Source organism: Peromyscus leucopus, chromosome 17 (assembly GCF_004664715.2).
Source record: "Peromyscus leucopus breed LL Stock chromosome 17, UCI_PerLeu_2.1, whole genome shotgun sequence".
Classification (NCBI taxonomy): domain Eukaryota; kingdom Metazoa; phylum Chordata; class Mammalia; order Rodentia; family Cricetidae; genus Peromyscus; species Peromyscus leucopus.
This window is the reverse complement of record NC_051077.1, coordinates 1,519,489-1,641,384: the sequence shown is the minus strand read 5'-3', so window position 1 is coordinate 1,641,384 and position 121,896 is coordinate 1,519,489. Positions and strand designations below refer to the sequence as shown.

Here is a 121,896-nt window from a genome sequence, read left to right as displayed (position 1 = left end):
TGTTTGTCTTTATATAGTCTTTCTGTTCTGCCTTCTCATTGGTTGTAAACCCAACCACATGACTGCCTCATCACTGCCTGTTTGTACAGCCCTCCAGGTCTTCTATGGTATTGAGATTTAAAGGCATGTGTCTCCATGCTGGCTGTATCCTTGACCACACAGAGATCTACCTAGCTCTTCTACCAAGTGCTGGGATTAAAGGCATACACCACCACCGCCCAGCTTCTGCGATGGCTTGCTATTAGCTCTGACCCCCAAGCAACTTTATTTATTAACATACAAATAAAATCACATTTCAGTACAAATAAAATCATGTGTGTACATGGGGAGAAAGCGGGGAGCAGGACTCTGTGGCAAGGAGCAAAATCTACCCAACATCTGCAGAAGCCACGTCAAGGATGCTTTAGAACTCTTCAGAGGCTGGGGTTAAGATCTAATGAGTCCCATCGGGGGTTGAATCGGCTCGCTTTTCCTGTGGCAAAGACGAAGGAGAAGTGGTTAAAACCTCTTTGATAACTATCCAGAAACATCGATCCCAACACCCCAGGCTCAGCTGAGGACCCCACCAAATACTGTCAGCACAAGACTGTCTCTCAGCCACGAGAGGTGGAAACGGGGGCTGTTCAGTGCAGGCAGGTGAGGTCTAAAGCCCAAGCTCAGACGACAAGGACATGACTCAGGAGGAGTGTGAAGGAGAAGACCTAGGAGCCCAGGGGACTGCTCATGGGCTTTCCTACACACAAGTATTTTCAAGGTTTATTTATTGAATTTTTTTTTAAATTTTGTGTGTATGTGTGCACACATGCATGCACCAGGACAGGGCGTCAGATCCCCTGGAGCTGGAGTTATAGGCCTAGAGCTAGGTGTCAAGGAAAATTACCATGTCTTAGCCACAGAAGTTTTCAAAGAACAGTTTATGAGGAGAATGCCTTTAATCCCAGCTTTAGGGAGGCAGAGGCAGACAGGTATCTGTGGATTCAAGGCCAGCCTGGTCTACAGAGTGAGTTCTACAACAGCCAGGGCGGTTGCACAGAGAAACTCTGTCTGGGGGGTCGAGGAGTGATGAGAAAAAAAATGCTTTCCCAATTCTGTGACTGTGAATATAAAAATGGACAGTGAGCAACGAGTTCCCGGAGTGCTAATCCTGGCCAGCCTTCCCTCCCCCACCTGCTCAGGGCCACCAGTCGGGTGGGGACAGCAGCACTGTGCGGCCAGCCCCGCCTCCCACCTTCCGGGCAGCTGCCTGAGGGGAAATCTCTAAATGGGGACAGCTGCTGCTTTCTCAAGGCCATTTCTGGGCATGTCTGCTTAGATCAGGTAAAACACTGTGAAATATCAAACAGCTTAGCCACATGGACGTGAGCCTAAAATCACATGGAGAAACCACATACAGGCAACAACGGCCAGACCATACATTCAAACGAACTTTTACATAAATCTGTGGCCATGTGTGTAGGTGACCAGTGTCCTGGCCACAGCAACCCACCCGGAAGCCATGCTCTCAAGGACAACTTCTACAACAATGCACCCGGAGCTGCCCGGACGTCACAGCCCACAGCTCCCATCCCCAGGCCAGCCAGGGCCAACGGGCTCCCTGCCAACTGCATGAGAGCCGCATTGGCACTGACCCACCCCCAACACCCCTCGCCAACAGCTCTACCCCGACTTCCCCCACTCCTCTGCCTGCCTTGAGTCTCTGCCAGTCTCAAGCCATGATATCTGACACTCCAGTCATGGCAAGCTCTAAAGAAACCTCTTGTTTTCATTTGGATGGACATCTTTACTTCTGCAATACTGCTAGCAGATCCTCACACAACCCTGGGTCAAGGCAGGAAGCCATCTACGTTCCCAAAGGCCCAGACCTCCAACAGCTTGCCTGAGGCTGCTGTTGGGACAGTAAGTTGTTCAGGGATTCTAGTTCAATACGGTGAGCCAGGGAGGGGACTTTCAACCCAGGTCACCACCATCACAGGGTCCTTAGGAGAGAGAAACTGAACTCAACTGTGAACACAGACGGGCAAGTGGGCATTCCGAACCTAAAAGAAGGTGGGGTTCAGAGGGCAGGAAGAGGAGGCCTCAGGGGGAAAGAGGACTGCAGTAAAATGAAGGAGGCAGAGATCTTGTCGAAGGCAGGGCGGAGCAGACACCACCTGGGAGAGGAAGCTAGGACTGAGGTAAGATTGTGAAGCTCAGCAAGCTTCTTGAGGGATGAACACAGGGCCGACAAGCACTGAAGTCCAACCTTGTGTCTTCTCTGGACCACTATTAAGTCTAGGTGTCCAATAATCTAGAGATTATTTTTGGGTTTGGGGATTTGGCTCAGTGGTAGAGTGCCTGCCTAACAAGCACAAGGCCCTGGGTTCGGTCCTCGGCTGGGGGTGGGGGGAGAAGAGAAAAAGAGATTATTTTTGTGACATTGTGATCTACAGACTTCATGTTTGAGAACACTGAAATTACAAAAATAGTCATAAAGAAACTTCCTAATGCTTTAAGCACGTACATGCCTTTGCGATGGACTGTATTCATACCTGTCCTGGTCCCACTGGACTCACAGGCTGGGACTGGACCCTCCGGGTTCCATCCTGGGTTACAGATTCCTGTGCTCTTGTCCCTGGAGTGACTGTGAAAACTAAGATCCTAAACACAATGGTGGTGAAACCATTCTCAGAGGAGACAGCACTTCAAAGTGTGTAGAGAGTCAAGCCGAGATCCTCACACAGTTCCTAGCACACCCCATGATTCAGATACTATAAAACCAGACAAGTAAAAGTCACTCTACAGAAGTGGTCCTTCATCGTCCTTAATACTCAAGCCTCAGAAGATCATGAGGTCAAAATGAATTTCATAATAACCCAAGGTCTGCTAATGGGCGATGCTTGTCATTGCTATCTTCCATGAAATAGAGGTCCATTCTCAAGATGTTTCAATTTCAGTCTCAATATAAAAAACATGAATATTTATAATCCAAAGTTTATGCATTTAACAAAGGTTTAAATTTTAACAAAGTAGTAAGAATTGTGGGTTTTAGCCAGGCACATCTTCAATCCCAGCACTTGGGAGGCAGAGGCAGGCAGATCTCTGTGAGTTCAAGGCCAGCCTGGTCTACAGAGTGAGTTTCAGGACAGCCAGGACTACACAGAAAAACCTGTCTCAAAAAAACAAAACAAACAAACAAAAAAACCAGGGCCTGCCACTGAGCTAAATCCCCAACCCTTTTTTTTTTTTTTTTTGGTTTTTAAAGACAGAGTTTCTCTGTGGTGTTTTGGTGCCTGTCCTGGAACTCTCTCTGTAGACCAGGCTGGCCTTGAACTCACAGAGATCGGCCTGCCTCTGCCTCCCGGTGAAAATAACTTTATGGTTGGGGGGTCATAACAACATGAGGAACGATATTAAAGGGTCACAGCATTGGGAAGGTTGAGAACCAGCTCTTTTTTTTTTCCCCCGAGACAGGGTTTCTCTTGTGTAGCTTTGCGCCTTTCCTGGAACTCACTTGGTAGCCCAGGCTGGCCTCGAACTCACAGAGATCCGCATGCCTCTGCCTCCCGAGTGCTGGGATTAAAGGCGTGCGCCACCACCGCCCGGCCAAGAACCAGCTCTTAAGAGTCTAAAACTCCATTGCTGTGGATTAGGGCCCCCTCAGCCTTAACTGCCTCCTGAAAGTCCTATTTCCCAAGAACTGCTGCCTGGGAGTGTTTGGGGGATGAGGACACAACGCACAAGTCTGATGACTGGACACACGACCCACAGAAGCAGGAATGCCCACCATTTTACAGGCAGGAACCTGAAGGCTGGTCACACAGCTAAGCTACAGATCTCAGAGAAGAGCCACATCCAGCTGGCTAAGCTGCAGGGCTGCCTTCCCTCTCCAGCCCTGACCACCTTTCTCGTGTTGGCCTCTGAATCCCTGCTAGGTCTCTCTCCAGAAATGACAAACACATCAGGAGCAGGACCCGGTGACGCACAAACAGTACACCGGACAGCAGCTCCTCTGTGAGCTCAGCATCCGTCTCAGTTAGGGTTACCATTGCTATGACCAAAGCACTCGGGGCGGAAAGAGTTCATTTCAGCTTATAATTCCAGGTAACAGTTCATCACTGAGGGAAGTCAGGGCGGGATCCTGGAGGCAGGAGCTGAGGCAGGAATGCTGCTTACTGGCTTGCTCCCCATGGCTTGTTCAGTCTGCTTTCTTATGGAACCCAGGACCACCAGCCCAGGGATGGCTCCACCCACCATGGGCTGGGCCCTCCCCCATCAATCACTAATTAAGAAAATGCCTTACAGCCGGATCTTATGGTGGCTTTTCTCAACTGAGGTTCCTTATGCTCAAATGACTCCAGCGTATGTCAGGTGGACATAAAACTAGACAGGACGACCAGCCCCTTGTCAGCTCGACACACAAGCACTGTGAAGCCCCAATCTTCTCCTTCTCCCTTTCTCATTCATCCCCAAGATGAGCCGCTAACATCAACATCCCAACATAAAACATTTTTACAAACTTAAAAAAAATCCCAGTCTTTACAAATTGAAACATGTTAAAAAAAATTCAGTCATTTTTAAAATCCATCATCTCTTTTAAAAGCTAAAAAAATCTCTTTAAAAATTCAACCTCCCAATTGTGGGCTCCTGTAAAATAAAAAATAAATTACGTTCTCGTTTCAAGAAGGAAGAACCAGGGCACAGTCACAATCTGAACAAAGAAAAACCCAACTCCAAAAGCGTAAAAAACTCAATGTTCAATGTCAGGGATTCATTCAAGATCTTCTGGGCTCCTCCTATGGGCCTGGGTCACTTCTCCAGCTCCGCCCTCTGCAGCACACACAGCTTGTCTCATAGGCTCCAGCTGACTCCACCAATGCTGTTCTCGGTGGTCACCCCATGGTCCTGGCATCTCCAAAATGCTGGTGTCCTCTGCTGCAACTGGGCTGCACTTTCACCAATAGCCTCTCCTGGGCTCTCTTCCGGGACACCAACCCTGCCACACAGTGCCAAGCCTCAGCTGCTCTCCATGACCCCGTCACACCTTCAAAACCAGCACCACCTGGGTGACTCTTACACTACCAAGTTCAGCTGCCAGCGCAAGGTACAACCTTGGCCAACACAGTCAAGCTATAGATCTCAGAGAAGAGCCACATCCAGCTGGCTAAGCTGTAGAGAACGCAGCTTCTGTGTGTGGACTCTCAGGAAACATTCCAGAAGATTTCACCTCAGTGATTGCTGACCTCTTCTTAGTCACAGCTGATTCTTCAGCCCCAGCTGACCAAACACTATAGATTATTCACACAAATGGTCTGGTAGTCTTTGCTTCCCTCGGAAACTTCACGAGCCAGGTCTCCATAGTCTGCACCGTTCTCAACCTTCTTATTTTTCCAAGCTCCTACAAATCAGCCCATTGAAGTCTCAACAGTCAATGCCTTTCTTGCCCCAAGTCCTTCCACAGTCCTCCCCAAAACAACATGGTCAGGTCTGTCACAGCAACACCCCACTGGCCTGGTACAAACCTGTCATAGCTAGGGTTCCCTCTTTGCCAATGACTCCAGCTTGTGTCAAGTGGACATAAGACCAGGCAGGACCAAGGAGGGTCAAGATCATGATGGGGAAATCTACAGAGACAACTGAACCAAGCTCATAGGAACTCACGAACTTTAGACTGACAGCTGTGGAACCTGCATGGGACCACACTAGGCCCTCTGCATGCGGGAGACAGTTGTGTGGCTGGGTCTGTTTGAAGAGCCCCAGGCAGTGGGATCAGGATCTATCCCTGGTGCATGAGCTGGCTTTTTGGAACCCATTACCTATGGTGGGACACCTTGAGGAGCCTTGATGCAGTGGGGAGGGGCTTGGATCTGCCTCAGCTGAATGCACCAGGCTTTGCTGACTCCCCATGGGAAGAAAGGATAGGGGGTGAGTGGGGGGGGGATGGGAGGAACGGGGAGAGGAATGAGAGAGGAATCTGTGGTTGGTATGTAAAATGAATAAAAAAATTTCTTAAGAAAAAAAGACAGGCAGGACAGCACCCACGGTTGAGAGGGCAGAGGGCAGCAGAAGCAGACATGTGGAACGGGAGTTCTCGGGGGCTGAGACACTTGCTGACTAGTTACTGACAACGTCACCAGAGCATTCCCTTCCCTAGGGTTTGAAGTCAGGTGGAGGGCAGACAGTTCATGACAAACAGATTTCGTTGTTGACTGACGCCAGAGCAGCAACATCTTGTGGAGAACCAAGTGGAACCAGGTGGAACTGAAGCCTGAGCGGGGGAGGATCCAGCAATAAAATCCGAACGGCAGAGAAGGCCTGCAGTCACTTCAGTAGTTCGTCATCCTCAGTGGACTGTGGGTACTCTGACCCGAGTGGCAAGACGAGAAATCGAGAAACACACACACACACACACACACACACACACACACACACACACACACACACTCTCGAGTGGATGATTTCAAAACGGAAAAGAAAAAAGTTTTTTATTAAATTTTACTGAATTTCTTCTTCAACAACAAAAAGATGAATTAAAAACCAGAACCTGCAGCCAGGTGGTGGTGCACACCTTTAGTCCCAGCACTTGGGAGGTAGAGGCAGGCAGATCTCTGTGAGTTTAAGGCCAGCCTGGTCTACAGAACTAGAAAAACAAAAACAAACACCCCCCCCCCAAAAAAAACCCCAAAGGTGGCAAAGTCAAACTGAATTCCTAAAATACCAGCATATTTTGGTCTGGGTAAGCCTGCACTGTCTTAAGAAGTTGCACTCACGTAGTCAAGTTCCTAACTGAGCTGGCACACTTACTCGCTGTTAAGGGAGATGTCGGTGCCTTGGACTTCATTACGTGGACATTTACAGCCAACGGGGAGCTCCGAGCCTCTCAGGAAACGCCATCTAAAGGAAGCGAAGACCCATGAATGAGCGCACGTCCGCATGCAGAAAGGTGTCAGGGGATGTCCTTCCACAGCTGACAGACCTTCTGCTGTCCCTTCCCCTGAAACGTGAGCACCGTTGATATTCCTGTCGCCGACCCTTGGCCCCTCCCACTGGCTCAAACATCCCATTTTTCCTTTGCAGGCTTTCTGAGCGCCAAGATCTGAGCACCTTGGGATTGAGAGGCCTAGGAAGTGTGAGCCCGCTGTGGCTCCCCCGTTTTACTTTCTTTCTCAATTCCATCTTCTTACAGGAAAAGATGGGGGTTCCACAAGCTAGTCTTTGGGTACTGCTCCAAACTGCATGGGACATGGAGAGGAATCAGGTAAAATTTAAAGGACACCAGAGGTGCACTGTGTGGTCGCTTATGCTCTGGGAAGTCTTCCAAAGAGCGAAGGAGATGGAATGGAACACATCGCAGAAACATCCTGACATGGTGTGCTGGTTGGCTTTACTTGTTTCGGTGAGGAGCTGTCTGCACTGGGTTGGCCTGTGGACATGCCTGCGCAGTTGTCTAAAGTTAAGTGATGTGGGAAGACTCTGCCCACTGTGGGCAGCACCGTCCCCTAGGCTATATCAGAGTGGGGAACCTGAGCAGCACAAAGCAAACAGACGAACACATTCATTTCTCTCTGCTTCAGACCGTGTATGTCTGTTTTTAGGTCCTGCTGCCTTGACTTCCCCATGTGAGAACCTGGAAATATGAGCCGAAATTAACCCCTTCCTCCCCCATGTAGCTTTTGGCATGATGTTTTACCACATCAACAGAAATCAAACTAGGAAACACGATGACAGAGAAAAAGAGTATTAGGAAAAGGCAAATGCCAGGCAAAGAAAAAGAATGCCAGACAACCTACATGGAGTTCATAGGCCAGTCAGGGCCACCCAGGGAGACCCTGTGGCCATACATGCATACATACATAAATACATACATACATACATACATACATACATACAGTATAGAATTGTACACAGGGTAACTGCTAGTGGCTGTGCTTGAAGCTGGTTTGCATGATGGTGTGCTGATACACTGGGAAACCTTCAGAGGAGGGACCTGGGGGTACCCCTTGGATCATGGGGCAGGTGTTTCCTGGGAAACTCTGGCTCGCCATCCTCCGAGGATGGTTAGAAAAACCTGTGCCACCTTTACTTCCTGTTCTGAGGTATGGCCTTGCACTCCTGCATCTGCCATGGGTCCCCCACCCAAGCCTGCACATTGCTTATTGGGCTTACAGCCTCTAAAACTCTTTGTAAAGGTGTCCTGCCTCAAGTATTTCATTACAGTAACGAAAAGTGGACTAACACAATGATTAAGACAAAACAAGGGCCTTATGATATTATTACAAAGCGAGAGAAAACAATAGACCAACTAGCTATTCCTGGAAACTGAGTGGCTTTGCCGCAATGATTATTCATCAGAGAAAGGTTGGTAAACAATGAAGACCAAGACCCTCCAGCCCAAGGAGCACCAGTGTCCCTGGGTCAAGAACCAAGCAGACATCACTGACAGTCCCTACGAGGACACGGGTAAGAATAGCTTCTGGAGCTACAGTGTGCTCTGACTTCTTGGGTCATACACATGCCATTCATAGGAAAACTTATTAGGAAAAATGCCAAGTTAAAACCCAATGAAACCACTGAACTTCAAGATAAAGAACACTTCAGGTGGAGAGCAATCTCACCACACAGCATCGGCCTTCTTCAGCAACATTCCAGTTTTCCTAAAGATCATGAAGAGGTAACAGAAGTTGCCAATTTAAGTAACCTAAAGCTCCTCTACAAACAAAACATTTTTAATTTAAAGGAAAGCCTGGTCCAAGGGTATCATTTCCAAACAACTGTCTGTTAGATTATGGAGCAACCAACCTACACACTCACATGTGAAGAATTCCTGAATGACAACATCCATGAGGCCAAACTACAGCAAACTGACACCAAATTAAAAGACATTTGGGAGAGGAAGAATATTAAAACAGGAAAGTGCTCTCAGGTCCCCATATAAGCAATAAAGAGCAAAGTGCCAAGAACCTTGGGGGCACACCACAATGGGTCCTCTGGGTCACGGAGGTATGGTTGGCCCTGCATCCAGGATTACTTCACGTCTCACTAGGTCTGAAGCTATCATTAAGGTCCATCAACTGATGCCGGGGACCTGATGCATTCTGTATGCCCTTGCCGGGTGCTGGATTTGTCTAGGGAAAGAATGGAGCACAGATGAGCCAAACAGAAGGACCACTTGGGGATTTTGCACAGTCCTGATGGACAAGAGGAAGAACTGGAGGAACATGACAGAGAATGTGGCCAGACGCTCTGTCTTGTGACGACCTTTCAGGGAGTGAGACAGGAGCTGAAGCAAAGAAATATGAGAGAGGGGGAGGGGCCCGAGCTCCTGGAACCTTTAGTCCCTGAGCTCCAAGCTTCAGGACCCGGGAACTGCAGAGCCATAGGCCATGCTCTTCAAGGACCATCTGGATCTGCTTGTCCTGGCATACACCCTGTAATTCACCCAGTCCTCCAGCATCCTTCCAGCCCATCCCTTCATGGAAGAAGATATGCTGGGATTTGAGGCTTCACACTAAGAGTCTTGATGGATGCCTTGCCTCTCTGGTCCTCGAAGGTCTTGGGACTGAGGTAGACACAATACAGACAGTGGAAAGAAGGAGAGAAGCTCAGTTGCATGCAGTTGACTCCCATCAGCCTCTTCTCCTGAAGAGCAGCCAACAAGCACACAGTTCACGAGGAAAAGGAACCCAGAGACTTCCTGGTGGTGATGTCACAGGTCCCAGACATTCCAGGTATCCAGGAGACCGAGGCTGGGGAAGCTGAAGACCTTCCAGGGACGGGCCTCCTCCTTCTGCTGGAGGGACCATGGCAACGAACGGAGGAGCAGGGACCTTCTTATCTGTCTTCCTGCTGTGCTGCTGGCCAGATGTGCAGCCCTGGCCGATTAGAGAGTTTTCAGGTAGAGTCCCCAGGAGACTGGCAGATAGAAAACCATAGGCATGAACCAGGCAGGTAATGTGTTTCTCTGCTATTGTTTGATGGGGTCCCCTTCTAAATTCCAGGTGTTGAAATGATGACAGTAGGTGCTAGCTGGGATCTTCATGGTAACTGGGCCATGAGGGCCCTCCCTAGGGGCCTCATTAAGGCCTCTGTCAAAAAGGTCTTTGTAGCACTTTACTGGTTTGCCTGGCCACTTCCTGCCAGGATCATGCAGCAGTGAGCATTGTTCTGGAGCCAGGAGCAACCCTCCATAGACATCACACCTGCCTGAGTGTGGGGAATACATCTATGTTCTTTGTAACGACAGGGCCTCCGGTCTTTTGTTATACCAGCAGGAATGGACTAAAGTGTTCTCCTTCCTGCCTATGCAAATTTACCATTGAACCAATTCCAGTTTCTGTCTTGAAGTCCTTTGGAGTCCTGCAAGTCTATGGAAGAGTTGTTCTATCCCATGTTTTAATTTTAATTAACCTGCAGAAATATTCTAACTTACCTAAAAGGAAAGGGAGGATGACAGGAACCTCAGGATGGGTTGATGTTCTTGAATTTAAATGACTGTGAACATTTGGCTAGTTTATTCTAGCTTGTTCTTTGATACTTTAAAAAAAAAATGGCACACACATCCATGCATCCATGTGTGCACACATGTGCACAGGAGACTGGAGGGTGACATTGAGTGTCTTCTATTGATCTCCACTATATTTTCAAGACAGGGTGTCTCACTGAACTCAGAGCTCAATGATTGGTTAAACTATCTGGGCAGCTACCTCTGGGCATCCACCTGTCGCTGTCTTCCCCGGCCATCCCCGGTTAGCTCTGTGTGCCTCCTACTTGAGTGTAAGGATATTTACTCTCAGCTACTACTCCAGCACCATGACTGCTGCTGTGCCCCCCAACATAATGATCACGGACTCTTAACCATTTGGAACTGTGAGCCCCAAATTAAACGCTTCCTTTTATAAGTTGCCTTGGTCATGGTGTTTTGTCACGGCTTTAGAAAGGTAACTAAGACAGCAGGGTAGAAAGATACAGGAAGGGACGTGCTTGTCACATAGTACATACTTCTATGAAAATGTGGATACATGGCCTGGGCTTTTTAAACCAGAGCCCACCCCCCAGTGACACACCTCCAACAAGGCCACACCTCCCAATCCTTCCCAAACAGTTCCACCCACTGGGGACCAAGTATTCAAACACATGAGCCTGTGGGGCCATTCTTGTTCAAACCACACCTGCCTTCCCATCAGCCCCCTTCATTCCTCCAGAGAGTTTTGCCTTACCTTCATATTCTATACACATACAGGACATTCACCTATCAGAAGCTGGATTAATTTTCTTAACGTGGCCATCTCCACTTGCATCTCTCTCCTGCAAATGGCATAACTTCGTTGTTCACTGTGGCTGAAGAAGATTCAATCACGTTCAGACAGCACATTTTTATTATCCATCCCTCTGTTGTTAGGAACCTGACTTGGTTCCATAACTTGGCTACCGTAAACTGGGTTGCAATAAACGTCAGTGTTGAAACAGCTCCATGATGTGTTGAAGTCCTCTGCATAAATATCCAGGAGCTGGCTCATGGTGCCACTTCCTTTAGTTTTTCTGAGGAACCTCCTTACTGAATTCCATAGTAGGTAGACTAGTTTCCACTCCCCCCAGCAGTGAGCACGTTCCCTGGTGTCCCACTAGACTTCCTGTTTTCTTAACGGATGCCATTCTGACTGGAATCTCAGTGCAGTTTTAATTTGCATCAGTCTCTGTAGTAGAATATTATTTTATTTGCTTATGTTGCATTTGTTTAACTCTGTGAAGTTGGGTTACTGTGCCTGTCTAAAACACCTGATGGTCTAATCAAGATCTGAATGGCCAATAGCAAGGCAGGAGAGAGGATAGGCAGGGCTGGCGGGCAGAGAGAATAAATAGAAGGGGAAACTTGAGAGGAGAGATCCAGGAGCCAGAGAAGGAGGAGGACAACAGGGGCCAGCCACCCAGCTACACAGCCAGCCATTGAGTAAGAGTAAGAGAACGGGAAAAGCCCAGAGGGAAAAGGTAGATGGGGTAATGTAAGTTAAGAAAAGCTGGCAAGCAAGCTGAGGCCAGGTATTCATAACTAAGAAAAAACCTCCTGTGTGATTTATTTGGGAGCTGGTGGTGGGCCCCCCAAAGGACCAAAAACAAACACCAGGCTGACTGTGGAGAGAGACATCCCCAAGTGTTATTTTCCAGTAATAAAACCCTCCACTGTATCCTCAGTTAAGGCTGTCTCCTCTCAAATGAATTAGCACTTCACAATCTGGAGCCTTTGATCGGCAGGTCTTGCCTTTGGGGCATCATTTCTAGTGTCCCAGTGCGGAGCTGGAATTTTCTTTTTAAGACTCAGAGCTTCTGGGGTTGGGGATTTTGTAGCTAGAGTTTTCCTGCTTTGCCCACAGTCAGGAAAAATCTTTGTCACCCGCCAGTCCCACAGCCGCTCAGACCCAACCAAGTAAACATAGAGACTTATATTGCATACAAACTGTATGGCCGTGGCAGGCTTCTTGCTAACTGTTCTTATAGCTTAAATTAATCCATTTCCATGAATCTATACCTTGCCATGTGGCTCATGGCTTACCGGCATCTTCACATGCTGCTTGTCATGGCAGCGGCTGGCAGTGTCTCTTTGCCTCAGCCTTCCGATTCCCAGAATTCTCCTCTCTCCTTATCCCACCTACTTCCTGCCTGGCCACTGGCCAATCGGTGTTTTATTTATGACCAATCAGAGCAATTTGACATACAGACCATCCCACAGCAGGATTTAGCTCAGTGGTAGAGCTCTGTGCAAGGCCCTGGGTTCAGTCCTCAGCTCAAAAAAAAAAAAAAAAAAAATCAGAGCTTCTAGCTGGTTGGCAGTGGTGAACACCTTTAATCCCAGCATGCGGGAGGCAGAGGCAGGCAGATCTCTGTGAGTTCGAGGCCAGCCTGGTCTACAGAGTGAGCTCCAGGACAGGCACCAAAACTACACAGAGAAACCCTGTCTGGGAGGGGGGGGCGGCTGGGGGGGAGAAAGAAAGAAAAGAAAAAAGAATCAGAGCTTCTTTTTAACACCCACTTCGGTCACAATTTTGAGCTTGCTACCCTCCTTTTCTTGCCAAATTCCACAGTTTTTTATCTTTTAAAAGACTATTTTTTATTTTTATTCCATGTGCACTGGTGTTTTGCCTGCATGTATGTCTGTGAAAGTGTTGGATCCCCTAGAACAGGAGTCACAGACAGTTGTGAGCTGCCATGTGGGTGCTGGGAACAGAACCTGGGTCCTCTGGAAGAACAGTCAGTGCTCTTAACTGCTGAACCATCTCTCCAGCCTCCCCCCACCCTTTTTTTTTTTAATCTTTCTGCTCAGCTTTTTTAATACTTTCACAGGACAAACATACATACATACACACCTATAAATATATGTGTGTGTGTATGTATGCATACTCTATATATCTATATCTATATATAGATATAGATACACACACACACACACACACACACACACACACACACACACACTAAATAAATATATTTAAGGCTTGGTAGAATTCAGCTGCAAATCAACCCTGGCTGGGGGTTTTCCTAATTGCGAATTTTTACTGTTATTATCACTTCTTTGATCTCATTGCTTTTTTCCACTCTTTCTCTGACTTTCTGAATTTCATTGTTATCTGTTACAATGCCTGCTTTTTAATCCCTACTTTTATGTACTTTAGTAAATTTGGCTAAGAGTTTGCTAATCTTACTTTTCAAAGAGCTAACTCTTTGGTTTATATTGTTTCTTCATTTCTATTTCTTTAATTTCTTCTACCTTGATCTTGATTTTTTTTTTTTTTTTGCCTGCTGATTTTGGATCTGGCTTGTTCCTGTTTTTTACAATGCCTGCAGCTAATCACTGAATTATTTATTTGAGCTCTAATTTTTTTTAACGTAGGCAAATACATAAAGTCCCTTCTTTTTAAAATAAAATAACATGCGTTATTATTAGTGTGTATGTGCATGCACACGCCACAGTGTGTATACAGAGGTCAGAGGACAGCTTGCCAGGACCCAGTTCTCCTCTCATCCTATGAATCCCAGGGGTCAAACTCAGGTCATCAGGTTTAGCAGCAAGTGTCTTTACCTACACAGCCATCTAACTGGCCGCAATGTTTCCTCTTGGAACTGCTTCTGTTATAGCCCACAGGTTCTGTAGATTCTTACTCACACTTGACTCTAGGGTTTATTATTCCTTCTGGATTTTGATGATGATCCAGTCATCATCCAGTTGGGTGCTGCTCACTCTTTAAGGATGTATACATGACCTGTAATTTCTCTTACTGTTGTTGGTTTCTAGATTTATTCCATTGTCAGAGAGAATACAATGAATTTGACTTCCTTTGTAGTCTACTGTATGATCTATTTTAGAGAAAGATCCATGAGCTGCTGAGAAGTATGTGTACTCTGCTGTGTTTGGGTGGAATGTTTTGAAGAGATCAGCTAAACCCATTCGATCTGTTTACTTCAGCTACTTATTTTTATTACCAAATGACCTAAGTAGCATCCAGTGAAAGCAGGGCACTGATGTCACTCACCCGTGAATGACATCACTGTATGGTGCTGGGGTTAATCTGTGTGTGTCTTTACATCTACCAGCACTGTTCTATGAAACTGGATGGCCCTGTGGTCAGTGTTCATGTGTTTAAATTGTAATGTTCTCTTGATACACTGATTCCTTTATCAGCATGAGGTAACAGATGACTCTTCTAATATTGAACTCTTCTATTATTTTTTGTCAGATATTAGATTCTAATGTTAATAATTAGATCTTCTAATAATTGTATCTTCTAATAATTAAATATTCTAATAATTAGGAGGCACAAACCTGCTTGTTTCCTAGCTCCAGTTGCTTGGAATACCTTTTTCTATCCTTTCATACTAAGGTTGTTTCTGTCTTTGAAAGACGTGCCTCTTGGAGGCAATACCTAGGATGAATCCTGCTTTTAATCCAAACTGCTAGTCTTTGTCTTTCAGTTGGAGAATGGAGACCATTCCTATCCAGTCATTACTGGAGGTGTTGTGATGGTTACTGCCATTGATGGTCAAACTGATAGGCTCTGGAGTCACCTAGGAGACAAGGGCCTGGGCTGTTACTGAGAGCACAGCGCTGATTTCTGAGACTCTGTCTTACACCGTGGCTCAGGTCACTTGCACTGGGAAGGGAGAGATCCCAGAGTTCATCAGTCCCTCCGGCCAACAAACTTTGCTCCCCATATTATTTTCTTTGCTCTTTACTTATGGCGGTCTACCTGTGATGGGCGGTAGACAGTTCTATTTTGATCAAATTATTTAGGGTTCTAAATGCCTGGATGTCCATATTTTCCCCAGGACTTTGTGTGGAGGGGAGAGTATCTGTTATGTTATTACTGAATAAGTTTTCAGTCAGTCACTTTGTAGCTCTTTCTGCCATCATTTCATTTTTTAATAGTTGATTTTGCTTTGGGGTTTGTTTTTTGTTTTTGTGGTTTGAATAAGAATGGCCCCCATAGGGCTGGAGAGATGGCTCAGAGGTTAAGAGCACCGACTGCTCTTCCAGAGGTCCTGAGTTCAATTCCCAGCACCCACATGGTGGCTCACAATCATCTGTGATGAGATCTGGTGCCCTCTTCTGTATACATAATAAATAAATAAATAAATCTTAAAAAAAAAAAAAGAATGGCCCCCGTAGGCTCATATATTTGAGTGCTTAGTCATCGGGGAGTGGCACTACTTGAGAAGGATTACTGTGGCCCTGGAGTAGGCGTGGCCTCGTTAGAGGAAGTGTGTCACAAGGAGTGGTGTTTGAGGTTTCGAAAGCCCACGCCAGGCCCAGCGCTGTCCTTTCTCTCTGCCTGCAGACCAGGATGTAGCTCTCAACTCCTTCTCCGGCACCGTGCCTGCCTGCAATGCCTCCGTGTTCCCTGCCATGACGATAATGGACTAAGCCTCTGGAGCTGGAAACAAGCACCCAATTCAACGCTCTCTTTCGTAAGGGTCCTCTTAGTCATGGGGTCTCTTCAAGACAACACAACAGTGACTAAGACATTTTTGTTTGTTTGTTTTGTTGAGTGAGACAAGGTCTTACCATGTAGCCCTGGCTGGCCTGAAGCTTGCTATGTAAACCAGGCAGGCCACTAACATACAGATATCAGCCTACCTCTGCCTCCCAAATGCTGGGAATAACGGCAAATGCCACTGTGCCTGGCTTAATTGTTGATTTTGTATGTTGTTTATTCTGCCTTCTTTCCAGTTACTACTTTCCGAGCGTGGTTACACACCAGCCTTGGCTTCCAGCCCTGACAGCCTCTCTTCCACTTGACCTGGCACATCTGTGAGGTTTTCTACCGTGTTCTTGTGTGATTTACTGGGTACTTCTTTTCCAGGCATCCAGGTGTGTTTTTCAGAATCTCCATCTCCTTACTGAAAATTCTTTTTTTTTTTTTTAGATTTATTTATTATGTATACAGCATGTATGGCTGCAGGCCAGAAGAGGGCACGAGATCTCATTACAGATGGTTGTGAGCCACCATGTGGTTGCTGGGAATTGAACTCAGGACCTCTGGAAGAGCAGTCAGTGCTCTTAACCTCTGAGCCATCTCTCCAGCCCCTAAAAATTCTTTTATGTCCAATGTTAACTTCTGTAATGTGTTCAGCCATTTATTTTGGCCTCTTTGAATTTACAGCTAACTTTAGAAATCCCTCCTTGTTGTTTCATCACTTAGATGTCTTTAGAGTTGGTCACTGGAGACTCACAGACTTTGGAAGAGTCACGTTATCCTGTGTTCTCGAGTGACTGCTTCTGTGTTGACATTTGTATAGCTGTTGGCATGGATATTTGTTCCACTGTTACGCACAGGCCTGCTTAGTGAGCAGCCTGGCTTGTTTGTTTGTTTGTTTAAATCTTTGAAAGTTCCATACATACTTTCCAGTGTAAACTTCCCATATACACCGACCACTGCTTCCTTCCAGAGCCTCCATGCGGAGCCCCAAGTCCAGCTGCTGCAGCTTACACACACGTGATGTGTCCTTGTCCACTGGCCTGAGTAACCTACTCGTGGCCACGTCCTCAGGAGTGGCTCTCCCTTCTCAGCAGCCCGCTCCTCTGGGACTCAGGACTCCTATCCGCGCTGGAATTTTGACTAGCTTACTCTTGTGCAGGTCACCTCGGTGAGCCTGCTTGATGTATGTGGAATCTTGGTTTGTTGTGCGCCTTTCACTTGAACCCCGAATGAACTTCCCAGTCTCGTTTCCACGTGGCTGGTCTGGCTACGCTGAGTGGGTTCTGACACAGTGCGTCCTTCCCTCTTGGTTAGTCTCCCAGGAGCACTGTCCCTCGAGTAGTTCAGGAAGGTGCAATGCCAGCCGCTGGGAATATGGTATGGACCGCCTGTGGTGGTTACTCCTCTGGACTTGCCTACAGTATATGAGCTAACAGGATCTGAGATCTAACTACAGTGAGCTATTTCAGAGGTTCAGGTTCAAAGTCTTTGTGCTGTTAATCCCTGCTACTGCTATGATGTGAGTGTACGGGAGTGGACTTTCAACCCTCCTATAGTTACACACACACGGGTTATGTTTAGTGGGGATTTTATCTCCCCTATTCTTTTTTAAATAATAATTTATTTTTATTTCATGTACTTTGGATTTTGCCTACATGTCTGTATGAGAGTGTCAGGTCCCCTGGAACTGGAATTACAGACAGTTGTGAGCTGTCATGTAGGTGCTGGGAATCGAACCCAGGTCCCCTGGAAAAGCAATCAGTGCTCTTAACTGCTGAGCCATCTCTCCAGCCCCTTATCTCCTCTATTCTTTAAGTTAAAGAATCCACCAACGTATTAGTATGGCTGGCCTCCCTTTTTCTTAGAGAAACATAGTCTGGGTCATTTACATAGCAAATTGTATATGGCAGTGGGTGTCGGGAGGATCCAGAATAGGTACAGGGTGCTGGTCCTCACGAGTCTCTGCCGGCCTCACTTGTCTACTGCCCTGCACGACCCTTGCCTGTGCATGAGAATTCCTCAACTGGTGTTTGTTAAGGGATTTGATCTCAACGCTATCCAGTCATTTTCTCCTAAATCTGGTCAAAACTGGGATAGCATTCACGGTCTTCTCCAGCTTGAAACTGCACTGAACTCCTGGGTGACCCTCACGATCTCCATCAGTTTCAGAATGGTAGAATGGTTACCACAAGGTCTGGGCTGAGCATGGTGACACACACCTTTAATTCCAACACTCCAGAGACCAAGGCAGGCAGAGCTCTGAATTTAAGACCAACCTGGTTTACAAAGCAAGTTCCAGGGCAGCCAGAGTTTTGTAGAGAGACCCTGTATAAAAAGGAATAAATAAGCTGGGCGGTGGTGGCGCACGCCTTTAATACCAGCACTCGGGAGGCAGAGGCAGGTGGTTTTTTATGAGTTCGAGGCCAGCCTGGGCTACCAAGTGAGTTCCAGGAAAGGCGCAAAGCTACACAGAGAAACCCTGTCTCGAAAAACCAAAAAAAAAAAAAAAAAAGGAATAAACAAACAAACAAACAGCTAAATAAATAAACAAATGAAAAACAAACCTCATAAAAGATCTAGCCATAACCATGTATCACCCCCAAGGACTCCCTAGCCTGAGACCTAGACATAGTTCTATGTGATCCCCAAGATCTTTCTTGGCTTGAGATCTGACCATAGCCCTGTGTGAGACACACACACACACACACACACACACACACACACACACACACACACACACACCGGGTCTTCCTCAGCTTGAGGGGCCAGTGAAAGGAAAATTTCTCCAATGCCCTGAGGGTAACACAAGTTTCCTCACCCCATCCTGGGTGCTCCCACTGCTTGCCAGGAGACGAGTTGTGACTGCAAGTGTGTGTGGTATCCTCACTGGAAGGTGCTATCCACTTAGAAGAAGGAGCACAGTGAGTGTGAGCCTTATGATGCAGAAGGGCTCGGACTTGCGTTCACTAAACTAACTGGAGTGAACTCAGAACTCAACCGTGAACTTCATGAAGCCAGAATGGTGCTGACGTGGGCAGTGAGAAGACATCAGTGTCCTGACCTTGTGGGGGTGTGCTGTCTGGAAGCTGTGACTCTCTGGAGGAGGGGACAACAGGAAGACCACGGCAGAGCAGCTACATCTGACAATGCACGCTAACAGGCACGGACACCGGGAGCGCACACACCACGCATGTGCACACGGCTGACTTGCACAATGCTTCCATTGTGATTACGGGACAGACACGAGATGAAAAGAATATTTTTAACAAAGTGCTGGCGCTGCGCAGCTGTACCCATTCGTAACGACCCATTAATGTCTCCTGCAAAGAGAACTGTACTGTTTGTTTGGTTTACCGAGGTCAGCACACTGGGAAGCAATTGTCATCACCGTCACAGACCTCCTTCCATACTTCCCTTTGTTCCGAGCCGTGCAGATGAGCACATTGGGATGCAGATTGCCCATCATTAAAGCCGTGGAGAACAGCTTTGTCATTGGTTTAGCGGCAACTTTACTTCTCCCAGACAGAGCTCTGTGTCTCAGAAAGCGGAGACAAGGTGGCCCTGCTTGCCATCTTCCAGGGTCCCAGGACCCGAGAGCTGGAGGAAGAGGCCAACCCTGAGCTCAAGCTAGGGGGTGCACCAGATCAAGAGACACCACAGCCCCGAGATAAACAAAGGTCATGTCAGAAGGAGGACGTGTGTGCTGGATGCTGCAGAGGAGAAACTGGTCCTCAGAACTGCCGTAGTGTCTAGAGACAGCTAGACCCTATCTGCCCAGCACAGCTCCTCCTGTCCACCAGGAAGCAGACATCACAGATGAGACAGCCCTGGACTCTGGGGACAACTGCCATCCAGAACTCCACAGCTCACTAACCAGAGACTCCCCTTCTTAACAGCAGACAGACCACCCTGGGGGGCTCTGCTCCCGTGGGAAGAATGAGGTGACCAGCCTCTGGCCTCCCCGTCCCCCTGAGAACCTCAGGTGGCATAAGTGAGTGTGTAGGGTCACCCGGGGCTCAGAGAAGCACACTTAGGAGGTGTTTTCTCATCACAGGACAAAGTGAGTATTTGGCCGGCGACATGGAAAGCCTCAGTCAGAGGCTGGGCAAATGCTTCTTCCCTGTGCGCCAAGCTGGGCTCTGGGCTGCTCAGATGGGATCCCAGGCCGGAGTTTCCCAGTCTGGTGGCCACCCAGACGGCATCACCAGCCATGCAGGAGGCAAAGCACGGCTTCCTACAAAACAGCGCATGTGACCCTCCTCCTTCTTTGCCCCTGTGATAGAGCAGAGTTGTCCCTGAGTGTGGACGCTGTCTTACCATCCACGCAGGTGACTCCAGTGACCAGGAGGGCAGGCTCTACTCAGGGCACCTGGGGAGATCATGGGTTCTACCCACACAGCCGTCCCATGGGCCAATGTCTTTCCCATCCTCCATATGAGAAACTCAAGTCCCAGAGGGCTTCCCTCAGACCCATGGGAAAGAGCAGCACCCCACACAGGATCCTTCCTCTAGACCAGGCTGGGGCCATCCATGCCTCACAACTATCTGTTCAGAGAGAGGTGCGTGAAAAAATCAACAAATGCTGTAAAACTACTGTGTTGGGGGATGTTATTTTAAAGTGTATTACTTTTGTTGCATTTGATTAACTCTGTGTGTTACTGTGCCTGTCTAAAACACTTATGGTCTAATAAAGAACTGAACGGCCAATAGCTAGGCAGGAGAGAGGATAGGCGGGGCTGGCAGGCAGAGAGAAGATATAGAAGGAGAAATCTGGAAGAAGGAAGAAGTAGCCTGAAGGAGGAGGACATCAGAGGCCAGCTACCCAGGTACACAGCAAGCCACAGAGTAAGAGTAAAATACGGATGTAAGGAAAAGCCTAGAGGCAAAAGGCAGACGGGTTAAGTTAAGGAAAGCTGGCAAGAAATAAGCCAAGCTAAGGCCAGGTGTTGATAATTAAGACTAAGCCTCTGTGTGTGATTTATTTGGGAGCTGGGTGGAGGGTCCCCAAAAGAGCCAAAACAACAACATTTTAGTGTCCAATGTGGGGCGTCTGTACCACAAGCGCCGCCACTTAACCAACAGCATCAAAATGTTTTTTCACTCTTTTATATCTTCTCTCTACCCACCAGCCCCACCTATCCTTTCTCCTGCCTTGCTATTGGCCATTCAGTTCTTTATTAGACCATCAGGTGTTTTAGACAGGCACAGTCACACAGCTTCACAGAGTTTAACAACTGCAACATAAACAAAAGTAACACACCTTAAAATAATAGTCTACAACTACTACAGGGTTGTTTTTGTTGTTGTTGTTGTTTTGAATTTCCCTATCAGGTTCACGTTCTAAACAACTGCCAAGATTTAACACTCTGGATGAAGACATAGCCACAGTGTTTGGTAAGGACTCCCCGTGTGGGACATCTGGTCCGTGGTGAGGGAGGGGGTGGCACTCAGCAAGGCCTTTCCCAGACAACCTGGTGTCAGTCCCAGGCACTGTGGGAACTGATCTGGTTTGAGGTCAGAACCACATTCTTCTGGCCCAGAGCGCTAGTGACTAAATTACTGAAGTCAGGACTGACTGGCAGAACAAAAACCCGTGTGGAGCTGTCCAGAGAGTAGTAGTCTGTCACCGCGGACTTTTCAAACACCCTGCACCACGCCCTACTCAAGCCTTCCGCATAAGAATCCATATTTAGCTGGACACACTGATGCAATGTGTGTGAAACTGTTGAGATCTGAGGCCAAGGAACAGTTCCTCGGCCTCCTCCATCCAGAGCAGGCAGGGCAGTCCCTAGGGAGATAGTGAGGACCTGCCCTCTACCCAGGGTTTTACCCTCGGTGGCTTTGACTGAACCTCAGGGTTTCCTATAACTCTCCAGTAAGGGTTCAGAGCAAGCAGAGTGAGGACCATTGGTCTGACCCACACTGTCCCTCAGAGGCAGAGTACAAACTGCAGGTGTGGCATGATCCATCTGGTGTAGCCTGTCAGCATGCAAACAACGCCAAGTGACTGATGTGGTAGTCAGTCTTCAGTACTGTCTACAAAGTCCAGCATGTACGTCACACCCAGAGGCCGATTCTGTCTGGGCCAGCTACATTCCCTTCTGTGCCCACAGGCCCGGGTCTATCCTGTGCTCATCACCCAGCACCACCTCTCATTTTACATTTGGTAAAGTGAGGAGGCCTCGAGAAGCCATCTGAGCAGACTTGTGACTTGCAGCTTAACACCCTGGGGCGCTGTGGGAAAGGGGTCACCTCCTGGGCATCTGTCTGCCCATGATCACCTGTCAGATGGGGTCAGGAGTAGACCACAGGAGCACAGGATGTGGCTATGAAGCTGCTCTCAGCTGAGCCGCATCAGGAAGGTTCAGATGTAGATGCCACCAGGTGATAGGGGCCCTTCCCAGGAGGGACCTCTTCCAGGAAGGTCGGCTCTGAGTCTGGGCTGGGGAACCATCGTGGACTCCCCGACTCATGGATTTGATCATATGAACGACTGAATGCATGTTCACAGCTCACTCATGCTACCCTGTCTACCCTCCTGAGCTACTACTGGTTCCCACCCAGCAGGAGGCCTCATCTTCTGACTCCAAGGTCAGGAGACAGAGGCAGGCAGATCTCTGAGATCAAGGCCAGACTGGTGTACAGAGTGAGCTCCAGGTCATCCAGAGTTACACACACACACAAAATGGCTGGACATGTGCAGAAACACAGCTGTCCCGTCAGCACTTGAGAGCAGAGTCAGGACAAAATGATCACGGGACAGAAAGTAAGCCATGAGCAGGGCCGGGGCTGGGTTTTGGTATTGTGTCTTTGAAGAGTGTATTAGATTTCTCTCACTATGACAAAATGTCAGGAAAAAAACACTTATAAATATAAAATATTTATTTGGAGTCAGTTTGGAGTTTCTAGTCCTTGTTTGGTTGGCTCTGTTGCTTTGAGCAACCGGTCACACATCATGGTACAAGTGAGTGGTGGTAAAAACATTTACTTCATGGCCAAGGAGCAAAAGAGAGAAAGGGGACCAGGGCCCCCCCACCTCCCCTGTAGATACCCCCAGTGACCTAAAGACCTCCCTCTAGGCTCCACCTATACAGAGATTCCATCACCCCCAGCAGTGCCTCTGAGGAATCAAGTCTTTGAAACCACGGGCATTGAGAAACCTTCAACATCTGGATTATAGGGGTGCTCAGGAGATACTCGGAGAATCTAGATCTTTCTGAATTTAGGGAGGTGGCAGTATGGATAGCCTCCCTAGATGAATTCTGCACAGTAAAGGCCACTGTCCAAAAGTTCCTTGGGTTTTCTATTCACAGTGTTGACAGGCTGCCTGGAGTTCAATTCTTCACAGAACATCTGCCCTGAATCATTGCCTCTATAACACATTCTTGTGTGCTTTTCCCAAGATGAAATTCTAGTCCGGGAGATTTTGGAGCCAAAGAAACTATCATATTTGGAAAATCCAAGCCCATCAACAATCTCACGATCAAAAACAACGAAGGATAAAAGCAAGTATATCCTTTTTACCCCACAACTGCAAGTGTTTTTAGATATGTGGTGTTGAACATAGAACCCTATTTCATGAACACCCTATAGATTCAGCCACATCTGGGCAAGAGCAAGTGGACACGTGAAAGAAGCCCTGGTCCAAGGCCACTGTTAAGGTGCTTGTGAGATGGAGGGAGTCACCACCAAGGCAGAGGCAGCTTGCTTCACTCTGGGGTGATCTCTGGGTCACATTCACGCATGTTCTAAGATCCTGGATGTGAACAGGGTTCAGACACTGCAGGAACACAGGCTTACAGATGAGCCAGATCAGTAGTTTAACACACACCGTCTCCTTGTGTTCACCTATGGCTTCTAAAGGAAGCCCTTCTGTTACACCATATGACCAAAGTAAAACCAAGGTCCAGCCGGTGACAAGCCCAAGGCCACTGTGAGACTGAGAGCAGATGGGGCATTCCAGGGCATGAAGGAAGAAGCGACCAGGCAGTGGCAAGGACAGGCTTTGGGGAAACGCACTCAGAGGCGGGAGCACTCAACACTTCCTGGGAGGTTTTAGTTCAGAGGTAACTAGATTCTAAGGGTTTGTTCACCCTAGTCCCAAACCACCAGGCTCGAGGTGGTTGGATGACTCCTGACTATTTGAAGACTAACTTTCCAACACACAATTTAACTAGAACTTGGACCCTGTGCCGTCCTTCCGCTCAGTGTTGTAGAATAGGGCTCTGGCCAACAATGTTCACAAGCATGTAACAGAAAAACACTTCCTGTTTGTTTTTTTTTCCTATGTTCTTCATCAAAGTCCACAAGAAAGAATCCAGCACTCCTAAGAAACATCAAGAGAAGCAATTATCTTCTGGGATCATAGATACCCTTTCCTTTGATGGTAAATATAAACCCACAACTCTTTACTGGGCTCAGAACCTAACTGGGGAGCCCCAGCCAGGTACAGATGGATGCTTCTGCTTGGGTGAGAGCAGAGAGTCTTCTGTTGGGGTTGGTGGTTGCTGCACCTGGTTAGGTGGGATTCCTACTGTGTCCCAAGCCTTAGGATGCCCCAGGTGTCTAGTCCTGCACTGGGACTCAGGATCCCACAACTCCCTAGCCCTGCCCTAGGCTTGCCTGTCCAGAACCCAGACCAGGCTAGCCCAGAGGAAACATCATCTTGTGAGTGGGCAGTTACCAGGAAGGAACACAAGCTGAGTCCTCTCGCAGGCTTCCCACTTAAGTCACTTCTCCCTGATTAGAAAGGATAGAAGAGCAGAGAGAGTGCCCCCATGCCAGGGCAGGAATTGTGGGTGGGGAGGGAGCCTCCCTCTCTCCATCAGATGAGTCTGCCACCACTGACACCCACAGGAGACACAGCTCTTTGATGTAAAGAATAGACACAATGAAGGATATGTGTAGCATGGGATGTACATGTACATTGCTTGCAGAGTAACCCCATGTGGCTTCAGGTATAGAAGAGGAAACATACTAATACATTAATAATGGTGATGCAATATGGGTATGGGAACCTGCATTTCAATCCTTCTCCAGCAGCTGAAGCTTGGGGTGTATCAGAACGATGTCTCCATGGCATTAGGAAGAACACAGATCTATTTAAAGGGATGATTCTAATACCCTTGAGTTTGTCCCACTCATGAGTCTGGTGACATTAGCTGATGGTTCTAGATCAATAGGTAAGGATTCTTCTGGTAGCTGCCTACAGTCAGAGAGGGTACAGGTGAATCCATAGTACACAGGACTGCCCTATGCATAGTGGCAGGCAAAAGTAGACTGAGAGACAGAGAACAGCCTTGGGGGTAAGGAGATCTGAGGCTCTAACAAAGGAGGGAGAGGGGACCCTGAGGTACCGCCAGGGCCCTGGAGCTGGCCACACTGTTGGGAACAGTGCGCTTGCTCACTGGAGGTCAGCAAACATCCCGAACCAGTCCAGTCCAGTCCGAGGCTTGCACTGCTGACTCGGCCTGAGGACTGGCCTACGGCCGCCATATGGAGTCCCTCCCTCCCCACGTAGTCCCTGAGCTGCTGGGTCCTGCAGGAGAATCATTCTGGACCCTGGGCACACATCAGCCATTAGTACAAATGAATCCCTCACTGCAATGGTTTGATTCCCGGCAACCAAGCCAAGCCAAGCCTCTTCGGGAACTGAGTGAAAATGCACATGAGTTATGCCTTCGTGATGGAGAGGGTGAGGATGGGGTTGGAGGGGACTTAGAGATCCCCAGAGGCTGGAGTGAGACCTGGGTAATATGAAGAGCATCCAGGAAGAGAAGGTGGCAAGTGTAGAAAGGAGGGCCCTTGGGCTGCCTGGGATTCCCCATGCAGAACTGAGCTAACTAGCCAGCATTCAAGAAGGAAGTCCTGGGTCTCAGCAGCAGCACCGTGGACAGAGCCCTCCATTCCCTGGACACCCCTGCCAGACTCCCTGCCAGGTATCTGTTGCCGAATGACATGGCCAGTGAAGGTTAAACAGGTCTTGGAGTCAGAAAGCAGGCAGAGATCCCCAGTCATTGTTTCCACGTTCTTGACTCAGACAGAGGAAGAATTCAAATAGACAAAACATGAACTGGAAGGAGATTTTATTAGCAAACATATCACCCATGGGGCTGGAGAAATGGCTCAGCCATTGAGAGTATTTGCTGCTCTTGCAGAGGCCCCAAGTTCGGTTCCCAATGCCCATGTCAAGCGACTCACAACTGGAGATCTAATGACTTCTCTAGGACCTCACAGACACCTGTATGATTCATATATTCATACATACATTCACACACAAACACATAATTTTTTTTAAAGATTTATTTATTATGTGTACAGTATTCTGCCTGCATGTGTCCCTGCAGGCCAGAAGAGGGCACCAGATCTCATTACAAGTGGTTGTGAGCCACCATGTGGCTGCTGGGAATTGAACTCAGGACTTGTGGAAGAGCAGTCAGTGCTCTTAACCTCTGAGGCATCTCTCCAGCCTTCCCACACATAAATAATTTTTAAACAGATCTTCAAAACAAAAGCACACATTCAGGAGTGATGGCTGGCTACATAAGAGTTGTACTTCCCAGGCTTTGTAGTAAATCTGGGGCATGAGACACAGGGTGGCACAGATCGTTCTGACTGGAGATTGACAAGAACTGCTTGGGGGCTGTATCTTGTCAGGGTGCAGGTCTTTCAGCACAAGGCTCATTCTGACGGTTGGGAATCCCACATCCTGATTTTTGCTCCTCTTCCTGCTCTCTGGTCAGCCCCTACTTCAGGTCTCTAGGGCACAGAGGGATGGGCTGTAGCCAGGCAACTTCCTTCCATGGTCACACCATGGACTGCCCACCAAGCCCAAGTCTAGGCCCCAGTGAACAGGAGCAGAAGTGGGAGTCAGTGTGCCAAGGCAAAGTGTAGCGGGCCATCTTCATCCTCGGCACACAGGTCCTCTGCTGGAGCCCCTCCTGGGGAAAGGAGAGTTCCAGGAAAAGACATTCGACCAGGTGAGTGAGCAAGGCTGTGAGCACTGCTGGATCTGGAGGCTGCCCTGAGCTCTCAGTCTCTGGAACAGACAGTAAGCCAGGCCCACCTGCCGTCTGGGTACCTTTGCTTGGATGGAGAGCTCATGGCCTCTTTATGTCTGGGAGATACCAAAGCTGCAGCCCCTGCCCAGAGCTGCCTTGGGCACGGCAGGTGTGCAGTGCTGAGTGAAAGCCTCCACCCCCTTTCCGCGTACGGTCACGCGGGTCAGAAAACGACTGTACTTGTAGGTCTCTGGCACACGGCAGAGTGCCCCTCCTCCAGTGTGTCCTCATCTTTGCAGTGATGCCCAAGTTGAGGACATGGAGAACAGAGGACAGGAGGTGGGACGCATGCCCGGGGACCCTGATGTCAAACTGAGCTCTAGCATACCCTTCTGTGCCACCTTCACATTCACATGGACCTTTCTGCGCGTGCATCATCCGCCAAGGGCATTGGGTGGCCACAACACCGGTGCTGAGTGTGGGGGCCAGCCCGCTAGAGAATGCATGTTTCCTAGCCTAACTCTAGCACTGTCCAGTGGAAATGCTGACTGCGGCATGCAGCTGCATGCTTGGGGCTCCGGGGAGAGCAGGCAGCGGGAGGTGGGGAACCAGCCCCGGGTCTGGCTGCTGCAGGGGGACATGGGTGGCAGAGGGCGAGAGAGGAAGCACATCTGGAGCATTTCAACTTTGTAACCGAGGGCCCAAAGGAAAAGTGGAGGCATGTGGCCTGTGGACTAACCTGCCCCTCAGTGACTCCCAGGTCCAGGACAAGGCAGTGTGCCTCTGTCCAGGAAGGGGCTAAGAAGCTCCTGGAACTCTTAGAGCTGAGGCCTTGCAGCCGTGGAGACAGCAGGAAGGAAGCTGGAGAAAGCACACTGTGGCCTCCACTACAAACTACAGTGGTCAATGTAAACAAAGATGCTTGTTTGCCAAGTGCTGTGGAGGGAGTCTAGAGTCTGCGTCTGCCTGCCTGCAAGCAGAAATGGGCTAGTGTATGGTCATGTGCAAGCGGGTGTCGCCTAGGGAACAAGGATCAGGAAAATACCCAGGACAGGTTAAAAAAGGAGAGCAAGGCACTTAAAATAGCCTCCATTGTGACAGTATTTTAAGCTTACAAAAAAAACCTTCAGAAGTGTCACAAAGAGCGTGTAAACTCGATCCCCAGCACTTCAAGGTCAATGGCTGGTAATCAGGGTGGGGGCACTCACCCCTGCAAAGCTCTTAAATAACCCACCAACACCAGCTACAACAGAAACAAGGGAACAGTGGCAGACTCCCAGGTCTCGCTCACTTCAGAGGGCATAGGAGAGTTTATTCTGGAACCAAATATGACTGCAGCCCAGGAACATAGATCCTGTGTTCAGACAAGGTCACAGTTTCACTAAGTTTCCATAGTAATAGAACAAAGGAAGTTATACATCAAGACACTGTTAAAATACATCAATGGAAACCAGGTAGGCAGTTACAGACAAGCAAGAAATCTCTGTTACAGGCTCACTATCTGAGGACATTCTTAGCTTTTGGGTCGGTGGAAGCTAAGGGTCTGTTTGTACACTCCAGAAGGTTTTCCCTAGTAGTCTCAGAGTTATTAGTCAGACACAGTGGTGGGCAAGAAATGGCTAGTAAGGGGCAAAAGACTTTCCATATAGACTATAATCACAGACTTGCAACATTCCAACCTCTCCACACTCACTGTAGTTCTATCAGTCTGCAACCTAGCAGAGGGTTCACACAAGGCACAGCTTCTTCCTGGGAACATGCACACAGCATATGCAAACATCAGCACCCCTCTACTGTGTTTCTGGGTCCAGAGCCTGTAAAGATGCCACCTGTCCACTGTCTCAGTGTCCCCAACACGGCTGCTTCCTCTTCCACTGTGTCTTTGATGACCTCGAAGAACACAGGCCACTCCCTCTGTGGAATGGCTTTCAGTTTGGGTTTCTGAGAATTTTCCTGCCTCCAGGAATTTAAAACATTTCATCTGGCCTCCAGCTTCATTTGTTTTATGGCGAATGACTATGACTATTTGAAGTTTTTTTGTTTCTTCGTGAATTTGGACTGAACAGGCTCTCCTGGTGGCCACAGGGCAGCAGGCTACAAATATGTACACATGGCATAGCTCACTCTGTATTTTGAGATCCCAGTGGCCTGGTTTCAAAAAGTTTGTGGTTAAACAATAATTGTGGAGTCCAGTCATTGTCCTTACCTGTTCCCACAGATGGAGAGAAAGAAACACTTTTTCAGATGAAAAGCCTTGAAGCTCTGGAGAATATCATTGACACTATTCGAAGAGCTATTGGTAAGCAAAAGCTATGGCGTCATCTTATGGGCGGGGCCTGGACTAGGCAAGGAGGAGAGGCCAATGAGACAGCTCAGCAGGTCTCTGAGTGCTGCTGCCCGGCCTGCAGCCTGACTTCCATCCCTGGGACCCACATGCTGAAAGGGAATAACGGATGCTCAAGTTGTATACCCTCTCCTTCTCTCTCTCAAGCACGCACGCACACACACACACACACACACACACTCACACACACTTTTTTAAAAAGGAGAAAGTGGACTGAATACCAGCATGCATGTCTCTCTGCTTCCCAGCTGTGAATGCAGTCTGACCAATGCCCCATGCTCCTGCCGCCATGATTTCCAGCCATGACTGTCCACCTGTTTGTACCTGAAGGGTACCTGATGTCACAGATGCCTCCTGAATGCCATCCAGGAAAGAGAGGAGTCAGTGCCACTGACATGAGACACTACAAGGGTCTGACACAGGTTTGGTGACAATCAGCGGGACAGTCATAATTACTCAAGAAAATCTCTTCCCTAACAGGAACTCATCTCAAGAATAACCGGAAGTTTCGGAAAAGCAGGAGAACCAGACAACTCCTGGGGAAACTGATCTAGCCCTAAGTACCAAGACTGGCAGAGGGGCAAGCCACTGCCCGACCCAGGGACAGAATAGAGTGGAGGCAGCCACCACCCTGTGTGAAGAACTGCACTCAAGGAGCACCAAATGCAATTCGCATATTTAAATATTAAGATATCAAAAGTGGCTTTTTAATTTTTTATTGTATTTTTTAATTATTCAAAACGGGAGAGATGACAGAAGTCGGAGGGCATGGAGTGGGGGTGGAAACCTAGTGTGGTGGACACTGTGACCCTGTCTGAACACGGGATTTGGGGTGACCGGGATCTATGTTCCTGGGCTGCAGTCATATATGGTTCCAGAATAAACTCTCCTGTGCCCTCTGAAGTGAGCGAGACCTGGGAGTTTGCCACTGTTCCCTTGTTTCTGTTGTAGTTGGTGTTGGTGGGTTATTTAAGAGCTTTGCAGGGGTGAGTGCCCCCACCCTGATTACCAGCCATTGACCTTCAAGTGCTGGGAAATGAGTTTACAAGCTCTTTGTGACACTTCTGCAGGTTTTTGTGTAAGTCCCTGGAATCTATAAGGGTGACCCTGGTGAGGAGTCCTAGTCATGGAGGATATATGGAGCCGGAACTGTCCATCTTCTGTGACCAGCTGTGCTGGTTAGTCTTATGTCAATTTGACACACAAACGAGTGTTATCTGAAGGAGGGAACCTCAACTGAAAATGCCTCCATAAGGTCCAGCTGTAGGGCCTTTTCTTTATTAATGACAACGAGGAGGACCCAGTTCACTGTGGGTGGGGCCACCTCTGGGCCGGTGGTCCTGGTTTCTCTAAGAAAGCAGGCTGCTGCTCTTTTCTGAATGGAAATGGAAGAGCAGTGGATGGGGGGGGGGGAGTGGAGGGAGAGGAGGCTGCAGTTAGGATGTATTGTATGAGAGAAGAATAAAAAGAAAGGGGGAGGGAGGGAGGGAGGCTGAGCAAGCATCAGCTCCTGTCTCCAGGATCCTGCCCTACTTGAGTTCCTGTCCTGACTTCCTTCCACGACGAACAGTGATATCAAAGTGTGAGCTGAATAAACCCTTTCCTTCCCAACTTGCTTTTTAGTCATGGTGTTTCATCCCAGCAATAGAGACCCCACCTAAACACCAGGCGAGGTTTTTAGTGGAGGGACTAGGACCCCAAACCAGCCTCAAAACCTTTGACCTACAATCTGTCCTGCCTGCAAGACACGCTGGGGCAATGGTGGCACAGGACTGTGGGAGCGGATAATCAGTGGGTAGTCTGATTTTAGGCCCACACCACAGAGAGGGACCCCATGACCCACACTGCCTGGATGACCAGGAACAAGAGGCTGCATAGCCCAGAGACCTAGGGTAGAACCAAACAAGAGTGGCCAAAACAAAAGAAAGCATCAATGAAGTGATTCCTAATGATGTTCTGCTACACTCACGGATCCCTGCCTAGTCCAGTCATTATCAGAGGGGCTGCATCTGGCAGCTGATGGGAGCAGATGCAGACCCACAGCCAAACATTAGCTGGAGGGAGGGCCCAGGTTGGGGGTCTCCAGTGGCTCCCTCTCCTCAGAGCTCAGAGGGAAGAGGAATTGTGGGAGCCAGAGGAGTTGAGGACACCGGGTGAGCACAGTGTGGAATCAACTCAACAGGGCTCAGAGGGGCTCACAGAGACTGAAGCGGCAATCATGGAGCCCGGGCCGCTCTACGCTAGGTCCTCTGCATATGTTATATTGTTGGCCTGGTGTTTTGGGGGGACCCCTGACACTGGGAGTATCTCTGACTCTTTTGCCTGCTCTTAGGAACCCTTTTCCTCCTACTGGGTTGCCTCACCCAACCTTGATATGAGGCTTTGCGCCTGATCGTACTGTATCTTGTTGTGCAGTGTTCGGTAGATGTCACTGGGAGGCCTGTTCTTTTCTTGGGGAGATGGGGGAGGGGAGGTATGGGGGGAGGGGAGGGAAGCTGGGAGGAGTGGAGGGAAGGGAAGCATCAGTCTGAAGAATAAATCTAAATATAATGGCTAGGCGATAGTGGCCCACGCCTTTAATCCCAGCACTTGGGTGGCAGAAGCAGGCAGATCTCTTGAGTTTAAGGCCAGCCTGGTCTACAGAGCGAGATCCAGGACAGCCAGGGCTGTTACACAAAGAAACCCTGCTTCAAAAAAACAAAAAATAGGAGGGGGGGGGGGCTGGAGAGATGGCTCAGCGGTTAAAAGCACTGGCTGTTCTTCCAAAGGTCCTGAGTTCAATTCCCAGCAACCACATGGAGGTTCATAACCATCCGTAATAAGATCTGGTGCCCTCTTCTGGCCTGCAAGCATGCATGTATGCAGAACATTATATACCTAATAAATAAATAAATCTTTTAAAAAATAAATAAAAAATAAAACCAAAAACAAACAAACAAACAAACAAACAAACAAACTTAAATATATTTTGGTCATATTTTCCTTACCACCTCATCCTTCCATATTCTCCACCCTACCCCTCAACTTTAAGTTCTCAAAAAAAGAAAAAAAAAAAAAAAACCCCAGAAACCAAATACAACAAAACCTGGAAAACAAAATACAACACCCAAAAATGTCTGCCCGTGGGTCTCCTTATTTGTTCCCATCTGCTGCAGGAGGAGGCTTCTCTGATGAGGGCTGCATAAGGCACGGATCTGCGAGTGTAGCAGAATGTCATTAGGAGTCATTTATCACTACATTTTTTCCTCTTAGGCCGGTATTATTTGGTTTGTCCTAGAATGCTGAGTAATCTAGTCTCAGGTTCTTGGTCACCCAAGCAGTGTTGGGCATCGATTCCGTCTCACGGAGGGAGTGGGCCCCGAGTCAGGTCAGGTATTGGTTAGTTACTGCCACAGGCTTTGTGCCATATCTACCCTAGCATGTCTTGCAGGTAGTAGACCACTGTAGACAGTGTTTGTGGCCGGCTTGGTGTTTACATTTCCTTTTTGATAGTGTGCAGAGTATCTTCCTGTAGCAAAGATGCTGGGACGTAGGGGTGAAGACTCTATGCGGGCAGCAGCATCTGGACTTCTCCATCTTCAATGAGTCGTGTGTGTTGTCTTCAGCAATGGGGCTTTGCCGTCAGACCTTGGAGAGCAACCTATTGTTTTGCCAACAGCCTGGGTTGTGTGGGCATGATTGACACCAACTCAATTAGATGTAACCCAATACAGTACTGGAAGCTTCATTTGGTGATGAGAGATGACCAATCAGGACTCTGTCTCCCCCACTGTTTAGAGATCTCATTTAGATCACCTTCATATATGTATGTATTTTTAGAGGTTTCTAAGTATTGGCTTCCCATACTACCCCACTAACACCCCTTAATTTTAGCTCTATTTCCCTTTATTCTCTCCCACTACCCCTCTCCCCTCCCCACTTGACCCTCCCATGCCACAACCCCCTATATATATGTATGTATATGAATTACATGATATGGATTTTAGCCTGGTTATCAATGACTTAGCAGCTAATATCTATGTATAAGCAAATACATATCATACTTGCCTTTCAGGGTCTAGGATACCTCACTCAGGGTGCTATTTCCTAGTTCCACCCATTTGTCTGCAATTTCATGGTGTCATTTTTTTTTAACAGCTAATACTCCATTATGTGAATGTTCAACATTTTCTTTATCCATTCTTCTGTTGAAGAACATCTAGGTTGTTTCCAGTTTCTGGCTATTACGAATACAGTAGAAATGAACATGGTTGAGCAAGTGGGTTTGTGGTATGATGAAGCGTCCTTTGAATGTATGCCCAAGAGTGGTATAACTGGCTGGACATTGAGATAGGTAATTCCCACCTTCCTGAGGAACCACCACACTGATTTCCATAGTGGCTGTACAAGTTTAAATTCCCATCAGCAATGTATGAGTGTTCTCCTTACTCCACATCTTCACCAGTATGAGCTGTCACTTGGACATTTTGACAGGTATAAGATGAAATCTCAAAGTAGTTTTGATTTGGATTTTTGTGGTGGATGAGGATGTTGAACATTTTCTTTTCTTTTTTTTTTTTTTTTTTTTTGGTTTTTTTTCGAGACAGGGTTTCTCTGTGTAGCTTTGCGCCTTTCCTGGAACTCACTTGGTAGCCCAGGCTGGCCTCGAACTCACAGAGATCCGCCTGGCTCTGCCTCCCGAGTGCTGGGATTAAAGGCTTGCGCCACCACCGCCCGGCTGAACATTTTCAAGTGTCTCTTAGCAATTTGGATTTCCTCTTGAGAATTCTGTTTAGCTCTGTACCCCATTTTTTTCAATGGGGCTATTGGTTTCTTGATATCAAATTTTCAGTTCTTTATATATTTTAGATATTATCCCTCTATCAGATGTGTAGTTGGTAAAAATCTTTTCCCATTCTGTGCACTGTCAATTTGCCTGAATGATGGCATCCTTTGCTGTGCAGAAGATTTTCGGTTTCATGAGGTCCCACTTATTAATTGTTGATCTTAGTGCCTGTGCTAACAGTGTTCTGTTCAGAAAGTCTTTTCCCATGCCAATGAGTCCAAGGCTATGCTCCACTTTCTCATCTATCAGAATCAGTGTATCTGGATTTATGTTGAGGTCTTTGATCCATTTGCAGTTGAGTTTTGTGTAGGGTAATAAGTACAGATCTATTTGGACTCTTCATGCAGACATCAAGTTGTCCAGCACCATTTGTTGAGATACTGGGCTTTTTTCCAGTATGAATTTCTGGCCTCTTTATCAAAACACAGGTATCCATAGGTATGTGGATTTCAATCTGGGTCTTCAACTCAATTCCATGGATGAACACGTCTGGTTTTGTGCCTATACCATGCTGTTTTTGCTGAAAGTCTGGTAGAATTCTGCACTAAACCATCTGGCCCTCGGCTTGCTTTGGTTGAGAATCTTTTAATGACTGCTTCTATTTCACTAGCAGCTACAGGTCTATTTAAATTGCTTGTCTGATCTTGGTTTAACTTTAGTAAGTGGTATGTATCAAGGAAATTATCCATTGCTTTTAGATTTTCCATTTTGGTGGAGTACAGGTTTTAAAATTTGTCCTTATGATTCTCTGGATTTCCTCTGGTATCTGTTCTTATGTTCCCCCTTTCCTTTCTAAATTTGTTAATTTGGATAGTCTCTATCTGTCTTTTAGGGTTTGTCAATCTTATTAATTTTAAAAAAGAATACACTTTTGTTTCACTGATTCTTTTATTGTTTTGTTGTTGTTGTTTCTATTTTGATTTCAGCCTGAGTTGGATTATTTCTTGTTGTCTACTCCTTTTGGTTGTTATTTATTTTGTTGTAGATAATTCAGGTATGCTGTTAAATTGCTAGTATAAGATCTCTCCATTTTTTTTTATGTAGGCACTTAATACTATGAGTTTGCCTCTTAGACTCGCCTTCATTGTGTCCCATAAGTTTGAGTATGCTGTGTATTCATTTTCACTCAATTTTAGAAAGTCTGATTTCTTTCTTAATTTCTGTCGGCCTATTTTTCATTAAGTAGAGAGTTGCTCAGTTTCCACAAGTTTTACACTTTCTATTGTTTCTGTTGTTGTTGATATGAAGCTTTAATCCATAGTGGTCAGATAGGATGTTATTTCAGTTTTCTTGTATCCATTGAGATTTGCTTGTGTATAAGTATATGATCAATTTTGGAGAAAATTTCATGAGGAGCTGAGAAGGTATATTCTTCTGTGTTTGGCTGAAATGTTCTGTAGATATCTGTTGGGTGCATTTGGTTTACAACTTCAGTTAGTTCCCACATTTCTGTTTCATTGTTGCCAGGATGACCTATCTATTGGCAGGAGTGAGGTAGTGAAGACTCCCACTATCAGTGAATGAGGGTCAATATGTGATTTAAGCTGTAGTGGTGTTTCCTAGGTTTGGGGCATAGATGTTAAGAATTAAAACAGAATTAAAAAAGAATTAAAAGAGTCTTGGTGGATTTTTTCTTTGAGTATGTAGTGTCCTTCCCTATCTCTTCTGATGAGTTTTGTTTTGAAGTCTATTTTGTCAAGTATTAAAATGGCAACATCAGCTTGTTTCTTAGGTCCATTTGCTTGGAGCATCTTTTTCCACCCTTTACTTTGAGGTGATGCCTATCCTTGATGTTAAGGTGTTTCTTGGATTTAGCAGAAGGATGGATGCTATTGTTGCCTCCATTCTGTTAGACTTCTGTCTTTATTGGAGAAATGAGACCACTGATGTTGAGAGGTATCAGTGACTAACGATTTGATTCCTGTTATTATGTGGTTGCTATCGGTGGTGATGGTTTGAATACGAATGGCCCCATAGACTCATGGGTTTGCGTGCTTGGCCCATCGGGAGTGGCACTATCAGGAGTGTGGCCTTGTTGGAGTAGGAGTGGGTGTCGGAGGAAGTGTGTCACTGTGGGGGTGGGCTTCGAGGTCTCACATGCTAAAGCCAGGCCTAGTGTGTCACAGATTCTCCTTCTGCTGCCGGTGGTTCAAGATGTAGAACTCTCAGCTTCTTCTCCAGCACCATATCTGCCTGCATGTCACCATGCTTCTTTCCATGACGATAATGGACTAAACCTTTGAAACTGTAAGCCAGCCCCAATTATGTTTTCCTTTATAGGCGTTGCAGTGGTTATGGCAATAGAAATCCTAAGACGTGGTGGTGGTGGTGGTGGTGGTGGTGGTGGTGGTGGTGGTGGTGGTATCTTTCCCTTTTGGTTTTGCTTATCTGGTATGATTTGTTCCCTGTGTTTTCTAAGATGTAGTTAACCTCTTTAGGTTGGAGTTCACCTTCTAGCACCTTCAGTAGAGCCAGAGTAGTAGATAGATGTTCTTAAATTTAGTTTTATTGTGGAATGTCTTATTTTTCCCATGTATGGTGATTGAAAGTTTTGCTGGATATAGTAGTCTCAGCTGGCATCTCTGGTCTATTAGTAGTCTGCAGACATCTGGTCCAGGCCCTTCTGGCTTTTAGGCTCTCTTTCAAGAAGTCAGATGTAATTTCAACAGGCTGGCCTTTATATATTACTTGTTTCCCCCTCCCCTGCAGCTTTTAATATTCTTTAATCCTCCTTCTTTAGGTTATAAGGAAATTTTCTTCTATAATTTTGTTGACTATATTTTCTGTGCCTTTGAGCTGGTATTCTCCTTCTTCTATTTCTATTATTCTTAGATGTGGTCTTTTCATGCTGTCTCAGATTTCCTGGATAGTTTGTGCCACAAGCTTTTGAGATTCAACATTTTCTTTGACCTAGGTATCCATTTCTTCTATCATGTCTTCACTGTCTGAGATGCTCTCTTCCATCCCTTGTATTCTGTTGGTGAAGCTTGCCTCTGTGGTACCTGTTTGAGTTCCTAAATTTTTCATTTCCAGATTTCCCTCAGTTTGAATTTCTTTATTGATTCTATTTCCACTTTCAGGTCTTAAATGATGTTATTCATTTCTTTCCACCATTCACTTGTGTTTTCAGACTTCTTATGAAACAAGAATTTCTATCATATGCTTCCTATCGTATCCTATCATATCTATCATGTCTATCATGTTCATAAAGACTGTCTTAAGGTCTTTTACTTGTGCTTCAGCTATGCTGCAATGCTTAGGGCCTGCTGTGGTAGGGTTGCTGGGTTCTGGTGCAGACACACTGGTTATTTGGGGTTTTTACACAGGCATCTAGGCATGTGGAATTGGGAAAATTGTAATTCTAGGTGCTGATGTATGGTCTTATCTTTGCTGGGTGACTGTTCTATGGTTCGGTTCCTCTCTGGTTCTTAGGAAAGTGTGGGGGCTGTATGTTGCCTGCAGGGAAATCTTCTGGAGTCCTGACAGGTGTGGGCACTGGGGATTCCAGGTAAAATGTTTTTCTGGGCTTTGGGATCTGAGACTTATGAATAGAGATGAACTGGAGGGGGCGGTGGGGAGTGGGGAAGCTTGTGAAAGGGAGGAAATCTGAGTGTTCCACCAGGATCTGCTTAGTTAGTCTCCTGGGAATGAGGCCAGCAAGTGAGGAAAGGCCACAGCAGAGGTCTGCTACAAAACTGGGGATGACACTGGGGGGGGGGTAGACTTGGAGCAATGGAGAGATAGGAAATAATCTGCAGCTAGCCTACCTACTTCCATGGCAGGAGTAGTCTGTGGGTTCCTAGGGAGCATCTGCTGGCGTTGAGTGCTGGCATAAACTAACACATGGGGGAGTTAGGAAGGGAAGATCTGTGGGATCCGCTGGTCAGGGGGTGGAGGGAAGGGGGCGGCAGATGTTCTGTTGCAGAGTTTGGGAGGAGACTGAGGGACTGGACTTGGAAGAATGGGTCGAGAGGTGAAGATCTGCAGTCATCATCACACTTGCTCCCCTGGCAGGAGGGGCCTGTGTGTTCCCAGGGAGTGCCTGCTGCAGATGGGGGAGGGAGGTTTCAGGAGTACTGTGGGATCCAGTGACATGGGGGGACGGACGGACGGACGGATGGACGGACACACTGCAGTAAGCGTTCTGTTGCAGAGCTGGGGAGGAGACTGGGGCACTGGACTTGGGAGAATGGAGGGAGAGGTGAAGATCTGCAGTTAGCCTACCTGCTTCCAGGGCTGGAGATGCCTGTGTGTCTGCAGGAAGTGCCTGCTGGAGTTGGGGGTGGTAATGATAGGATTATCTTTCTTTTTCTTTTTTAAAATGATTTTGTTTGTGGCTCCAGCTAAGCAATCTTTGATGGTCTAATGCCAAGAGGATGTTCTCATGTTTCCTGTTTTGTTTGTTTGTGGTTCTTGTTGCTGCTACAAACACTGGTCTTGTCTTCAATTTCTTTCTTTCTTTCTTTTTCTTTTTCTCTTTTCTTTCATTTCTTCTTCTTCTTCTTCTTCTTCTTCTTCTTCTTCTTCTTCTCCTCCTCCTCCTCCTCCTCCTCCTCCTCCTCCTCCTCCTCCTCCTCCTCCTCCTCCTCCTCTCATATATATATATAGTCTTGCTTTGTAGCCCAGACTGGCCTCAACTTTACAATCTGAGCTCAGGCTCTAGAGAGCTGGTTTTTCAGGCATATGCCATCAGGCCTGGGCTGCTGTTTTCGTCTCAATCTTTCTCAAAGTCGCTTTACATAGTTGTAAGCAAGTGTTGAGATCAGGTCTCCTCTAAGTTACTCCACGGTATAAAAACAGTGTTGGGGTTTTTGTTTTTGTTTTTGTTTTTCCAGGCAATAACTTACCCTGAGACTCTATTTTATAAGCATCTTTTGCCTCCATTATGAGGATAGAGGATGACTGTGAACCTGGATGGACACAAACACCACCTTCTGTCCAGCACCATCCATACAGTGCATATTGACAAATGACTTATTCCTAAACCTGGCCTATAGTGGTGCAGACCTTTATTCCCAGCACTTGGGAGGCAGAGGAAAAAGGCTCTCTGTGAGTTTAAGGCCAGCTTGGTCTATGTACTGAGTTCCAGGACAGCCAGGGCTACTTAGCAAGACCCTGTCTCAAACATAATAATAAATGACTTATTCCTTAGAGTAGAAAGTGCCCTGAAGTCATAATGCACATTGACAATTTATAGGTACATGGGTATGTTAAAATCATAACAGGGAAAACCAGGCCAAAGAATGTACTGGACATACCAGACCAGGTCAAGGAAAGGGCATAACTCCCTTACATGTTCTCTATAAAGAGGGAGGCACCCACCATTGGTTGGGTGGCACAGTACGATCCCTTACCTGTCATCTGATACGTGTGTGTGCGTGCGTGTGTGTGTGTGTGTGTGTGTGTGTGTGTGTGTGTGTGTGTGTGAGAGAGAGAGAGAGAGAGAGAGAGAGAGAGAGAGAGAGAGAGAGAGAGAGAGAACACACAACTGTCCCTGGGGCTTAACTCAGATCAATCCTTGCTGTCGATGTGACCCAATGACCTGCCTTCTGCTGTCCTGTGGTTTGGCCATCCGGACCTCGTCCTCCCTGTTCACCTCTGTAGCCAGACCCAACTCCACAGCTCAGCCCCCAAGCTTGTGACCCACAGCAGCAGCTCCTCCCCTAAAGCTGTCAGAATTTACTGAATGTCAAGATCCCCAAGCTACAAAAATCACATTGATCGTGTGTGCACAAGCTTGAGCAGCCTCCTTCCACCACGTGGGTCCTCGGGCGCCGTGACGTGGGCCTTTGCCTGCTGAGCTGTCTTGCAGGCTTCTGCACCCCAATCCTAACCAGCCGTGTCGGTAACGTTCAAACTATTATAAGTGCAACACAGTTGCATTTATGAGTGGAGAAGGCTGAAATGAGGAAACAGACAATGCATCATGTCACTGCTGCTGGCTGGGTATCAGTTTAACAAGCCAATTACAGAGATGTCTGGACGGCTGCCAAGTGGCAGCACTGGGGATTTTAACCGAGCTGCACCCAGGATCAATGAGGAGTTTGTTTCCTGGTGATCTCCTGGGCAGAGACTGTGACGAGTCCCCCAGAGTAGACTCTGAAAAAGTAACACCTGAGCATGCTGTGTGTCTCTTTATATTTGTCTGTGTCTCTATATGTGTCTGTGTGTTTGTCTTTATGTGTCTGTGTGTCTCTCTTTATATGTGTCTATCTTTATATGTGTCTGTGTATCCCTCTTAATTTAATGTGTCTGTGTGTATCTCTATGTGACTGTGTGTCTCTCTATGTGTCTGTGTGTCTCCTCTCTTTATATGTGTCTGTGTGTCTCTGGTCTGGTCTCACAGGCCCAATATGTTCAGTGTGTTGTCAATATAGAAACAGAGTTCTGATCTCAAAGGGCATAAGAGATCATTTATTCCAGAGCCAGTTATGAGCAACCATGGTCCGGGAACTCAGATTCACGGTACACTAAACACTATGTTTCAACGTGGTAGAAGTTTCGTTAAGTTTTATAGTAACACAACAATGTGATAGCCAATATACTGGAGGAAAACATCAGGTAGGAAGGCAAATCGGTCCAGTCTCTGCTACAGGCCTCAAGCACTATCCAATGACATTCTCATCCTGTAGGATGGGGAAGCTGGAGATCTATTGGCACAGTTAAAAAAGAATTTTAGCTGATTGTTGTCACAAGGGTGTTAAGCCAGTGCTCGCAGAGGTGGGTCTTACTCCGCGACATTCCAGCTTTCCACGGCCACTGAAGTCCTAATGAGTCAACCAGCCCATAAGGTAGCCCAATGGTAGCCCAAGTGCTGAAAACCTCAGTTCACAAGGTCCCACGTCCAGTGTGACTTCAATCGTGTCCTGCTCAGCTCACCAGTCCAGTGTGTTGTCACTCCCAGCAACGGACGGTGGCTCACCCACCCAAGCGACGTGCCGACTCACTCCCCTGACACCAGTCCCTTCAAATGGTGACCAGGTGCTGCTCCATTCACACAATTCATTCACGCCACATTTAGCAGACGCTTGAGCAGGGTATGCAGTGGAGCCACATTTAGCAGACACTTAAGCAGGGTATACAGTGGAACCCTCCTTTTGCCTGCGTTCCCTCTCACTGCCCCAGGGATGATGCTGGGAGAAAAGTTGGAGGAGTGAAGGGTGGCCAACCAAAAGACACCAGCAACAGTCTGGGGTGTCTGGGTCAACATCCCGTTTCTAGTTATTCTAGTTTCTGTAGAGTCGCACGTCCTGGCTAGTAAACTCAAACCCTGTCTGTGTAAGGCACTGAGCAAGGTTGTAGACTGCTCTCTGCCCCATGAAACAAACCAAGAAGAAAGGGCTTGTCTTGGAGCCTGTTGCTGTGGTGGAACACCATGACCAAAAGCAACTTGGGGAGGAGAGGGTTTATTTCAGCTTACAACTCTGAGGTCACACTCGATCACTGAGGGAAGTCAGGGTAGGAACTCAACACAGAAGCATGGAGACAGGAAATAAAGCAGAGGCCATGGCTGCTCACTGGCTTGCTCCCCATGACTTGCTTAGCCTGTTTTCTTATAAAACTCAGAACCACCTGCTCAGGGGTGGCACTGTCCCCTGGAGGCTAGACCCACCCACATTAATCATTAGTCAAGAAAATGAATGTCCCACAGACTTGTGTACAGACAATTTCTTGGAGGTATTTTCTCAAGTGAGGTTCCTCTTCCTTAATAACTCTAGGTTGTGTCCAGTAGACAAAACCAACAACAAAAACCACGCAGGACAGGGCTGTCTTACATCTTGGACGAAGGGCCAGAGGAACAAGATCCCCAGCAGAGGTGACATCCCAGAGACATCCACAGCTATGGAGATGTTCAGCAGAGGTGATCTCCCAGGGCCACCAGGCCAAGGAACAGAGAAGAGGTACCGAGAGGAGCCAGGGACTTACTCAGGAGCAGACTGAAAACAGAAAGCCCCAGAGACCTCTACTTTTATACTGAGCCTTCAAGGAAAGAAAGAAATAACAGCCAAGAGGAAGAGGCAGCATCAGAAACACCGTGACTGAGATGTCTATGAACTGCAGCCAACCCTCACTCAGCAGGAGCACTATACAAACCCTTCTCAGAGCCAGTCTCGCTTGACCTTGACAATGACCCTGGTCCCTGGACAGAGTAGCCATTGTCTTCAATGAGTAAGGAATCTAAACTAGAGACGCGGAGGAACTTTCTCCAGCAAAGCAGACTTCACCACACTCTTTACCTCCCAACAGAGAGGGAAAGGCTGACAACAGAGACATTAGCCGCCCCGGTGGAAAGCCCCTGGGCACCTGCCCCTGGAGCTGTTGTTTTCTTCTGCCTCTGTTCCATTTCGGGTGCCTCCCTAGATGCCCTATGATTGCTTAAAGAGATTGCTTTCAAGTTTAAAATAACCAGGAAGAGTAGTGCAAGGTTCTATGTTGTCTTCACTCTAGAGACCATATTGTGATACAAGCATTCACTGGCTTGGTGTCTACACTCTGTGCAGGTTAAGAGTCATTGACTCAATTCTTGTCAAGGCAGGTAAGACGGTCTTCTCTGTCTGTAATCAAGAGTCCTAGCAAATCAAATATTGTTTGTGCATCTTTTTTCTTTTAAATACAGGGTCTCATATAGCCCAGGCTAGCCATGAACTACTGATCAGAGGATGGCCTTGAAGTCCTGTCCCAAGTACTGAAATTACACCGGCTTCCCTTGGGTGTTCTTTTGGAGTAAATATGATAGATTCAGTTAAGGTGAGAAAGAGGTGAGAAAGTGACAAATCACTTCTGTGGCATCAGGAACAAGGGCCTGTCAGATGGTGGCTATGCAATAGCCTCTGCCTGGGCTGACATGCCCTGGGTAGGAAAGAGACTTCCTAGCCTGCCCTTCAGAAGGCAGGGAAAGCCAGCACCCTCCGCAGGCACTGAAGCACCTTTCAATAACAGCAGGGATTGCCTTGGGACTTTCTCTATGGTGACATAAGTAAATCAGTTGAAAACATTTTAAGTGACTATGTGGCTGGGAAACTGAAATCTACCTGAGTATCATCTTACCCCAGGAGCTGTTTCCCAGGATGAGGACTCTTTTCCTAGGTAACAGTACCTGCTGTGCCCATAGTCTCTCCAAAGCTTGCCTCCACCCAGTGATGGTATGGTTTGAAGTGCCTCTGAGTTCAAGGCTAGATCCCCAAAGTGGAACTGCTACAGGGGTAGGAGGACCTAGTAGAAAGGACCCCAGGTAATAGGGTGGAAGAGATTTTTTCAAAGGAAACTGTGATATGAGACCTGCCTCTCAATTTCTGCCTCACAGAATGGCATGTTCTACCACACAAGCCTGCCATGAATTGCTGCCTGGCAATTGACAAAACTGACTTCACATGGTTGTTGCTGGATCCTAACAGCTCTCTCTGGGAAGGGGGTGAGAAGGCACGGAGTCAACGGCACAGACACCAAAAGTTAGGTAAAAGGAAACAACAGATTCGTTTATTCAGCAATGGGGAGAGCCTTATATACCCCTCCTCCCAACACCCAGGATGCACCCTCATCCAGTGACTTTGCCAGTGACATTGCATGGCCGCCCGTCATTGACTAGGTACTACCAGAACCTCTGACAGCACCTGTTGCTAGGCCCTCAGGCAGCCTCCAGGTTGGCTCATCTCTTGGCCTATGTATCTTCCTATATATCCACCCTTTTTTATTCATTACTGGCACTCAGAGGGAGCCAGATTTCTTTGCTCAGGCCTTGTTGACCCCGCCTCAGGAGGGCTCAGCAACTAGACTGTGCCTGCCTTAGGTTGGCCTGCCAAACACGCTTTTACCTGTCACTGACTATCAGCCCTCAAAAAGCATCCATTCCTGGAGATTTACCAGGGTGGGAGGACTAGAATTTCTGACAACCAAGCATGCATAACCTCCTGCGGATGACTGCCAGAAGGATGCCTACGAGCCATTAACACCTGAAGAGTCAGTTGCCTTAGTTGCTGCTGGCTGCTGTGGAATATGCTGCAGGAGACATTTAAAGAGAATAAGGATTAACAATACCACCCCACCAATTAAGGCATATGTGAGCATCCAGGAAGGATCAAATAGCCTTTTTATAATATGCCAAACCTTTTAAAAAATGAAGAGTCAAGGGCCATAATCTCTTCCCTTGTCTGATTTAATTGGAAAAGTTTGTGTGTTAACTGTAATGAATAATACAGAACCTTAGTTGATCATGGGCCCTTAATATATTTAGCCAGCTCCTGGTATGCTAAACTAACATTCTTCACCTCAAAAGACATCATACAAAATGAGGAAAAGTGAGGGTCGCAACTGAGTCTCATCAAGGTATTTAAAGTGCCAATTTCTTCCTCTAATAAATCAATTTGTCTAGAGGGGCAATAAGAGGAAGAACGGGGAATACATGCATTACCCATCCTGGGTTATTCCCTCCTTGGTAGAAGCAGGCTGATCCATGGCTGGGCACACATCTCTTATTGGGACCCATATTGGCATGATGGCAGTCTGAGGAAAATACGAGCATATCCCCGCCCACAGGTCAGCAGGGGAGCTGGCAGCTGCCATTAGAGGGAGATAGGATCTCCCCATCTCACCAGGGGCAGGGACTTGTTCCTTGGCAGAGACACCCAGTGCTTGTAGGCTGGGCCGAGCCCCTTGTCATTAAAACAGAAAGTTCACATGAAAAAGGACCTCTGTTAAGGTCAGATGAGGATCTCTCCTAGCCTCTGGCAAGATAGTCCTGACCAACAGCTTCTTAAGAGCTCTGTTTGGCTAGGCAGTGGTGGCACACACCTTTAATCTCAGCACTCAGGAGGCAGAAAATTGGCAGATCTCTGTAAGTTTGAGGCCAGTCTGGTCTACAGAGTGACATCCAGGACAGGCACCAAAACTACACAGAGAAACCCTGTCTCAAAAAAAACTAAAAAGAGAGGGAGAAAGAGAGAGAGAGAGAGAGAGAGAGAGAGAGAGAGAGAGAGAGAGAGAGAGAGCGAGCGCTCTGTTGGTCTTCACCACATTGGCTTGTCCCTGTGGATTGTCCAGGATGTCAGTGGTATGGGAAATCTTCCAGGACCCCAGAAAGTCATTGAATTGTTGAGAGGAATAGGTAGGGCCATTGTCAGTCTTAAGTGCCCAAGGTACCCCCATAACTACCATGGCCAACTTAAGGGCCTTGATAGCATTGATGGACTTCTCTTCAGAAAGGGCAAGGGCATAAATAAAGGAGGAACAGGTATCTATTATCACATGAACATATTTAAGATTGCTAAAGGGGACATGATGTGTGACATCCATCTGCCAGATGGCATTAGGCAACAAGCCCTGGGGAATAACCACTGCACACTGAAGTGGTCCTAAGGGGGCAAGAGAAGTACAAGTGGCACATGCCCAGGACAAACGTTTACATAGGGAAACAGTAATTCTGGAAGACGTCTATGCAAATTCTGTGGAGACAGATGGAAATGCTGGTGAGGAGCCCCGGCTTGCTCTAGGAGATCCATACTGGCTGTTAATATGATGGTGTCTATGACCTCATTTCCTCAAGCCAATATTCTGGGTAATTTGGAGTGAGATCTAATATGTGACAGGTACCAGGGCTCAGTCCTCTGATTTAGAATATCTTGTATGAGCAGCATAGTGCTGGCAATGGGAGTCAGTGAGTCTTTGACTTGAGAAAAGGCCATCACATGAACTGCCTGTACATCATACTGGCTGTCAGAAAAAAATATTAATGGGCTTGGTCTGGCGATCCACCAGAACCTTGAGGAGGGCCAATGGCTCACCCAATTGAACAGAACCAGGGTTAGGGATAACATGTGTAACATCTTTGGAGCCAGGACGCTGGACAAGAACACCATATCTGTTTTTATTGGAATCTGAATAGGCCAGGGTGACGTGAGGGTTGGGAGTGGAATAGGGGACTGCATGGGGCTGTATCTTTATTGGAAGTGGGGAGGGGGAGCTCTGCTAAGAGCTTGCTTTTTAGCAAACAATTGTCAATAGTTCCTGGGAATCCTGAATCCATTTCCTAAATGAGATAGAATCCTCCTAGAGGGACTGGGTATTCTTTAAAGAAAAGGGGAAGACAAGCTTGTCTGGCTCTTGTCCATATGTTCTCCTTCCCAGCATTTGTGCCTGAAGGCCAAGTTGGAAGGATTAATCAAACTTAGGGGTGATTTTGAGCAGATCAGAATGTGCCTGATGTATCCGTAGAAGGGGCCCAAATTGCCATAACACTCCCTAACACCCTGGGTGTCCAGAGGGTCATTGCCAACAAGGGCTTTTGAGGGTCGTGGCGTTGCAGGCTAGAGGAAGCTAGACTGGCCAAAACCTTTTGTAGTAGATCTCTATCCTCATGAGCAAGCCTAACTTTGATGGACAGGCAGGTGGGGCCCTCCAACAATGAAAAGAGGTATCTTATCTCTTGATCAGGGATGGGCAGAAAGGGTTTAAGCCAATTAACCATGCCACATAATTTTGTAATTTTGAGAGTGAGTACAAGTCCTTCACTTCCAATTTAAAGGAAAGAGGGCAGACCTGCTTAGCAATGGAAAAGCCTAAAAAGGCAAACGGGGGTACAATTTGAACCTCATCTGGTGCCACCATCAGATGTAATGACGAGAGATCTTTTAACTCTCTTCCAGCAGTCCTTTGCAGACAGACTGCATCCAGATGTGCCAGAAGGAGATCATCAATCATCAGAAGGATTTACCATTCCTTGGGGTAAAATAGTCCACTGATATCTCTTGGCTGGTTTATGAATATTAGGTTCCCATACTGTAAAGGCAAAGTGGTCTTGATCCTGTGGCACCTGGGGAATTTGAAAAAAAAAAAAAAGCAATCCTTAATATCTAAAATTAATATATAAGATGGGAGGAATAGAGCTAAGGTAGGGGAGGCCTAGCTGTGTAGACCCCATTTTTTTCAATTTGATCATTAACTGCACAAAGATCCTGCAAGAGGCAGTAGTGTCCTGAACTCTTGGGAATAACAAATATGGGGGGATTATATTTACTTGTAGTTGGTTCTATGTGCCCCATCTTTAGTTGTTCTGCAACTAATTCCTTTAGGATTGACAGCTTGGGTTCAATCATACGTCACTGTTCCACCCACACATCCTGATCTGAGAGCCATGTCAATGGATTAGGGATAGGAGGCTCAATTGTGGTGGATTTCTGAGGGACGGTGGCCCTTAGAATTGAGGGTACAATTCATGTATAAGATTGTGATTTGTCAGACCTGTCTTTTCATGGGCCTGAAGGTCATCAAAGAAAGCTCTATCGTCAGTAGTTAGGACAGCACCCATATCCTCCAGGATATGGCTCCGGTGTGAATGGCTCCCTTGTTGCCATTAAGGTCTTTCCAATGTACCAGATGGGTGGTAATTTTTGAATCTTATTGGCCTCCTACTCCACTGATGGGAGGGTCAGGTCTAAATTTCCAATGGGGGAAGTGGAGCACCTCTATTTCTGTTAATATGGTGACGTCTACACCCATGTCCACCAAGTCTTTAACAGCTTGTCCATCAAAATAGACAGTCAGCATTGGGGAGTGTGGAAAAATGGGCAGTGTCCAATAGATTTTTTTTTTTATTACCAGAGCCTCCTCTTATTGGTAGGGCTGAGGAGTATCCCAACTAGTTTAAAGGAGCTGCTGCTTTGGCAGGTTGTGATCTTCAATCCTTTGCCCAGTGAAATCCCTTATTGCATCTGGGGCATTCGGTCTGAGGTTTTGCCCAGGAGCAGTCATCCTGCAGGTCTGCTGCATCCCCAGCAAGATCTGTCTACTTGTGGGCCCTTGGGTGTGTTGTTGGCAGGCTGCCTGTCCGAAGGGAGGGCATCCAGGGAACAGTGAGGGTAGTGATGGGAGTTACTGGAGTCAAGATCTCTTGTAGCCAGTACCCACTTGTGACTGTCCTCACTGCAGACTGCTGCAACCACAGTGTGAGTGAGGGCATTAAGCTGTTCCCAAACCAAGTGTTTGATTAACATTTCCCTAGTGGGGCCTGGGTCTATTCTCCACTCCACTGCCTCATTGACAGGTGCAAGAAAATCAGTAGAAGGTTCCCCTGGCTGTTGAGTAAGATTGTGGAAGTAAGCTGAAGGGTCCCTCGGGGTGCATGCCTTAAGAGCCTTGGAGGTCAGGTCAGAAACCTTTTGGTAGTAGGCTTGATGGCCAATCAATGCCTGATGGATGGGATGGACAAAGTTACCTCGTCCAGTGAGCATGTCAGGGGTCACTGGAATGTTAATTAAGAGGTTCGTTCATGCTTGAGCCTCTGCTTGATCACTGTAAGCCAATTTCCAGCTAAGAAAGGCGGCCAGCTCCAACACAGCTTTGAGCAGACTATACCAATCAAAGTACGTCTGTAGTTGCATTGCCCATTGAGTGAGGACCTGTTCAAAGGTGGAACCAGGCCTGACTCATTAGTCGCCTTTTGGATAAGGGAGAGTTCAGCTATGGGGATGGGAATCCAGAGCTGGCTAGCAGCATTTTTGGAAAGGCCTCTGCCAGCCTTTGAGACCTGGGGGGTGGGTGGTTCTGTGGTGGCTGGTGGACACACCTCAGCATGAGAGAATTTCCACCTTCAGGGGCAGGTGGACATTGAGGCACTCCACTCCTGGGGTACCGAGGAGGAGGTGTAGCCTCCCACGGCAGGAGTGGGGCTGGCGGGAAAGCAGCACATGTGGTTTTAAGTATGGCCGTGCTCTCCTCAGCAGGTTTCAAGGGGCCTGAACTGTCCGCTTCCTCATCATGCCATAGAGAGATCAGACATGGAAGGGGCTGAGGTGATAGAGGAAGACGGCAGGCGAGGAACAGTCAGAGAGGATGGCAGTCAACAGGGGTGGAAAATCGTGTCAGACCTTTATACTTTATGCTTAATGGGGGTCTCCCATGGTTTTTTAGGCCACGGCCATAGGCCCACACAGTATCTCCAGATGAGGGACAGCGTTCAGGAGCTGAGCCTTGGTTCTGCCTCCTGGGGGGGTCAGCCCTTATGTGGAGGAAAAAATGTGCCTTCCTAACTGGACTGGCAGACAAACCTGACCAACAACACAAAAGAAGGAAAGAAAGGGGGGTCCCAAAGCTTACCTGCTGAAGGGACCAAAAACATACAACACTGAGGAGTCTTCTCACCAAAACACTCCATCTTGGGGGCACTGTCCAGCACCGCATGAAGGGAAAATGACTAGAACCAGCACCAGGAAAGTGAAAGTAACTACTCACGCCATAAACAGTGATGGCAAAAACAGACAAAAATCAAAACCCAAAATTACAGCTCCCAGGGGAGCTCAAAACCCATGCCACAAGTCCTGTTCAGGTGTCAGATGTTGCTGGGTCCTAAAGGCTCCCTCGGGGGAAGGGGTGAGAAAGTGTGAAGTCAACAGCACAGACACCAGGAGTTAGGTAAAAGGCAAACAACAAACTCGTTTATTCAGCAATGGGGACAGCCTTATCTATCCTTCTCCCAGCCCAAAGGCTGGGTCCCCATCCAATACATAGCATGGTCACCCCTCATTGGTGATGCTGCTAGGCCCTCAGACAGACTCTCAGCCTCCCAGACCTTATTTTCCTATATGTGGTACCCTTCACCTGCTGTCCCCAACAATTCTGTTCCTATCAGCTTGATAGCAAATAGAGTATGATTTTGCATCTAAGTAGAATACCTCCCCCTGTTAAGAGTTGTGCTCAGCACCTTTTTAAACAACATACAGGCAAGACACTGGTAAATTCTAGGTGTGTGTGTGTGTGTGTGTGTGTGTGTGTGTGTGTGTGTGTGTGTGTTTGTTGGTTTTGGTGTGTTTTATTCGTTTGTTTGTTTGTTTGTTTGTTTGTTTGAGACAGGGTCTCTCCACTTATTTCTGTAACTAGCTATATAGACCAGGCTGGCCTCAAACTCACAGAAATCCTTCTGCCTCTGCCTTCCAAGTGATTAAAGGCATGACTCACTATGTCCTAAAAGTTCTTGAATCTTGATGTTCTCTTTAATCAGGATGTCTGGCCACCCTCTTTCTGAAAATAAGCTATCAACTGATTGAATCTCAGTCTTCAATTCTGTGCCACTCGGCAAATGCTGAGTAGGAATTAAGCATGGGCTGGGGTCTGTCCTGGGATGTGGGGACAGAGTAATGAGGTGGGGGGTTACCACAGAGTTCCTGCTCCAAAACAGAGAAGGGCAGCCGGGAAGACCAAAGTCCACCTCCACTTCGAGGCACAGGGTGGCACCTGGCAGTTTCCTAATCAGCAAGAGTCTGTGAAGATGGAGCTGTGGTAGAACATCTGCCTAGCATACACACACTCTTGAGTTCCAGCCACAGCACCACATAGAACCATCATCCCAGGATTTGGGAGGTCGAATGAGGGTCAAGAGTTCAAGGCCATCCTCAGCAGCATAGCAAATCCCAGGTCAGCTTTAGTCACATGAAACTGTCTCACAAAAAGAAAAAGTAGTGAAAGCCTGTAAAGGCAGAGGTGCAGTCTCAAGCACACGTGTGAGGTAAAATCTGAAAGGTATTTTGGTACTTCTGGGTCTCAAAGCCATAGCCTCAAGCCAGCTAAGCGAACACTCTATTTCTGAGCTAGACAGCCAATGTGAAACAAAAACAGACTTCTTTGATGGTTTAAAATGAGTAGTATTAGGGGCTGGAGAATGGCTCAGTGGTTAAAATCACATACTGCTCTTAAACTAAACCCGGGTTTGGTTCATAGCATCCACACTTCCAGGTTTACAACCACCTTAGTTTCAGTTCCAGGGGATCTGACATCTTCTGTTCTCCATGGGCACCTGCACTCACATGACATGAACATTCACACACACATACAATACATCTTTTAAAAATGAATAACATTAACTTATCTAGTTTCCATATTCATTTCATTTGAGAGTGTCAGAAAACAAAGCTGGTAAATACATGCCTGCCTGGAGCAGAGGAAGCCTACTGTGACAAAGGACAACCTCCAGGGACATGGGACGGCCTGATGGGTGGGACATCTGGGACATTGAGTTCCACCCTGCAGCTCTGGAGGCTGAGACAAAGGGAGTGACAGACAGGTTACTGCTGAGGTAGCAAGGACGATTCCACAGCCTTCCTTGTTGTCTGTGGTTGGGCCACCATCTTTCATGTTTGATGATAGTCTCCTGCCCTCAGAGCCAAGCCCCAGGCCTCCTGGGGTGCCTCCCCCTCCCATTGCATCCTCTTTTATCACTCTTAAGCAGCACAATAAAACCTCTTACAAGTTCCACCTAGGTCTACTTAGTTTGGAATATAATCTGGCTTCTGCCTATCCTCTCTATCCCTTCCTCCCTCGAGACAGGTTCTGGTGGATAGCAGCCACTCAAAGATGGCTCAGCAGCACCTGCCGCCTGGCCCTCCACAATGACTGAGCCTCAACCCCGCTAAGTGACTCCTTCATGATGCCATCTTTGGTTGGAAAAACACAGTTCCAATTTTAAAAGCAGGGTGTTTTTGTTTGTATTTCCTTTTATAATAACTGGACAAAAGTGGGCATGGTGGTACATACCTACAATCCCAGCAGTGTGGAAGCTTAGGTAGGAGGATGGTGAGTTCCAGGCCAGCATGGACTACACAGACTAACGTAAACCAAACAAACACAAAAAATGGAGCAAAATGTGTGTTACCAACCAATTGGAATACGGACACTTGATATATCCAAATCCACAAATCCCATGAACAGACACTGTGGACCCATCCATTTGTGAGCACATCAGTCTATTTATGGACAGCTACAGAAATATGCATTATATGGGGCTGGAGAGATGGCTCAGCAGATAAGAGTAATGACTGCTCCTCCAGAGGACCCAGGTTCAATTCCCAGTGCCCACATGGTGGATCACAACTGTCTGTAACTCCAGGATCCAACACCCTCATACACACATACACGCAGGCAAAACACCAATGCACATAAAACAAAAATAGATAAATCATTAGAAATATGCATTATTGTGTAAGTAATTGTCAAAGCTAGAAAGCGATCTTGAGGAAAGATGCACTCTGAGAATCCTAACATTATGTTTATTTTACTAGACCTTGATACTGTATGCGAAACAAAATCCCAGGTAAATAGGCAAAACTCAGGCCAGGAGGATGGCTTAGCAATCATTTTGTCAGGAGGTTGGAGAGATGGCTCAGCAGTTAAGAGTGCTGACTGCTTTTCCAGAGGACACTGGTTCAATTCCCAGGGCCCACATGGCAGCTCACAGTTGTCTGTAACTCCAAGATCTGACACCCTCACCACAGACATACACACAGGTAGAATACCAATGCACATTCAAAAAAAAAAAAAAAAAACTGCCTCAGGCTCACAACTCCCAGAAGACAGGGGAAAGCGCAACACCTCCTTTTTTTTTTTTTTTTTTTTTTTTTTTTTTGCAAAAGCTGACAAAGTACACTTGTCATTTTGCAAAATGAGACTCTGTTTCCCAAGCTAGATCTTAAAAGGATGCACTCAGATTAAGATGGATGGGATGCAAAACAAAATCCACTTCTCAGTGAACAAAGCTTGAAACAGAACAGGCTACCATTTTGCCTAAGCAACTAAGTAATAACATAACTATTAAAATATATTCTTGCCTCATCGATTATGAACTTGAGACAGATTCCGTCTCATATTTCCCATTCATTAGTCACTGCTCAGTGAATCGAAACATCGCAGTTTTCTATCTAGATTGGAACATTTCCCAACATCCTTCATCATGTTCACAAGCAGTGTTTGTTGTCTGAAGAGATGGCTATGTGGTGTGTTAACACAGGTTAACAATTTCCCTTTGTCAATTGTCTGTTTTCTAATTACTTGCTTTTTACTACTAAATGTTGCAACGTTAGGCATGTGGCCTGATGGCATGTTTATAATCCCAGCAGCTGGGAGGCTGATGCAGGAGGATGATGCCTTCTAGGCCAGTCTCCGCTACACAGTAATTTAAATCTCTACTATGTAGCCTCCTTAAGGAAAAACATACATATGGAACAAATATATATGGGCTGGAAAATACTTCAGTAAGTATCCGTGAACACTGTCCATTCCTTAATGTCTCAGTGTAATAAAAAAAAAAAACCCTATATTTAACCACAGCATTGTACCATTTGAAAGAGACTTCCGTAGCGTATTTTTTTTTTTCGATAAATAAAATTTCTTTCACCGTGTGCCCAGCCTGCTTGCGTGACTCATGTTTGATAGTTACAGACGCCAGGGACCCTCGATCCTCCCCTGCTCGGTCTCCTGCTCGGTCTCTGGGCAGCCATTCCTATTAAAGGGTAGCGGTGTAACTAGCTGCACCCTTGTTTTCGGGTTTTTAATGAGGAGCTGCGCTCCGCAGGCACCCAATAAACACTAATTGGAGGAACTCAGGCAACCGCGGAAGCAGCCCCAGGGCCGACTGCCAGCCAACACTCGCGCCCAGGGCTCTGGGTCCCCATTCGCGAGCGTGTCAGACGAAGCAACAGCTTTGGTAGCCGCGTCTCCAACATCTGCTCAGCCAGAACCTGCGCAGCTGCATTTGCTCCAGGCCACACCCACCTGCGTGAAGCCACGCCCAGCGGACCCAGGCGTGGACCACCACCAGGCCCGGCTCTAACCCCAGACCCCACCCCTGAGCTCCAGGCGTGGCTTTCAGGTGCCAATCACAGAGAGGCGGGATCTTGGCCCTCCCAGGCAAGGTTTTCGTTCGGGGTTGGCCTCCGGTGTCCGTGTCGGCCAGGCTTCAGGGGAGCGGGGTGTCAGGCGCGGCCGCCTTGGGGCGTCAATCACAGCCGAGCCTCGCTGAGGTGTAGCCCCTTCCTCACCTACACCCCCGGCGCCCGCATCAGCCGCGGCCTCCCTAAGCCTAGATCACCTCCCGGCCCCGCCCAACCCCTGGCCGGCTCGGGTACCACCAACCTCAGTACCAGCAGCAGCCTAAGGCGGCGTTCCCGGCCGGCCAGGCCCCGCCCCGGAGCTCAGGCTCCGCCCACTCCCGGCGGGCTCCAGAGGTAACAGGTCTGTCCAGGCGCAGGCCCCGCCCCGGAGCTCAGGCTCCGCCCACTCCCGGCGGGCTCCAGAGGCAGCCGGCCTGTCCAGGCGCAGGCCCCGCCCCGGAGCCCAGGCCCCGCCCCCCGCGGGCGCCAGCCTCAGCACCAGGCGCCAGAGGCAACGGTCTCCGGCCGGCCCCGCCGCGTCCAGGCGCAGGCCCCGCCCCCGCCGCCCGGGCCCCGCCCTCAGTGCTCGCCGCGCTCGGCAGCGGGTGGGAGAGCGGCCGCGGCTCGCCGGTCCTTTGTGCTCGGAGCGGCGGCGGACTCGAGCAGGCGGCCTTCGCCGGCAACGTCCCTCGCGCCGGCCCGGGTCGCGCGCCTCCCAGCGGGCCCCCATCATGTCGGCGGGAGCGGGCGCGGGCGTGGAGGCAGGCTTCTCCAGCGAGGAGCTGCTGTCGCTCCGCTTCCCGCTGCACCGCGCCTGCCGTGACGGGGACCTGGTCGCGCTCTGCTCGCTGCTGCCGCACACGCCGCGCGCTCACCTGGCCGCCGAGGACTCCTTCTACGGCTGGACGCCCGTGCACTGGGCCGCGCACTTCGGAAAGGTGGGCGCGGGCACTTTAAGGCGCCATTTTCCGCGTGGTTCCTCCCCGGGGGTCAGAGTGCACCCCACCCCGCCGTGCCCGAAGCGCGCGGCGAAAGCTCGGTCGGCCGCGCCAGCCCCCCCCCTCTTTCCCCCGGGCCCTCCCCCAGGGTCCCAGGGCGCATGTGCGGTCTGAGGCCTAAGGGGTGGGGGCGCGGGCCCGACCGGAGCCCCCCGAGGGGTCCACGGCGCATGTGCGGCGCGCGCGCGCGCGCCCTCCCCAGGACCTGGGGGGGGGCGCGGGGATTGCTGGGAGGAAGTGGGGTCGGCCTCGCCGGCGCCCCGAGGGGCCCAAGGCGCATGTGCAGCACTTCTGTCTCTGGTTCAGCAGAGAGAGAGGGGCGGGGGTGGGGATGTAGGCCGCGGTTGGGGCGATTTGCGCCGAGTCCGCCCCCTCTCCGGGGAATGGTGTAGAAGGTCCCTGCTCCCGGGGAGGGGAACGGGGAGCCGCGCGGTCCGGTGTAATGGAAACCCGGCGCCGAGCGCCTTTGAGACGGAGGGACGGGTGCTGCCCTCGCCGTCGGGGGTGTCCAGTCTGCACCTGATGTGGCCGCAGGCGGGGTCGCGCGCCCCGGCCCACCGGGGCCCCCTCCTCCCCCGACTGGGGCCGCCCTGTGTTAAGCCTGGCTGTTGGTTCCGTCCTCCCCGGGCGTGGACGGATGGCGGGCAGTGGTGAGCGGGCCTCCGTGCAGGGAGGGGGTCGCCGGGAAGCCACCGTCTCTCGGCGCCTCCCCAGTTCCCCGCGGACAGACTTCGCCTTGTCCTGTTTTGCCACAATGTGAGATAAAGCTGAAAGGGCCTTTTCGCTTCTGCGGAGGCCGAGTTGTAGACTTGGCTTTGGACCAAAGACCGGTGATGTAGCTGAGGCGAGGACTCTGTTTTTGAGCTGTCTTATGAACCTGGGTAGTCTTAAGATGTGGAACCGTCTTGGAAACCCGTTCTGACTGGTAGGGAAAGCTCTTAGATGGCAAAGGCAGCGCCTCTTTTCCCCAGCCTGGCCATCTGTTGTTGCTCCCCCTTTCTGTAGGTTTCCAGCGTGTTTTCCTCAAGATGTACCAGTGATGCTGAAGTTACCCAGTCGTTTATGAGGGTTATTTATTCCCGGGAGATTGGTCATTATTAAGGCTAATTATACCTTGCTTTTACAAAATGCCCCCACTTAAAAGTACTCTGCATAAGTCCAAACCCAGTTTCCTGGGTTGAACATGGCCTAGCTAACAGGTTCATGTCCTGGGGACTCTCCATGGTAAAGGTTAATTAAAAGCTTTCCATCTGACACCTATTCATCTCACCACTGGTTTGTACTTTTATTTTTCCCTTGGGAAATTAAAGGAACTCTTCACCAGCCACTGCTTTCGACCTCTAACACTGTTTTGTTTAAATCTGTTCACTGCCTGCTGTGCAAGTTTTGTAGCCTGCCAGTCAGTAAAAACTCAGTTTATATTGAGGTGATCTTTATGAGGACAAGCTTAAACTGCTCAGAGAGACAGATAAGGAGACTCAGCGTCTGTTTGTTCTTGGAATTGCTTGCAACCGGGCACAGTTTCTTCACTGCCTTGTAGTCAGTTGAGGAGAAACGGGCAGTTCAAAAATGGAGAACAAGTAAGTTCCAGAAATTTCCTGGCCACATGGTAGGCACTTGGTGCACATGTTGACCTGTGATGGACTCGTAACCAGCAGCCAGCACAGCAGGACCTGGCTATATCTTGTCTCGGCTTGTCAGTCTTTCAGTCAGTCATCTGCTGGGTGAGCTCACTGTGCTGTGACCTTTTTTTCCCCCATAGTTTTCTTTCTGTTCAGTTTTTTTATTTTTTATTTTTATTTTTTATTATTTTTTTTTTCCTTTGGTTTTTTGAGACAGGGTTTCTCTGTGTAGCTTTGCGCCTTTCCTGGAACTCACTTGGTAGCCCAGGCTGGCCTCGAACTCACAGAGATCCGCCTGGCTCTGCCTCCCGAGTGCTGGGATTAAAGTCTGTTCAGTTTTTAAAGACTGAGCGAGTGGAGAGGAATGAGCTTTGAGGACGTTCAGTGTAGACAGGTTGGTGCACACTATGAAAGAGTCTTTGACTAGGAAGAGTTCACAGTACTTAGACATTTTTTGTAGCCTGCCAATCATTAACAATTTTATCATGTGTGTGAAAGTCTAGATTAGAAGTTTTAGAATAATGCACTCTTGGTGTAAATGTTTTGAAATCTTTTCATAGCGTTGGGAAGAGATTAAATTATTGTTAGAAGAAGAAGAAAAAATGGTAACAGAAATGCCACTGGTGACCACTGTGGACTTGAGATTGTGTTGGTGTACTGACATGACCTGTTTTTGTCTTTCTGCCTGTTTGAAGCTGGAGTGCTTAATCCAGTTGGTAAGAGCAGGAGCTTCCCTGAATGTCTCCACCACCCGCTATGCCCAGACCCCAGCCCACATTGCTGCTTTTGGAGGACATCCTCAGTGTCTGGTCTGGCTGATTCAAGCTGGGGCCAACATTAACAAACCGGTAAGAAGGCCTGATTGATGCTGCCTTTGTTTGTGTTTCCAGTTACAGTTATTCACATAATACTGTTTTAAACTGAGTCCTTAATTAGAGTTTGATGTCTTTACCTGAGGCCAACTGGAATCTGTTCCTTCAGTTACTTGTGGATAATAAGCCCTTTCCTCCTGAGGCATGCGTTCGGTTTGTAGAGTGCTTTTACCTATGTGACTCACCCAGATCTGATTCAGTGATTTGCCCAAGGTCACAGCTGATAATTGAAGGCTGTTGGCCCACAGCCCAGATTTCCTGGCTCCTGCTCCCTGCTGTCTTAACCTCATAGATACTGTAGAAACACATCCAGACCAGCAGAAGGATGGCTTTTATTGGCCTCGGAGTGGGTTTGCCCTTCAGACACCGGTTGAGGGTGGTGACTGGGTGTAGGACCGTCACTCTAATGTCATTTACTTAGTGGGAAGAAGTTTGTGTTGAAGTGTACAGACTAGAGGATAGATGAGCCAGATTTTTTTATGGTGGATTTTTTATGGATGTTTATATTATTAGCCTATAGTAGAGAAGCATACAGTAGATGGTCTGAAATGGAGCAGACAGAACTTACTGCCCAGCTCAGAGGGTGGATTACATGCTGGCAGCTCTGGTAGCTATGATATATGCCTTTTCCCCCCTTTCATTTTCTTTTCTTTTTTTTTTTTTTCTTTTTTCTTTTTTTCTGTATTTTCGAGACAAGGTTTCTATGTGTCGCTTTGCACCTTTCCTGGAACTCACACTGTAGCCCAGGCTGGCCTTGAACTCACAGAGATCGGCCTGGCTCTGCCTCCCGAGTGCTAGGATTAAAGGCGTGCACCGCCACCACCTTCATTTTCTATATACTTTTCTTTTAAAAAAAAAAAAAATTATATGTGGGTATGTGCACCTGTTTGCTGAGACCAGTGTTGGATCCTCTTAGAGCTAGAGTTAGAGGTGGTTGTAAGCCACCTGATAAGGGTGCTGGGAATGGGCCTTGGGTCCTCGGGGTGAGCAGTACATGCTCTTAACTGACAAGTCATCTTTCCAGTCCCTTACATATTGCCTTACTCTCATCAGCATCTTGAGCTGCTCCTTCCTGCTTCTTTCTCTCTCTCTTAAGGTTTGTTCCTCGGTTATGACAGTTGTAAAACAGTTGTGGGTCCTTCCTGAGGATAGGTTAGCTACCCACGTAAAATGGCGAGTGTTTTTGGCCATGGGTGGGAACGAGGACTGTAGGAAAGGGGTACAAGTGGATCATGCAGGTTTTTTTCTCCTTGAGACTTAGAGTAAAAAGGCAGTGTAAGGAGAGGCCCCTTTTTGTCGCTGAGACTTGACTAGAGACAGCTTTAGATCCTTACATATTTCCTTTTCTTCTTTCACATGAATTTTTTCTTTTGCACCCTCACCTTGCAGGGCAGAGACATGTCTGTCCATCTGCCTGACACCCATACTGTTGCCTCCTGGTCTCAATCCTGCCTGTGGATTTGAGTCTGGGTTCTGCTGTTTGGCAGTCTGGCTTTGGACAAGTCACTTACTTATTAGACTGTGGTTCCAGTACCACCGATAAAATATGAGTAATAAGTTTGTGAATAGAAATAGTTCATATTTGCTGTTAATATGGACTTTAAGTGTAGAATTTTCTATGTTTACCTTAAGTAGTTAACAAAGTGTGTAACTTAGAGAGGTATAAAGAAATTGGTACCTTTGGGGGAGAGCTTTTTAAAAGCTAGATGCTCCTTTTGACTAGCATTTCATTTTAGATGCTGAGAGTACAGGCTCACAGGTGTGCCTGTGTCCCCACTGTTCTGTGGGGTGCCTCCAGATAGCACCTCACATCCTGGCTTCCCCGCAGGTCTTCCTAGCCTTGCTTGTAGCCTCCCTTGGGCACTTCTGAAATGTAAATAGAGACCGGGGTACCATTGAGAAGTGTGGTTTCTTGTTACAGATTGCTTCAGCATCCACCTCTCCTTTAGAGGTGTAGACCACAAAACAAGGGCGAAGTAGTCCTGCCTGTTCTCTGACCTCTGTTAGTATCCCTCCATCTTTTGGGGAAATTTTTTTTCCTGTTCCAAAATTAACTGTAAGATTTTTTTTTCTTTTGAACATATTTTGCAAAACCGTTCCTGCAGAGTGTGTCTGTCTGTGTGCGTGATATTTGTATGTGCTCATGTGGGTATGTGCAGGTGGGTGCGTGGATATGCATGTGTATGTGGGGGCTGGAGGTCATGAGTGTTTTCCACAGTTGCTCTCCATCTCTTTAAGATGGTTTCTCACTGAACCTGGCGCTCCATCAGTTTGACTAGGTTAGCTGCGGTGAGCTTCAAAGACCTTCTAGTCTGTCTGTGGTTCCGGGGTTGCAGACACACACCACCATGCCTGGCTTTCATAGGGGACTGGGGATCCGAACTCAGGTCCTCTTGCTTGCACGGCAGGTACTTCACAGACAGAACCATCTTCCCAGCCAATTTTTGTGTAGTTTTTGTTTCCTCTGCCCTTATTCTTCTTTAAAAAGATCGTCTGGTGGACATGGTGGCACACACCTTTAACCCTAGTGTTGGGGAGGCAGAGAGAGGTGGATCTGTGAGTTCAAGGCCCTCCAGTCTGTGTAGCAGGTTCCAGTGCAGCCAGAGTTGCACAGTCGAGAGACCCTGTCTCCAGTAAAGGGGGAAAAAGAAAGTAGTTTGCTTTTCTAAACATCTGAGTTCACTGTATAGTTCTTGGATAGTCACATGACTTTCTTCAGGAAACCTAACTTTTTCCTGAAGACCCTTGTGTCACTTGAAGTCCATCTAGAACCTTGTTGAAGTAAGTGTGTGCCCTTCCCTGTCCTGAGCCGTCAGTGCTCAGTCTTGAGTGCTGCTGTGAAACAGTAACAGCACTCTTCCCCGAATGGGGCACCGGAAGGAGCTCGGGCGTTTGCTAAATTTATGAATGACCCTTTCCCACACACTAGACGATTGCACGCCTGCCTTTTTTCTTTATCCCTTAATTATGTGGTATGCATGTGCTGCCAACTGCTGCTCCTGGGAACCTTGAAGTAGGATCCATTCAAGTGCTGGCAAAGCTCTGCCTCAGGGTTTCCTAGACAGCACTCAGTGCGTGTCTGACAGAAATCCTCATGCTTTGGTTCTTACAGCCTAGGAACATTGTACTGGAGGCATTTTCCCCTTAAAGCCATCTAAGCAAATGAGTCTTCCTTTTTTATGACTATTGCCCTCCGGAGTGGCCTCCCTGAGTGCTCACTCCGTCTGTTGTCTGTTGCCCTTCTGTGCTCCAGTGTTTTCACCACACCAAAGGTCTGTTAGCACCGCAGAGCTTCCCGTCTGGCTCAGGTTTTTCTGTGTCTTTACCCCATCCTCCGACTGGACTGGTGTCGGCCTACAGAAGCTATAGAGGGACATATAGGAGGTTGGACTTTCAGTTGCCTTGTGAGCGTTTCTTGGCCTGGGGAGCTGTTTTAATGTGGATTTGTCTCTATTAGTCATAAGATAATTATTTTGAGTTTCTGTACAACCCATTTGTGCCAAGCTCCAAGATAAAATGATTGGTAATTCAGCATTACTGGCCTCACACCATCAGTATGAGATACCTCCCAGGTCCTCATCAGTATCCTGTAGCTAAGTGTTGTGGAGAGCATGCCCTGCGGCCTGGCTGTCAGCAGCCTCTCACAGGTACACGGCCTTTGCCCCACTTCAGATTTTGCTCACATTACTTTATTTCAAAGATAAGGGAGGCTCTGCATTGATTACCTGCTTCTCCCTGTGAACAGTGTTGGTAAATCTCAGCGTGTGCATTTTGTGTTTCAGGACTGTGAGGGGGAAACTCCCATTCACAAGGCGGCCCGCTCTGGGAGCCTGGAGTGCATCAGTGCCCTGGTAGGGAACGGGGCTCATGCCGAGTAAGTGTCTTCAATTATCCCCTCACTTAGAGACGTGGTCACGGTGTTACGTACAGAAGTAGCATTTAGAGCAGCAAAAGCCTTAAACATCTTTGTTTCTAAAGTTAGCAATGCAGCTGTGCCTTTTTGATCTGGTGTTAGTGAGGAAGGTTGGGTTAGGCTGACCACTAGCGGGCGTAGGCTTCATCCCCCAGCTCAGAGTGAGACAGCAGAGTGGAATGAAAAGAACAGCCGGTCCATTAGACATTGGAACGCAGTGGTGCCATTGACTTTGGCACTAAGTAGCCATGTCGCTGTGGCATGTCTTCCTCACACTTGTTTGCAGGCTCTAACTTCAGATGGAGGGCTTGGATTAGAGTCCAATGTTTTTTCAGGTCCCTCTGGCTCACAGTCCTGAAGACTCTTTCTAAGTCTGGATTTCCTTATAGATGTGAGGCCCCATTTAAAGCCTCCTTAGACCTAATGACTTACAGCTTCATGTAAACTGGAGCTGCATACGGAGGACTTCACTTGCTTGGAGTCTTTGATGCTGAGGGTTAGTTTAGAATGTCCTTAATTTAGTGCCATTTGCATGAGCTGTGGTCTATTACCTGCTAGAACAGTGCTAATGTGTGAGTGTGTTAGTTCAGAAATGTGTCTTGTATGCAAATCCTTAGCTAGCCATAGCATTATACATTATCTAGATATATTCATTGTTTAACTTTTTTTTACATTGTAAAAATTTTCTTCCACAGTTCACAGCATTAACAAATGGATGCGGTTTTTCACCCTTAAAACACTGAGTGTAAGCTGTAGAGAGCAGTAATAACCAAAATAACTGATAATACCAGCTTTTAAAATTTTACTGTAACTTAATGAGTAACTCATTAAAAATTAATTAGAAACCACTTTATTTTAACAGGAAATGTGAAAATTGAGACTTTTGGATGCAGTGAGAGAGACCCACAAAACTTAGTTTAACCCTTTGGTTTCCATTTCATTGTTCTGACTGTATGACAGTAAATTCTGAACATAGGTCCTGAGCAGCAAAACCATGTATGTTAGCTCCTGTAGGCATGTCTGTCTCCAGAGCTCAGCTTAGTTACTGTCCCAGCTTCCGTTTTCTTCTTTATTGGCAAATGTTGCCACTAGTTTGGGCTTGGAGATTTAATGTTATAGCTATGGCCTGTGTGGCCTAAGCATAGCAGCACTTGGCCGTAATCCAAGCACCCAGGAGGCTGAGACAGGAGTGGACTTTGAGGCCACCTGAGTTACATTGTGAGACCCTGTCTCAAAACAAAAAAAGACAGGGCATGTATTAACTGCTATGTTTTAAGGACCCTTGTAACTATATTTAGTTGTGACGTGAGGTAACGTAAAAACAGTTTGATAATGTGACTATGTATTATATAATCTTAAAACATTTAAGGTGATTCTCAGTTGCTTTAAAGTTACAGAATCAGTTTTATTCACTGTATTTATATTAAAAACTTAGACCTTTAATACCAAGCTTTGATTATAAATACAGTCATATATAACAATTGATTAAATTACTTAATTATCATTTATGGAAATAATGGGCAATTAAAGTTGGCGTTTTTTTAAATAGCTTATTTTTTTTCTAAATTATACTTTTATTGGTCCTGAACATTTTATTACAAAGATGTTAGTTTTAATTTTAATGAATAACTTAATCCTTTGAGCCAGTAAATATCTGTCAGTGTGTCCTTTTTTTTTTTTTTCCTTTCTTTCTTTTAAGTAGGTATCTTAAAATATGAGTATCTTTTATTTACAATTCTGTCCTTGGTTACAGGACCCTCAAGTGTCTCTTTTCTACCAGGTGTGGCTGAGCATGGCCTCAAGTGCCAGTCTGTCCCCCATCTCAGTACAGGAGCCACCCCCTCGAGACCCTGCAGTATGGTGACTGCCCTGGAAATGAGCTTTCACATTTTTTTGGAAGGAACATTTAGCTTGACTACCTAGGCAAAAGCAATTTTTAAAATCAGAAGTCTTTGGCCTGGAGTTAAACTACAAGTAGTCATTATTTATTGCTATTGTGTATGTGGTTATTCAGTTTATCATCTAATGAAAATGTCGGTTTTACCAGTAAGCCAAATTGAAAACTGCTTCTTACTGTCTGTTCTGCACATTTTTATAGCTTATCTTGTTAGTCTGTCTACATAAGCAGTTCGACTCCCCCAAATAGCAGTGCCTAGGTCTGTGTTCCCCTGTAATGCTACTTACATGGCCAGATGTCATCCCAGCACATAAGTCTTCCCCTAAGACCAAAGGTTTAGCAGTAGTTTCCTTATATTAAAATTACTTAATGTTTCATTTCATAATGAGCCAGATTGCTAATTCATTTTATAATCTATAATACTTAGGAGATTAAAAACTTTCCTTCTCCTGTGATTAGGTTAAAAGCTGCCTCATACTGCTATTTTTAAATTAATGATTTTGCTCTTAATTCCTACTCTGCCTTTTATATGTCTGCTACCTTAAAGTGGCCAAAGACTAAAGTTGTGCTTTTTTTGATCATCAGGTAGATGGTGAGGGTAACTGCTAAGTGTCTGTGGCTAGAGTGGTTTGTTATATGACTGACTTGTTAATGTAGGTTGCAACTGTAAGATAACACATTTCAGCAGCTGTGCATCGTATTAAATTTTCTAGCACCACACGTGAGTATGTTGATGGACTTTTGTTTTCTTCTCTTAATGTGAAGCTTGAGTTTTGGTGCCAAGTTATCTTTTCCACATGAGCTTCTGCTTCTGGCTTATGTGGTAGTCCTGGGTAATTGCCATTTTCACACCTCAAAGTCAAAATACACAGGCTCAAATCCCAGTTCTGTGAGCACACTAAATGTTTGTGTACCTTAAAGGACCTCAAGCTGTGTCTAAGCATGTTGGACTCTGTTGAACTTGTGACTCAGCCTCACTTGTGACTATAGCCAGTCCCCCTATAGAACATGGCTTCATTAGAAGGTGTGTATTTTATGGCAACAGATCTAGTGGGGGCCTTTGAAATCATTTCTCTGTTCACCCCAGAGCAGCCTCCCTGCCCAGGAGACGGCTGAAGAAGCAGCAGTGGGCTGAGATAAGAACTTCTTCCCCATGTAGAGACGGCTCAGTTGGCTGTGACGGGAGGCCAGCCATGGTTGCGGCTATGCCCTGTGGATCTGCTAGGTTTTCGTGGTCACTGAAGCGGGTGCATGTGCTTCACCTGGAGCCTGCCTACAGGCAGGGTTATCACCAGGCCAAACACATGGGCATACTTAGGTGTGTGAGTTCTCTTGTAACTTTTTATGGGCAAAGTGTCACCAAGTGTTAGCCATTCCCTTCTGAAGTGGATGGTTAATTCACCTCCACACATCTGTCCTTGAACATCAGTCCTGCTGGGAGATGTCTCAGACTCACTGGGGCAGTCGGTCTGATGCCTTAGTGCTTGGAGTCCTTCCCGTCCTCACAGGCTTGCCACTTGCCTGACTGAAGGGTCTCTGGTCTTGCTGCTGCTTTTTCCTCCACTAGGATGGCAGGATGGAGGCGGCTGTGCGGGTCTGCCTACAGGCAGGAGCAGTCAGTGATGACAGGCTCAGAATTATTTTATTAATATCTTAAATGACATAGATTTCCCTATTTCTTTAACTGTTGCTTTTATATTAAATTGGTGTTTTAAAAACAAACCAACAATTTATAAATACTCATTTTTCTTTCTGCTAAATCATAGTGGAACATGCTAAGTATTTTAACGTATGCAAACAATAATTGTGGTTCACTTGCAATGCTAATCATCCTCAGTAATGTTGAACTTGAAATGAAAACTTGGCACCAAACTTATTCAGGTAGAAACTTTTTAAAAAATAGTTTCTTCCTATTGTTAAGTGAAGAGTGCATTTATGAAAGTCTTCATGATTATGTGTTTGGATACCAAAGGGTTAAAAATACACCTGTATTTATTTCTTTGACTGCAATAACAGATGTTTGCTAATGTTTTGACTGTATAAATAGACATTTAGTAAATGTTTTTATTTTTTTATCTTTTTTTAATGATTCCATTTATTTGCTTATTTCCATCTAGGAATAGTTACTAATGTATTTGCGATACAGCATACCAAATTTTAAAGTAACCAGAATCGTGAGTTGATGGTTTTTAGTCCATACTATTAAACTTTTGTTGAAATATTGACATAAATTGGCTTCATGCTGAAGTCACTAGAGGTACCTCCTAAAGACAGCACTAAAGAAAGCAGTGGAGGCGCTCGGTCACACACCAGTGGCCTGGCTCTGACTGCCCTGCACCTCATGTGTGTATGTATTTTAATCCAGTGTTGCCTGCAAATGTGATCCCTTATGATTGACGTGTCCTGTGTATGAACCATGCCCGTTTTAAGTCACACAGAAGATTCTGAATCTGTAAACACTACACATGTCAATGTCTTACAGCTACGTAATTCGAATTGACTTGGTTTTTTCAAGTCACCCTAGAGAGGGGAGCATTCCCATAGAACTGCTGAAACTGCCACAGGTGCTCCTCCGAACCTTACGGTTGTGGCACTGAATGTTCAGCATGGCTTCCCTTCTGCACAAGCAGACTGTTGAGGTATTTGTTGCGGTGATTGGTTTTAATGCTAATCTAGGAATTCAGATATAGATTCTTTAGATTTGCATGCTTTGCTTACCCTAATTTATGATATCTACCTTTTTATTTGTAAACTAACAATAGCTAAATTCAGATCAGAATTTTAACAGAAATATTATTTACATTAAAAATTGTGGGTTTTTTTTATTGTCACATGGCATTAACATAAAGAAAGTATCACAAAGGTGACGTGACACCTTGAGTTGTGAAAACGACGTCAGGGGTTTCCTGACCTGTCGTTATTACGTTGGTTAAAGGAAAACCACTCATTGGAACGGCTTCTCTGCTCTGGTATTGTGACACTAAGTGGAAAATCAGAGGGGTGGCTGGCCTCTGTGACAGTCGGTCCTGAAGCTCCCTGGGAGGAAATCTTGAGCAAATTAAATTGAATGCTCCGTTCAAAACATTCTCACAGGAAATTGTGTTGGGTGACAGTTTGATTCATTCTTGCCACTTGGGCAAACTGTTTGAATTTGTAGGTGAGATTACTTTCTTGTCATGTGTTAGTTTTCTGATTCTGAAAGATTAGCAAGAGGGCTGGGTATGGCTCGGTGGTTGAGAGCTTGTCTGGCATGTGTAAGGCCTAGGTTTGGTCCTCAGCACTGCTGAGAGTCTCCTGCCTGGGGTGGAACCGTTTGCCTCCCTCTTGGAGGCGATTACAGAGCTGGGATTGACAGGCAGGAGCAGCGCATGGAGCTCAGCCCATGAAGTCTGCTCCCCCCAGCCTCCTCCTCAACTCCATGTCAGAGCTCAGCAAGACCAGGCTTCTTAATAGACTCCCTATTTTAGTATTGTGTGTGTGGATGTTAGCATCAGAGAGAGTGGATAAGGGCTGAGGCTCATTCTTACACAGTTGTGCCATTTCTCCCAGGTAATTTATCTTCATTGGCACTTCATTAGCGTCTGTCTGCAGGACCCAGTTAGTTCTGTGTGGTAAATGTTGGTGAATCACAGGCTGAAAGGGTGGACTGTTAACAAGCACTTGACCCAAAGTAAAGTGGACATAGAAGTCGTGAATGAGTTGTGTCCTTCATTCATGTGCCCACCTCCTTTAGAAGACAAGGGCAGGGGAAGCTGAGATACCTCCTTAAACTGGGAGCACTGCATAGAGGTCAGAGGTGCAGTGAACCTGTAGAGTCTAACCAAGACCGCTGTGCAAGCCTCGAATGAAGGAAAATTAGGAAAGGGAGTTGGAAGCCCTCGCAAGCAGTTCTCATTCTTCATGCTCCCGCCTACGGATCCCACTGGGAGGCTCTCCGATGGAGGCGCAGCAGGTGGTGAGAGGGGAATACTTGGTCTGATGGTTTCCTTGGTATCTAATATTTTGTGATAGAAAGTTATCTTTTTTGTTTGACTCTATCATGAATCCAGTAGTGATAAGACAGCAAGGGGGACCTTGAGGGCGCTGGTTGATGGGAGGTGAGCAGTCTCATGTTTGTCAGTGGCTGGAGGGCCCCTGAGCGAAGGATGGCCTTTCATGTCTAGATGCCAGTTTAACCGGAACCAAAATGAGAGATAATGGACATTGTATGTAAAGATCCATGTGACTCAAATTTCACTGTCCATAAGGGATGATAGGGCATAGACACACTGACTGTGTGGAGCTGCTTTCAGGCTGCAGGAGCTGAGTGTTTGGGCGAGAGAGTGTGTTCTGTTCAAAGGGAAAGCACTGTATCCTGAACTAGACGGTCCCTGCCAGTCAGTTCAGGCCAGCTGCCCTGTGGAGGTCTTTGATTTGATTGGACAAGACTGAGGGCCTGTCACTCAGGAGTAGAGACTACAAGTGGTGAGTGGAGGTGAGCAAGAGAGGAAGTGGTGGACGTTGAAATAGACGGCAAGTGGAGGGTGGTGGCTGGTGCTTGATGTACCAGCCTCACCGAACAGATCTTCAGCTTGTGAAGGCAAATGTTCAACTACTGTGTGATCAGTCCTGAGCAACACAGGACACCATACTCGAGTCAGAAGGGTGCGTTATATTCTATTTTCTGATATGTAAAGATATACAATGCTACACGGTAGTGCCACTTAAAATAGAACAAAATTATTGTCTCTGCAAGCATTGTGTAGCACAGATTCTGATGTGTCCAGTTCGCCTTCTGGAATTTGTTGTTTCCGTTTGTGTTTACTTCTGGTCCTTCAGAATTACATGAGCTCAGCTTGACCTTTGGCTCCACCTGCTGCTGCACCGGTGGATGGGCTCTCATCTTTTTGAGCTTTTCTCTTAAATTGGAAAGTTGGGCCCTGTAAACATCTAGAAGTTGGTTGTCTCTGGTGTAAGCAGAGGAAAGTACCAGCGATGACGGCTCCCTGGGCAGTCAGGGGGTCAGCTGTTAGCCAGCCCACTGCCGTTTATGTTGCAGATTTCCTAGTGCGTTACTTACCCTACTGTTGAATGTTGGCTTCTCGTGTCTGTGTTCTTTGAGTTTGGTGAACAAGACCATACATGTCCATAGATAGAAATGATCGTTGGGGGCTAGTGAGACAGTGAGTTCAGTCCCCAGAGCCATATGGTAGAAGACGACGGTCTGACAAGTTGTCTCTGACCTCCACACATAGGCCACAGTACACGTGTACACACACACACACACCCACACAAGCGTAACAATAAAGAGATCGTTACAGATTTTGTCTGTAGTGTTGCTTGTCTTCAAATTCTGAAGACATTTAACTTTTTCACATAATTGTTTTTTGACAAGTAGATGTGTCTAGACCATCTTCACTCTGCTGTCTGATAAGCTCCACACTTTGATAAGAATCGTAAGCCTTGTGGCTGTGTGGGGCAATTAAAATCTGTGTCGTGTTGTGATGACAGGTGGGCTTTGTTTTGGCCATGTATTAAATCATGTTTTCTTTTTATTTACGTGTCAGTAAAGATGCTGGAATGAATGTACATCACAGTTACTGTGCTGAAGTCTTAACCACGTCAACTTTAGTTTGTACTAGTCCTGTGAATAATTGCATTTTATTTTTAAGGAAGTGCTACTGATTTCCGGGATTCTCAAGTCTTGCCTCTTTGTATCTCATTAAACTGGACTTGAGGCCTGGTAAGATCACTCAGTAAAGTGTTTGTTATGCAGGCGTCAGGACCTCTGGCACTGGGGAGACAGGTAGCTCCCTTGAGCTCCTGGCCAGCCAGTCTAGCCACATCAGTCAACTCCTGGTTCTCCAAACACAAGATGGAGAATGGTTGGAAAAGTCAGTCAGCCTCTACTCTCCACACACACACCAACACTACACCCATGTGCACCACACCTACCACAAACTGAGCTTGAGTCTGCCTTCCAGATAGGTATTACAATTAATGAGTGTCCAAAACACTTTCTGCAGCTGGAGCCTTGTGCATGTGACCACTGGAAATAGAGTATAAGGCTGTGATTATCCTTGTAAACTAAGAACCGTTATTTGTCCCTGAGCCTTTAGATTTTGTGCTCCAATTTTTTAAGTTTGTTTGTTTGTTTGTTTGTTGCCTTAACAGTAACCCTAACAAGCACAAGCGTCAGGGTTTGGATTGGTCATCTCTGATACAAAGCGAGGCCTTCATTTCATCACGTCTTGGTTGGGCGTGAAGAATAGCTGACTGAATAGGTATGGAAGCTCTCCTCACCGTTGTTGTACCCGGTCGGCCGCTCGGTCGCTACCAGTTGAAGAGCCTGAGTGAAGAACCGCTGCTTCCCTGAGTTCTCTCAGCGCAGCGCACGCTCCTGCCTTCGGAGGGAGCTTGAACAGCATAGCTTTTGTTCCCTCGGCTCTCACTGCGGCTCTCACTGCTTTTTCACCTTGACAAATGAAGCTGTTCCTTTCCTGTTCAGCTCTTCGACTTACATGCTGCCAGTATTTCTTCCTCGGTCTGTGACATGTTTAGTGTTATCACCAGGTGACACAGTAGTTCTTTTGGAGAGTAGGACTGAGCCTGCGGCAGTACTGCAGGGTACTGTACATTTTCAACACGATTTGTTTCTGCAAATTTTCCTACGGAGGGCAAATCGGTCAAAACGTACTTCGCCTTGTCTCAGTGTAGGGGCCAATGGCAGGCTACTTTGTCAGGATACCTTCTGAACTTCCACTTAGAGTGTCACATATCAGCCAAAATCTGGCTTATTTCTGCACTGTGACTTTGCAGTCAGGGAGCCACTTGGTATGAATGCCATGGACAATGTCGTCAGTACATGCTTGTTATAATTGTACTCAAGCTAAAGGATGGGCTCATTTTAAAATGAGGTACAGCTAATACAGTCTGTTTCAGGTGAGGTCTGAAGTAGAGTAAGTTCAGATTCTTCAGACTAACAAAACACAGCTTTGAGAAGTCAAGTAGGAAGATACCTTTTAATTTAGTATATTGATTTTTGTTTTTGTTTTTACTGTCTCCCAAATCAAATATGTGTAGGAAAAGTTAGTTAGAGACCAGGCTGATTAACTGCTCCCTTAATGAAGATTTGCTGTAGATCTGTTGTCAGCTTCAGATAGTTTAGTCAGTGTGGCAGGAGCAGACACCAGGGGCGATTCTGTGGGGTGTAATTCATTGTTTTTGTGTTGTGCAGCCTGAGAAATGCCAGTGGCCTGACTGCAGCAGACATTGCACAAACCCAGGGGTTCCAAGAGTGCACCCAGTTTCTCTTGAGCCTCCAGAGCCAACAGATGAGCCCTTTCTGTCAGAATGGCGCCTTGAGTGGAGGTCATGAGAACATGCTTCCCAATCACATTAGCCTGGGAACAAATCGAAAGAGATGCTTGGAAGACTCAGAATCCATGGGAGTAAAGAAAGCAAGAACTGGAGGTGAGACCCTGTGGGCGTGGTTTACTTGTACAATGTTCCAGTTTACTTGTTAATGTATTTTTAAGACCTTTGCTTATTTCACATAGTGCCCGGTTGGTGTACTGAAATTGTAGTGTTCATCTGAAATAAATTGTACGTGTCTATTACAATTGATAGGTCCAGTTGATACTCTAAAGACAGGTCCTTTGCTTTTCCTTGTTGCTATTAAATTTTAAATTCTGCTTCATTTTAAACAATTAGATTTAACTGGAGAGGCTCAGAGGTTAAGAGCACTGACTACTCTTCCAGTGGACTCAGGTTCAGTTCCCAGCACCCACATGGCAGCTCATAGCTGTCTGTAACTCCAGTTCCAAGGGACGCAACACCCATGGCAAAGCACCAATGTACATAAAATTTTTTTTAAAAAATTAAATTTAAAAAAAAAAAAAAAAAGGCTAGGTGGTGGTGGCGTATGACTTTAATCTCAGCACTGAGAAGACAGAGGCAAGCAGATAGATCTCTGAGTTCCAGAACAGCCTGGACTACACAGTAAAACCCTGTCTTGAAAAACCAAAAAAAAAAAAGATTTATTTTACACAGGAATGTTTTGCCTGCATGTATGTCTGTGTACCATATGCTTGCCTAGTGTCTGCAGATGTAAGAAGGCAGGCATCGGATCCCCTGGAACTGGGGTTAAAAACAGTTGTGAGCCGCAATATGGGTGTTGGAATCAAGCCCTGGCCTTCTGCAAGAAGTGTTCTTAACCAATGAGCCATCTTTAGCCCTGGTCTGCTTCCTGTTTTAGATGATCATTAATATTCTGAGCACATTTTGAAATGCCAGACCTAGAAGGTTTTAAAAACTAGTTTCAGTGTTGACTTTTGAGATAGGGTCAGGTTACATGGGCCAGATTGGCCCTCCACTTACAGTGACCCTCCTGCTTCAGCTCCAGAGGCCTGGAATTATAGATCGGCACTGCCAACACCAGCTCACAAAGTTGTTTTGTAAACTTGGCCAGTGTCTCTTTCTTGAGCATTCTGGTCCTTTTGAAGGATTCCTTAGTTTCCCTTAAACCTTGTTCTGCAGACTCAACTAGTTATGCTGGTTTTCCTCTTGGTTGGCTGGTGACTAGAGGTTTAGTTTGTGCATTAGAACCTCTGTGTATGCTTCCCAGGCAGCTGTACATTCCTCACCCGCATCCTGCAACTGCTAATGCAGAGTAAAGGGAGGCAGGAACCTAGCGTGACCATCTGGGCTTTTGTGGGTGATGGTTCATTGTCGGAGGCCTGCTCACACTTTTTTCCCAGGGTATTCTTGAAGAGAGAGGAGTAAGAAATATTTAGATAGAAAAATAGAAAGGAGTGAAACAGAAACACTGGATAGCCATAGGAGAGCCTGGATCAATACCCGTCGTCCCCTTCTGTCTCTTCTAAAGGGCTGTTTATAGGAATGCCAAGGGGTGGAGCAAAGACCTCCCCCTAGCTCAGCCAAGTACAGCCCCTTCCAATCACCTGGTAACGGCATACGTGGTCCAGGCATCCCCTTATGCAGCCTTGCTGGGTAAAGCAAGCCCAGATCTCACTAGGGAACCTCTGGGCCTCCATGGTGCATGAAAGCCTAATCCAGACACTCAGAGTAGCGAACCCTCCTATGGACGCCATAGTTGGCTCTGGTAGGGCCGTGGTGCGTGTGGCCCAGAGCTGCTCTTTATTTGTGTGATCTCCATGACTTGAGCAACCCACAGTCTCTTCCGGGTTTAGAGTTTATGTAGCTGGAAGCCTGGCGAGTCTGTGTGGACAGTTGGGCACAGAGACTGTTGCTTCCCTTCCCTTCCTGCTGCTCAGCTTGCTTCTCCTTCCGCTGTCGGCTCCTGGGAAATAGCATGGGCCACGGTGACGGCTTTCCTCCAGTCAGGGTGCTGAGTGTCCTAGGGAGCCCTTCCTCAGTCTCTGTGCCGTGACCTGCATTCTTGCGGGCTTTGTTTTAGCTGGCAGTCCAGACTGTTTTCACTGTCATTTCTGGCATGTTTTGATGGCTGTTTAAATGTGTAGAAATTTGCTCAGTCTGAATTTCTTACTTTGTTAGAGGAAATAGAAGTCTTTCTAATGTAACACAGGCATGAGATTTTTCAACAGTAATTCTCCGCTCTTAAGAGTGCATGCTGATTTTGCTGAGGAACTGAGTTTGATTGCCAACAGCATCCACTCTAGGGGAATCTGACACCTTCTGTGGCCTCTTGGAGTACATGTACATACTCACACAGAGACAAACGCGCACAAAAACAGTGAAGTCCTTTAAAAACTTAGCTACAAAGGTAATTTCTAAAGTTGAAGCCGCTGCCGCTCTTCCACTTGTGTGAAACTGTACACACGTAGGACATTTGGGTGTGTATAAATAAACAGACCACCCCTTGATGTGACACCTGTTCCGCTCCATCCTGGCATTCCAGAATTATATATCAGGACCTCACTATGGAATTCTATCCGGAAACCAAAGCTCCAGCAGATTTTCTAAGCTCACTCCTCATCTGGAACAGTGATGAAAGTAACTGATTCCCAGGAAGAGTGGTTGGCTTCAGTGTCCCACTTTGAACAGTTGGTGGTGGGCACCATGGTGATGAAAATGCCCAGATGTACACACTTGAAAGGATGTCTGTCTCAGCAGTGTTCTAGACGGTCAGTCAGACAGACAGAATATAGACGTGTGAGCTGGGGGCGGGACGTGAGAGCTGAAGTTCCTTGAGCAGTTGGTGTTGATGAAACATACTGGGGTGAAATTTCTTCCGGTGCCTGGTTTCCAGAAGGAATTGCTATGTCTGTTTTCCATTAACCAGCCATTTGCTCAAGGCAGGATGATGACCAGTGAAGCTGGGGTGGCCCTGCACCGCCTGTGTCGTACGTAAGTCAGCTGAGGTTTGTTAGTGTTCTCAGTTCACCTGCAGAAGGACTCAGTGCTCTGTCTGTGGAAGTCCACACTGACTGGACAAGGACTGGGAAAGCAGCTGCCCCGAGAAACAGTCTGCTGTGACTTGATGTTGCAGCCCTGAAACACTGCCGACTTCCCTGGCCGGAGTTGGCACTGAGGTTTCTGGGCACACCTGTGTCCTGGAGTGAATTTGCCATAGGGTTTCTTTTTTTTTTTTTTTTTTTTCTTTTAGTTTTTCTAGACGGTGTTTCTCTGTGTAGTTTTGGTGTCTGTCCTGGATCTCACTCTGTAGCCCAGGCTGGCCTGGAACTCACAGAGATCCACCTGGCTCTGCCTCCCCAGTGCTGGGATTAAAGGTGTGTGCCATTGCCACCCAGCTTAGGGTTTTATCTTTGTGTCAGTCATCCTTGACAGGGGTCCTGAGGAAAACAACATGCCTAATAAGGTTGGGAAATAATAGATAATTTGCTAATTACCTTAAATATGAAATTCACAAGAACGCCTCCCAAAAGTAAAATTTCCACTTAGTTCCTTTAATTTGTAATGTCCTCAGTATCCTCAGATGTGCAGCAGTTGTCTGTTTATATTTGTTTTTAAGTTTCTAGGGGGGCAAAACTTCTCTCAACTTTTCCACACAGATGGTCGTCCTGATCCCTGGAGGCATCATTTCTGTGTGTGCACTTAGTGTTGTTCCAGGGGACCATGGTGCCCGTGGCTTTCCTGTCACTACCATGGTCCAATTTTTTCCACAGTTGTGAGCAGCCTGGTTCACACACGGTCCTTTGCACTCTTGAAATCCAGCCTCAGTCTTCCTGGGTCTCTGCAGGGCTCTGCCGAAGTCTGTGCCTTGCCACCTCTCTGTCTTGTGTCATCCCCCAGGCAGGCTGCCTTAGAGAAGAGCCTTGGTGTAGACCTTGAACTGTGTTGCAAGAGATAGTTGACGGACAGATGAGGTAGGTAGGTGACAAAGATACTTGAACAAATAACTCTTGTACATCACAGTTGGCTGCTAGAAGCCAAGATGCAAGTATTTCTGCACCTGCTCCTTTTGTTGGGGTTGAGGCCTTTCTTCCTCTAGCTTAGCATTCCCTGATAATGGGTGTACTTGAAACTGTAAGTGCTGCAGGGCATGAAGGGGTGGGCAGCACAGCCTTGTGCCCACCTCTCAGAGGTGAGTGGGCCAATACCAAAGGCCCTTTTCTAGTGTGCTGGAAGTGTTCTGAACCTTGTGGGTTCATAGTCTGAGTCCTTGGCAGTTTAGGCCTGTGTGCTTAGCATCTGCTGCTTTGGTCATATGTAACTTAGCAGGGTGAGTCTTGGAAGCATTTCTCTTGGGTGACTAGAGCACAGTAAGCTTGGCTGTGTGGCTTTAAAAGTGGTTTGTTTTTGGGCGGTGGTGCTGCACACTTTTAATACCAGGCAGAGGCAGCTGGATCTCTGAGTTGAGGCCAACCTGGTCTACAGAGCTAGTTCCAGGGCTACACAGAAATCCTGTCTCAAAAAAAAAAAAAAAAAGAGGACGTGCTTTCTGCTTCCTTTCCAAGCCCAAGCAGAATAATCATGGGTCACTGAGACATCCACACAAGCTGCCTTCTCAGATGTAGCTTCAATGGCTTCTTTAGTAGTAACTAATAGATTGGGGCTAGAAATGCCACCAGCATCAAGGTATGATGGGGAGCATATGGAATCCAAACAGTATTCTTAGGAATACTGTGGTATTTAATTCTACGGTTGGTGACATACGTTTTAAAAAGTAGATAATGCTAGTTATGATGTCTGCTTGCAGCCTGCTCTGCTTCTGTCACAGGCAGCAGGAACAGAGCACCTGGGCAAAAGTCACGTCAACCATGATTCTGGGGCAGAGTATTGAGTGTCTTCCCAGAAACTCAAAATGAGATGCTAGGCTGTAGAAGAAAGAATGTCCCTTCCTCCTTATCCTGCTGGATCAGTGACAAAGCCCTGTGTGAAAATCCACCTCATTGGGCTTCCCTGGGGCACCACACCTTCCTGTGGTGCTGGGCTCCTCTGCCCCTGCTGGTGTAACTGCAGCCAGGCCTGACTGAGGGCAACGTCTTCGATGGCTCTGCTACTTGGAAGGGAGTTATTTTCCTGTGGTTTTGTTTTTCCTTGCTGGTTTGTGGGTTTCATTCCCTGATAAGGGAATTGCCCTAGGGGTTGGGCATCGAAAGAAAAAGATCATCCTGACCGACTAGTGGTAGTGCACACCCTTAATCCCAGCACTCAGGTGGCAGAGGCAGGTGGATCTCTGTGAGTTCCAGACTAGCCTGCCCTACAGAGTGAGTTGCAGGACAGTCAGAGCTACATAATGAGATGCTGTGTTGAAGAAACACACACACACACACACACACACACACACACACACACACCCCTCTGTTTTCCTGAGGCTTTGTGGAGGAGGACAGAATGGCCTTCACATTTGTTGCATGTTCTTATTTTGGGGACAGTTTCACTGTGTGGTCTAGCTGGGCTCAAACTCATGATCCTCCTGTCTCAGTCTTCCAAATGTTGAGAGTATATAGGGCACCCCACATCTATGCTTCAGGCCATGGCTATGAAGGCGGTTAGTCCACTTTTCAGAAATATGGACTTGCACAAAAGCAAGCACCGGTAGTTGACACTTTATATGAGGCCTGTTGGGACACTGAGCTTCTGGCACGGCTGCTTAAAGAGTGCTTGGGTTTGGTTGAGCAGACACAGCAGAATGGGGACCAACACTGATGCCTGGCCTCACTGTCCTCAGGGTCCCAGTGGAACGAAGCATTGTTACCTACTCAGCTGGATAATTGACCCCTCCAGATCCCGACTTCTGTGGTTGCTGCTGCTGGCACACTGACCTTGTAGAGTAGAGCCAGTTTGGTACTGAACTAACTTGAGACTTTCGGATTTTAAAAGAGCTTTGTGTGAGGACAGCTTAATGGCTTGTAGTTCCAGAAGTCCTGTTTAAGATGCTTTTGGTCTCTCCCGGGTGCAGACTTGCCTTCCCCCAACCATGCAGATCGCTGTTCAGGTCCATCCTGCACTGCTCATTCACTTGGGTTCTCAGTGTCCCTTTTTAGCACATTAGCATCTTTAGGGAGAAATGGATGTTGGTACAAATAATTGAAGACCCTCATGCCTCTAAAATGAGGACTAGTTAAAGCTATCAAGTTCATATCTTCTATTTTGAAAACTACTTCGTACCCTGAGTTGTTTATTTGTATCCTTTGACCCAGAGATAATTGTAGGTATTTACTTAAGAAATGTCAACGAAGGTGAGCTTATGAGGGTTGAGTGTGCAGGTTGGGAGAGCACAGAAGGGAAGCAGCCCAGGTGCTGTCTGAGGCCGGATAGTGAACAAAAGATTCCCCTGAAGTAGTGAGCATGCAAGATAATAACCACGATATGATATTATCATACCTGTGTTGTCCTTGCTTGTGTTTGACACCCTGCTCACTAGTCTCCTCCTCCCCCAAATAGTCCTTTCTGTGCATGCATGTGCAAGTGTGTGTGTGTGTGTGTGTGTGTGTGTGTGTGTGTGTGTGTGTGTGTGTGTGTGAGAATCTAGACATTTGTGCCCCCACCCCTCACCGCCCACCCCAGGCTACTCTTTAGCTCGGGCTAGCCTGGAACTTGCTGTGGCTTACCTCAAACTCACAGAGATCCTCCTGCTTCTGTTTCTCACGTGCTCAGACCACACTTGGACTGTGATTTCACTCTTCATGCTTGAGTGACTGGTGTATGTGTCAGTGAAGCAACATGTATAGCAACTCTTGGCATTATTTTAAAAGAAAAAAGCAGCCCCTTCTTACTAAAATTAGAAGCCATTTGTCAAAGAGAGGAGAGGTTTGGGACACAGGCACACTCTGTAGACACCTGGAAGGGAGTGATGGTGTCTGCTCTTCCACCCTCAGACACAGTGTCAGTTCAAACTTCATAGTATGTGCCTTTGGTTTGCTGTGTTGGGGACTCAGCGGACATGGCTGCAGTGGGTCCCTGTTGAAAGACTGAGCTTGAGTGTCACCCTTTCTGTGACTGTTTGCGTTAACATCAAGATTGTTTTGAACATTCATATTGAGAATTGTCTCCACTATTCAATAAACTCACTGGTGGTGGGGGCAGGGTAGGATGAAGCTTAGTATTATCTCAGGTTATACAACTCTATTACCAAGGAACAGCTTGGGAATTATAGCTTTTGCCATCAAGAAGATGAGCAAAAATCTGAAATTGACTTTGAGCTGAAATTGCATAAAGACTTTTTTATTGTAAAAAGTACTTTCACAATAGTATAAAAGTTCAATAGTGATCTTTGCTTCTTTAAATTGTTTGATAGTTGTTAAGCTTTTAGGGAAGATAAAAGGGTGGAAAGCATGGCTTTGATTTCTTTTTGGACACAGAAATCTAAAATCGCCTGTTTCCTGTGCAGTTCCCAGCCTGGATCACACCGTGCCTCTAGCAAATGGCGAGGCTGAAGAGGACGCCGACAGAATGCACGTTGACAGAGAGTTTGCTGCCGTATCAGGTGGGAGTGGACAGTTTCCTGTTAGCTGCAACAACACCCCAGTGCTCGAAGACACCAAACAGCAGGAGAGTGGTTCTGTTGGACCCAGAGAAATAGAAATATATACTGTTTCAGCAATGCAGACCCCTTGTCGTTGCAAGAATCAGTATGCTTACTATTTCTAAGTTCTCAGACTTCACACTTGCTTGTCCAGTGTCTTTAAAAATGTTCTCTTATAATTTACATTTTTGGCACTTGTATGGATGCAAGAATTAAGCATTGCGTTGAATTCTGTTGCTGTGAGAAGTAGTGCAGTCTCCCAGTTTTGATTTGAAGCTTTTCCGTGATGTGCCTTGCTTCTTTCTCATGAGGTCTGCAGTTGGTTTCCTGACGTGGCCTTTGGGTGACTCTGCACATGCTGTTGCTTAGGCTTCGATGGCTGTGCAGCATGCGGACAGCTCACGGGGAACACTGGGAACGTGGAGGGTGGCGGCGGTGGCTGTGACCCACTGGTGACAAGTTTGGGATGTCTGCCCCGTGCCCGTGGTTACGTTGGTGTCTAGCAATCCCTTGAAGACTGTTAAGATGCTGACTATTTTAAGCAGTGCTTTACATGTTAAAATGTTCAGCATATGACAATAACTAGCTCTTATTTTATAGTTTTCAAGACAAAGAAGCTCAGTGTGTCCAGAATTTAGGATCTCTGAAATGATGTATTTATTTGGCATGTGCCTTTTCTCCCTTTCTTTAGGGGATGACAGAAGGTCACAGCTGTTCTCCATGTGTCTGTCTATTTAGAAATACTGATTTTATATATAGAGAGAGGGGGATGAAAGGTCAGCTGTGTGTTTCCAAACCCACAGGGAATGTTTCTGTGCCCATAACACAGTCATGCACAGTCATGGGTGGTGTTACCTTCAACCAAATAATTAGAGAAAGTGGGTACTCACCTCTGTACAGTTAGCTCAGAGAGTACGTTGAAATAAGGTTTTCTCTCAGCAGATGCTCTTTCCTAACAGAGGAGAAGTGACAGGCGCCAGAGCCTGTCCTTTATGAGGACGACAGAGCTCTCTCCCTGGTCAGCAGGAGGAGGAACTCCTTGTGTTAACAGCCAGCCCCATGCTAAGCTTGTGGGCAGGCTTTTCCTTCAGGCCAGTTTGTCCTGGGATCAGAAGGCCGTGTGGGCCTTCTGGTGCTTTCAGTACTGTGTGACTGAAGAAATGCGTTAGGAGTCCCTGACATCCTTGCCAATTCCTTGTGTGAAGTAGCACCCGTCCGTGTGCACAGAAAGCCTGTGGAGACAGCTGCCACTGCCCTGGGATCTTACAGAAGTAAGGCATTTCCCCTTAAATGCATCTCCACTTTTTGAAAAGCTGTTTTAATGATCTCTTCACATTTTTAATGCCCCTCATTTGAGACTCGAGGGGCAGTGGGCTCTGCAGTGACCTCTTTGCCGGCTCAGTCTAGCTACCTGTACCCAGTGCTTTGGATTGAGTGGCTTCGTCCACAGCTGAGCAAGTAGGTGAGAAGGGGGTGGGACAGGCCGTGTCTGTCATAGTCTCAGGCTTCTGCCCTCCGGATGTTGGTACACTGCCCCGATGAGCTGGGCTGCCAGGTTCCTTTGATTTTGAGATGAAATAGTGAAACTGATCTACTTCAGCTGGGTACTAAAGGAGGAAAAATGCTGTCTGTAGCACATTAATAACTTTGAAATTCACCATCCTACTCATGAGTTAACAAGAAAGGTGACTTTATTTAAAAAAAAAAAAAAATACAATTTTCCCCTTGAGGAAAAACTTGCTTCATTTTTTAAAAAGTTTTGTTCCTAGTATTTGAAATATTAGTTCTCAAATATTGAGTTGTTCACAGAGAAAAGCTATAATTTTAGGGGGAAAATTTATCCTCTGAATGTGTTCCAGTTACTAAGTTAGGATTACTACTAATCTGAAAAAAAAAAAATGTTGATGAGGGATCTTGATGATTTGTTTACTTAATAACCACAATCCTTGAGAGGACACATGCAAACGGTAGGGTACAGGAAAAAACCACTGTGTTCATCCACCAGCCACTAGAACTGAGCTTGTGTAGACTTGGTATCTGTCTGTCGTTACAGTCCAGAGCACTGAGATAAAATTCACTATTACCAAGCAAGAGCTCCTTCTTTTACTGTGTGAATTCCTGTGAACATCAATGTAATTCTCTGTCCTCTAGATCTGTGTGCCCACATGTCTTCTGTACAGCAGCAGCTTGTCTGTGGACTAAACTGTCCACACTTTCTCATCATAGATGGTTTCGGACAGTAACCAGACCTGAGGCCTTGGCTCTCATGGTCATCTTTGTTGCTGGACGCAGTAGAAACCCTCAGAACTGCCCTTGACCCAGGACTGTGAGCCACTGGTGTCCAGCCTTTGCTCAGCTACCGGCCTGTGCTGCGCCAGTGCTGACTGAGCAGCAGCGGCTGTGGGGTTGGGTGTCGATGGCGGTGTGGCTGACACAAGCACAGTTCCTGCTGGTGATGGAGTCCCTGTGGTGACCGCTTCAAGTTTCCTCAGCGCAGCCACCTGCTTGCCTCCCTGACTAGAAGAGTTCCCTGTCCCCAGTAGAGTGTTCTGCCGGGTTCTGATGACCCTGTGGGTGATTTACACTGGTCTTCGGGGGTTGCTGTAGTAGATCAGTATCTACTGTTCTGTGTTCACTTTTGGTGACAGCTTGCGTTTCAGATCTCTCTCCAAGGCTACTGAAATATAAACGCTTTTCCTGTCCTTACTAGACAAAATACTACAGTTGTGTTTTACCTCTAAATCTGTCTGTATAACCTTGAGAAGGGAACTGGTTTGTTTAGAAGAAAAAAAAAATAGCAACAGAACACAAACCAAAGTCTTTTTTAATTGTGGCAAGAGTTGAACATATGCTAGTTTCTCCTTCCCCATTGGTCTGCGTTTTGGTGACAGGTATATTTCTTAATGCAGATGTGAAAAACAGTAGCTCCGTGTTGAATACATTGACAAATGGAAGTGTCATCAATGGACATTTGGACTTCCCCTGCGTGACACAGCTCAATGGGATGGAGAGCAGGAGTAACCCGTGCTTGACAGGACCTAATGGAATTAGCAATGGACAGCCATTTCCCAGTGGCCAGGGTTCGGTCTGTGCTAATGGGACTGAAGAGCCAGAAAAGACCATGGGCATTAACCCTGAGATGTGTGGGTCTCTGCATCTGAACGGGAGCCCAAGTAGCTGTGTGGCCAGCAGGCCGTCCTGGGTTGGGGACGTGGGAGAGAACTTGCACTATGGACACTACCATGGGTTTGGGGACACTGCCGAGAGCATCCCTGAGCTGAGCAGCGTGCTCGAGCACTCGAGCTGTGTGCGGGTGGAGCAGCGTTACGACAGTGCCGTCCTGGGCACCATGCAGCTGCACCACGGCTCCTGAGCCCGGCCGGCCGGCGGCCTGCCTCGGCTCCACCGCAGTTCCCGTGAGTGCTGCTGCAGCAGACGGCTTCCAGCGCAGGCACTTCTCACAGGCGGTGTGCTCCTGCACGAGCACTGGGGGCTCACCTTTTTTTGACACCAGCCTCTTGTTGTTTCTTTGTGAATTCTAGTGGATCAGGATGATGACTTGGGTTAGTAAATGAGGTGCCTGGTGACACAGGCACCATATCCAGTCATTTCCCAGACAACACAGCTCTTCTGTGCAGGCTGCAACCGTACAGTGGGTGTGCAGCGACCCAGGAGGAGCAGCGTCAGTGGCCAGGGCCCAGTAGTCTCCCTGTTTCCTGTGTAGACCGACCACTTCCTTTGTTTCCTTAGGACAGGCTCTGCCTGGGGTGGATTAGGGTGGTTGTGTTTTTACTCCACATTTCTACTTGGTCTCTGGACTTTTTACCACAGATAATGGTTTCCTTTATATTTAGTGGAAGTCACTGTTTGTAGGAACTGTCAGGTCAGATATTTTACTATGGTGACCTATTTTTTTGTTACTGTTTTTTGAGGTTTTCTGCTTAAATATATATATACTACTATATATCCAGTTAACTGAGAGAATTTTGGATTTCTCTTATTAAAACTGCATTAAATTGATGGTTTTATAGAAATTAGCTTTTGTTTAGGCACCTAGTGGCTACACTGCAAATACCGCAATGACTTCTGATTTTTGTAATAACAATTGGTGCAGATGAACTGTGAGATGAAGAAACCAATGCTTTAAGAATGTACTAGCATTTTGTTTTTAAACTGTTCTTTACAAATTGAATAAAAAAAAAAGAACCACTGCTGATCTGTTTCTGAGTGTACTTTGTAGGTGGGGTTGGGGTTAGGTCTGGAGGTGTGGGGTGGGGAGGAGGTTTGGGGTTAGGTCTGGAGGTGTGGGGTGGGGAGGAGGTTTGGGGTTGGGTCTGGAGGTATGGGGTGGGGAGGAGGTTTGGGGTTGGGTCGGGAGGTGTGGGGTGGGGAGGAGGTTTGGGGTTGGGTCGTGTCCCCGTGCCCGGTCTGTTGGGTTTGCCAACACTCGACTTTACAGCCGCTTCACTGCGCCTCGTGGACGGTCGACAGCATTGTCACCTCGGACACTTATAGGTTAGAGTGACCACAGTGTTCTCAACCTTAGTCTCAGCAGCTGCTGAAGTCAACTTCGGCCTTTTAAGGGTGTAAATTATAGTTAGGAGATTACAGTAAAATAGCCACCCGGCATGCCTGCGGCAGGCTACTTCAAATAGCTGCGTATATGTATTCCTGTACAGCTTAGACTCATGGGAAGAACACTAAGTTTTGAAATGTCCCTCATAGCGATCAAGGTCAGAACCCTTGACTGAGCCTCAAAAACCACTCCCAGGCTCTGAGAAGCTGCCTGCATTGCCAACTTCCGGAGGAGGCTTGATACCAGCCCTGTGAGCTGAACCCTGAGGGGTCAGAGGCTTGAGACAGAAGCAGTTGGTCAACACGTTCATGAGCAACTCTCAAAATAGTCTATAAAGGGGGCTGGAGAGAGAGCCCAGAGGTCCTGAGTTCAATTCCCAGCACCCACATGGTGGCTCACAACCATCTAAAACAGGATCTGATGCCCTCTTCTGGCCTGCATGCATACATGTGGACAGGGTACTCACATATTAAAAAAAAAAATTTTATGAAGATAGAAATGTTGGACGCATCTTGAAAATTATTTGGCAGAATATGACTGTTAGGCTGGAAATGCTTTCTAGAATCTGCAGTGGGCAACATGGATGCTTCCCACAGTTGTCGGTGGCAGCCGCTGTGGTCTCAGCACAGGTGGTCAGTGGCAGCCGTGTGGTCACCAGCATGCCAGGGAGGAGTGAGGACCGAGGTCCCGGCACAAGTGGATGAGTGCACACTGCCACTGAGTGGGCGGGCACATGCGGGCTCGGCTGTGTTGGCTTGCCTCGTTGGGCCAGGGCTCGGAGGGAAAGAGTGCCTTCGGAAATTGTCATTTCACCACCCTCCAAGAATGAGCCGAGGGGGCTGGAAAGATGGCTCAGTGGTTAAAAGCACCGGCTGTTCTTCCAGAGGACGCGGGTTCAGTTCCCAGCACCCACATGCTAGCTCACAACTGTCTGTAACTCCTGTTCCAGGGGGTCTGACATCCTCACACAGGCAAAACACCAATGCACATTTTAAAAAAAAAAAAATTATAAAGGAAATAAAAGGCAACGTTTAAAAAAAATGAGGGGGCTGGAGAGATGGCTCAGGTTAAGAGCACTGACTGCTCTTCCAGAGGTCCTGAGTTCAATTCCCAGCAACCACATGGTGGCTCACAACCATCTGTAATGAGGTCTGGTGCCCTCTTCTGGCCTGCAGTTATACATGCTGTATACATAATAATAAATTTTTAAAAATGAGCCTAGATGAAACCCACACCATGCCAAGGAGTGCCAGAGAACATGAAGAGGTACCAGGGTTTTCATTTTATTCAAAAGGAAAGGTCTGAAGCCATGTACAATTAACATTCTAAAAGTAGAAAAAGGCCACATCAGAACAGCCCTGCTGGGTTTCCCAGCTTCCTCCTACCACCGCCCTGTCCTCAGAGGACCCCTGTGGTCCAGAACCACCTCCAAGGGTCCCTAGTTAATGTAGTTACCATGTTCTGGAAGCATTACAGAAATTATATCTGGGGTGCACCTGTCCTGTTTCCATCAAAGATGTCTTCATGACCGTCATGGGCTGACTTGGTCTTCTGACAGTTCGAGGTAACTGAAAGCCAATTTTGCAAGCATGGTTCATGAATCATGGCGTCAGATAGCATGTCGCCAGCACATGGCAGCACATGATACCAACTCCTTATTCTAGGGTTTTGAGTTTGTCTCCAGAAGAGGAATGTGAAAGGCATCCTGAAGACTGTGCCAGCAAATCAAGCCCTCAGTCCCCCTGGGGATGGACTATGGAGACGTGTAGCTGGAGGGCTTCTCTCCAGGTTCCCCAAGCCCCGCAGTCCCACAATCCACTTATAAAATAATCACTCAGACGCTTATATCACTTATAAACTGTATGGCCGTGGCAGGCTTCTTGCTAACTGCTCTTTTATCTTAAATTAACCCATTTCTATAAATCTAAACCTTGCCACGTGGCTGGTGGCTTACCAGAGTCTCTACATGCTGCTTGTCCTGGCGGTGGCTGCAGTCTCTCTCCCAGCCTTCCGCTTCCCAGAATTCTCCTCTCTCCTTGTCCCACCTACCTCCTGCCTGGTCATTGGCCATCAGTGTTTTATTTATATAGAACAATATCCACAGCACTTCCCCTTTTTTCTTTTTTTTTAAAAAGGAAGGTTTTAACTTTAACATGGTAAAATTACATATAACAAAACAATTACCGAGCAAGAATTATAGTTACAATATTAAAGAAGATGTCCTATCTATCTTATATTTGTGAGTTTAAGGTTTTATATCTAACTTATCTTTTATCATAACTGAGGAAATTACAACTATCTAGTTTTCAACCACATCAAAGACCTGAAGAAAAGGGGATATGATATATAGGAGGATATGGAGATGATAAGATAAAAGGGTAGATTAATGAACCTACTTTTAAAGAACAACTTGTTTAAAAATGTTTTACATTGGTATAGATTTTAGTTTATGTTTAAAATGTTTTACATTGGTAAAAATTTTAGTTTATTAATACAAACTTAAAGTTAATTTTGTTATACTGTATATATATATTTCTATTCTTGTTTGAGGTATTATGTTTAACTCATTTAAAATTGTAATGGATAATTAAAAAATAGATTAATAATTAGTCATCTATGATAATCATATCTGTAGCCATGTTAGTTAAGTCTTCTAGGTATACATAGATATATTTCAGATAGATAGGTAATCTTCAAACACTTCATAGACCTGGAGAATATGGCATTTAAATAACTTAGAATTCTGTTGACGTGAGACACAATTGCTCCTGGCTGCACCAATTTGATCCCGAGAGAATGTTGGGCTTCTAAGACATTTCCATTTGGAAGTTTGTCTTTTTGGCACAAAATGGCCTACTGGGCAAAGAACTGCCCTTGCCTTGATGGCTGACAGTACAAATGCAATGCTCTCCTTTCTGGACAAGCGGGACACAAGGAAAGCGACCACTGTACTCCGCCAAGACAGGGTAAGATGGTCTTTCAGAAATCCTGCTTCTGAAAATGGTCTGTCAGATACTCTAGGCCTGTAGCCAATTTGAATGCACCAACAATGCTGAGAAACATTAGGTGACTGTCCAGGCTGCCAGCTGTCTTGGTCTACTCTTGCAAGATTCCCGAAAGTTGCTTGCATCCATCTACCATTTCTCAGGTACCATTATGTTCCTTCTCAGGTCTTTGATGGGATTGAAGACTAGCAGTTATAGTTACAACTTGGTATATATAATATCTTAGATAGAACATATTAAGTATTAGATTCAGGTTCTTTAGGATAGGACACCTTTGAATGATCTTTATAACATGCTGTTTACCTATGCTCTATACTTCTCTGGATTTTAGTATGTGTTTCTTGCTTGATATTGTTTGCATTGGTTGTAGTTCCATCTTATCTAGGTCATTATCTCTCATTATTTCTGGACAATATTTGATAACCATTCCTTTGTATATAGTCTTGTATTAGTTTAGAACCTTCTTATTTAGACAAAAAGGGGGAGATGTAGTGGGTAGCCATTCCAGCTTGGATCTGGAAGTTCCAACCCCCATTGAGACTCTGGCAACTGTCACGCCTACGAGGCGGGGCGAGGGGAGGCGCTGGGGACCGGAGAGCTGGATGGGCCAGCGCTCGCTCTGGGCGCTCTCTCGGTGCCGGGACGCTGACCAGTGCAGATTGACTGTGTAGAGCTCCGGAGAACACCGCTGGACTGCATTACACCTTCCCCAGACCCTGCGACCTACCCATTACTTAATTTGTGAGTTTCGCCATTAAATAAATATCCTTTTAACTACGTGGAGTGGCCAAAATAATTTCTCCAATAGAGACGTTTTACACAAACCAGCTTAAATAGAATTCAGGAGCCTGTGGCAGTTGAATGACTGCAAGTTCAAAGCCAGCCTGGGCTACGAAGCCATGACAGGTTAGTTGAAACCGTCTGTATTAGCAGCCAGTCCGACAGCCAATGCTGTCATTTCGGCAGATGTTTAGCCCATCTACCAGCAGCTGGCTGCAAACACAAGGCACCTTGGCTGCTTCCGGCAGAGTAACTGGAAGTAGCTGCAAGTGGGGGGTGGGGTGGGGAAGCCATTTAGGAAAGCAATGCCTGGAGTCAGAACGCCAGCTCTCCATCGGAGTGCGTAACAGGAGCTGGTCCACCAGATGAGGACGAGCTGGCAGGAACGGACCGAGGCAGGGGAACCTCTGAGTGGACAGACAGGCCTGCAGTCAGGTGCCATCCCTCTCTGTGGGGCCTTTGGGCTCTGCATCATGAGGACGTCTGCCAGGATTGACAGGAAACAGTGCCCCCGTGCCAAGACAGCTGAGCCTTCAACCGCGAACCAGACACAGCCTGCTGGAGCTGCTAATCCATAGGGACCCCCCTCCCCTTAAATGAATTAGTCAGATTCACTATCAGCAAACAGAAGACTGGAATGGAACATCCAAAACCAGGCTGAGGGTTGTACTGTGACTAATACAAAGCTGGCTTAGTATTCCGGAGACTGAGTTCCAGCCCTGCACCCTCCCACGGTCACCAAAACCAAGGTTGACACAGTCTGAGATGAAGGGTCATGGGGGGAGTGCCTTGCTCCCGGGCCTGTGACCCCTCGGAGATGACCCTCATCCTCATGAAGAATGACTTGGCACAGACCCAGTTCCCCAGCATCCCCTCTGAGGGAGAGACGGGCTTCCATGTGAGGACAGAAGGCAGACGGCCCGGAGTAAAGACCATGGGCCTGCCTGGCACATTCTACCCCATGCTCCAACTAGGCCATTGGATATCCAGTTGTACTGAACGACAGCTGAGGTCAGGATGTGGCCTCCTGTAGACCCAGGAGATCTGAAGGAAGAAGCCTGGCCTCTGCTCAGGACACCCGGACTGTACCCACCAGAGGGTAGCTTGGGCCCCTCTCCCAGGCACGTGAGGGGCTGATTCACACTGAGGAAGTGTCACGGCTGTGGGTTGGGAGCCTGTGAACATGGGAGGCAAGTCCACGTGTCTGGGAAAACAATACGGTGTCACTGTGCGCTACTAGAAAGCATGCTCTCGTGGGACTTGGTTGTACAGCTCGCTGTGACCATATGGGTCACAAAAAAACCCTGAGGAGAAAGTACTTGAACTACTCAAGTTCCTAGTTTCTGGTACAAGGCATGTTTCTCTTCCTCCTCCCTCTCCCCACCTCTCCCCACCCCTCTCCCCATCCTCCCCTTCCTCCTCCTCTTCTTCCTGCTCTATATTTATTTATGTGTGTGCACATGCACACACACACACACACACACACACACACACACACTCACACACGCCACAGCACATGTGTGGAGATCAGAGGACAATTTAAGGAATTGGTTCTCCTGCCTTCTTGGGGATGGAACCTGGGTGTTCAGGCACGGTGGCAGGTTCCTTCCTTCACCTACTGAGCCACGGTGTGACCATTTACCATGACAACGGTGGAGGCAGCCATGGACTGCCCAGACACCCACCAATATCTCCAGTACCCAGAGGGAGACACGCGGGGCTGCAGCCGCCTCCCGTCCTGACTTGAGCAGCCTGTGAAACGTGGATGGCCCGAAGGCAGTTCCCAGGTGCTGTCACAGTAGGAGGCCTGATGTTCATGCCGTATATGGGATGGTTGAGGCAATTTTTAGATGTGTAGTAATAGTCTACACTAAAAAGCTAAACAGAAATATGCTACACTTATAAACGCTACTGGCTGAGACATACACGGCACTGATTCCTGAATGCCTCGCTCTGAATGGAAACAGTGCTCCAAGATCTCGGAGAGAGCCGGGCTTGAAGGGGTTAATGTGGGGCACTTTCTCTGAAGTGAAGGGACCACATGGGTAATCAGAAAATAAAATCCTAGTTGTCTCCACAAGTATAAAAATGTCACCCGAAATCCATGGCATGGGCAACTAATAAGAGCTGATAATAAAAGGCTAATATGGGAAATACAGAGGCTGTCAAAAGTAAACCATAATATAAAACAAGTCAGAAAAAAAGCGTAATTCAAATTGGCACAGCAAATGTATCCCTAGAAGCGTTAGTATATGAAGCAAAATAAAATGGAGTGGATTTTTACAAAGGTGTCCGTAATACACAGAAATACAAACAGCCCAATAAGGATGAACACACAATAGAGCAAATTAATACATCTCAGATCGTTATGAACCCACGTATCCAGCAAAGTATTTCAGTAGATTTAAAATCTGGGCCAGCAAAATGGCTCGTAAGGTAAAGGCGCTTGCTGACGACCTGAGCTTTTTCACCCAGGACCCATGTGGTAGGCAGAACTAACAAGTTCCCACAAGTTGTCCTCCAAATTACACACGCACTGTGGTGTGTGCATGTTCACATATACAAAATAGATGTAAAGAAAAGGATTTAAAATGGTGAGGGGAAGGGAAAAGTAAATCCTGCCTAGAGCTAGCTTGAAGCATTAACAACACTGTCACTTTAGAGTCACCAGGCTGGGCAGTCTTCTCAGGGCCCAGATGTTAGCAGACAGCCTGCTGTGGGTCCACTGGAAGCCGGTCCTACCCCGGTGAAGCTGGCTGGCGTCTTGGCTCCCGGGTCTGACTATGTCTTCCTCTACCAGTAGAGGGCAGCAGCACCATCCTGGCAGTACAAAGCCAGCTAGTCAGAGCAATTCGAGGATGTATTTTCAGCAGAATACACATTACTTAAGCCTCTATACTGAACCGGGGATGGTAGTTAGGGGCAGCCAGTGACTGCTCTGTGCCAAACTCTAACACCATCACAGCCAGTCCCCAGTTGCTGGGGATGTGAGGGGTTGTGAGGTCCCCTCCACTTGTTCTCTGGAGTAGGTGACTCGATGACCACTTCCTCTGCAGCTGGCCTCTGTACAGACCGGGTTGCACTGGACCGATGGGCCGAACCATCGGCAGACAATCCACGTGGACTCTGGTGTCGGAGACTCCCTTCTTTTTCACATTCAGCTGGGAGAGAAAAGGATGGTTCCCAATTAAACAAGAACACACTGTGTTCCCAACACCTAGCGTGCTCAGTTTACACTTGTCAGAAGAGCTATTTTCAACTTATTTAGACACAGCCTTTTATCAGAATTTCTCCTTCGCACACGTAACTAGGCAAACAAGACAGAAACAATTAGTTCTGACTTCCTTGTTGTTTCTTTTGGAGCACCAGCCTGTCACCCGGTTCTCTGCTGTGAGCAGGCAGACCACAGTCAAGCTCATGTGGCTTCCAGACAGGGGGAGTGGGTCCCCCAGCAGCAAGGCTGGACTTAGCCTGCCAGAGGCACAGCCTAACACCCTAACTCCAGAGGGTACGCCACAATGTGAAGACTGCCTCCACCCCACCGCACTGGCTCTGCAGCCTAGTGAAGGGGTGAGTGTGTGTGTGTGTGTGTGTGTGTGTGTGTGTGTGTGTAACCGGATGCACACAGGTGCACAGCACTGGGTCTGCAGCCTAGTGAAGGTGTGTGTGTGTGTGTGTGTGTGTGTGTGTGTGTGTGTGTGACTGGATGCACACAGGTGCACAGCACTGGGTCTGTAGCCCAGTGAAGGGGTGTGTGTGTGTGTGTGTGTGTGTGTGTGTGTGTGTGTGTGTGACTGGATGCACACAGGTGCACAGCACTGGGTCTGTAGCCCAGTGAAAGGGGGGGTAGCTGTAGACACACGTGGGTACCCCGCCATTCTCTGAATCGTGAGGTAGGAAAGTGAACAGGAAGACATTCACTCTTGACAGCACTCCATCTGCAGGTGGCCCATGTTCCCTGCTTCCTGTGTTTCCTCCTTTTCCATTTGGAATAAGAAAAGGTCAATAAAGACAATCATGGGTGGCTAGAGAGATGGCTCAGCAGTTCTGTTCCCAGCGCCCCCATGGTAACTCATGAACACCTATGACTCCATTCCAGGGGATCTGATGCCCTCTTCTGGCCTCCATGGGCTCCTGCAAGCACATGGTGCATAAAACATATCCAGGCAAATACACATACATGCAAATAAGCCTTTTAAAACAATAACAACACAATTAAACAATAACAACCCAAAACCACCTGTAGACTCAGGTCCATCTCATCTAAGTCACAATGGGATTTTATTTTATCTTTTTATGAAAACGAAAGCCTGATCCTCATACTCACATGGGGAAGATGAAGATCTTCTGAAGGAAGATCAAGGGTGGGGAAAGTGTCCCCCGAAGGCTACAGTGAGAGCAGAGTGTCTGGGTTTATGGATGGAGCTCTTAGTCAGCATGGGAGAAACCAGAGCCCAGAGCCGCCGGCTTTATGCCGGGTCAGATGTGTTCTGTTTAATAAACCACGTAGGTGTGCATGTAAGGAAATGATGTGCAGGTCCGGGGGCAGTAACTGGAGAAAATAACCTTAGATCTTGTTGTGGTTTGAGTCTGGAACATCATCCAGCTGATGTGTTCGAATACCCTGGTTCCCATCTAGGGGTGCTGGTTTAGTGAGGCCTGGCTGGTAAAGACCTGGCCTTTGAGACTATAGCCTGGCTCTGCTCCTGGTTCATTCTCTCAGCATCTGATCCACCCATGTGAATAGTCTCACCAGATACTCCGGTTGCCATGAGTGCCGCCATGCCTTCCCCAACACGGCAGGTTGGGTGGGTCTGAAGACGAGGCACACATCATGGAAGAATTGCTGTACTTCAGTTACTCGAGAACTAAGAGCGTGATCAAGAGACTGACAGACAGGCCAGGGGGTAGAGAGAGGTGCTGGCTGCACACTAGCCTAGAAAAGATTGTTGCGACCATGGGGAGAAGTCGTGAAAACCAACGAGAGAAGCTAAAAGTGCCCAACAATCCCTGAAAGGCAGTGGCCGGAAGAGGCGGTGAAATGGCCTGTAAGACATGAGGGTCTCAGCCGGGTTAAGTCCCAGAACACCGAGGTCCAGAGAGCCACCGTTTCACACCTGAAAGCCAAATGGAGTCCAAACAGCGCTGGAATGTAACACAGAAATAAAAAGGCCATTTTTCTCTCCTTCCGCTCCAGGGAGGATGGAGCTGTCATAGCCACCGTGGACACACAAGAGTCCATCTGGCAGACACGGGCTCCTCCTCCTCCAGCCCAGAATTTGTACACACCTGGGAAATCCTGGCCTTCAGGAGCAGGACTGCTGATAAGAATGTCCACGGCAGAGGACCGATTCCTGGGAAGAGCTGCAGGCCATCCAGGCTCCTGTCCGTAGGCAGCCACATCAGCCGCCATGCTGTTCTCTGCCCCAGTCTCCAGTCTGCAGCAGTGAAGAATGGAATGAGCCTCGGTCCGTTGACAGGAAGTATGACCAGCAAAAGGACACGTTGTAAAAGATCACGAGATGCTGTTTGTCCAAGCAACATTAACAAGAAATGTGTACACTGACACATGGGAACCAAAACTCCCGGGGAAGCAGAGGACTGGCTCACTAGCAAGGGGCAACAACTTCTCCTGCGGGGTCGCTGTAGGGATGGCCATGGAGCCACGGGGTGGGCGTGCTGCAAATGGCGGTGTTGATCAGTCCTTCCCTTCAGACTGTGTATGGATTCTGAACATTCTTTCATATGCATAGCCCATTTCACAGCCTAAGAAGACAACGAGAAATAAGTTTTGTCCTTGCCTACTGAGCGTGGGGACCGTTCACAAACCCTTGATTCACAGAAGTAGAGAAGGCTGCTGCAGGCGTGTTCGGGGCTTTGGTTCTGGTGCTGCTGGAATGTGTGTGTGTGTGTGTGTGTGTGTGTGTGTGTGTGTGTGTGTGTGTGTGTGTGTGTCTTCCACAACCCTATGGTCTCCACTTGTCGGGATGGACCTTAGCACTGACTCTGGTCTCCTCGGTGTTATACCAATGTGTAGAAGCCAGCAGGGTCAACTAGGGGCATTTAGAGGCAGCTTCAGGCCCCCGGCAGGGACTCTTGTGAATCCCTGAAGTGTCAGGTGCCTCTTCCCATAGCAACGGGGATGTCCAGATGTCATCTCGACTGTACGACAGAAATCCCCCCTGGCCTTCACCTCGCACCGCATCTAGAACCCCCAGCCATTCCTGGTTGAAACAGGTCCACGTGCAAACTGGCCTGGAGAGAGCGGAACCCTGGCCTACTCAAAGTCCCTGGCATATAGTAACGTGTTCCTCTCTGAGTCCTTTATGTTCCTTTAATGTCAGCGCACAGGTGCTGGGTTGGTCAGCTGACCTGTGCTGATGCTGAATTCCTGAGCCTGCAGGGATGAGGCCTACCTCTGAGTGTGATGCTGACTGCCTTCACGTGGATGTCACGTGAGGGAACTGTGTGATCTCACACAGGTCTACCAGGGAACACCTACCTGAACCCATTCCATGGGGGGCAGAGACCACGATATAAAGACCTGTGTATGAAAATGCCATGATGATGACCATTCCTTTGAATGTTAGCTTAAAAGGTAATAATAAAAGGAACAACAAACCCCGCCCCCCCCCCCCGAACAAAAACATACTTCTATGAGTAGAAAATACAAAAGAATATATTCATATATTCAAACTGTGAGAATATGCATGAAGGAACCCCTGAACTGTTTCACGGTCCACACATCCCGACCTTGGCCCCCGAGTCTCCGGTTTCCTGCCCTGGATCAGGGGAAGCCGAAGGTGCCCGGGTACCCCACAGCCCCTCACTAAGTCTTGTCAGTGACCACAGAGCTGAGAATATGGGTGGAGCTGGACAAGGGGAAGGACAAGAAAGCTGGCCACTGAGTGAGCAGTGGAGACTCCACCACCCCAAGCGCTCCTTGGATACATGAAGCGGTACCTGAGGGTCTCCGTCAACCTCCTCTCCGCAGTTAGAACGCAGCGGGGAAGCTGTGTGGGTGTTGAGCAGAGACACAAGATGACTGGGAGAAGAACCAGCAACAGATGCCTCCCGCTGTGGCATCAGCTGCCACGGACCTGAGGCTCGGACACCACTGCCCAGCAGGCTGCAGGAAGAAATACCTGGACCAGGACTGATAGGCCATGGGGTGGGGGAGCAGGCTAGAGACCCACAAAGGCCAGATGCTGCAGTCCACGCCACCTGCTACAAAACCCCCTTGCACAAGAGGGAGGTGATCCTTCGATCTATGCAGACCTGGCACCGGCTGGACAACCACTTACGCTGCTGTGGCTTGAATGAGACGTCTTCCATAAGTCCTGGGCATTTGAATACCTGGTCCCTGTGGTACTTTAGAGAATGGCTCCCATAGCTGATGGAACCGTCTGGGAAGAATTTGGAAGTGTGGCCTTGTTGGACCAGATACGTCACTGAGGGTGGGTTTCAGGGTTTCAAAAGCCCACACCATTCCCAGTTAGTTCTCTGTCTCTGTCTCTCTCTCTCTCTGTCTGTCTGTCTGTCTCTGCCTCCCGCTTGTTGCTCAGAAGTAAGCTCTCAGCTATTGCTCCAGGACCATGGCTGCCTGTCTGCTGCAATTAAATGTTTTCTTTTATAAGGTGCCCTGGTCAGGGTGCCTCTTCCCAGCAACAGAAAGGTAAATAAAACAGTCCCCAGTGTGGCTGTTGGAGAAGATTAGGAAGCGTGGGCTTGCCAGGTGTGGCGGCGGCGGTGGCAGCAGTGGCAGTGGTGGCGCACGCCTTTAATCCCAGCACTTGGCAGGCAGAGGCAGGCGGATCTCTGTGAGTTCGAGGCCAGCCTGGTCTACAGAGTGAGTTCCAGGATAGCCAAGGCTACACAGAGAAACCCTGTCTCAGAGAGAGAGTAGTGTGGCCTTGCAGGAAGAAGTCATGTCACTAGGGGGTGGGCGTTTAGGTTTCCAACTGTTTCCAGTTATTTCGCTTTGATTTCCTGAGCTCTCAGCCGCTGCTCCAGCGGCCTGATGCCTGCTGTCGCCACTCTGCCATCATGGACTCTCACCCTCTGGAACTGTGAGTCCAAAATAAACTCTCCCTTCTATACGTCGCCCTGGTCATGGCGTTTTATCACAACACTAGGAAAGTAACTAAGACACATGGTATGGATGAAGTCTACCTTACTGTCTGTGGACTACGCGTGTGTGACGTGGGTAGGTGTGTGTACTTGTGTTCCCGTGTGGGAGGCCAGAGGTTGACACTGGGCACCTTCCTTTATCACTCTTCACCTTTTCTCAAGGCAGGGTTTCTCACTTGAACCCAGAGAATGACAGTCTGGCTAGTCTGTGTGTTTGGGGGATCCTGTCTGCACCTCCTGAGCACTGGGTTACAGGAGAGCCGCCATGCTGCCTGGCGAATATACAGGTGCTGGGGGGAGGGGTCTGAAGTCATGCTTCAGTGGAGTTTCCGGGCAAACCAGGAATGGTGACCCCAGGAAGCCCGCTAGCTCCACATCCTCAGAACTGTGCTCCTGTGAAGGGCACTAGCCACAAGCAGGCGGCTGCTGGGCTGTCTAGGGGTAGGCTATGAGTCACCTCAAGACTGAGGCCCAGGTGACTGCAGTTCTGTGGGAGGCGTATGCCAACAGCATAAGCCAGAACTGGAGAGTCTGCATGGTGATGGGTCTCACCTGGGAAGAGAGGGCAGGTTCAGGGTACCCGAGTCTGGATGGTGATGGCTCTCACCTGGGAAGAGAGGGAAGGTTCAGGGTACCCGAGTCTGGATGGTGATGGCTCTCACCTGGGAAGAGAGGGAAGGTTCAGGGTACCCGAGTCTGGATGGTGATGGCTCTCAGCTGGGAAGAGAGGGCAGGTTCAGGGTGCCCGAGTCTGGATGGTGATGGGTCTCACCTGGGAAGAGAGGGCAGGTTCAGGGTACCCGAGTCTGGATGGTGATGGCTCTCACCTGGGAAGAGAGGGAAGGTTCAGGGTACCCACATGCAGACACCCATATGTCTGACAGTTCTTCAGCTGTACATGGAACAGGCCTCAGTCTCAAAACTCAGCAGAGTCAGAGGAGTTCTGAGCTCCAAGGATACAAAGATACAACTATCCTGGCATGTCAGGCTACCCTAGTCTTCCTGACGAAGCAGCAGCAGGTATGACCTGTTCGAGCAACTGAGTCAAGGCAGGCAGGGGGCCTCTTTCTTTTGGTCAGGAGTAGAGTTCGCAGGCACAGCCACCCACCTGGGCCCATGCGTGGGGCAGCGTCTAACCCTGGCGATGAGGATGTCTGCCCTGACATCGCTGTAAAGGAGGTCCCAGCAGAAGGCCCTCCCTGGGGTGCCCAGGGGAGCCGTCAGACGGGTGGCCCCACTCCCCAGCATGTGTCTTGTTCCTCAGTCTTTGGTCATCTGGCTGCAGCAGGTCCACACTCAGGGACGGTTTCCAGGGCTGACCCCAGGTGCGTCGTGGGGCCCCCCGGAGCTAGAGAAAGCACGTATACTCACCTGCTGTGGGTCTGTTCTGCACGCACTGGCAGTCGGTGCCATCAGTGAGACCCTTGCTCCCCAGCAGAATGTCGGAGGCATGTGTGTAGAAACCAGATGATAAGATTTAGGGGTCGGTTTCTCTCCTTGCGTCTCATTGGACACAGGTCTGATGTTTCTACTGCACCGCACACTCCAGCAGCTTCTGTCCATTCTCCTTTCCCAGTCCCGTCTCTGCGGGAGTGTTGGGGTTACAGATGTGCGGCATGGCACCTGACTTCTTATGTGGGTTCGGAGGACTCAGGTTGTCAACCTTATGACACGAGGGCCTTGACTTACTGAGCCATCATCTCGCCAGTTCTAGATGAAATAATTCTCGGGGCGGTGCTGCCCTGTCTTTACTATAGGCCTCCATATGTGTACCTGGCCTGTCCGTGTCCTATGACAGAAGCAACAGTCACAGCTCTGACGATCAAGATGCTCTTCCAGAGGACCCAAGGTCAGTTTCCAGTGCCATGGGAGTCCCCAAGTCTGTCCCTCCAGTTCAGGGGATCCAATGTCTTCTGGCCTCTTTGGGCTCCTGCACACATGTGGGCCCCATAAACTCAGACAAGCACACACACATACACATAATAATAATTAACTTAAAAACTGTTGCCAGAAACTGCCAGACACCCTCCTGGGTGGCAAGTTGCCCACCCATGAAAGTCACGGACGTTGTACTGGACGCTGTGAGTGTTTGGTTGTAAAAAGCAGGGATTCTGTTATGTTCTCCTGGAGAGTGCTGGGTTTTTCCAATTTACATTTTAACCTTGTTGAAATCAAACTGCGGACTCAGTTTCCGGCATGTCTATTTAGTCTCCACTCACCACTTCCGTTCTTGTCTTATTTTTGTTTTGTTGTTATGGTTGTTGTTTGAGACAAGGTGTCTCTGTGTAGCCCTGGTTGTCCTAGAACTCACTCTGTAGACCAGGCTGGCCTCAAACTCAGAGATCCACCTGCCTCTGACTCCAGAGTGATGGGATTAAAGGTGTGCGTCACCACCACCTGGCTCCTGTTCCTTTCTTTTATTATTCTTATTTCCCATGTTTTGGCTCCACGCCCGTCTGTGTACCATGTGCATGCCTGGTTCCTTCGGAGGCCAGGAGAGAGCATTGGATCTGCTGGAACTGGAATTCCAGACAGTTGTGAGCCACCATGTGGGTGCTGAGAACTAAAGCCGGGTCCTCTGGAAGAGCAGCGGGTGCTCTTAGCCACTGGGCCACCTCTCCAGCCCCCAGCACCTCTGTTCCGAGCTCTGTTGTTTGGCACCATCTCCAAGAATGCTCAGTTCAAAGATCAGCTGGATTTGGGTTGTTTATGCACAGAGCCTGGGACTTCCCCAGTACGCTGTCTTCCCTTTTTCCGTATTTTTCCCGCCGTGTCCCTGGGGCAGGTCAGACCCCAGGTCCTCATGCTAAAGAAGCTTCCGCTTCCTACATTTCTCCATCCCTCTGCTGCCGCCGCGGCGACGCTAGCCAGGGGCTCCCGCCAGCCTTGCAGGCTGATCTGTGCCACCGCAGCCCCTTTCCGCCTCTCTAGAGATCTCTTGATCGGAGCCACAGCTTTGGTTACTTCTCCTCGTTACCGAGATCAAATCCCGGACAGAGAGCAACTTAAAGAAGGAAGGCATGTTTCAGCTTGTTTCAGGGACACGGGGGTCCATCCTGGTGGGGGAGGCGTGGTGGGTGCGAGTGAGGCAGGGCAGTGTCTGCGATGAGCAGAGAGAGAGATGAACGCTGGAGTTTCACTCGCTTCCCCTCCCCTCTCATTCAGTCTGGGACCCCAGCCCATCGGGTGCTGCTGCCCATATTCGGGGTGAAACATCTTTGGAAGCGCCCTCACACCGACCGGCTCAGAAGCTTGTCTTCTGCGTAACTCTGAAGCCCCTCGGGCTGACAACGAGGATTAACCACAGCAAGTCGTCGTCGACTTGATCTATGATTACATTACTTCAAACAGGCGGCCTGATGCGCCTGGCTACGGCACAGCTCTCCCCGACGTCCCCTCTGCCCTGATGTTTCTTGTTTGTACAACTCCGAGTGCCCTGGAGTGAGCGTAAGGATCAAGAACTCCAGCCCAGGGGTGTGCTCCTACCCTCACCCTCAGCGCCTCCACGAAGCCATCTGGCAAACCTTCAGCCACTGGAGCAAGTTCATTCCCTGGAAAGGTCTTAAAAAGACCTCGAGGTGTGCTTTTGGGTGACTTCCAACAGGAGAGCCCAGGTGCTTTCCTGGACAGCACCGACGGGTACGTAACTTATGTACAGCACGCCGTCTCGTTTCCCTCAGATCCTGTCCCAGTTCACCAGGCGCCACCACTGTCCTGGTCTCCAACAAAGACCTCTCGGCTTGGACAGCACCACACAGTTGTGTCTTGGAAAGAACGGCATGACTTTTGCCTGAAAGTCATTTTTTTATGTGGTGAAACTGGAGCATGTGGCTTGTCCTTGGCACGACTTCCCTTGGTCATGGTTTAACACAGAACAGGCTGGAAGTCCCCCAAAGTGAGCGAATGGTTCTACTTGTTTTTCTAATTCTCGGGTGAGTGTGGAGTGTGTGTGCGTGGTGTGTGAGTGGAGGGTGCACGTGTGGAGGTCAGGAGAGGGGGGCACCCTCTTCCCTCATAGTCCACTGAGGCAAGGTCTCTCCCTAAACCCGGAGCTTGCATTAATTTTGCTAAACTGGCAGCCGGCCATCCATCCTCCTGACTCTGTCCCCCACGGCACTGGATTTACAGGCGTGCATGAAACCACACCCAGCTGACTCGGATACTGGGACCCGAACTCAGGTCCTCACGATTGCACAACAAGCGCACTTAACCACTGAGCCACCTCTCCGGGCTCAGCCGAGCGCCTCTATTTGAGCTTTAAATGCTTGCATGAAGGTTTCTTAGTAACAAACTGTCAAAAGAGGTGCAAACTACTCACACATCCCAACCCAAACAAGCCTTCTCCCCCAGCCCCACTGTCCTCTTCCAGGCCTCCTGCTTCTTCAGGGAGGCCCTAACAGCATGAGAGGAAGATGGACACCGTGGGTCATCGGAGCAGTTCAGAGGTTTGTGGATGGAGCCATAAAAGCTCTTGGCTGCGTAAGGCTGAGGGATCCCGGCCTGCCCCACTCACCCACTTATATGGAGGGAGCCAGTCTGTCCACCCTCGTCTGGGGTTCCTCCAGATGCTGCAGCAAGTCCAGGCCGAATGTGCCACATGCCATAAAATTCTTTTGGGGGTATGGGATAGATCTCATGTCACTCAGGCTGGCCTCAAACTTAATATGTAGTTGAGGGTGACCTTTAACTTTTGATCTTCCTCCATGCTGGGGTCACCGGTGTGCCCTGCTATACCTGATTCATATGGTACTGGGGATGGAACTGAAGGCCTGTTACCGCTGACATGGTTCCCTGGTCCATGTCCCCAAGATTGATGGTGTGCCCGTCATGAGGAGAGAGCCAATGCGCAGCAGGTAGGAATGGTTCCCCTCTCTCGGGCTACCCTGACAGGGCGGCGTGTTCACTGCTCACGTGAGGGGCTTCTCACCAATGCTGATATAAAAATCCCTTCCCTCTGTATCCGGTGGGCATGGAGCACGTGATGCCATTAGCAAACGTTCCTGGGAGGGTTCTGAGGACTTTACCGTGCCGGCTCCAGATGGGGGACAGTCCGCTTCAGTACAGCCTGTGAAACTCCGAGTCCCGGCGATAGGAGAAACAGGCAGGATCTGATTTGCAGCCTGGCAAATCCTTTGTTTTCAAGCCAACACTTGATTTCGTAACTTTTCACATTCTCAGGTTTCCTGAACTAAATGCTAGCCCTAACTATTGCTGTACAGATGTGACCTGCCACCCATCGTTGGGAGACAACAGAATCCACCCTGCTCCCTTAGCAGACAGCATTTGGCTCTTCCCTTCGGCCCAGGTCTAAACAGCTCTGATCGCCCAGACCCAGAAAGTGCAGTCGTTGACCCTCAAGTTACCTGGGCAGTTGGGGGTGTGGCTCTGTTGGTACAGGCTTGCCTACCAGACTGGTATTCATGAGGTAGGGACAGGAGGGACAGAGGCTCAAGGTCATCCTCAGTTGCATTGTGAGTTCAAGGCCAGCTTGAACTACTTGACATCCTATCTCAAAAACCAAGCAAAGCGCCGGGCGGTGGTGGCGCACGCCTTTAATCCCAACACTCGGGAGGCAGAGGCAGGCAGATCTCTGTGAGTTCGAGGCCAGCCTGGTCTACCAAGTGAGTTCCAGGAAAGGCGCAAAGCTACACAGAGAAACCCTGTCTCGAAAAAACAAAAACAAAACAAACAAACAAACAAAAAAAAAACAAAAAAAACAAAAAAAAAAAAAAACAAGCAAAGCAATCCAGGAGCCCGAGTCCAGATGAAAGCGAACACAGGGCCAGTCTGTTTTCTCTGTCTACATCTGTCCAGGCTTAGTAGAGGCCCCCAGTCAGCCCCACTCTCCTCTTGCCCTATACTGCCTCCCCTTTCTTCTTCCTTAAGAACACGATCTGGCCGGGTGCTGGGTCTCTGTACTTCAGACTTGGCAACCACCCCATTTCCGCTGAGCCATCTCTCCAGCCCTCCGTGCCCATTTAAAAAACAAAGAAAACATGCAGCCAAGATAATAACGTACGCTATTCTGGGCCACAATCAAATTTTAGCCCATCTGTCTCTAGAAGGTTCCCTCAAATGTCTTTCCAAAAGATGCTGATTTTCCTTTTTCCTTTAAAAAACAACAAATCACCTTTCTCTTGAAAGTGCAAATCACCAGTGTTTTGTTATTTTCCACTTTCTGCCAAGAAACGTGCATCTGACGGCCATTTGTCTTCCAAATGGTAAGTGACAAATCTTGAACAAGTATACGTTCTTCTTTTAAAAAAAGGAAAACTCTTTAATTCACCTTGGGGCACAGGCCCTTTAAACCACCTTGCTGTAAGTTAACCAGGATAACTTTATGGGTTAAACAGGGTTTGATGTCCTGCCCATTCCGAAGGCTGTAATAGCCTTCTCTCCATGAAGATCTGTTTTTCCGTCTTCAGGTCAACAGAGACACCCTGGAAGGCTCTGGCTACAGCTTCACTGTCTCATTCGATGGGAATCTGTGTGGCCTTGAGCTGCATCTCTGTGACCTGCTCTAAACCCTTTCCTTCAGTCTGTGGGGCGCTCGCAGGTTTCCCATCAGATATAGTCCCATTTGAAGAAATAAGCCACTTACTGTCAAGCAAATATGCTTTATGGTACAGCTTTCCTCAGATATATAAAGCTTTTTTTTAAGTTTTAGTTTTGATCTGAGCACGTCAGTCCATGCCCGCAATCAGCACTTGGAAGACGCAGGCAGGAGAATCTGGAACAGGCCAGCCTGGGCTACATATGGAGAACTTGTTTTAACCATCATCATCATCATACATAATAATAATAATAAATATAAGGCATGTAATAAATTTAATTAGCCACGACACATTAAACATATTATGTATACCTTGATTAGAAATGACCTATTTATAGGCTCATTGTCTACCCATGAGATAATCAGAGCTACAGCAGGAAGCAGAGTTGTTTTGTAGGAGAAAGTCCCTTACGGGGCAGATCAAAGTTGCCATCAGATCCAAGATGCACTGACTTCACCGGCCCTGGTGTGAGGACCTGGGACGGACACGCATCCTCCATGGGGTTCCTGCCAGAGCTGCGGAGCCTCAGTCCATTTCTGCAAAATAAAGTCCCCAAGTGAGAGGCACCCTAAAAACCATGGCTCGGAACTCTTCCCAAGTATCAGGTAGTGATGGACAAGACGACGGAGGGCGCTGTTCCCAGTGGGAGAGGCCTAAGGAGATGCCACAGTAAAGGGAGGTCACATGCGGTCCTGAAAGAGAAAGCAAACCTAAAGCTTAAAAGTGAGACTGTCGGAGCCAGTGAGACAGCTGGGTGAGTCAAGGCGCCTCCAATCAAGCCTGACAACCTGAGTTCAGTCCCCAGGACCCACGTAGGGGCAGGAGAGAGCTGACTCCGGGTAGTTATCCTCTGACCACCACACATACTCTATACCCCAACAATAAATAAGCAAATACATAAATAAATGTGATTTTTAAAAAAACAAAGCAATATAATAAATTTCAGTTTTACTCAATTATTGAAAAAAAAATAGCCAAATGAATGGAAACACATGAACTATGAACCAAAGGCTGAGGGGCCCCCAGCTGGATCAAGCCCTCTGAATAGGTGAGACAGTTGATTGGCTTGATCAGTTTGGGAGGCAACTAGGCAGTGGGACCAAGTCCTGTGCTCATTGCATGAGTTGGCTGTTTGAACCTGGGGCTTATGCAGGGACGCTTGGCTCAATCTGGGAGGAAGGGACTGGACCTGCCTGGACTTTGTCTACCAGGTTGATCGCAGTCCTCGGGGGAGGACTTGTCCTGGAGGAGGTGGGAATGGAGGGTGGGCTGGGGGTAAGGGGAGGGGGTGGGAGGGGGGAGAATAGGGGAACCCATGGCTGATCTGTAGAACTGAATGATATTGTAAAATAAAAAATATATATATAAAAACCAAAAAAAAAAAAAAAGCAAAATTGTCACACTTAAAAGTACTTCGCAAAGAAACAAGATCCAGGTAGAAACTGATCACTGGGAAGTCCTGTCTGCGCTGGCTGATTTTTATGTCAACTTGACATGGGCTAGAGTCATTTGGGAAGAGGGAAACTCGTTTGAGAAAACTCCTCCATGAGACTGAATTCTAGGTGATTCTGTGGGTAGTGTTTTAATTAGTAATTGATGTAGCAGGGCCAGCCCATTGTGGGTGGTGCCACCCCTGGGCAGGCAGTCCTGGGTGCTATAAGAAAGCAGAGTGAGCAAGCCATGGGGCACAAGCCAGTGGGCACTGTTCCTCCATGGCCTCTGCATCAGCTCTGCCTTGAGTGCCTGCCCTGACTTCCCTGGGCAGTGGACTACACTGTAAGATGAGGTAAATCTTTGCCTCCCCACGTTGCGGTTGGTCATGGTGTTTGCCACAGCAACAGACAACTAAGACATGTAAAAACCAGCCGAGAGGGCTGTGGCTCAGGAGGCCCCTGGCTCCAAGGTTTGTGCTGTGACTGCAGGGACGGGGTGAGGATGTGTAGAGCTCTATTGTTTTTCAAATGTCAAGAAGGTGTTTCAAAAGGAGCCTCCATCCTGCATGCTCCTACACTGAGCCTGGAGCTCAGTCCCTCCGTCCAAAGTTTCCCACATGTGCTGTGGCTCTTTTGCCTGAGGAGTGAATTTTCTCTTTTCACCCATTTTCTGTCTTTATCCTGGCTGCTTACGACACGCCTGGATAGGTCTTCTCAACGACATTGGACTAAAGCTGCTGCTGAGTTAGAACACTAAACGTATCACATACTAAGTGGGTTTTCATGCTGTACTGTGGCTTAGGGTCCTCAACAGTAAAAGTGTGTTTTCGTTTTCCAGTGTCTAGCTGGATCTGCATCATCAGCTGACGTTTCCAGGTTTGGCTATGCCTCAGGCTGTGGGTGACAGTGTCTGTCAGACCAACCCACCACTTGGTGCTCTGCAGGTCTCCTGTCAGCCTTGAGTAGCCACTTGGGGTTTTAACCTGAACTGTGGCCTTAGTGACACAGAAACCCTATCCTTGCCATCCTCTGGTTTCACTCTGACATTTGAGGCAGGATTCTCTTTTCTTTTGTCTGCCTTTCTTCCTTTCCTTTTTTTTTTTAAAAAAAAAAAAAGACTTTGGCATCTGGGCACGGTGGTGGTGCACGCCTTTAATCCCAGCACTTGGGAGGCAGAGGCAGGTGGATCTCTGTGAGTTCGAGGCCAGCTTGGTTTATAGAGTGAGTTCCAGGACAGTCAGAGTTACACAGTGAAACGCTGTCTAAAAAAGAAAAAAAACAAAACTGGACTTGGCAGGCAAGATTAACTTGGGCTTACGGTTTTAGAGGCTCCATCCATCACGGTGGGCTCTGGCTCTGCTGCTCCTGTGCTTGGGGTGAGGCAATGTGTCTGAGCAGCAGGGGTACGTGGCAGACAGAGGCCGCTGACCTCAGACAGGAGGGGAGAGAGGATGGGGACAGAGGCAAGATATCACTAAGGAGGTAGGGGTGACGAGGCCTCCTTCAGTCTCCGGAGTCAGAGGCAGGCACATTCCTGGAGGTTTGAGGCCAGCCTGGTCTACATGGCAAGTTCCAGGCAAGCCAGGGTTAGTGATACCTTCTTTCAAACAAACCACCCTAAGGAACCACCCTCATTTCCTCCACCTCCATCAATGATCACCTCCTAGAGTTTCTAGAACCTTCCAAAATCTTTTGCACTATGCAAAAAAATTTTTTTTTAATGCTGACACTCTATTTTTCAAGGATTAGTTTTCCTTAAAACCGGATAAATCCCAAGTCCAGTAAACCAGACACAGGTGGGAAGCTGGGTGTTACTGTCAACTCTCCCACTTACACACCCAGGTGCCAGTGACCATCTGAGACTCAGACTCCACAAGGGCCCCGCTCTCACCCTGGATGGTCTACATCAGCAGAGTTGAGGTGAGCATATTCACAGAAGTCCACAATCCGGCCTCCTTCTCTGAAGCTGCTCTGTCCACGTACCATGACTTAACCGTATAGCCGCGTAAATACAAGTTAATGGAAAATAAGTGAAACCACTGAACTGGCCCGCTCTACGGAAGAGTCAAGGCTATCTCTTGGAGGGCAGGTAAGGGGGGGGGGAAGAGAAGCAGAATGTTGGGAAAGCAAGCAGGTTTTACCATGCTTGACAGGGTGGAGTCTCTGAGCTGCCCCATGAAGTTCAGAGTAACTAGACACCCTTGCCTTGGGTAGTCGACATTTGGAGGCTGATTAAAGAGAGGTTCCCGGTAAACAGAAACCCACCACTAGGCCTCTGCTTACCCAGCCAAAGTCCTTGTGTTTAGGACCTTGTCACCAGAATTACTATTTTGGGGGAGCAGTTTGGATCTAGCGAACTTCGAGTGTGTTTGCCCTGGCACGTGCCGCTTTTCTTCGAGCTCACACTGGCTCAGCCCCAGATGGCACAGAGCAGGCACTGACGGCCCTACCACAGCCCTGTGGGAAGGTGACGCTCCGCCAGGTAACCACCACAGCGGCCTCGCCTCAAATACCGCGCTCCCAGGCACAGAGAAGGGAAGTGCAAGGTTTTCGCCTCCATGGTTCGGAAGGTTTTCTTCTTGACCCGACCTTTCCCAGATGCTGAAGGCCTTCAGCGTGGGGGTGACCCAGGAAGCCCTTGTCAGCTGTGCTGAGGTATGGGGCTGACAGAAGGCAGGCGAGCTTTGGAGCCAGCTTGGAACAACGTCTGCTTCACACATGTGGGAAAAAAGAAAAACAAAACCCACATCACCTTGGGTCTAAAGTCCTCGAAATCAGCCCCAGCCTCTAAGAAAGGGCTGGCATGGGTCCTGTGTGTTATCGTGGAGTGGCTTATTAAGATGTCAAGGAAATACAGCCCTCCATGGAAACCACTCGGGAAGGATGGGAGGAAGAGGAGGTGGGAGGGAGGAAGGGTGCCAGGCTGCTGCTCCAGAGGAACCGGGGGGAGGGGGGGTGATGGGCCAGAGGAGCCCATGGTCAGACTCCTGGGTGGCTGAGGGTACTGGCTGGGCGTGGGCTTGTCTGTGTTACTGGCAATGGCCATGGTTTCTGATGGAGAAGCAAATGTCACCTTCCAAAGCTGGGAAAATGGTACCAGCCAACCCATGAGCTGGCTGCCCGAGCCCTGGTTGGCAGGTACCCTGGGAGAGTCTCTGGTTGCCCTGCAGTGTTGGAAGGCCTGGCCCTGAAATGCCAGCTCCAGTGGGAAGAGAGACAATCCTAAATCACTGTAACACAGGGAGTAGAACCATCCTGCCAATCCCTCTAGGCACAGAGCAGGGCATGACCAAGGCTTGCCAACTGACCCTGGAGAAGGAGGCACCTGAGTTGCCGGGGCCTGTCGGGAGAGCCAAAGCTCACTGCAGCCACAGGATGTGACATCTGTTTTTACTCCGAAGCAGAGTCATCTTTTTTCCAAGTCTGTCCCGATGCTGGGTTTTCCTTTCCTGGCAGACCAGAATGGCGCCTTGTAAATCTGAAGGCAACACTTTTTCGTTACTTATTCCTTCTGAGGACACAGTGGAAGATGGAGAAGCCTGGATCTCTGCCTCCATGCACGGTATTCTAGTTCCCTGAGGCCTGGACACAGTCCCCATGCTCCAGGAATAGGACTCTAAGACCCTGCAGTTAGTTCCTTTCCTTGGATAAAGTCAAGATGCCCAAGTTGGGGAAGAGTCCTGGTCACCTCACAGGGACAAAAGGGGAACTGAGTCCTGCTCCACACAATGCTCCCCCCCCCAAGTCACCTCCCCTCTGCTGTGATACAGCACCAGGACCACTGCAGCTTATGGAAGAACGCTGAATTTGGGCTTAAGGGTTCTGGGGAGAGAGTCCATGGCGGCCCGGGAGAAAGGCTGAGGGAGGAGACGGCAGCCGGCTGCTGGCAGAGGAAGAGCTGAGAGTTCACACCTTGATCTGAAGTGGGAGGCAGAGAGAGCAGAATGGCGAGTCTTTTGGAACCTGAAGCCCATCCCCAGTGACACACCTCCTCCAACAAGGCCACACCTCCTAATCCTTCCCAAACAGTTCCACCAATGAGGGAACCAAATATTCAAACATATGAACCTATAGGGGAGGCAGCATTCCTCATTCAAACCACAGCACCCTGCTCCCCTCCCTCCCCCCTCCCTTCGTTTCTGTGACAAGGTTTTGATATATACCCCAGGCTGGCCTCACATTTCCATCAATCATGCTTTGCCTCCTGAGAGCCGGAATTTACAGGTTCACCACCACAACCAAAGGAGAGGGCTGGGAGCTGAACCCGGGTTCTCTGGAAGAGCAGCAGGTGCTCTTAACCACTGAGCCATCTCACAGCCTGAGCCTCCTCAGCAAGACCCAGCGAGCTTTCTCTGTCCTTGGACAAAAGCAAACAGATGCCAGCCTAGGGTCCAAGGGACGTGGGCGGATTCGAGGTGACAGCGGTGACATTTGTCTTCTTCCTCAAGGACCACTCTCTTCTTCTAAAGATGCTTGGATGACAAAGGGGTAAGATGTCCTTCCAGCTTACCAGCATCCTGGCAGCAGGCTGTGACAGACACGTTAGGCTTCACGCACACTCAGTTACAAACACTGCTTTCTACTGCTCCCGCCTTCTAGGCAAAGTCTTCCGCGGTGGTGGACTTGGTTTTATTATTATTATTATTATTATTATTATTATTATTATTATTATTATATTTTACCAACAGTTAGTGGTATTTTCCACGGGGATGTCTCTGAGTTTTTATTTAGCCAACTTCATCATTGTCTCACTGGCTTCAGCTGTCAATTCTTGAAAGGTCCAGCTTGCTTTCTTCTCTCAATAATTCACCTTTTACACTGCTCACACACACTCATAACAAACCGGGGATGTGCATTACCTGGCGAACTGTCATGTGCTGTTGGAGCTCACTGGGAAGCTGGCCCTGGAAGCAGGGTTGGTGGACACAGTCCCAACCCAAACATGTTTATGTCAAGTGTCCTCCAAGGCCACGGGTCTGAGGATGGTTCCCCCCACCCCACAACTGTGAGTGGAGAGAATAGCAAAACAGCCCAGAAGTAAAGCAAATGCCCTCGAGAACAGCTGGAAGGTGGTACTTTCCCAATAGAGGGAGAATACAATTGTTCATCCTGTGACAGAAACCCCATGGCCACTATGGAAATGCAGTTCTGCAGGAAGCTGAGAATAGATCTCCTTCAAGACACACAATTGGGCATATTCCCATAGGACTCTGCATTCTACTACAGAGATATTTGCTCATCCATGTTCATCGCCACTCTCTCCATAATAGCTAGAAATTGGAAACAGCCTAGATGTCCATCAACTGATGGACGGGTAAAGAAAGTGCGGGACATTTACACAACAGAATATTATTTAGCGGCTAAGAAAAATGAATTATTAATTTTCAGGTCAATGTAAGAAACTACAATCATCCAGACCCAGAAAGATAAATAGTGCATGTTTTCTCTTATATGTGGATGTTAGCTTTTAATCTTTAGATATGTGTGTTTCAGTTGGAATAACCACCGGGGTCAGGGACCAGGGGAGAGGAGGGAAATCTTCCAAGGAATTAGAATATGTTATAAAGGAATAAAGGGGAACTAGAATAGGATTGAGTGGGAAAGGGGTGGGAGAGACAGCAGGGTAAAGGAGGGATTATGGGGAGAGACAACTAATACTGAAGGGCTTTTGAAGTCATATAGAAAATTAATACTGTAGACGCTTCCTAAAGTATGTAAAAAGGAATTTAAATGTAGTTACTATATAATGAGAGAGACGATGCCCCAACTAGACATCAATCCTATGCTACCAACTAAAACACCCAGTACCAGGAATGGGTTACATCTGTCGAGTCATTGGGTAAAGGGATCTCATAGGCCCTCCCCCCAAATTCTTGCCAAGGCTATTGGCTGCTCTCCACAGCATGGCAGTAAGGCTGAACCGCTGAAGATATGCCATCAAACAGGGAGAACTTGAACTCGTCTCCTGCTAGAAGCTTTGCCCCTACTGACTGGCCTTCATAGACATCATCAGAGAAAAGAAACCATCAATTTCACCTAGCTGTGAACCCTGTAGTCTACCAGTGACCTGCCTGCAAGATCTATTGCTACAATAATGGTGCAGATGTTAGGGGAGTCATCAACCACTCTCTGCTTGTATTTAAGGCCCGCTCCAGGAGACTGAACCCATACCTGATACTGTTAAAGTGGCCAAGAACCTGAGAATAGACAGGCCATGGGCCTGGGGGTGGGGTGGGGAGAGGGGAATGACCTACTGCTATTATTCTGCTAAGGGAACATAGCAATAAATGATGATGAATAACATATCTCTACACCCATGGATGATTCCAAGGAAACAGCATCTTCCGGACACAACAGGACTGATGCACATACGAACTCAGAGTCTTGTGACAGCGTGCCCAGGACCTGCACAGGTTCAAACCAGGCAAAAATCCCAGCTCTGAGAAGGGGAAGCAGACACCAAGTCCCACCCCTCCCGGGACGCTGTTTGCAATTGGTACCCGCTGGGAAAGGGAAATCAGTTTTCTTCGATGGAGAGTCACTGGGTATATGAACCACACTCCAGAGCAGGCCCCACACTTGGGAGTAGTTAGTCGATGCAAAACGGACTCCATGTTTTTGTATGAGCTTTATTGTCGTTGTTATAGTTTGGTGTTTCCATCTTTTTGCTTTTTGCTTTGTTTTCATGTGTTTTTTTTTTTTTTTTTTTTTTTGAGGGAGGAGGAAACAACATGATTTAGGTGGGGAGGATCTGGGAGGAACTGGGGAGGGGTGAGAATATGATCAAAATGTATGAAAAAAATTTAAAATATAATAAAAAATTAAAAAAAACCACGAAGTCAGATGTTCAGCCATGGGAAGTTCACCCAGAGAGAGCTCAGTTGAGAACTCCGGCGTCTGTCCTCTGTTTCTGCCCTGTGTGAGCCTCGACTTGACGATGTCACCTCTGGCTCTCACTGCTGCTTGCTCTTTCACTTGGAAGCCTTCCTGAGGGGCCGCTGCTCACCCTGCACTCTCCTGGTCAGGAACCCCGGCTGCCCGCCTCAACATGCTCCCCCAGTCCACTCTGTAAGCCCTGCGAGGACCTTTTGTTTGTTCTCAATGGCTAGATGCTGCGAGGGCCAGATCTGATGTGTCGCTGTCTACCTGTTGCCCCCTCTAGCTGCTACTCGCTATTTATTCTTTTACCTTTAGCTTGTTACATACTTAATAAACTCATTCAGATCTCCCAGTACTTCTGTTGTAGGCCATTCTCCGGAATGTGCACAACGGAGTCCACACAATACACGACGCAAGGAGCCGGAAAAGGATGGGATGTCTCTGGAGGTTAAGAGTCCCCAAGTCCTCATAAGAACCCCAGAGAGCATCGTGGAAGAGCTCTCCCACCCCAGAAGCCTCTCCTCTCAGGGCCTCCAGTGTCCTGCACGGTCTAATGAGTGGTGGTGGCCTCTCCTCTGCCCACCTGAACCTCAAGACCTCCTCAGCCAGAGGTGGCTCTTAGCCCTGGGCACCGCCCCTGGGTCTCCACCATCTTCCAGAGCCCAATGATAAGGGGTTTGGAACAGTCCCAGACTGAGGAACAGAGTAACAGCCAAGCAGGATGACCCCCACACCCTCCGGCCTCAGGGCTGCCCTTTCAGTTCCAGGCTCCCATCCTGAACTCCACACAGCCTTCTCTGTCCCCAACTCACCTGTTTTACGTCACACGGAAAGTTAACGATCCCTTGGGGCTGTCGTGGCTTGGGTTTGCTGAGCTGCTTCTCATCTCTCAGTGCAGAACTCAGGGACTTAAGCTGACAGCCCACATATATATATACACTGCTCTCCCAATGTTTTTTTTTTTTGTCAGCTGCCAGAGACGGAACCCAAGGCCCTGTACACACTCAAGTGTCCGGCCATCGAGTTACTGTCAATATACCCCAGACTTGGGTCTCCTGATGTTGACAGCTTGCAGCTGACGCTTAGTATTTACTACAAGCTCTCACAAAGAACAAGAAACACACGGTCTCTAAAAACGAAATGCAACTATGCAGCCTGGATGTGTGTTACCTAGAACGCGACCTCCCCCAGAGGGAAAGTTCCTCACTAAACGAATTAATATCATCACTTGGAGGCCAAGAGATGATGCAGAGGGGATGTAAGATCCACTCCTGCCAGAACACGACCCCCCGGTTCTTTACTGGGCACCCTGGGAACGGTCACTGAATTCCTCCATAATGGATCTCCTTCCCTGTGTTTTGAACCTTCAATGTCTCTTCCTCACTCATGCTGACAACACACACAAGCTGCTCACTCTTCCTCTTCTCAGCAGAAGTAGACATGCTTCAGCCCTGCTCTGCTAGGGGCCCCCTGGGCGCTCCAGCGTGGCCAGGCCCAATCCTGTGTCCGAGTCCTGAGCTCAGGCCTTGTCCCACTCCTCACAGATCAGACTGGGAAGGCTTTGGAAAAGCCGTCACCTTCTCTCAGACTGGCTTCCTGCCCCTACTCCGAACCTTCCAGCTTCTTCCTTCTGAGTGTGGCCTCCCTTCAGCCCCTGCATAGCCAGCAGCAGAGAGTCTGGCTCAGGCTCCATGCTGGCTTGTGGCATTTTGAACAGGAAACGCTTAACAGACGCTCCACAGCCTGGGGTCTGACTCTTGAGCAGCATTACTCAGGATGGCCCAAAGGTAGAAGCAACCCGGAGTACATCACCAGACCGCAAACACACACATGATGGCGTCTCAAAGAGGAAGACGGTTCTGATCCATACTACAGCTAAAGGTCACTAAATCCCTCCATTAGGGATCTAATGGAGCCTGAAGGGGAAGTGGCTGCAGTCATGTGAAGTCCCAGCGAAGTCACTTTCACAGACAGTGGGAAGAGGCAGGGGATGGAGGCGGAGCCTCAGACTGGAGGAGGATGCCAGACAGGCACCGTGTCAGGTAACAACACAACTCCATCTGTATGCGGTCAGAACCCCCCTGCGGTCATGCCTCATGCGGTGGTTAGGCTAAGCGAGCGTGGAGCGATCAGGTTTGACATTCAGCTCAAAGACTAAGGGAAGAATAACCTGCTTTCTCCCACCAGTCTGCTTCCTTGTCCTGACAGCCTTGGCTGGCATCACGGACCAAGAGGAAGCAAGACAAACACACACAGGGGAAAAATCCTGAGATCCCTTTTCTACACACGTAAAGCCTGCACTTGAATAAAAGGCCTTGTTGGGGAGAATGGCGGCAAAAACAGCTTTTTTTGTTTTGTTTTGTTTTGTTTTGTTTTTAAGACACTGTTTCTCTGTGTAGCTCTGGCTGAACTGGAGTCAATCTGTACACCAAGCTGGTCTTGAACTCAGAGATCTGCCTGCCTCTGCCTCCCGAGTGCTGGGACTAAAGGCGTGCGCCACCACCATCTGGCAAGAAAACAAAACAAAAAACAGCTTCTATGTTAGACATATTTCTCCACACTAAAAATAATTTATAAAATGGAAGATATGTTGCTAACTTATGTCTTCCCACTCTCCAAGCGGTGGCTGCCCTCAGCTCAAGCACCCACGGGCACCATGGATGGGTTTGAAGAAAACTGTCTGACAAGTAAATACAGATGGAGGACAGACAGACCCATATGGCGCCACCCTGCGGCCACACCGCTCTAGTCACACTTATTAGGCAGGTTCTTCCAGAATCAGAGCTGCTGAGGGGCTTCAGGGGAACCGAGGCCCAGGGATCAGTCGGCAGGCCTGAAATTTAACCCCTAGATGACTGGGCCTCTCAGAGGTCAGTCGCTTGAATTGCCCTTGGCTTCTGAGAGATAGCGTGATGAATCAAAAGCCTTCTGGATCTCCCCATAGACACTGGTGGGCCAGACAACGTCACCAGGCCCCCTCCACTAAAATGACCTGGTCAAAGGTCAAAGGTGCAGGGACTTCAGTCCGCTCCTCCCTTATCTTTACACATGGATTCTGCCAGAAACACGTGTGCAGTCCAGTGTAGGGAGGATCAGCGACTCCGGCAGGGACGCCACCCGCGACAGCCACCTTGTCCTGAAGGCAGCTCTGCTCTATAGCCCTGAAGAAACAGACCCATGCGCCAAGCGCTTCCCCTTACAAGGACATTGCCGCTGTCACCTGTGTCCCCTATAGGGACAGAACAAGCCCGCAGAGCTGGAAAACTGCAGCCAGCTGGGCTCAGGAGCTTAGCATGCTTCTAGCCGCAGCGGTTCTCAGGCTGCCCCTGGAGCTCCATCAGTGTCTCCCCCACCCCCGCCCCACATCTGAGTCAGTCTCCTCAAGTCCTTCGCATCCTACAGCGCATGCTTGCATCCTACAGCGCATGCTTACACTTGTCCCCCAACAGGCTGGATCTGCTCTGCTGGACATCCCACAGAAGCCCCGAGGCTAGCCTTGAGCCAGAGACCTCAACTTCTGGAAACCAACACTAATGTGGAGCCAGTTGGCAGGGGCAGATAGATGCCCCACACCACGGCTCGGCAGTGCCCAAGTCTCGGGGTGTCTCCCTCACCTCTTCCTGCACTTCTGTCTCTGGTGGTCGAAAATAAAGTCTGCCGCCCTTCACTTCAGGAGGCAGGCATCCGAGCGCTTGACTGGGTGAAGGTCAAGATGTCAGGGTCAATGCCTGAGAATGCTGGGGAAGTCCCCTTTCCACCCCCAGCCCCTCCAGGCTTCCGTCTTTCTTCGGTTTGGAGTTTCTTCCGAGTCTCTCTAGCTCCAATCTCCACTCTCACACCTGCCACCTGGAAGTTCCTCTCCTTGGACATTCTTGTGTCCCTCCCAGAAGGACCCCAGTGACATCAGGAGGATCTCCCTGCCTTTGTCACACCAGCAAGACTCCCCTGACATAGAAGGCCTTCAGGTGAAGAGCTCCGAATTGGGAATTCTGGGGAGGTGGCACTGTTTTGCGTATGATCTCCAATCACTAATCCACTGCACAACTCCGGAAAGTATGTAGACCCTGGGACTGTCTCCAACCCAAAGGGACAGAAAGAAGGCTTACTCCCAACAGAAACCCAGGGCAGCAGGGGCCTTCAACTTGGATCTTCGGAGACCCCCAACAGCAGGTGACAGTTAGCTGCGGCCAAGGGACACCAGATGGTGCTGTGTCAGCCACCACCGCAGATACCGAGACAGGTCTCCGACTGCTGTCTGCCCTCGCCAGGCCACTTGGCTGTTTCTTTACCATCAGCTTCTGACCTGGCCTCCCTTGAGGTCCCTGCACTCTCTACGTGGCTCGCCCTCGTGGCTCGCCCTCACCATTCTCTACGTGGCTTGCCCTCACCATCCTCTCCTTTGCAGCCCACCGCATGGATGAGATCAAAACTCGTGGTCCATGTTCGGGGGAACCACCAGACCAGCATCCGTCATCATCTGTGCCGGGAACCCAGAGAGGCCTTTTCCCGTGTTTTGTTTCCCTTGGGTGGTCTATCAGTACGCAGTCTAGATTGGCCTTGAGTTAGTTCATGTCTCTTTCCTCAGCATCTCCAATGCTGGGATTATGGCCCCCATGTCTCCTTAAAGATGACTCTGTTACCATCAGCCCTCGCCTGCTGGCTTGTACTAAGGAACCTCAGGGTTGTGTCTCTTGAACCATCTCTCTCTCTCTCTCTCTCTCTCTCTCTCTCTCTTCAAGACAGGGTTTCTTTGTGTAGCCCTGGAACTCCCTCTGTAGACCAGGTTGGCCTTGAACTCATAGAAATCTGCCTGCCTCTGCTGAGGTGCTGGGATTAAAGGTGTGCGCCGCCGCTGCCGGCTTCCACTGGTATCTCTTGAAAGCACGCGCTCCATACACCCAGTCCTGAGTCAGGGGTGGGGCCCTGGTGAGCTTCTTTCCTCTGTGGCTGCTCAGCCAGCCCACAGACTGTGTGCTACAAGCCTTGCTCCGGGCTTCCTTTTCAGGCTTTAGGCTGGTCTGAGAAAAGGGCCAGGCTCACCTCTGTGGCTCTGCAGTGGCAGCAGGGACACGTGGAGTGACCGCGGTCTGTGCACGCCAGGCAGGTTCACTCTCCCGCCACCCTACCCGCCACCGTGCTGACATCCAGGGACCTGGAAGGCCTCTAGGCTCCTTTTCCATCTCAGAGTCTAGGGCTGCTAACTGAGGACTCCATAGCCTTATGGAAATTAGGCTTCAAAATTCAAGCCACTGAGCTCTAATTCCATCAAAGTCAAATTTTCATTAAAATTTCTGTTAGCTCTTTCCTGTACAAGTACTCTGAATGGATTCTTAACCCATTTTGGAAAATTGGGGAAAGTAATAGCTTACTCCAAGGTGCTTCGTGTTTGTGAGGCCTTCTGGTACGCTCTTGGCTCCATCCTGGAGACTGTCATTCCCAGACAGGCAAGTGCCACATAAGGCCTGGAAGGAACCCCAAACGAGTGAGGCCTGGGACAGGCAGGACCTCTGTCTGCCACTGGAAGGCTTCTTGGGCTCTGCCTCTCAACTTTTCTCAAGGTTATCTTCAAAACTGGTAGACTGCCAGGCGGTGGTGGCGCACACCTTTAATCCCAACACTTGGGAGGCAGAGGCAGGCGGATCTCTGTGAGTTCGAGGCCAGCCTGGTCTACAGAGGAAATGCCAGGACAGCCAGGGCTGTTATACAGAGAAACCCTGTCTCGAAAAACAAACAAACAAACACCTGACCCTCTAGCAGAGAGGGGGAAAGGTGTGTTTTGCTTGTGGCTATGGTGTGTGCAATGTCACTCTCTTTTTTTTTTTTTTTTTTGGTTTTTCGAGACAGGGTTTCTCTTGTGTAGCTTTGCGCCTTTCCTGGGACTCACTTGGTAGCCCAGGCTGGCCTCGAACTCACAGAGATCTTCCTGCCTCTGCCTCCCGAGTGCTGGGATTAAAGGCGTGCGCCACCACCGCCCGGCGCAATGTCACTCTCTTAATCTCACTGGTGGGGACACCTTTCCTGTCTTTTCTGTAAGTCTCACATATGGCGATATGGACTTAAGATTCCTATTACAGCCAAATTTGGTGGCTCATGACTAGATCCCTAGCACCCAGAAGGCCTACACAACTTTGAGGCCAGCCTGGGCTACATAGTCAATTCCAGGCTAGCCTGAGATACAATGTAAGACACCCTGTCTCCAGAAAACAAAATAAAACCAACATAAAAAGAGATGCTTCGTGTATGTGTGCCCCCTTGTATCTTTTAGATTCCACGTTATAATCCTGACATTTGAAGAGAAACTCTGCCACCAGGTGGGGCGGCTGCACATCTGTAATCCCAGCATTTGCAGGTGGAGGCAGAAGATCCAGAGTTCAAGGTCATCCTGGGCTAGCACGGGCTATTTGAAACTCTACCTCAAAAACAAAACACAACCAGAAAAAAAAAAATGTTTTTTTGTTTGTTTGTTTGTTTTTTTTAGATGATTTCAAACTAACAGGAAGGCAAGCAGCAACCAACCAGACATCTTTTCCTGGTCCCCAGCTTCTGGGGTCTGACCACGGCTGCAAGCATTCCCTTCGTATTTACCTAGCTGCACTTCCTGAGTCACTGGAGAGTAAGTCTGAGACTTGAAGTCACTTTCCCAGTGCCTGTGGCACAGCCGGCAACACGTGGACGCCACCACCCCGGCTGCTGAGCGGCCCTCAGACCCAGCCTCTGCCCAGAAGCACGGGCTGGCCCCGTCCAAGAACCCGGGCTGTCCCCGTCCGGCTGCCCCCGTCCCCGTCCAGCAGCACGGGCCGCCCCCGTCCCCATCCCTGTCCAGCAGCATGGGCTGTCCACGTCCCCGTCCCCGTCCAGCAGCACGGGCCGTCCCACTAGCACCCCGCGCAGGGCCAGGATCTAAGCCAGGCACACCTTGCATTTAACTGCCCTGTCCCTCCCGCCTCCTGCAGCACTGGGAAATGGTTAAAGGAATTGTTGAGGCATGAGAACAGTGAGCGGCCCGGGCTAGGCAGGCTGGTGTTCCCAGTGCACCTCCCGTGGCCTCTGCAGCTGCTTGGTTTTTGCTGAGTTTTAAGACGTGGCGTCTGAGTCCAGGAGAGTTTGCGGGCGGTGTCTGAGCTGTGCCCGCCATTATGCTGGCTGTAAAGAAGGAAGCAGAACTGTGAGGGGTCCATGAGCCAATCTGAGGTCATGGGCAATGTCAGCAGAGGGCAGTGTGGGGGCATCTCTGACGATGGAAGATGAAAACTTCACGCTGCCATCATTTTTCTAAAACTCTGCAATCTGATTCGTATAAACGGGCAATTTACCCATGCTGGACATGTCTCTGCTCCCCCGTGGAGTGGCCGCATGTGGTTTAAATTAAGGTCCAACCGGGCCACTTCCCAGTTAATCCCATTAACACAGATAGCTCATGTGAATAACCAACTTCCCGAGAGTCCCACAAGCCATAGGGAGGTGTTGAGTTACAGAATCAGAGAGTCTGAAAAAGGAAATTGCTTTGATGGTTTTCAGAATTTCAAAATAATTACTTGAACTTGGAATGACTGTATTTGGCATTCATTCAAATTGTATTTCCTGTACACACAGGTCCTAGGAAATAAATGAGTCAACAGTGGTCCCTGGAATCAGGGTCTAACATGTGGTACTCTGTTCCCAGCAGTACAGCAGGCTGGACACCCTGGACGTCCCTCAGATCCAAGTGGATATATGAAAATGTCTGCTTTTCAGACACCGCCTCATGCTATAGTCTGGGCTGACCATCGGGGTTTGAATGAGAATGGATTCCATTGGCTCTTTATCTTTTTTAAAAACTATTTGGCCTAATGGCTCAGGCTTCTTGCTAGCTGTTCTTCTATCTTAAATTAACCCATTTCTATTAGTCTATAAATTGCCACGTGGCTCGTGGATTACCAGTACCTTACATCTTGCTTGTCATGGCAGCGTCTGGCAGTGTCTCTCTGCCTCAGCCTTTCACCTCCCAGAATTCTTGTCCTCCTTGTCCCGCCTACCCTATTCTTCCTGCCTGGCTACTGGCCAATCAGAGTTTTATTTATTTACAACATACAGAACATCCCACAGCTCTTCCCCTTTTCTGTTTTTTTTTTTTAAAGAAGATTTTAACTTTAACATAGTAAAATTACGTATAACAAAACAGACAGTTATCTAGTAAGAATTACAGTTACAATATCTAGTCTATTTGTATTTGGCAAAATTAAAGAAGATATCTATCTTATATTTGTGAGTCTAAGGTTTCATATCTAACTTATCTCTTATCATAACTAAGGAAATTATAACTATCTAGTCTTCAACTACATCAAAGACCTCAGAAGGATATACTATTACCTGAGAAATGGGAGAAGGACACAAGCAACTTTCGGGAGTCTTGCGAGAGTAGACAGAGACAGCTGGCAGCCTGGACAGTCAGCTAATGTTTTTTTGTAAAGTTGGGGCATCTGTCTTCAGCCCACAGGCCTAGAGTCTCTCAGTCACTTCTCTCTGTGTCCTGTAGAATGGCTGGTCTGCTCCTGGCATCACTGACTTACTTCAGAGAGGAGGATGGGTATCGAAGACACTCCATATGGAGTTCATCTTCTTCTGGGCAAAAATAGCCATTTGGGCAAGAAACTGTTCTTGCCTGGACTGCTTGAAGAAATGTATCGACTGGACATACAGCACCCATAGGAAGGTGACCACTGAACTTTGCTTGGCAAAATGGTCCTTCAGGTTCCTGCTTTGCAGAGGCTCATTTGTCTTAATGCTTGGTTCCCAGTCAGTGGAACTGTTTGTGAAGGATGAGGTGTGGCCTTATTGGAGGAGGAATGTCACTGGGGGTGGGCTTTAAGGTTTCAAAAAAACTGGCCCCCAGCCTGGTCTATAGAGCCAGGGCAGTTACACAGAGAAACTGTGTCTCAAAAAACAAAACAGAAAACTGACCCCAATCCCAGTGTCTTTCTTTCTGCCTGGTCTCTGGGGATCAAATGTGAGCCCTCAGCTACGCTCCAATGCCATGCCATCTGCTTGTCTGTTGCTACACTCCCCACCATGATGGCCAGGGACTCACCCTCTGGACTGTCAGCCCCAACAAACTCTTCTTAAGTTGCTTTGGTCATGGGGTCTTAGCACAGCCATAGAAAAGTAACTAAAACATCGGCCTTGAACTAATCCTCCTGCCTCAGCCTCCTGAGTGCTGGGACTGCAGGTGCAAACTACCATGTGTGCCTTGAAAATAGGCTTTTTAAAAATTAATTAATTAATTAATTAATTAATATTTTTTGGGAGCTGAGAACCGAACTCAGGGCCTTGTGTTTGCTAGGCAAGTGCTCTACCACTGAGCTAAATCCCCAACCCCAATAGGCTTTTTTAAATCTGGTTAAAATGGCTTGAGGGTAAGAGAAAGCCACAGAGGCTGAGACCTGGGTGAGCACCAAAGTCCTTAATGCCATCAGTCTCTCACCAAAAACTACAGAGACCCCCCCAGATGAATTCAAAGTCGGGGGTGGTTTTAAAAGTTGCCAGTAAACAAACAAAGCAAGCTCACATTGAAAGGCAATCTGATGAACCACTGACTTCCGCAGAGTAAGAGCAGAAGCTGAAATCAGTCAGTGGAAGGTTCACAGCATGCAGAAGCGTTGTCTGCCATCTGCAGGTCTTTGTCCTGAGCCACCGCCACCTAAGCGTGAGATACACACTTGGTACTTTCCACAGAAGCTGAAAGAGTGAACTTGGCTTCATCAAACAGAACTTACACCAGTGCTTCAGGCAGGAAAACAAATCCAGATAGAACTTCTAAGGTGCGATAAGCAGGGAAAACAGACACCGAGTGTGAGCATAAATCCAGACACATACAGGCGTTGCAAATCAATGCTACTGTCTATTTTGAGAGGAAATTTAACAGCCAAATGCATATAGACTGGTTTTTATATTATTGGGAAGGTAGGGGTGTGTGTGTGTGTGTGTGTGTGTGTGTGTGTGTGTGTGTGTGCAGTGTCTTAGTTACTATTCTATTGCTGTGAGGAGACACCATGACCAAGGCAACATATAAAAGCAAGCATTTAACTGTGGCTTGCTTAGAGTTTCAGAGGGTGGGTCCCTGACCATCATGGTGGGGGGCGTGGCAGCAGGCAGGCAGGTATGGCACTGGGAGCTTACATTTGACCCACAAGTTGCAGGCAGAGAGAGAGAGACTGGGCCCAGGGTAGTGACACATCTCCTTCAACAAGGCCACACCTCCTAATCCTTCCTAACCAGTCCACCAACTGGAACCAGACATTCAAATATACCAGCTTCTGGGGGCCATTCTCATTCAAACCACTGCACAAGGAAAGTGAAAATCGTCACCAGTGAAAGCAGGGTGCACAGTCGGTTCAAGCAAGAAACCTTACAGGAAGAAGTTTTCCAGATTCTGAAAGAAAGCGGTGTTAAGGAGCACCGACCGGCTCAGCTGCTCTAGACTGGGTCGGCGGCTCCCTTCTATACTCCTCCTCCTGCCCAGGTAGGAAGCGGAACTTCTTGCTACAGGCTGCTCTGTTAGCTTGGGCCACTGGCAGGCACTGGTGACGATGAGGTAGATGGGGAGAACTCCCCTCCAGCTTGTAGGGGCAGCACTAACTGTCACATGACAGGCTGCTTGCTTTCAACCCTGTTTTCTCCCGAGTGGAGAGATGGTTCAACCGTGAAGAGCACTGGCTGTTCTTGCAGAGGACCCAGGTTCCGTTCTCAGCACCCACATCGGGTGGCTCACGATCACCTCTAACACACACACACACACACAACTGAACAAATAAACAAATAAATAAAATTCCAAGGCTGAAAGTTAAAAAACATTTTAAGAAAAGTGTTTTCTTTCCACGTATGCAAGTGCACTCAGGCCCTGGAAGTGGAGTTGTGTAAAGATGGCTGTATGCTGACCCACAGTCGTGGTAACTCTACTTGTGGGGAATCCAACGCCCTCCTCAGGCCTCCGTGGGAGCCAGGCACACACACATGTGGTGACACACATCTATTCATGCAGCAAAAACACTCACATGTTTACAATAAAAATAAAGAAAGCTTTTTGTTTTTTCAAGACAAGATTTTTCTGTGTAGCTCTGGCTGTCCTGGAACAGCCAAGACCAGGCTGGCCTTGAACTTAGAGATCTGCCTGCCTCTGCCTTCTGAGTGTTAGGATTATGGGATTAAAGGCATGCACCACCACCTAAAGTAAATAAATCTTTAACAAATAAAATGAAATCAAATCTTCTAAATAGCAAAGGAAGTAAGAGTGAAGAGACAGGCTTAAGAATGGGAGAAAAAAAATCTTCAAAAGATATTGTTTGAATAAAAATGGCCCTAATAGGCCCTTAGTGAGTGGCACTATTAGGAGGTATGGCCTTGTTGGATGAGGTGTGGCTTTGTTGGAAGACTTGTGTCACTGGGGGAGGGTTTTGAGGTCTCAGATGCCAAACCAGGCCAGTGGCAGTTTCTTCCTGCTGCCTGCAGATCCAAATGTAGAACTCTTAGCTACTTCTCCAGGACCATGTCTGCCTGCATGCCATCATGCTTCCTGCCCTGACAATAATGGACTGAACCTCTGAAACTGTAAGCCTGCTACAATGAAATGTTTTCCTTTTATAAGAGTTGCCGTGGTCATGGTGTCTCTTCACAGCAACAGAAACCCTAAGACAGATATTCATTTGTCAGAGGATTAATATCCAGAATATATATATGAAGAATTTAATAAATTAAACACAAATGAAACCCCCAATAATCCAACCAATAAATGGATAAGGGAGTTGATAAGGGAATAAATGGATAAGGGAGTTGCTCTAAGGAGCAAGCAGAAGTGTCAATGAGTATATATTCCATCTCACCCCAGCCAGATCAGCTATCAAGAAATAAACCCCGCAGATGCTGGTGAGGAAGGGCCGGGTAAAGAAGCCCTACACTCTGTCAGTGGAGTATAAATCAGCCACGATCAAAGTCTGTATGTCAGTTTCTCAACAGGAACAGAACCATTTTGCAACCCAGCTAGACCACTCCAGGTATCTGCCCAAAGGAATCTAAGCCAACACACGTCAGAGGTACCAGCATGTCCAGGTTACGGAATCGGCCCGTGCTGTGGAATGGTCTGTATGTCAAATGTATTGCTGATTGGTCAATAAATAAAACACTGATTGGCCAGTAGCCAGGCAGGAAGTATAGGCTGAACTAACAGAGAGGAGAATTGAGAGAACGGGAAGGCAGAGGGAGACACTGCCAGCTGCCGCCATGACAAGCAGCATGTGAAGATGCCAGTGAGCCACGAGCCATGTGGGAAGGTATAGATTTATAGAAATGGGTTAATTTAAGGTGTAAGAACTAGACAGCTAGCAGCCTGAGCCATTAGGTCAGTTTAAATAAATATAAGCGTCTGTGTGTTTATTTTATAAGTGGGCTGTCGGACTGCTGGGGCTTGGCAGAACCTGGAGAGAAAACTCTCCAGCTACAGGCCTGGGTTCTGGTCAGCGGAAGGGATTGTTCATTCTTCTCTGGCTTGCCCTCCCCTCCCTCTGCCAGCACGTTCATTCCTTCACTGGCACTGGAGCCTACTTCTTCAGGACT

At 48.0% G+C, this 121,896-nt stretch overlaps 2 protein-coding genes and 1 long non-coding RNA gene across 7 annotated transcripts; 2 read left to right on the top strand and 1 right to left on the bottom strand.

The window, feature by feature from the left end:
• Positions 1 to 254: 254 nt before the first annotated feature.
• Positions 255 to 54,682, bottom strand: LOC119089205. Its single transcript, XR_005093069.1, has 3 exons — positions 54,614 to 54,682; positions 6,781 to 6,870; positions 255 to 472 (listed from the first exon to the last, which is right to left on the bottom strand). It is a non-coding gene; the product is annotated as an uncharacterized LOC119089205 (long non-coding RNA).
• Positions 9,344 to 29,996, top strand: LOC114701265 (sperm acrosome-associated protein 7-like). Of its 3 annotated transcripts, none has more exons than XM_037211586.1 (6): positions 9,344 to 9,871; positions 21,273 to 21,335; positions 23,345 to 23,446; positions 24,244 to 24,327; positions 29,160 to 29,240; positions 29,534 to 29,753. In XM_037211586.1, the coding sequence occupies exons 1-6, from the start codon at positions 9,778 to 9,780 to the stop codon at positions 29,548 to 29,550; spliced, it is 441 nt and encodes a 146-aa protein (XP_037067481.1). In that variant the 5' UTR covers positions 9,344 to 9,777; the 3' UTR covers positions 29,551 to 29,753. The 3 variants fall into 3 exon arrangements, with proteins under 3 accessions (XP_037067481.1, XP_037067480.1, XP_037067482.1); XM_037211585.1 differs by lacking the exon at positions 29,534 to 29,753 and adding an exon at positions 29,766 to 29,996 and having other exon boundaries at positions 9,351 to 9,871; XM_037211587.1 differs by lacking the exon at positions 29,534 to 29,753 and adding an exon at positions 29,766 to 29,996 and having other exon boundaries at positions 9,778 to 9,924.
• Ankrd10 (ankyrin repeat domain 10) lies at positions 54,306 to 82,170 on the top strand. 3 transcript variants are annotated; one of them, XM_028881308.2, is made up of 6 exons: positions 54,306 to 54,676; positions 57,054 to 57,206; positions 61,013 to 61,104; positions 70,257 to 70,492; positions 77,820 to 77,915; positions 80,864 to 82,170. In XM_028881308.2, the coding sequence occupies exons 1-6, from the start codon at positions 54,470 to 54,472 to the stop codon at positions 81,325 to 81,327; spliced, it is 1,248 nt and encodes a 415-aa protein (XP_028737141.1). In that variant the 5' UTR covers positions 54,306 to 54,469; the 3' UTR covers positions 81,328 to 82,170. The 3 variants fall into 3 exon arrangements, with proteins under 3 accessions (XP_028737141.1, XP_028737144.1, XP_028737143.1); XM_028881311.2 differs by lacking the exon at positions 54,306 to 54,676 and adding an exon at positions 56,439 to 56,460; XM_028881310.2 differs by lacking the exons at positions 54,306 to 54,676; positions 57,054 to 57,206; positions 61,013 to 61,104 and adding an exon at positions 61,111 to 65,679.
• The last annotated feature ends 39,726 nt before the right edge of the window (positions 82,171 to 121,896 follow it).

Bases quoted from the DNA above. Each gene is read 5' to 3' on its own strand.
- LOC114701265 (XM_037211585.1), top strand. From the start codon at position 9,778: ATGGCAACGAACGGAGGAGCAGGGACCTTCTTATCTGTCTTCCTGCTG. The intron at 24,328-29,159 runs GTAAATATAAAC...CTGTTCCCACAG, and splicing joins AGATACCCTTTCCTTTGATG to ATGGAGAGAAAGAAACACTT. The intron at 29,241-29,765 runs GTAAGCAAAAGC...CTTCCCTAACAG, and splicing joins CACTATTCGAAGAGCTATTG to GAACTCATCTCAAGAATAAC.
- Ankrd10 (XM_028881308.2), top strand. From the start codon at position 54,470: ATGTCGGCGGGAGCGGGCGCGGGCGTGGAGGCAGGCTTCTCCAGCGAG. The intron at 57,207-61,012 runs GTAAGAAGGCCT...TTTGTGTTTCAG, and splicing joins GGGCCAACATTAACAAACCG to GACTGTGAGGGGGAAACTCC. The intron at 77,916-80,863 runs GTGGGAGTGGAC...TTCTTAATGCAG, and splicing joins AGAGTTTGCTGCCGTATCAG to ATGTGAAAAACAGTAGCTCC.